Source organism: Bombyx mandarina, chromosome 21 (assembly GCF_030267445.1).
Source record: "Bombyx mandarina strain Sakado chromosome 21, ASM3026744v2".
NCBI lineage: Eukaryota > Metazoa > Arthropoda > Insecta > Lepidoptera > Bombycidae > Bombyx > Bombyx mandarina.
This window is the reverse complement of record NC_143227.1, coordinates 674,510-812,056: the sequence shown is the minus strand read 5'-3', so window position 1 is coordinate 812,056 and position 137,547 is coordinate 674,510. Positions and strand designations below refer to the sequence as shown.

The window sequence follows — 137,547 nt, the reverse complement described above, 5'->3', positions numbered from 1 at the left end:
TGCCGGGATGACATCAATTAGGGTCTTTTATACCATCGTATTAGTATGTTATAGTGCAATCATTTTGCTTATTGCGACTAAATCTAAGTGCCACAAAATCCCATACTACATCTGTAGTTCAGACCCGATAAGTAAAAAATTTGGAAGATCGAATTTTCGTATCCGGTCCTATCCGGGGCGAGTACTAACTTTTTCAATAACGGACGACTTCCACGATGGAGCTTCTACTCTAGTCTCGATTCAATACTCTTTAAACGTTTTTTCATTATTATTATTATCTTCTTTAGCTATTCACTCCTAACCTAAGGGCTAAGCTCACGGGCACAACCTGAAAGTATTTGCTAAGACTAGCCCTAGCAAGAGCATTGCTTCTCGGAATCTACCAGCGGATCGGAATCACGACCCACTGAGAAGATCCGATGAGAAACTCACTGTGTTACGTCTATGGGTCACTTCGAACGGTGATCTGTGCTTGGAAAGCCTAAAACGACCGAGAGTGACAAGACATGTTTCGGGCGATGGCGGCTTTGAGCTGCCCCGTCGTCGTCACCGATGGACCAACCAACCTGGTGTTGGATACAGGAACATATAATCATGACAACGTGGGTATCTTTGTTGCACAAGTGTCAATTGTAACTCCAGATCGCAGTAACCACCATGGGACAGTGGTTCCGAAAGGGGCGCATTGACATCAACCCCACGAAAAGCACATCGGTGCTCTTCAAAAAAGGTCGCCCTCCGAATACCACTTCGAGCAGCCCACTCCTTAATAGGCGCGTTAACACCTCCACCGTTAGCCCCATCACTCTCTTTGGCCAGCCCATACGGTGGGCCACGAAGGTCAAATATCTAGGCGTCACCCTCGACAGAGGGATGACATTCCGTCCCCACATCAAAACGGCACGCGACCGTGTCGCCTTCATATTAGAACGTCTTTACCCCATGAATTCGCAAGCGAAGCAAATTGTCCCTTCGAAATAAGGTAACACTCTACAAAACTTGCATACACCCCGTCATGGCCTATGCAAGTGTAGTGTTCGCTCACGCGGCAACTTGAAACCCCTTCAAGTTATTAAATCCTGTGTTTGCAGGATAGCCGTCGGAGCACCATGGTTCCTATGGAATGTGATCTCTATGATGACCTGAAGCTTGACTCCATCAATAAGTATCTACAGTCGGCATCATTGCGTCACTTTGAGAAGGCGGCACTACATGAAAACCCTTTTGTCGTGACCGCTGGAAATTATATACCCGATCCTGTAGACCGAACGGTAAATAGTCGACGTCGCCCAAAACACGTCATTACGTATCCTCCCGATCCATAAACGGTTCTTTTAGGTACCACAAGCACCGGTCACCGTCCTCGTCGAACCCGTCGCTTGAGACGAAGGGACCGACGAGCGAATTAACCCATAGACACAACATGTTAGTGAAGTGAAGCTAAATATCCTCTCAAGGCTATCACCATAGGTAAAAGAAAAAAAAACTCAATTGTAGGTTTTGTACAATGGCCACCATCCCTGGACATGATTGCTTCAGGAACATAACTGAAAGGCACGACTGGTTCGCGGTATAACTAGGCAGAATGTTAGTGTACAAAACTACTCGTGACCATGTCGAACAATTTATCAGAGTAGTCCTTGTGGAACATTGCTTGCTTGCATATTCTACGTCAGTTCTTCTTTAGTTAACAGCATTTAGCGAAACAAAGTCAAAATGAATTATCTAAATTGCTAAAATGCTAAATTAATCTTATTACGAACTCAGCTATTAGGTACCTAAGTTTGACCTTTGACAAAATTTATAATAAAAAATATATATTATGTATGTACTTGAAAAGAATTACATAATTATGCATGCTATAATATATGGAACCGTTTTATAATGAGATAATATTTGTTTTGTATTAATCATACGTTACATACCCGATGCACGGCGGTGATATCATTGTGTTGTAACGTCGGCATTAGGTAGCCAATATGTAGCCAGTACGTGCAAAATAAATTTGCTCAGATCGAATTCATTATTCACCGATCACGTCAGCTATCTTAGTGTGGAATGTTTTATTAAATAAAAATAAATTCGTTTTATTTTTTTTGTATTTCTGTATCGTTGTCCTGTAAGCGTTGGTAGTGCTGTGATCGGGGTATTGTCGCCGCGATCATTCACCCAAAGCACAAGTAGAATGAATGCGGTAGGGAATTTTTATTTATAGCTTCTTATTAATTATAAGCCGAAACGATCTATGGCGCATCAGATAGTGAATGGTCACTGTCATCTAGTTAGTGGCGAAATTGATGTGATAGCGCGAGTTGTGGACAAAAAATGATCTCTGGCAACGAACTATGGACTAAGCACAGATTCCAGTGTGCTTATTGCGAGTTTCTTAACTTCTCGATCACATAAAAGTTAATTCATATTTGTATGGAGTTGGAACAGCGCCCCCTAGCGGCAAACGCAAAGCTCTTCCAATTCCATACAAATTTGAATTAGCTTTTACGCGATCGAGAAGGCAAAAAACTCGCACTGAGGACACAAGTAGTGGGGACGAATTATGCTCCAAAGGTGATCTGAGAAATGATAAAACGAAGAATACGAGATCATGTGAAAAAATACTCAGAAATACCTAAATGATAATAAGTTTTGTGATAAACAAGTTTGTCAATAGTTCGTTTGCTCATTCACACAAAAAAAGTTATCAGTTAATAACGTTTCATAGTTTCTGTACAAGATAAATGAATCTATTAACGAAACAGATAAAGTAGCGCAGAAATAGCTAAATTCCTCAAGGCTGGTAGATAACGCAATTAACTTCACGGATTGTATTAAATTCGAATAAAAGTTTAGATAGAAGCGAATTGCTAGCTCACGGATATCGACAATTTCAAGGACACAGTTAGATTGTGTTTATATACAGTTTCACCTTCATATGGCACCAGGGACCTGACGGGCCAGAGCATCTTGCACAGTTTTGACAAGCTTCTAATTTTAAAAAAACAGTAGTTTCTTGATTATATCTTGATTGACTTCCACGGTGAAGGAATAACATCGTGTAATAAAAATCAAACCCGTAAAATTATAATTTGCGTAATTACTGGTGGTAGGACCTCTTGTGAGTCTGCGCGGGTAATTACCACCACCCTGCCTATATCTGCCGTGAAACAGTAATGCGTTTCGGTTTGAAGGGTGGGGCAGCCGTTGTAACTATAGTTGAGACCTTAGAACTTATATCTCAAGGTGGGTAGCGCATGTAAGTTAAAGATGTCTATGGGTTCCAGTAACCACTTAACACCAGGTGGGCTGTGAGCTCGTCCACCTATCTAAGCAATAAAGAAAAAATGAGCCTGGCCAGCGGTCTGGCTCTGCCCCTGGCATTGAGGAGTCCATGAGCGACGGTAACCACTCACCACTCGTCTGCCTATAAGGGCAATAAAAAAAACTTTAACTATGATGATGAATATCAAACGAAATGCATCCACTATCTGACCTTTATGATCGTGTAGTTAGTACTAGTTAGTAGATATAATAGTGCCATGTCATGCGTGTTCGTCCAATCCTTGAAATTCGACCAAATTCCACTCCTTAAGATTGAGATTCATTTTATTTTTCGGTAGGCAGCGGCTTGGCTCTGCCCCTAGCATTGCTGAAGTCCATGGGCGATGGTAACCACTCACCATCAGGTGGGCCGTATGCTCGTCTGCCAACTTGGGCAATAAAAAAAAAGAAACGTTTTACTGTTATGTTATTGTAATTTCGAAACACAAAAATATAGGTTTTACGTATTTTAAGTTGATAATACGAACCTCGTCAATTGCTACTAAACAAAACAAAAAGTTTGACAAACAGAGGGAGAATGGTTGTAAAATATTTATACTCTTATATTCTTTTATATTCTCTTATATTATTTATATAGATTATTTCTTTTCATTTAACCATAATTTTTTGTTGGTTGTTTAGAAAAGATCTATTGCCTTTTTTTTTGTTGCTTAGATGGGTGGACGAGGTCACAGCCCACCTGGTGTTAAGTGGTTACTGGAGCCCATAGACATCACGCAAATGCGCCACCCATCTTGAGATATAAGTTCTAAGGTTTTAAGTATAGTTACAACGGCTGCCCCGCCCTTCAAACCGAAATGCATTACTGCTTCACGGCAGAAATAGGCGAGGTGGTGGTACCCACCCGCTTGGACTCACAAGAGGTCCTACCACCAGTACGATGCGTTTACCTACTAGAAATATATTTTGATCGTTTTAGGTAATGATGAAAGCTGTTATATTGCAAAACACATACATAAATACTTCAGAAGTGACTTCATGTTAAAATACGATTTGTACAGTTTACACAGAGAATTCCAGTTCACGCTTCTTTCTTTGATTCTTGTCTAAATAAGGCTTTAATATCGCTTGAATTTTTATAATCAGTCGTAATTCTCATAATAGCAGTGTTCTTTTAAAAATTGCTACATTCGGCAAAATTTTAAGTATTAAGTTCCTTTATAATATTTTTGTAATGAATCATTTTTCATAGGCTTTGAGGTTTAAATATTAGTGATATAATATGAAGGTTTGAATTGATATCGAATAGATACTAATACTGTACAAACTATTATATGTATGTATATGTATATGTGTATTTGTAACTTAATATAAATTTCATAGCACCTACCACTATTTACCTTGCACTACCTTTGGTTGACTGGTAGAGGAAGCCTTAGGCATTAAGTCCACCAATGTAAATTTTCAACGAAGTGTAAAGATTAAATAAATAGACATCGATATTATGAATTACATTTTACCTAAGAAGAGATTGCATTAAGCTGTGACTTGGCTCTAACATTAGTGATACCCATGAGCGAGTGTAACACGCAATAGTTTTATTATAAAATTAATGAAGTAACATATTATATTGTTGATAGTAAGAACGTGGAGCAGGTGCATCTCGCACGCGGCTGGCTATATCAACATTTCGTGTTTGTTGTACACTATCTGATATCTTATCTTTGTGTTTGCCGCAGCCTCCTTACGACGGCGACTGACCTAATTATTCTTTTCAAGAAAATTCATTCGTTAAGTCTCCTTAGCTGAATATCTCTGTAATTTATATTAAAGTTATAGGTACGTGTCGCGAACGTTATCATCAGCAGATGAAGGTACAACTACAAACAAAAGAACTAGTGTCAAATACTATACGGTCTATAGTCGGATGGGTAGAGGAAATGAGCCTTCGCAACTCTAACATTAGATGGAAGAAAACCGAGACGCTCTTCTTTTTTTTTTCTTATATGTGTGGACGAGCTCACAGCCCACCTGGTGTAAAGGGGTTACTGGAGCCCATATACATCTACAACGTAAACGTGCCACCCACCTTGAGATACAAGTTCTAAGGTCTCAGTATAGTTACAACGGCTGCCCCACCCTTCAAACCGAAACGCATTACTGCTTCTCGGCAGAAAATAGCCAGGGCGGACTCACAAGTGGTCCTACCACCAGTAGATTTTGTCCTAATTCCGTTTATATTAAATATAAAACTTGTCGGCACTAGTCTGGACATCCACATATGCCGCAGTGTCGTATGCTTATAAGGTTCTCTCATTAAAAACACGCAAAGTCTGTAAGCATTAGTTCCTCATATCTAAATGATTACGATCGCCTCAAAGAATTCTTATTTTGTGAGCAAATGAGATTAATTCCGGCACTCGGTGATAAGATTGCGAAATTCTAAATATGTTACTATGTAAACTGGATGCTTGGTAAATGCGCATTTCTTCTTTATGGAGCAACGATAGTAGGTCGGTAGTATAAATACCTCTTCGAAATATCGGTTCATGGATTTGAGGGCGCGTACCCAGTACACAACGTTCACTCGTATGCAATACGTTTAACGTAACCATTACAAATTCATTAACATGTCAATAACAATGTCAATATAATTTTAATAGGCTGGCAATCATACGCTGCGTCGCAATGCGTTTATATGGGTCAGTTAATAAAAAGTAATTTTACTGAATGCTGAGTTTGTACTTGTATATTTAATGCCAATTTAACTGGTTCAATGGCTGGTTTTACTAAAGATTTGGGTCTCTTATTTATTGCATAGACGGAAATATCACCGAGCCGGCGGCCGGTCTAACGTTAAGTAGTATAGACTTCACAATGTAAATGCCGCCACATTATTTTTTCCTATCTATGCTGATATCCTTGAGCGGCTATTTCAGCTTCGCGTTAACGTGTAGGTGAACTCACAGGCCTCAAACCGGAGGTGTTGCTAACAGTGACCCTAGCAAGAGCCGTGCTTCGCAGAATCTACCACCGGATCGAAAACGCGACCCACTGAGAAGATCCGGCGAGAAACTCAGTGGGCTGTGTCTATGGGTTAATTCGCTCGTCGGGCCCTTCGTCGCAAGCGGCGGGTTCGACGAGGATGGTGACCGGTGCTTGTGGTACTTAAAAGCACCGTTAATGGATCGGGAGAATCCGTAATGACGTGTTTTGGGCGAGGTCGACTATTTACCATTCGGTCTACAGGATCGGGTATGTAATTCCCAGCGGACACGACAAGAGGGTTTTCATGTCGTGCAGGCGCTACGTACTTTGAAACATGACTTCAGTTGTTCAATGTAGAGTAGGGGTGTTAAACCGATGGTTTATTAAACTAACTTTCATACTAGGTACGTATACGCATGATCACTTCACAGCAAAAATACGCAGGCTAACAGAACCTAGTACCAGTAATTACTCATATTGTACATATTTATTGCGGCCCGATTGTTATTATAATAAGTTATTCTTTTACGATTCGAAAAATTGGCACGAGCATGCGGGGGATTCGAACATCGACCGTTTTATCCTTTAGGCCACGACGACTTCGTGTTCTGGTCCGTGACGACGCAGGTACATTGTTTTAGTCGTGAAACAAATCCGTTTCAAACCGAAACGTGTGTAAACAAATTCATTTGCACAGCGTCGTGCTTAATTATTAATAATAACTATTAACTTTTACGCATTTACATATATGCTTCGGTTGACGGCCTCGATTTTATTCATTACGTAGATGTTTGAACGATCTCAAGACTCACCTTCAGTGGTTACCGAAGCTCATAGAACTCACAACGCGAATGCTAACGAAGTCTCAATTATAATGTACAGTGCTATCCCTCCCTCCAATAGTTATGCATGACATTCGCAGCAGAAATAGGCAGGGTTGTGGTGCTTGCGCATACGAGCCCACAATAGAGCTATCACCAATGTATACGCATGTTTCGGAGTACCTACGAAGTCTTAACCCACTGAGTTTCTCGCCGGATCTTCTCAGTGGGTCGCGATTTCGATCCGGTGGTAGATTCTGCGAAGTACTGCTCTCGCTAGGGCTAGTATTTTTTTATTTTTTTTATTGCTTAGATGGGTGAACGAGTTCACAGCCCACCTGGTGTTAAGTGGTTACTGGAGCCCATAGACATCTACAACGAAAATGCGCCACCCACCTTGAGATATAAGTTCTAAGGTCTCATATATAGTTACAGCGGCTGCCCCGCCCTTCAAACCGAAGCGCATTACAGCTTCACGGCAGAAATAGGCAGGATGGTGGTACCTAGCCGCGCAGACTCACAAGAGTGTCAGAAAATTCTCTCAGGTTGAGCACTTGAGTTCACTAACCCGTCCGGGCGTAGCTGGAATCGCCTCTTAAGCTACCAGCGGATAGGTAGGAAAAAACTTAATTATAATCATTGACAACGAAGTAGCAGCCTCATTCAGTTCCTCATCGCTTTACACCAATAAGTGATTACATCATTCCCCTGATTCAGTGCTTTATAGCTTTTGTTTGTTTTGGTTTTAGAAGCGATCGACGTGTGGTAGACGCAGATGTATGAGGCATATGGTCGGCGTTGATTGTGGGATAACACAGAATTAGTATGGGCAATAACTGGAATACATTGAACTATTTCCGTATTATTGTCGATTTAACAAAGTAAATGAGACTTCAATCTTACGTGTCAAGATGCGCAGCGATATCGCTTTTGTAGCCCTTTAACATCAGTGTGCTTAGCTTAGTGCGAGTTTTTTAACGTCCTCGATCGCGTTAAAGTTTGCGTTGTTAAGTTGGAACGTTTGCGTACGTTTGCCGCTAGGGGCGCTGTACCAACTCCATACAAATTTGAGTGAACTTTTACGCGATCGAGAACGTTAAAAAACTCGCACTAAGCACACAGGAGGCCAGTCTAGCGAGTAAAAAACAAACTTATCTGTTCACTAATCGCCATTATACAAAGATGTGAACACGAGTACTCTATTTAATACGACTTTTGATCAGAATCTCAATAGATATTTTTCTTGTTTTGCAGTCGACGTATAACTGTAAAATTTGTGATCATTATTATTGTTTAGATGCCGAGAAATTAATACTACCACGTTCAATATGTTAACATAGTTCATTATTACAGTTGTCTTAATAAGTCCTAATATTTATGTATTTTTTTACTAATCAATTAGGTACGTATAGGTATATGCAGCCGGTGTCCAAAATATGCAAGATAATCTTAGTTTGAGGTCGGTTAATGTGGAAGGATTGTTTACTAACTATAAATGTCGATTGAGATTACATACTAATTATTAATGTCGATCAAGTTAACTAATTATTAATGTCGATCGGTTTTAAAATTATATTCGATATTGAGGTAATTGCTTATCCTGAAATTCCAGGATAAACTTGGTTTCAATTTTATCAAATCAGTAAAAGATCCAAAGCGTTTCTATTAATTAATCATCTGTGTAGTCCTTCTTGCTGTATGTATCACATGCGTTTCATTCGACTTCAATAAGCGATCTGATTTTAACGCTACATGTGATTATAAAAACAACATCCATTATTTATTAAGTTTTGTAAAAAGTTGCTTAGAAACTTAATAAAAGTGGTTGAGGTGACCGCATGGACATTTACCACCTCCCTCCATATTTCTGTTGAGACGTTTTTGTGGCTGTCCAAAGAGTGTGTATTGATTATCATTTTTAAATATTTTGTAATTAGACAAATCTGTCCACTTAGGGTGAAAAAAAAAGGAAAATGGAAGAGTTTTATTTTAATGCGTGACTTTATATCTTCGTGTTTTTTGATAGCCTTCTTTTTTTTTCCTACCTAAGCTGATAGCCTTTAGAGGCTATATCAGCGTAGCCTTCAAAGGCATACGAGTGAACGACACATCTGATGGTGAGTGGTCACTTACTTTCATGGATATTAGCAACGAAAGGGTCATTGACAAATTCCTGGCAGTCGTTCGTACTCTTTTCAAATCTCGTTTAAAATCAATATTGGTTAAACATACAAGTAAGTCCTACGTTCAAGTTGTGATGTTGTTAGACTAAAGGGGAATCGAATCGTTTTCATATTGCTCCGGCTTTGGAATGAGCTCCCCTCCACGGTGTTCCCCGAGCGCTATGACATGTCCTTCTTCAAACGAGGCTTGTGGAGAGTATTAGGCGATAGGCAGCGGCTTGGCTCTGCCCCTGGAATTGCTGACGTCCATGAGCGACAGTAACCACTTACCATCAGGTAGGCCGTATGCTCGTCTGCCTATACGGCAATAAAAAAAAAACGAAATATCACGTCGAAAATGTCCATCAGTGACTTTTTTGTGTATCCGAGAACTTACGTAATATGTACACGTACGTAAATTTGATTGTAATAAAAAATATTTATTCTCCTTGGTACGGCAGAACTCATACAGTGTGCTTAGTGCGAGTTTTGTAACGTTCTCACTAGCGAGCCAGTTTGCTCAAATTTGTATGCAATTGGAACAGCGCCCCTAGCGGCAAACGTACTCGGTGTTATTTTGTGAGTGCGAGTTCATATTAACGTTGTGATCTCGTAACCGAGTAATTTTACCGAAATGAGTACTACGAATGACATTTGTGCGAGTGCGTGTTACAAATTAGTGGATTTTAACGTTTCGATCGAGTATTTCTTTAGTAGTTTTATTTTTCCAACTAGAGAGGCAAAAATATCATGCCATAGAGCCTAATCTTTTTTTATGAAAAATGATAATATGGAGTGAAATGGATTTGATTAATTTTAAGCATTAACCAATTGGCATGGAATGAAATGAAATGAGATCAGATAATATGGGATAAAATATAATCTCTGCAAAATGCTGATTATATACTGAGATTTTTTTCAGTGGACCTTTTCGAAGACTTCGAGAAGCTACGTCCAGCGGTTTTGTTTAATTTTTTTAAATTTTCGCACTTTCACAGATACTAAGCAGTTAATAAACCCACGTTACTTTGTTATTGCACAGATGTGGTTACCGGAGCCCATAGACATCTACAACGCAAATGCCGCCTCCCACCTTGAGATATTAGTTCTAAGGTCTCAGTATAGTTACAACGGTTGTCCCACCCTTCAAACCGAAACGCATTACTGCTTCACGGCAAAAATAGGCAGGGTGGTGATACCTACCCGTGCGGACTCACAAGACGTCCTACCACCAGTAATTACAAAAATTAATTTTGCGGGTTTGATTTTTATTACATGATGCTATTCCTTTACAGTGAAAGTCAATCGTAAACATTTGATAAGTACGTATTTCATTAGAAAAATTGATACCCGCCGGCGGGATTAGAACACCGGTGCATTGCAAGATACGAATACACCGGACGCCTTAACCTTTAGGCCAGGACGGTCTCAAAATTACACTTATACACGAAGAAATATTAAATACGCATTAACTAAGAAACATTAAATAGACAAAATAAAACAATTCACACAATTTAGCTCCTCGCGATCCCTCCAAAATGTCTTTTCATCTTTTTTTCCTAGTTGTTCAATTGTAAATGAATAAATCAAAATCAAATCGAGTTTACGTTCTATACGGTGAAAAATGAAGAATTGTGAGTGTGAGTTGAGATATGCTACTCGTTTCGCAGGGCGTTTATTCACCGAGAGCAGCAATAATATTATTTCTCGTATATTGGTAGCACGTGATGTTTTGGCATTAGACCGTCTAAATGAAATACAACGCATTTTAACAGCATTTTAATGGGAACCAAGTACTTTCAAAATTATTCGGGTAATGTCACGTGTTCAATACTATTTTGTACCTTTAGAATTAAAGTGGCTCAACCCAAAATTCTTAGTTTCTGGTAAACTTCAATATTGTAATACAATAATTGTATTTTTTTAGTTTTTCGGTTTAAACACTTTAAGGCATGCCATTTTATTTGAAAAAGACAGAAAGAGTACTTTGTCCTTTTCTAGACTAAAAGAGACTGTTTAATTTTATAAGCTGATAGAATAATATAGAAAAGAATAATAGGATACCCTCTAATCGTCACATTGGAAAAAGGTATGGCTTTATCATTTTATCATTTAAATTATTTTTTATTGCACTTATAAAACTAATTAAATTTACAATATGTAACTACATATATCTATAACTAATCCGTACTTGTCAAATTCCTCATAAATTGTCAATATTCTTAATAAAATTCCTATTAATAATATACAAGTGCAAATGTTGAGCTGCTTGCCAGAAATGATATAATAGTGTTTTGTTTTTTTGTTGTTTCCTTGTAGGCTGCCTGTAATAATCTAAATCTGTGTGAAAGGCAATAAATGATTTTATTATTGGAGTTTACTCCTTTAGAATCGATTTACATATATAGGCCCGGGGTATGAAAATTATGGGGACCAAAATCGTACTAGCATGTCACACGAAATGCGTTATGCGCATGTCACACGAAATGCGCGCCGGGCTGCTGCGCCGGCAGTCCGCCACAAAGCCTCGTACTGATCGCGCGTTTCTCTCATTATTGTATTTTCATATATTTGTTAGTCGTTTGTTTTGTGTCTCGTTAATTTGTTAATAATCTGTAGTGTATCGTGTTGTCGTAATATAGAACTATTTCTCGTATTGTTTCGTTTAATTTTTTATATCCAGTAAACTCCAGTCGTGCGTCGGAGCGGACACACACACTTTTTATCTACTAATGGTAGTCCAGTGGTCGAAATTTGACCATAATTTATTTAAATGTTAAGTTTGAACATTATTATAGTTCTATTGTCACCTTTCTATTATCATCATTTCTATAATAATCATTGCTCTATGTCGCCAAGGCTACATTATAGAAAAATAATATTAAAGACAAAAAATATTAATCTATTCTCAATTTGACCACAGATTGATAAATCAATAAACAAAAAAAGTATAAATGCATGTGTGTGTGTGTGTGTGTCAAATACATGGTAATGTGTGTAAGGTTTTTTTATTCATTTAGTTTATTTTTTTATTGTTTATGCACAATTAAAAAAAAAAATTAGCAATCTGCACTACTTCTCTATATTCTCTATGAGTGTGGGAAATTTCATACTTCTCCGTCCGCGCAATTTTCGTAAAAAGGAGTCCAACATTTTTGCTGCACGTATTACCTACTTAAAATGTAGGTTCTTAATAATAATACATAAGTGTTTTGAAATATAAAACTAATCTTAAATTTTTTAGTTATACCACTTCCATTCTAAGGGTGCAATTTCGTAAACAAACTTTGCCGTAATGGCGTAACCTTTAAAATACACGAAAACTGCCCAGCATAAACATATTTTTTTAGTAACTTTAATAGAAGTATTAGAATTAGAAGTTTATTATAGAATTGATTTAATTGTAATTACATATTTAGACATACTTAACATAATTAATCTTGGAATAGGTAATTATTTCAGCTTTTTTTAATTAAAGAAATTATGTTTTACATAGGTTTAATCTTTTACCCGTTGAACGTTTATAAAATGATTGTATTTACGGTAATAGTGTTGATGATCTTCATTAGGTGGCCCAAATATACTAAAATTATTACGAGCATCCATCCTTATTTATAAATGTGTAAAGAAGCAAAATTATTATTACATTGTTCAAATTTCTATATAATTTATAAATATAAATCTGTACGTATGTACCTGTAAATATGTATATTGCGCGCGTGTGTGTGTGTGTGCGCGTGTGTATGTGCGTGTGTGTATATATTTCTATAATAGATAGATACACAGTGTGCAATTCATTTCGAAATTATTCTTGCCCATCTAATGGTTGTCTGGAAGAGATCACTCTTAGCGATAAGACCAAGAAAAAATGTTTCACAATATTTATTCATTTTGTGTACAATAAAGAATACTCTTTCACTGGTGGTAGGACCTCTTGGGAGTCCACACGGGTAGGTACCACCACCCCGCCTATTTCCGCCGTGAAGCAATAATGCGTTTCGGTTCGAAGGGTGGGGTAGCCGTTGTAACTATACTGAGACCTTAGAACTTATATCTCGAGGTGGGTGGCGCATTTAGTAGTTGTAGATGTCTATGGGCTCCAGTAACCACTTAACATCAGGTGGGCTGTGAGCTCGTCCATCCATCTAAGCAATAAAAAAAAAGCAACTCTATCTCGCTCTCTCTCTCTCATCAAACAACTCTTTAAAAAAAAGCAATGATTTAATAAGAATTAAATGAAAAAGCAAAGAATTAATATGTATTTACAACTAGCTAGACGTCTATAAAATTTTCTAACCGAAAAAATATATGTGTATAAACCATTAGAATAGATAAAACCTTAAAAAACAACATTATTATTAAAATCGAAAGAAAAAATCTTGATATTGTATTGGTTTCACGGCAAAATTTTTAGTGACTACTTAACTTGCTTGAAAGTGAAGAAATACTCTCAAAATCCATTAATTTGCAACTCGCACTCGCGCATACAATAATCGAGAGCCTCACTTCGGTAAAGCTATTCGATACATGAGACAGCAACATAAACAAACCTTCTCTCTCCCACAAAATGAGATTCATAAGCTTACCACTAGGTGGCACTGATACAAACTCACACAAATTAAACATAACATTAACATCGACTGAGTAATTAAAAAAACTCGCACTAAGCACAGGTACATTACCCATTACCCGACTAATTATAAATATCGTTAGAAAGCTTGGCATTTCAATTAAACGCCTTAAAAAAAAACCTTGCGTGCTACCAATATAAAAGAAAAAAATATCGCTTCTCAAGATGAATAAACGTCCTGCAAATCGAGTAACTCGCACTCAGAGCTCCGCACGTTTCACCGTGAAGAGCGTACACTCGATGCGAGTCATTCGATTCGATTTTTGAAACTCGCACTAAGCCTACAGATCCCGACGCTTTTCAGTCTCGTCAAGGTTTCTTGTAATATATATTCTTGATAGTTTCCGAAAATATTCCAAGTTTCTTGTAATCTATAGTATAATATAGTTTCCGAAAATGAATTCCAAATGAATAGAAGTCTAATGTACCATTTTACGTTTGAGCGTATGTTCGTAAGTGAACAATGAAAATCTGAATGAAATTTCAGTGGATGCGTTCAGTTGGTCACTGACATGAAATAGTAATGAGTGCGTTCACCTTCGTGTTGTGTTTTGTTGTAACCGTTTACGATCTAACAACGGATTCAAATTGAATTTTATAAATATTGAATTATATTCTGTTCTGGTAATCGGTAGAATTGTAAAATTCTGCTTTTTGATTGTCAAATCAATCAATACTTTTTATATATTTTTTTTATGCTTATATGGGTGGACGAGTTCACAGCCCACCTGGTGTTAAATGGTTACTGGAGCCCATAGACATTTACAACGTAAACGCGCCACCCACCTTGAGATATGAGTTGTAAAGTCTCAGTATAGTTACAACGGCTGCCCCACCCTTCAAGCCGAAACGCATTACTGTTTCACGGCAGAAATAGGCGCTGTGGTGGTACCTACCTACCCGTGCGGACTCACGTGAGGTCCTACCACCGGTAATCCTTAGTCGGTTTCTTCATTGCTGAAGGTAGTATGGTATACCACACCAAAAAATATGCTGTCTGGTCCTTGGTGATATGACATCGAAACGTAAATACTGTCCCTTACAACTGCCCACATGAGACATGAGGTCGAATCTCAATTAACTGGAGCTTAGTTGTCTTGGAAACCAGTATGAATACGTATCACTATTCGCGCATTTAAAATTACAAAAAATAATAAGGCTTATTGCCTTTCATACCTAAACCATTCGAATGTTTACGGGTAAATCAAAAATAAAGAAATAGCAAACGTATTCAAATATTACGTACCATCCGGCTTTGGAATGAGCTCCCCTCCACGGTGTCTTCGGAGCGCTATGACATGTCCTTCTTCAAACGAGGCTTGCGGAGAGTACTTAATAGTTGGCAGCGGCTTGACTATGCCCCTGGCATTGCTGACGTCGATGAGCAACGGTGACCACTTACCATCAGGTGGGCCGTATGCTAGTCAAGGCAAAGGCAATAAAAAAAAAGCAAAAGGTAAATCCTCTCAGCTCTCAATGCTCAGCTGATGCTGCCTGAGGTGGTTGCATCGTAAAGTGCCGTCTTCAATCACCCCCGTTCCTCCTTTAGTGTGGTTCCCGATTTCTATTTCTGAAGAAGTCACGGTTTTGATTTCTAGGGTATGGTAGCTGTTGTCTAATAAATACAATTTAGACTTTGACCTCACGTATCAGGGACAGATCGTTTCTTAGCACCAGGCAGACTTGGAGCTGTAGTCATCAACTCACACATCTGCAACAAAAAATATGACTGAAGTTTTAGCTATTTGAGTTAGTCAAACGGCCTCAATTTCATTTTTAGTGTGTATTAATAAGTTTTAAGCAAATCGAAAGTAATTACTGCACTCTATTTTTCAAAGTTTCTTAGCCAAGAATAACGACAGGATACTTGTACCAGATACTGCATCAGCCTTGACATGTAGCACCGATGCATCATTCCGTGTTTGTTGTTCCGCTTAGGTAAACTTGGCCGACCCAAAATCGTGTTTACAAAAAATCCTACGTAATAACGTGCCAATTTTTACTACCTCCATTTTGCACATGCACATGAACAATGTACCACCTTGTGTTAAGTGGTTACTGGAGCCCATAGACATCTACAACGTAAATGCGCCACTCACCTTGTAATATAAGTTCTAAGGTCTCAGTATAGTTACAACGGCTGCCCTACCTTTCAAACCGAAACTCATTACTGCTCTACTACTACTACTACTCAAGAGGTTCTACCACCAGTAAAATGTAATGACGACAGTAACACTACTGGTAACAGTAAGGTAACAGTAGTTTGAATTATGTCTACGACTCGGGAAAACCAAAGAATATACTATTTATTTTTGAGATTCACCATTGTAACTTAACAACAATTATCACCTATACTTTTCAGGAATTAAAAAAATCCTTCTTGGCGAATTGGAAAATAGCGAATTTAAGAAAACTGGACTTATCTGTCAGTCTGTCACGTAACGTGCTTTCTAAGCAGATATAGATGTGCATATATGGTGGTAAACATGTGGGATGTTCCGACTAAGTGCTGAAGGCCGTGTAATTGCAGCATACAAGCGCTTAAGTAATTGTCAATTTGATTTTGATTAATAATGTTTTTGAAAAGACCGTGACTAAGGCTAGTAGTTTGTAAAAAAATGCGAGGTAGGTATTTGTAGTTTAGAGGATTTTTATGAAATTCTGTAGAGTGAAGTTGGTACTAGTTGAGGAATGGAGCTTACGGCTCACGAGGATAACTGGAACGGATAATTGGATTGAGGAACTGAAAAGTTAGATTAAAAAGCACGTAGAAGTTGCAATATGATTAACTTCTTTTCTCTTCTTCTTTTTTATTGTCCTTGCAGGCAGACTGCAGAGAGGTCTGTGGTGGTATTCAGAATAGATTGAGATTGGCCTTGGCGAAATTTGTTATTATAGAGGTCTATGATAGTCCTTGATAATAGACCCTTAATAATGTTCAAATTTACAATTTCAATTAATTATAGTCGAATTTCGACTACCGGGCGACCACTAGTATGCATAAATGTGCAATGAAAAAGTATTTTGTGGAAATGTTAGATTAGATGATGTCTTGTCTTATAGACGAGCAGATTGTTGCCTAACCTCTACTGTATTTGGGCAGACATTACCGAAAAAGAACTCAGCCCCCGCCATCCTTAGCGGGCGATGTCGCACTGGTGAGACTGGACACAAAAACGACCGTTTGTTAGTTTATTCAAATTGGTTCTGTAGGTTTAATGGGCCTTTGTAATTTATATGAGAACTTTCAATTTTTGTTTTAAAACGGGTGGTCAGCTTTCTGTTGATCTGTTGTTCAGCGGTTACCGAATACCATAGACAAACTATGAATCCATAGACATTAAAATATGAATTCCGCCGTCGCTTACCTTGGAATTTAGGTGTAAATTTTTAGCAACTTTTAAATTAGTTTGCCGAACGTAAAAACTAAACTGTAATAAAAATGACTTATGATGTGGTCTACAAACAGTGAAAATGACATGCTTTCTATATGTATTGAACTAATGTAGTAGATTACAAAAAGAAACTCTAGCAGAATATAATAATATAATAATAATTATAAATAAATAAATAAATATAATTTTAGTCACGCCACGTTAACTGGTCCCGTGATAAGTTCGTAAAGAACTTGTGTTACAGGTACCAGATAACTGAAATAAATATAAGATTTTTATTATACACATACACATATTTAATATACATCCATAACCCTGGAAAAGACATTTATATTTATCATACAAATATCTTCCCTTGGCGGGATTCGAACCCGCGACCCCCTTGTGTAGTGACCATGTAACTTACCACTACACCAGACGGCCGTTAATCTATTGGGGATATAACCAGACCATTGAAGATATAGCCTGTCAGACAGGCAACCGGGTGTAGATTCAGGCCAACAGATTCGGAATTTGCAGCATGATAAAAGAATATGCTGCGCCGAACCTACATTATGTGGGATAATGGTAAGAAACAGAAGAAGAAATATGCGAATTTATTTATTCTACTATACTTTTTAAATGCGTGAACAGATTTAGGTGAATGACATATCGCTAAAATCCTGATTCTGATCGCGACGCTGTATCTTTTGATTGGATCTCCATATTATATTTTTTAAATTACGATTTATTAATTTTCTGAGTGAGGTTTCTAGTTAAAAATTCTTCTGTGAAGGAGAAGGAGGCCTTACTTCATTTTAGTCAGGCGTTTAAAAGTTCTTTTTAAATAGAAACGATACGAAACCCATTAATCTTGTCTCGAAGTAATAATAGTGTTACACAGAACTCATAAACATGAATTATGTGTCAAATAAAATGTATTTGTAAGAATGATGTAAGCAAAATACTTGCTTTGTACTTGCACGCCGATGTATGGAAACGAGGTTTGTAAGGTCGGTAATTTAAATTATAACGTTTGTTACTTGACCGAACATTTGAAATTAATTTTATTTATTTATTTTCTGGACTATAGATCTGAATGTTGGGCGACGAAAGTAAAGCATGAAAGAGGAGTGAAGCATGAGAAGTGAGCATGCGGAAGAGATGTGAATGTTGAGATGGATGTGTGAAGTGACAAGAATGGACAAGATAAGGAATGATTATATCAGAGGAAGTGTGAAAGTAGCCCTGGTAATCAAAAAATTAAAGAGCGGACGATTAGCGTGGTATGGACATGTGATGCGTAGAGAGGAGATGCATGTGACTAGGAGATGTATGGAATTGGTAGTGCAAGGTAGAGAGGGAAGAGGTCGACCGAAGAAGACATGCATGGAGTGTGTGAATGACGATATGAGAGAGAGAAATGAGTGAGTGTTGAGATGACGGCTGATAGAAGACAACGGAAGAGAAAAATTAGCTGTGCCGACCCCACTTAGTGGGATGACAGAAAAACAGGAAATCTTCTCAACATCAAGTCAGCCGTAAGCTCGTCGGCCTTCAAATCCTTCGAAAAGGTTTGAAAAACCCGAATGTTTTTTAAACCTTTTCGAAGGATTTGAAGGAACCTAATCTATTAAGTATATATCTTTCTTTTAAAATTAACTGCTCATTTTCTGAGATTTCGCGCTTAATCTGATACAATAATAATAGTTTCATTAAGTAGCAAAAAAGCGTACTGCTTATGGGCATAGTGTGAACCAAAACATATTTGAGAAACAGCAAAGTATTTATTATGTGATATATACAGTCAAAATCTGTTATAACGACATCGAAGAGACTGCTCATATTCAGTCGTAAAAACCGATAGTCGTAACAACCGGTGATGTTTAATATCTATCGTGCAAGTACAAACAAATCGATAGGGAATTATTGGAAAAATATATTTACATAATACGTGATTTTTCTTCAATATTAATTTGTTTTCTTTTTCTTTGCGACATTTTGAAAGTTTCACGAATAACTCCACAAAGTTTTGGTGCGTCTTGTGTATAGATAAGTAACAAACTAACTGAAGAGATATGAAGAAGCGGGCTTTGATTACCGCATGCACGTGTTTTGTTTCTAAGAATTAGAAAAGACCCTACACTAAACTAAATCCTATTGTTTTCTTTCCTGATTTTAAAAGCCATTGAAGACAAATGTGGATACCTATTCAAATTGTTTACAATACAGCTTAGCCGGTCGTTCTAACAGATCTAATTCGCCGAAATATTAGTTAAATGTGGTCGTTTTATGAGGTATGTCGTTATTACCAATGTCGATTCGACAAAGAGGTCGACGTGCAACCTAACCCATGCATCAGCCCGCTGAGTTTCTCGCCGGATCTTCTCAGCGAGTCGCGATTCCGATCCGGTAGTAGATTCATTCGCGAAACAATTGCTCTTGAGTTGTTAGGTCTCCTTCGGAGGCGCTCGGGCAGTTGTTAGCAAATCCCACCCCTCTTGGCTGAGTCTTTGCTCGCCCACCTGTCCTGGTGAAACTGGAAAGGCCTTCGGGCCACCAGTAAACTTTCAATCATAAAAAAAAAACCAATGTCGTAGAAAGCAATATTTTTAATAAGGCGGTCATATGGCATTCAGCCGGGACCTTTGTTCTTGGTTATTATAACCGGCATGTTGTATTAAACGATGTCGCAGTAAACGGTTTTGACTATATATAGGTATATTGTTTGAACAATGTTCTTGTACAGTGAGATAAATTATTGTTTTACTTGTGGCTTGTATTTTACGCGGACTTGCCCACTAAGGGAAGTTGCAGTTGGAAGACAAACACGAATGGACTGTGGTTAATCAATGTGATTCAGCTGCTCTGAAAATCTTAAGTCTGTTATGTGACTTGTCTTCAGCTCTTGCTCACAGCAGAGAGAACGTCAGTATTGTCGCTGGGTTTTGCTAACTGACACGCTTCAAGGATCAGACAACAATTTGAACTTCGATATCATATCTCCAGTTGGACTGCGATCATGAACCCCTGGGCTGTGAGCTTTTCTACATGTTCACAGTAAAGTATAAAAGCATAAGGTATATAGTAACTATGTAGGTATTATAATTCTCGGTTAGTTGTACCCGATTAGTTCGGTTCAATGCGCACCGACATGGAATCATCAATTAGTAAAACGCCCTAATTTATTTAAAGCAACGTATTTATATGTCTTCCTTTGAATAAGAACCGACACAGTAATGGAATCATTGGAACTTGTCCCCGATTATTTATGTAAAGGTAATGGCGACAACAGCTGGTTGTTGTTTTAAAATATCATGTCATTAACATTGATTTTGTTTTTGAATACTTTTAGAATCTCACAGACCATAGATTTGATATAGACGGTTTTTAATATGGTGGTCATTTTGTTTTATTTATTCTTCATTGTAATTAATAAATAAGGAAAAACGGGTCTATCGCCGACAAGCAAATTATATCTGCAAACACCGCCGACAATAATATGGACAGGGACAATGTCTACAAAAAGTGTGGTTCAAAACTTTTAGTATTTTTCTTAGAGGTAGAGTGGCAAGTACCACAACAGATTTCTGCCATAAAACAAAGGAATGGCTGAGAGATGTGACATGACGATAAATTTCGAAGTTTTTTTTTAGTTTTGTAATACCACTGCACTGCCCTTAAGATCGGAAGGCAAAAATGCTTTGGCAGAGATATCTATATACGTGGGCGATCAAGATACCATACATTCATTTCTTTTGTACTAAAAAACTTTGAATTTTTTAAGTTTAGTTTTAGTTTGCCTAAATAGGCATACTGTGCCCTACCTGATGTAAAATAGTAATTTTCGCCATGAATTTCAGCAAGGTCAGGTACATAAATACGCCCTGTGTCTCGTAAACTCTCACTATGTTTCGTTCGTTTAAAACAAGTCGGCACGTTGCTGTGGTCAAACAACTCTCAGATTTTCCTGCCTAGGTTAAGACTCTGGATCTGTGAGAGAGACCGCAAGTTGTTTTCCAAAATGACATTTTACTTTTTAGTATATTAAATATGATGTTTCCTAACCTTGTTATTTAGAAATTTACAAATAAATTTCTTTCTCGTCTTTGTTCTAATATTTCCTATCGGCTTTGAGAAGGCTCTTAGAAAATATGAAAGATGCCGAATTTGCTTCTAAGAAATTGTTGACTTGATAAATGGTTATATTATTTCTGGTAATTGTAAATACTTCGTAGCGGGCATGCGTGCCTTTCGGTGATAGCGTGTTGTTGTTGGAAGACACGTTGTGAGTCTACAAGGGGTGTATCTGTATTCCATGTTGTTATAACCACGAGGCTAACAAGCAATTCGGGCACTTATTATTATCGTTATTGCGTCGAGTAGGTACGTGACAGTTGCAACAGTCTTCTGTACATCCGAGCAATATCGAGGAACTGCTAATTAATAGACTTTGTAGCAGACACTTGGAAAAAAGGAAGTGATAAATAGTGTAATAGTTATGTGTTAGGTGACGGTTTATTTACTGAAATAAATAATAATAAAAACAGCCCTTCAGACGTTTTTTCATTGAAACATGGATTTTATTATTAGATACAGTTCGAAGGTGAGGTGTCAGTTCCCACTTGATCCTAAGCATTTACCGAATCCCACAGACATCATATCGCGTATATGCAGTGCTCGCCTTGACCATTTTACTAACGCAGTATGGAAATTAAACATAAACTGACGTAACAATCAATAGTAGTGGGATTTTAATATTAATTGACAATTATTCTAACGCTAGATGTAAACCTATTCTAATTTTCTTTTGAAAGAATTCTTAATAGTCCTCCAGCTTTCTTGTGAAAGTGTATTCACATGTTTTTCTACACTCAAAATTATTTTTTTTAACGAAAAGAAACATTGTCACCCCATGTATCTTAATATTCTTAATAAGAAATATAGCTTTATGTAGCATCTTATTTTCTTTTGTTTTTGTGTATTTACATAAATTAACTTGAATGAAGCATAAAATTTCGTTTTTAAAAGAGAAATAGAAGAGTATTCATCAACAAAGATGGGAATATCCGATTTGAAATCGATTAGAAATTACAGACGACGATGCGTTACTTCCTTATCTGTCAGAGTGTAGCAAAGCCTGTAGCTGGAATAGCAAATAGGTAAAGGAAAAAAGACTCAGATGTCTTTTTTCGTCGTAGCCTAAAAGGATAAGACGTCCGGTGTATTCGTGTTGAGCGATGAACCTGTGTTCGAATCTCAGGCGGGTACCAATTTTTCTAATTAAATACGTACTCAACAAATGTTCACGATTGACTTCCACGGTGAAGGAATAACATCGTGTAATAAAAATCAAACCCGCAAAATTATAATTTGCGTAATCACTGGTGGTAGGGCCTCTTGTTAGTTCGCACGGGTAGGTATCACCACCCCGCCTATTTCTGCCGTGAAGCAAGGGTGGAGCAGCCGTTGTACTTTAAAAAAAATTAGACCTTACAATTCATGTCTCGAGTTGGGTGGCGGCATTTACTTTGTAGATGTCTGTGGGCTCCGGTAGCTACTTAACACGAGGTGCGCCGTGAGATCGTCCACCCATTTAAGCAATAAAAAAAAAAGACAATTGCTACTGACAAATCAAAACATCAATTACATAACACAATACGTGTAAACGTTTTACATAAACGTTTCGGTTTGAAGGGTGGGGTAGCCGTTGTAACTATACTGAGACCTTAGAAATTATATCACTTATATCTTGAGGCGGGTGGCGCATTTACGTTGTAGATGTCTATGGACTTCGGTAAACACTTAACACCAGGTGGGCTGTAAGCTCGTCCACCCATTTAAGCAATAAAAAAAAAAGACAATTGCTACTGACAAATCAAAACATCAATTACATAACACAATACGTGTAAACGTTTTACATAAACAAACAAAAGTTTTTAGGTAAATAAATGTAACGGAAGCAGCATAGTTCTAAGCGGTCGGGCATACGTGCGCGTGCGTCGGTCCGTGTTGAGCCGCGCGGCTGATAAAGCTCGCAATTTTAGTTGTCAGTTGAGAGCGTGCCGTCGAGAGCATCGCTCGCTTTACCGACCTTACCGTCGCCGTACCGAGCGCGGCTATCGTCCATCCGGTCACCCACGGGACCATCAGACACGATACCCGGCAGCGAATCCTGTGGCATGGTAATTTGTGATCAATAATTCAAAAAAAAAAAGACGGATTTTTTTTTCGTTTTTTTTTATCTTGGGTCAGAACGGACACTGCAGCTTTGCCGTCATTTCTCTCTTGAATCATCTAGTTCGGTATCGTATTGCGTAATTTATTATATATTTTTTTGTATTTTTTAGGTATCGTTTGGTATTTTGTTAAAATTTTCATCTGCTTAATAATTTTTTTGTGTTTCCATATTGTACGTGGTACATAGTCATTATTTAAAATGTTGCTCAAATTCTAACACTGAAGTGCTCTGAAGAAGTTAATGTGATTTCCTAGGTTTCTACGGTACCACTACCGTACACTGGAATATGGTTAACAAGTTTAGTAATGCTTGCGTTTATTAACTACTAATATAGAATACTGTTATTTTTTTTAATTTGTAATCAACTCCCTTCTACGGTATTTCATGAGCGCTACGACATGTCTAGCTTGAAGAGATCAAGCTAAGATTCCGTAGATGTTGACGCGGTCATGGTATTGCCAACGCCCAGAGACAGTGGTAATCACATTCCACCAGAAAGGCGATATTTCTGGTATGCAAGCAAACTGATGAGAGGAAAAAAATATGGGTTAAAAATTTTGAAACACAAAACTGGACGTATTAAAATTTTTGCTAAAAATGAATTCTTTTTCTAATTTTCCATCCAATTCTGTGATAGATTTAATATCTGTGATGGCACACCCGGTACATCCTGAGTTAAATAGGGCCAGGGTTAGCATTGGTCAGCGATGAATCCCTTATCAGTGTAGGAATTGACCCGAAGGCTAGCCGATTTGCGCAATCTCGTGTCGCACGTCCGTTGCTAAATTCATTTGTGTGGGAAACATATGATATTCCATTTAATTGTGATTTTTACGATTTATAAAACGGACATATACGTGTTGATACAGGGGTGCGTCAATATTTATACGATGGACGTAATTAGATGGTATCTGTTTATCGTCTCCTTAAATTAGAAAATAGTTATAGCTTAGGAATCACTTCCGTGTCAACTATTCCTTCAAAATAATGCTAAAGTTTACTCTGTTGCTTCAGTATAAGAAAGCCTGATTGTTTTATAATCACGAACTTACGACTTTATTTGCGAAGCAATTAGCGGTCGTCGAACAACACTGTAGGCCATCAATAAATCTAAAATTATTGCATTCTCGTAAGTCTGCGTCGTTACCGTAACATTGGCCCCACGTCCGCTATTGTGTTCGTAGCTTTACTAGCTTTTATGAATAACAGCCTGTCGTTGGCTGTCGCAGCGAGCTCAATTATTGTCACCTAGCAATAAAACGTTCGGTGCATTGTCTAATTGCGGTGCCCATGGTGGCTTTTTAATGCCGCAATACTTTACAACTCCTTACTGAATATGTCTTGCGGTTTTATTTTTATTTTGTTGGTTCAATTAGATTTTGGGGGTGATTCATGAATTGATTTATAGTGATTTTTAAGGATAAACATTAGCAAATTTAAAGATAAGGATAAGGATTTGAATGTGTGGTCGCCCAATGACCGAAATGCATTCATAATTAGAATATAACACCTCAATTAGGTTCATTTTTTTTCTTATAAAGGTGGTAAAAATCGGTTCCAAGTACTGCTTGACAAATAGAGGAGAAAAAGGTACTAGATTATCTTGTTTTTAAATTCGCATTATAGCTATGTTGACTAAGAGACCAGAAGCAGACCGTTTCATTCTTCTTTGTGTTATTAGTCAAGGTCAGTTTTTCAACATCTCGTGTAACCAACTCGGGTCAAACCGAACATACATATTATATAATATAGACGGTTATTTATATAGATATTTAATATAGACTTGCACGAACTCAATTGGGAAATTTAACTCTTCCGTGATTTATCCAAATACAATCTTATTGAATTTTGTTAAACAAATATTCGTCAAAGCGTCCAAAAACTGGGGTGGGGTTTTTAAAAGACCTAGAAGTTTCATGTCATCATTCGATTTATATTATAAATAGGTAATTCGTAATCAAGTGCCATTCGTTATAGTTGCATTTTGATGAAAATTCTTTAACAATACTGTCACGTATATGAACAAAAGCATTTTCGTCGAGGATTGTCGACACAGCTGCGTCTCGGTCTGCCTGAATCGTTCTCTGACACAGTTTGAACATGTGTCTTTCCGCGTGTAGGTCATCCGAGTGTTTTTTTTGTTGTTTTTGCAGGACGTTTCAATGACGCCGCTGGTTTTCGCGAGGTTTGAAAGTCGATTATATTTCTGTATTTATCTTATCATAAACACGAAGGTTTATATTTATGAATTCCGATGTTGATTGGCTATTAACTTACGTAGTACAACGCTATCTTGCGCGTCTGACACTAAAAGGTCGTGGTTAGAAAACTCCTGTTTTCATTATTTCTGCAAATCAAGTCTATCTTAAGGCGAAGGTGAACGTGATAGTCAAACTGCTGGGAATATATTTTTAGTTTTTATTTGTAGATAGGTGACAGTAACAGCGTGATGTTAAGTGGTTATAGGAGCTCGTAGGAACGTGACCTCCACCACCCAAGAGACATGGGGTGCTGGATTGCTTCGAAATAGACACAAATCATCATTAGACAGAATATCGTGCCTAATATTCGTAATATTTGTATCTTTATTACACGATATTATTTCTTCTCATCTGTGAAGGATTCTTGGCTTTTAAAAATGTTACCACATTTTCAGGTTAAAATTTTCTTTTAAAATAGGAAAATAATTTCTAAGATTGCCTTCATTATTCTAAATGCAGCAACTAAATAAATAGGTGCTAAATGTCTTAGATGTTTACCGAAACATATCGCGAAAGCTCTTCGGCCTGTTTCCCTTTGCAATATTTACGTGTTCCCGACACACAATTTTGATAGAATCTTATACAATATACAAAAATACGCGTCTGTTTTTCTTTTACGAATGAATGTTTGTTTTGAATATAACAAATTGAGGCGTTGAAACTAGATTCCAGTTAGTAGGTTGGGTATTTATCATTTGGTTCGTAGTGTGAGGCTTGGCAGACGACTTGATTCATTTGTAAGTTTTTTCTATTCACTAAGCATTTCGACTACTTATGGACGTGATAGATAGGTATGACGTTCGAGATGGTAACTTATTTATTTGTAATAAGGTTTGAGGCAAATAATGGGGAATTTACCGGTAGATTTCATTATAATGTTCGTACATACTCTAATGTTGTTATTCAATTATTATTGTGGTAGGTGTAGGTAATGTTTTAAGCCCTCAAGAGGGAGACTGCAGAACTGTAAAGCCGAGTCTTGAGATATGTCTCAAGTTGAGACAGATCAAGTCATTAACATTGGGCGGTCTACCCATTTCTGTAAACGCACCGTGCACTATTGAAGTATAGTTCAACTTCGTTGGTATTTTGGAGGTAAACGGCAAAGGGAAGATCTTACATCGAGCGGGGGAAATTGCTGGGTAGACCGACGGTCCAAATTCTGTTGTTCCGAACTTGTTTAATTGCAAGTTTATCTTTAAAATGTCGTAAGCGAGATTCAGGCATCTGTCAAATATCTTTTGTTCTATGATGGCTACCGCCACATCACTCCTCTCCGAGACTTGGAGCTCGTGTCTTTAAGTTAGCGTTATCTGTGCTGAGATTAGCTTGGAAGTGTTCATACTGCTCGAAATCTGGGATGAGTTGAGGCTTGACGGCAACTTTCCCAGAATCTTCTCAGTGGGTCGCGTTTCCGATCCGGTGGTATATTCTGCCAAGCACTGCTCTTGCTAGGGTCAGTGTTAGCAACATTCTGGTTTGAGCTACATGATAGGGTGACGCTGAAATAGCCTCTCAAGGCTATCAGCTTAGGTAGGAAAAAAAGCAACTTCGATCTTGTGTCGCTGCAGTATAGAGTTATTTTACTACCTTATTATTTTACTATGTTTACCTAATATTACCTATTATTTACTATATTATTTTCTACGTTCGACGGCATTACGAAAATACAATTCATTTTTCTTTTTAAATTCCCAACAGCAAATATTACAATTGGGGCTTCGACGTCAGGTTTTCAGACAGATCATTTTCGTTCCTATTTATCGTTCATTCACGCTGCGGTATCCACGAATTCCGTGCCGATTATAGGCGATTACATATTATGTCCAATTTCATTCGCTTCATTTGGGTATGCTTTCATCAAATTTAGATAAAGGTACTCAAACGCAAGCACTGTAATACATTTCTTGTATCTAGGCGCCTTCTTCAGATCTTGTTGTGTTCACTCACGGTACATTTATCAGTACTGAGTGGTTCTTTGATGGCGATGAAACGAACGCCGCGCTTCCCACTTCCTAGTTCTTGAATGGAGCCCTTTATAACTGATAGACTTGTGTGATTATGTTGTGATGTAATACATATACGAGTGTCCCCAATCTGCCATAATTGCATTCGAGTATTGTAGAACGTGTATTGTTTGATGTTATCATTATTTTAACAAGGGGTACGGATAGCGGTGTTTCTATGCTCATCAGTTTAAAACCCCTAAACTGATTATCGTATTTTGACAGGTGATGTGTCATTGAATCGAGCTTTTCCTCCTCATTCATCATGCCCTTACCTCGATAATCCATGACTTTTCAATAGATTACAACTTCAAGGACGTATTTTATTACTGTATGTGACATGAAAATCGTGATTTCTCACATCAAACATTAGATTGGTTTTGAAGTGAGTTGGAAACGCAAAGAATCCTTACAAATGTGGTTCGGCACGGAATCAAAACTACCTATTTGTGTCAACACGTTTCTCTCTGTACTGCTCATGTGGTTGTTTAGTATGTAAACTCCATAATTTTTTTAGATACAATTTTCATATTTTGTACTGTAGCAATATAATTTTCCAAACATTTCAAATAAGGCAAGTTTTAACCAAGTCAGAAGATTCTGTAGTTGATTCTAAAAAATAAAGATTTTAAAAATTATAGCGTTGATAAATTTTAGGCGCGTCTATTTATGGTTAAAATTAGGGAGATATAATATATTAAAAAATTGTTAAATAATTTTTTTATTCTTTTAATATACAACGTTAAAAACATTGCCACATTTCCTAGTCATTGCTCGTATGAGTACTTGAGACACCATATCGGCATATTTTATATCTGCATAGGATTTGTGAATATTTCTTGTTTCGTTCATTTAGAGAAATGGCCTTGACCTAAATTAAGATTGTGCGCGTTTGAAGATAACAAGGGGTCAGTACCGTCAATCGCAATAAATATAAATTTACTTTGATATTATTTATCCGATTTATTCGCATCTAGACCTCACACAGCGCTTTGTAATGAAATAAAATTGATTTCATATAAGTATATTCACTTTACATATTATTTAATTACTAAAAAAATAATCAAATATAACAGGCAAGCCTGCGCTACTTTTTTAGTGATTATTTGTCTATTCAAAAGCCTGTTAGAAGAATTCTCAGTTTCAAGTAACTTTGCGAAGGTTGCAAACATGAAATACTTCTACGCCTTTGCGGTAGGTAGCGGCTTGGCTCTGCCCCTAGCATTGCTGAAGTCCATGGGCGACAGTAACCACTCACCATCAGGTGGGCCGTATGCTCGTCTGCTACAAGGGCAATAAAAAAAAAAACGCCAAATTGAATAATATTAAATTGACTAAAATAAACACGAAACAAAACGGTACAATTACTTGAACTAGAGGTCCCGCACTAGTCGAAATTCGACTATAATTAATTGGAATTGTAAGTTTGTACACCATTATGATTATATTTTATACTTTTATAATCACAAATTTCGCCAAGTCTACACAATAAAAAATATTAACAAAGACAAACAATATTTAATCTCAATTTGACAACAGACGTCAAGAACAAAAGTTTGACAATAAATAGTATGCATGCGTGCGTCAAATACATGGTATGTAGTGTGTGTAATGTTTTCGTTAATTGATTTAATGTATCTTTTATGCATTATTTAAAAAAAAATATTAGCATTGTGCACTCCTTCTCTATATTCTCTATAAGTGTGGAAAATTTCATACTCCTCCGTCCGCGCAATTTTCGTAAAAAGGGATACAAAGTTTTTGCTTCACGTATTAATATATAGATCACGTGATGTGCTATTAATTATTCTGAAAATTTTATAATTTTTGACATACACGTAACTTAGGAATCCCAAGTGTGTTATTTCACTTGGGTGCACATTTCCGGCGTGCTCTATTCGGCATTGTCTTAAATTAATTAGCGCACGTGCCCCAATAAGCAAGCGAACTGTTTGACAGTCGCATCGAGGTCGCCCCGGCACAGACTCTTCAGATCAATCACGATGATGGATCGCTTGACAGATTTTCTTTAAATTTTCGCAATTAAACTAGGTCATTAGGTCCTTATCGAATATCCTGTGTAGATGCTGTGCATTCTGTAGTTAAAATCTGGTGAATTTAATTCTTGGTAACTATGGTTATATGATTAATATAATTTACAGTTATTTTTTTTGGTCACAATTATTTTCGATGTTATATATGACTTGAATTGTGATGGTGATTTTTTTAAAGTCCAATTTTGTATTCTGACCGCCGCGGATGGATATTTTTAGTGATTTTTCAGCAATATGAGAGTAGCGAATGTCGTAGCAACCTTGCAGTTTCAGGTAAGTGTTTTGGCGTTCGGCGATTAGTATTTGTAGAAAGTCTTAAAGGGGGCATCAACATGAAATTATTTTATAAATTACTTTGACACTTAGAGCACCATAATTCTTAGTTAAACTATAGGTATAAAGAATTAAGAGAAATATGAATAAACTCAGCTTTACTAAGTTGATTAATGGGACTTGTTGAGACCTCACGTACTATAAAACGCACCCAAATGGCTCTTAATTAAAATACGAACGTTTCGGTGTTTTGAGACAACGAATAAGAAAATCCTCATACGTCTGTATAATATTTACAAATTATTATATAACCACAATTTTACTTTAATTTACCTATTGCCTCTTATGCCCCATGAGAGTGATGGCTAAATAAAATTTTACAAATCGATGAACTTAGTCAGAACCTAATTGTAACTTTTTTTATTTCCCTTTAGGCAGATGAGCATACGGCTCAGTGGTGGTTACCGTCGCCCATGGACTTCAGTAATGCCAGGGGCAGAGCCAAGCCGCTGCCTACCACAACATAAGCTCTTGGCTCTTGTAGAGTGATAGTTCCCGCCTATAACCAAATCTAAATGCAGTGTCGAGATCACAGAGCGCCGTAATCGACATCATGTATCGATCATCTGTCAATGTCAGCGTTTTGGCGCCTTGCTGTCTACATTGATGAGGTCGTTGCTCTCAGCACCATGCATTCCCGGAGTGCATGTACTTTATGAGTTATTTCGATGATTTTATAGTTTATTGTGTATATTGGTTAGGTATTTTCATTTACTGAACTCATTTTTTTTAATCTGCCAATGGGCAAACATGATTTTTTTCCTATGCTAATAGACTTTAGAGGCTATTTCAGCTTCTCCTTGACATGTAGGTGAGCTCACGGGGCTCAAACCGGGAGTGTTGCTAAAACTGGCCCTAGCAAGAGCGGTGCTTCGCGGAATCTACCATCGGAAACGCGACTCACTGAGAAGATCCGGCGGGAAACTCAGTGGGCTGTGTCTATGGTTTAATTAGCTCGTCGAGCTCTTCGTCGCAAGCGACAGGTTCGACGAGGACGGTGACCGGTGCTTGTGGTACCTAAAAGCACCGTTAATGGATCCGGAAGATCCGTGATGACGTGTTTTGGGCGACTGTTTACCATTCTGTCTACAGGATCGGATATGGAAACGTTCTTACGGTTTATATGATATTTAGTTATCTCCATCGCTCAGCTTGAGGTTTGAGGTTGAAGTTTCTAATATATTTATTGTGTTTATCGCATTAGAAAAGCGTCTTATGTTAGTATCAGCGCCAAGATGTGTCTCTATTTCGATACCGAAAATATGATGAGGATATTATCAACTTGGCAGTTGTTAATTCGAAGAGCTTGTGTCAAAATGCGACTGTCAGTAATCATTATGTTGATAGAGGCAGAGAAAAGTCACTTTTATTAATTCCAATGGTGATTATTTAGTAATAGAAAAGAATATACCACACAAGTGATTAATTAAATGTCATACCATACGTTTGAAGAGTGAAAATTCTTGATCGATGTCTGTCATGATGGATCCAATACGATGTCTACACTCAATCAAATCAAATCAAATCAAAAAAATTTTAATCAACATAAATGAAAGTACACACGTGTTGAACGTCAAAAAGAACTACCGCTAATTCACAAAAACTAGCCTCCGTCCTGAGAAGAACTGGTAAGAAACTCAGCGGGCATGGCATTTTTTTTATATTAGATTTTTTTAAATATTCATTCGTAAATAATTCGTTCATAAATCGCTCTGTGACCTGTCTTGACGTTCTCACGATGAATAATTACGTTTTATAATCTTTTCTTGTTCAGCTTGCACAGGTTCAATGTTTAAACAGAATAACTCGAAGAACAAAACTCTCAACAACCAGAATATATTTCTGAATATCTAAAAAGTAGACGCGCATTCTTTCTTTAAACCGGTGGTCTATTCTTTAATCAATATCATTCGAGATAATATCCATTACCGCACTCAGTATGGACAGGTTGTTATTAATCACGAGAACGAGTGACCAGGGAACGCGAAGTAATTAACATGTTCTTAAATCACATCGAACTACCCTGCGGGTGGATAGCCGAGGAATAAATAAGGTTCTGGAATGTTTGTAAATAATGTTTTTTTTTATTTTTATTTGGAACACTCTTATTCCAGAGCATCGTTAGTTCTAACATTATTGTTTACAATTAAACGAAGATATATGTATGTTGAATGTATTTTTGTCTTAACACATACTTATGAGTATGAGTGATTATTGCTATTGTCCGCACACGCGAAATTAGCCTGAAAAATGTAGTCCCAAGAGTTTAGTTTCATATCTTACACGCAATTCACGAAAACAAAATAGTATTTATTTCATCTCGAACTCGCAGCTTCTTCAATGCGATGACGCCTCACTTTATTTTAATATGTAAAAATACGTTCGTTTTTATTAAAACAATAAAGTTTAGCTTTGTATTGTCAGTTACATATTGTCTTAGAGATGCGCCTGCGCATAGGTTCTTGTTAATAAACTCCCAATTGGGGGCATGCGTTTGATATGGCCCAGTCTTGTTTGATAAGCGGAAGCGAATATTTGTAAAATTAATATTAATTAGAATAAATAAAATTTTGTCTTTACACACTCCTTGAAGCGGACATTGACATCTCAGCTCAAAGCTTCAATTAAGGCATACATGCTGTTGTCTTCGGTCGGTCGGTCGGTTGTGTTAGGACTTCGGTCAACGCTAAACACCAGTGAGCTTAATAACCATTTATACTATCAGTAGACTTAAAGCTCATTAAAACTTTTTCTAAGTTTACAGTTAATTTGTTTTTTTTTTTTAAATATGTTCTATCATTTTATTATCATATCAAATCAAATTTAACAAAACGTATTTCCTACAAAAAACTTACCAGTTGGTATGGACGCCAATAGTGACTAGAACCTGCGAAATCGTCTTGATGAAACCAAGAAAAAAAAAAACCAAAAAAATTATATCTTTAAAATCACATCTTATTCCGTTTTATCTCGTGTAATAAGGACCGGTTCGCGGTTGTAATACATAGTTGTGTAATAGCCGCCCACGCCTCTGTTCCGTGCCCCGACTACACCGCTCACTATATTGATGTAAACGCGTGCCGACGTCCCGTCCCAGCTCCACGCATCATTGTTAATCGTCGAATCATTCCACCGTTGACACGCACTGACATGACATTTGACATTGACCGTATACGGAACTGAGATTGGAGTAGGGCGTGCTAGCGGCACCGCTTACTGGTGGTAGGACCTCTTGTGAGTCCGCGCGGGTGGGCACCACCACCCTGCCTATTTCTGCCGTGAGAAGAGTGGGGCAGCCGTTGTAACTATACTTGAGACCTTAGAACTTATATCTCAAGGTGGGTGGCGCGTTTACGTTGTGGATGTCTATGGGCTCCAGTAACCACTTAACACCGGGTGCGCAGTGAGCTCGTCCACACATCTAGGCAATAAAATAAAATTAAAAATTAAAATTAACATTATTATTTATTGTCATTATTATTAGGGAGCCCAACACTCATATAAATATTAACCTATCCATTAAGTACATGTCTTTTCTACATGGATAGTAATGGATACCAAGTTTCAAGTCAATCGGATGCACGGTTCAGTAGTTATAACGGAACATCCGTAAAAACCACTGTATATTTATAAATAAGCATAGATAATTAACGTCGTATCGTAAAATTAAACTTGAAAATCATGCCACATTCATCTTGGTGAAGGCGTTCTATCTAAACACGCGTTTCAGTTTGAAGATAGGATAAGACTTCTTCAAACAAGGCTTGCAGAGAGTACTCAATGGTATGCAGCGATTTGACTGTGCCCCTGCCATTGCTGACGTCCATGAGCAACGGTAACTACTTACTATCAGGTGGGCCATATGTTAGTCTGCCTTCGAAGGTAATAAAAAAAGCAGGTGTTGTGAAGTGCACACGGCTAAGCAAGATGTTACGGTTTGAATTATAAGACACTTGATACCATAGAGCGATTATGGGATAGAATGCGAGAATCTTTTTTTTTATTGCTTAGATGGGTGGACGAACTCACAGCCCACCTGGTGTTAAGTGGTTACTGGAGTCCATAGACATCTACAACGTAAATGCGCCACCCACCTTGAGATATAAGTTCTAAGGTCTGAGTACAGTTACAAGAGCATTTATATTCAACGTTTTAATACATAATAGTCAATCAAAAGTTTGATAACAAGGAAACTAGGAGTGTACAAGTGTGAAGGATGACACAGGATCCATTCCATTCACCCATCGCTCGATGAGTCAGAGTGAGTGGACGCGCCGCCCACGCTCCGTACTCACTGCACGTCATAACTGGACGATATCTACTGGACGCTGAATTGCGCTGTTTTATTGCGAACACGTGACTTTAGTGTTAGCAAAAACGAAGAATCAAAGACGCAACATATTTTAAATTGGTTAAACAAATCAAATTACTAAGCAAATTAACCCTAAATTAAAGAAAAACATTTAGAATCGTAATTATATAATATAATACTAGCTGTACCCGTCCGCTTCGCTGGGCATTTAAAATTAACATTATTATTTCTCACCCCCACAAAGATTCTCATCATTAACGCCCCCGCAACTGGTGTAGGGAGTCCAACACTTATATAAATATTAGCCTATCGATTAAGTACATGTATTTTCTACATGGATACCAAGTTTCAAATCATTCGGATGCACGGTTCAGTAGTTATAACGGAACCTCCATAAAAACCACTATAGATTTATATATTACTATTAGTATAAATTGTATACAGTATTGCATTAGACCTTATTCCAAATTTTGAACTTCTGTATCAGCTCATGGTAGCCTGCCAGCAATTGTATTTACTTTACTAATCACATAAGCGGACGTTAATGAAGAAGCCGATGAAACTGGTTGAGGTCAACGCAAGCTAATCAAAAACTCTATGAAGCGGAATTAAAATGTATAGAAAATTCACGAATAATAAAATAAATAGTTCAAAATACTACGGCATCAGTACCGAATGAAGTAGTACGTATTTTGCACGTTGTCATAGATCGTGACATTTGAACTTTAAGATAACGATTTATAAACATTTTTTCGATTTAAAATATTTCTAATTCTAATCTAAGACACAATGTTGTTCTCGGGTTTATGATCAATCAAAGCATAACGAAAGGAATTTCTTACTTGTGAATAGTCGTTGATGATCCTGACCACTTGAATCTCGGTACTGGTAAGGAGTTAAATAAACATCAAACATTCCTTTTTGAAGTAGAGTTATTTGAGAAACGGTCTATTCCGTCTACAAAGACCTAAAGACGGAGTCATCGGTTCGATAATAACAATGTTATGCTTCATGGATATTAGCAGTGGTATAGGATCAGCGAACCCATTGATAAAAATGACTTCAACGCTGAAGGAATAAGGTCGTATTGACATTGAATACATATCTATAAGTATTCTAATATATAAATCTACAGTGATTTTTACGGATGTTCCGTTAAAACTACTGAACCATGCATCGCATTGACTTGAAACTTGGTATCCATGAAGAAAATACATGTACTTAATGGATAAGCTAATATTTATACGACTGTTGGACTTCCTAACAATAATGATAATAAATAATAATGTTAATTTTAAATGCCCAGCGAAGCGGGCGAGTACGGCTAGTCATTTATAAATTTGCGAGTAGCTACTGGTAGGTATAATTGATATTGTAATTTCTCTATCCTCCAGCCTAATTAGACCGGTTGTAAAATTTTAGCTATATCAAACAACATGTCTATGTTGTAGCAACTCCATCCATTGAGATAAGGGGTAGGAGTAATATAAGATTATAATAATAATTAGTGCCGCTTGTGTACAAATAAGGATGTTTACATAGTTAAGCTGCCCTTAAGGTTGCATACAGAGATTTTATTTACAATCCTCGAATTATTAAATTCACTCTACCATAATTAGTAAAAAAAAGTTATGTACGTAAGTGATTGATTGTTTACGTATTAATTTTTACTGATGGTAGAACGTCTTGTGAGTCCACACGGGTAGGCACCACCGCCCTGCCTATTTCTGCCGTGAAGCAGTAATGCGTTTCGGTTTGAAGGGTGGGGCTGCCGTTGTACTGTAAAAACTGAGACCTTAGAACGCATATCTTAAGGTAGGTGACGGCATCTACGTTGTAGATGTCTATGGGCTCCGGTGACTACTTAACACCAGGTGAGCCATGAGACCATTTTTTTTTTATTCCTTTGATTGGTGGACGAGCTCACAGCACACCTGGTGATAGGTGGTTACTGGAGCCCATAGATATATACAACGTAAATACGCCACCCACTTTGAGATATAAGTTCCAAGGTCTCAAGTATAGTTACAACGGCTGCCCCATCCTTCAAACCGAAACGCATTAGTGCTTCATGGCAGAAATAGGCAGGGTGCTGGTACCTATCCGCGCGAACTCACAAGAGGACCTACCGCCAGTTAAAAGTAAGCTCGTCCACCAGTCTAAGCAATAAAAACGATAATAATAATAATATAATTATGATTAAACGACACAGGAATATTTTCTTGTTATAGTAGGACTAAATATAGAAGTGTGGTGGCATAGAGCGCTGGCCCGGGTCGTCGTACCTCGTTATCATTTCGGCACAGATTCCTTGACCCCCGCCCCTCGGGCCCGCCCTCTTATGTCTTCCACCCTCCTCTCTCGAGCGTCCCATTATCAGTACCTTATTAATCAAATTAATGACGTTTGTAAAGAAGCTGATAAAAACAAAACTGTTTTTTTTAGTGTTCGTAGAGTCAGATTATATTTGCTGGAGTCGATTTCATATGTAGGTCGGATTGGTAGTTGCTTAATGATGGGATGGTTTCATTTAATTACTTACTGGTGGTAGGACCTCTTGTGAGTCCGCGTGGGTAAGCACCACCGCCCTGCCTATTTCTGCCGTGAAGCAGTAATGCGTTTCGATTTGAAGGCTGGGGCAGCCGTTGTAACTATACTGAGATCTTATAGCTTATAACTCAAGGTGTGTGGCGCATTTACGTTGTAGATGTCTATGGGCTCCAGTAACCACTTAGCACCAGGTGGGCTGTGAGCTCGTCCACCCATCTCGTCTTATGGTTAGAGACGTTTGGGTGTATGCAACGACATATTTAATGTCCCCAAATCTCCAAGGCAATTTTTTCTCCTGTATCTAAGATCGAAGTGTATCCTAAATGTATGTAACAAAAACGTGTAAAATTAACAATACCTATGCATTCCAAAGGTTTTAAGGAAACAAATCATTCAGAAGGTACATACTAGTGACCCAGAAAATACAATACGGAGGAGTGGGGATTTCTAAATTTCTAACCAAAGAATGTCCTCCTTTCGTTTCCAACAATGATATCAAATGTCAAAGATTAAAAAACCAGTAATTTACGTAAGAAATGTCGTGTTAATGATTTATGATAAAAATAAGTGACTTCATATATGGGCCAGTCAGGGGTTGCGAGTGTTCGCTCGTATCGCGAATGCACTGCTAATTACTCGTACGCTATCAAATGTGCTATACATATAAAGTAAGCTTGTAAGGGTATATGTTCAAGACAATCTACTTTTATTGTCTTTGGCTGTATAGTCGGCTGACGGATGTGTTCGGACCCCACAGCTTTCATAGTAGAAAACAGGATTTTTTCGCCGCAGTAATAAAATACTTAAACAGTCCACACGAACCACCGCCACGCCTGATCTATGGTACGCATGCCGGGAACAATAATTTGCACTTTATTTATAACAAGAAATCATATCAGTTCAACGATTATCAATTTTCCTAATCAAATTTGAGTATCATATTTACTGCATTGTTATATTAGTGTTGTGTGTTTGCATATTGTTCTCTAAAATCATAGAAACAGCGTTCTTTTATAGCTTATAAACAGTTCTGATAAACATAGGTGTCATTAAATGAGTCTCAACCAAAATAGCGCATTTTCTTAGGATTTAAATTTTATAAAATTCAAAAATTCAAAATTCAAAATCATTTATTTCAACTTAGATGTCAGTATAACACACTTGTTGAATGTCAAAATATAAATAACAATGTTAACTCTACCACCGGTTCCAAAAAAAGCCACAGTCCTGAGAAGAACCGGCGAAACAAACTCAGCGGGCTGTTTTTTTGTTTTTTCTCAAATACATACTTTTTTTTAAATATGTGTAAAATATATTTTATGTTCATTTGAACAAGGCCAAGCCATGTTATTTACTATGTCAGCCTTAAATAACAAATAAAATAATTATACCTCTTTGCATAATCACAAGGTCTTCGTGATAAAGTTATTATTATCAATGCACAAAAGAAACAGCTTCATATCTTTAGTATTTTATTTTTGTTTTTTAATTAAAATAAATATATTTTGTGTCATTTAAATTTTGGTTGAGCATTTACTGGAATTGTCGGTTTACAGTTAGAGTACATTTTTTATTCATTACGTTTACAATAACTTAAATATCCCATTTTTTGTTGGCTAACGAGTTTACGTGGTTACCTAGACATGGTAGAACATACACGGTGTTCACACCTGTAAATTTGAATATATATTTTTATTGCTAGTGTAGGTAGACGAGCGTATGGCTCATCTGATCGTGAATGGTTAGCGTCGCTAATGGACAAGAGTCGCTCAGCAATGTAGAGCCAAGCCGCTTCCTACAAGATTATGGTTTTTTAGTTAAAATATGATGATTATTATAAAAATAGGCCTCGTAATCTTCTACTCCTTGCGTCGTATTCCTCATTGCTGAGGGTCGTGACCACCCTTTTGTATCACGCACGATCATTCTCCTTTTATTCTTGTCTCTGGCGGTGTGGAGGGCGTTGTGAAACTTGGAATCAAGAGCGGTGCGGATCTGGTCGAACCAACGTATTGGGCTGCGCCCTCGAGGTCTTTTCCCATTTTTATATAGTTATATGGGTAAATTTTATATTATTATAATGATATATTATATGTGCACGTTGTTGTATGTTATGTTATATATGTATACCGTGTGTGTGTTTGTATGTATATAATATCATTATTAATTTTCTTATTTTCGCAAAGAGGACCACAGGACTGACTCTACATTACCCTTGGTTGACTGATGGAGAATACCTCAGGCATTAAGTCCGCCATTGTGCTAATGTTAAATAAATAAATTATCATTTACTGATATTTAAGGTTGAATCTTTTCTTTTTTAATAATTTTAACAAATATTGTACTTAATTATACGTCCAAGTAGAATATTGGCACTGACCCTCCGCTGTACAATGGTCGTTCAATAAAAATTTATACTAATATATAAATCTACAGTGGTTTTTTGCTCCGGGCATTTTAATATTGCAATAATTGCTACGTTATATTATAATACTCATTGTAAAAATGAATATTAAAAAAAAAAGCCATGCCCGCTGAGTTTCTTGCCAGTTCTTCTCAGGACGGAGGCTAGTTTTTGTGAATTGGCGGTAGGTCTTGTTGACGTTCAACAAGTGTGTACTTTCATTTATGTCGATTTTTTTTTTTTATTTAATTTGATTTGATATGATTTTACTGATGTTCCGTTACAACTACTGAACAGTGCATCCATTTGACTTGAAACTTGGTATCCATGTCGAAAATATATTTACTTAATGGATAGGTTAATATTTATATGAGTGTTGGACTCCCTACACCAGTTGCGGAGGCGTTAATGATGAGAATCTTTGTGGGGGTGAGAAATAATAATGTTAATTTTAAATGCCCAGCGAAGCGGACGGGTACAGCTTTTTTTTTATTGCTTAGATGGGTGGACGAGCTTACAGCTCACCTGGTGTTAAGTGGTTATTGGAGCCCATAGACAAGCATAGTTACAATGGCTGCCCCACCTTTCAAACGAAACGCATTACTGTTTCACGGCAGAAATAGGCAGGGTGGTGGTATCTACCCGTGCGGACTCACAAGAGGTCCTGACTCACAAGATTTATAATTTTGCGGGTTTGATTTTTTATTACACGATGTTATTCTTTCACCGTGGAAGTCAATCGTGAACATTTGTTGAGGACGTATTTCATTAGAAAAATTGGTACCCGCCTGAGGGATTCGAACACCGGTGCATCGCTCAACACCGGGCGTCTTATCTTTTAGGCCACGACGACTTCGACAGCTAGTCATTCAATAAAATTTGACATGATAATAATAATAATTATAATATAACACTTTATTTAACACGATATGTACAGAGTAAGCATATAAAAGAAATAATAGTCGGTGACATAAATTGGCAGCCTTATCGCTGAAAGCGATCTCTTCCAGGCAACTTTGCAACCTTGAAAAACAAATGTGAAAAATAAATACAATATAAGATAGACTTCATACGATATTTTTTTTATTGCCTATGTAGGCAGACGAGCATACGGCCCACCTGATGGTGAGTGGTTACCGTCGCCCATGGACTTCAGCAATGCCAAGGGCAGAGCCAAGCCACTGCCTACCGCAAATTAAATACAAATAAATACTAAAAATATGCAAGTAAATACAAAATAAGTAGCAACTTGTACAGTTATATTGTAGGAGCCATATTATTGTGCAAGGTAGTGCGATTTTAATCTGAACTGATAATGTTCGTTGTTGCAGGGTGATGGTGCCAAGATGAGTTATTGGCGGTTGTTAGTGGCGGCGTCGCTGCTGGTCAGCGTGGCGGGAGACCCTCGCACGCCGCGCGGCACCACGCGGCCGCGCCACTGGCAGCGAGGACAACGCATGCTCGACGATCGAGCGCCCAGTCAGTTTGTCGGGTAAGCTTTTACTCTCCCTAGTTTATATCCTTAGTTTAGTTTAGCTTAGGATCAGATGTACAGGACGATACCTTTTGAAATTTATTGTCTAGTAGCTGACCCGGCAGACTTCGTAGTGCCTCAATCGATACATAAAATACCTAAACTTTTGTATAAAATAAACTTAAAAGAAACGTCCGACGGGGAACACATCAAAGGAAAAACAAAATTGTTATTTTTATTTAATTCCGAGCATTTTCATATTCTCTACCTTATCTACCTTTATCTTCTGACTTAAGACTTCTGAGGTCTCAGTATAGTTATAACGGCTGCCCCACCTTTTAAACCGAAACGCATTACTGCTTCACGGCAGAAATAGGCGGAGTGGTGGTACCTACCCGTGTGGACTGACATGAGGTCCTACCACCAGTAATTACGCAAATTAAAATTTTGCGGTTTGATTTTTACTACACGATGTTATTCTTTCACCGTAGGAGTCAATCGTCAACATTTATTGTTAATTACGTATTTAATTAGAAAAATTTGTACCCGTCGGCGGGATTCGAACACCGGTGCATCGCTACATACCAATGTACCGGACGTCTTATCCTTTAGGCCACGACGACTCTCCTCACATTATAGTGTAGCATAGCATCATACCCTTCGAAATAGTCATTCAGCGACTACTGGCTCCACCAATTGCTATCGAAGCCTTAGCTATCGGTGATTCTCAGTCTTTCAATTAAAATTATGATCAAAATTAATATTATAATGACATCGTGGCCGCTCAAGATATTCCATAGAATCCTATTAGAATTACCGACCTCACACCTGTTTGATGTATCTCAAAATCCCTCACAAATGCCGTCAAATCAATAATCAGCTCCCATAACTCAGTTACAATGCGTTATGAATGTAGAATCGGTGTAATCTGTGGGATCGCTCTTCGTAAATGCGTGATTTGAATATAAACCTGTCACAAAATGTAGTTACCTGTATTTTGCTCTACATAATGCGTAGCCCTATAGTTGTTGTGATATTCCTTCAATCTACAACCTCATTTTTTCCATAGCACCCATCTCTTGCTGAGAGCGTCCTAAAAGTTTAAGGTATTAACCAGAGGTTGGGCAGCAGCATACTTTGAGTATGATACCAGCGTAATGCGATCGTTAACCAGGATTTACTGGTATTTGGGCGTATTGTAGGCAGCGGCTTGGCTCTGCCCCTGGCATTGCTGAAGTCCATGGGCGACGGTAACCACTCACCATCAGGTGGGCCGTATGCCCGTCTGCCTACAAAGGCAATAAAAAAAAAAAAAAAAAACGAGGTGGTACCACAATCCGGCTTATATCTGCCGCGAAGCCTTAGGTACCGAAGAAAATTTCGGGAATTAACGAAGTGACACAACATTACTATTTAAAAATGTATTTATTGCTTTTCGAAGTATTCTCCGCGAAATTTGACACATTTTTCCATACGATGGAACCAATCATTGAAGCAACCATTTCATTCGGAAGTTGGGGTCTCCAAAATGGCCGTTTTGTAGGCGTCCACAGCTTCTTCAGGTGATGAAAATCTCTGTCCACGCAATTTATTCTTTATTTTAGGGAAAGTATAGAAATCATTAGGGCTTAGGTCGGGGCTGTGCGGCGGATGGTCTAATAATTCTATGTTTTCTTGCTCTAAAAACTCTTTTGTTCTGTGCGCGGTGTGAGAACTCGCATTGTCGTGATGGAGGATGATGCGGCGGTTGCAGTTCTATTTACGGAGTTCAGAAACGACCTGTGGCAAACAAATGCTAGCATACCATTCTGCATTAACCGTCCTTTGTCCCTCAAGAGGAATAGTCGTAACATGGCCGGTCTTGGAGACAAACGTGGCCACCATTTTTTTTGCAACACTCCGTGAACGAACAATTTTTGTTGGCTTTAACTCATTTTCGAACACCCAAACTCGTGGCTGGTTTTTTGTTTCGGGTTCGTACGCGTATATCCAGGATTCGTCACGGATACAATGTTGTATACAGCATTTGAGGATCCTGCGTAGAATCTTTCGAGAGTTCTGACACACCAAGGCGCGAGCCGCTTTTTGCCCTTCACAGAGCGAATGCGGTATCCATCGGGAAAACAACTTTTTACACCTAATTGTTCATGCAAGATTATTTGTATTTGACTCATGCCAATGTCTAAAGCTGCTTGAATTTCGCGGTATGTCACATGTCGATCTTCCTCAATCAGCTTACGCACAGCATCAACGTTTTCTTGGGTGACTGCAGTTTTTGGACGACCTTGACGGGGATCATCACTGAGCTTGACACGTCCACGTTGAAACTCAGCAAACCAGCGATAAATTGTGGTTTTGGATGGGGCTTCATCACCAAATGCAGAAATCATCCGGTCAACACACTGTTTTTGTGTTAAACCACTTCGAAAGTCATAATAAATCATCGCTCTTGAATTTTCTCGAGTCAATTCCATTTTCTCAACGACTAAACAAGTTTGACAAAACCTCGTGACAAGACCGAGAATCTTTTTTTAAATAAATAAATGGTATTCGATTTTTAAAACCAAGGAGTTTTCAATTAAAAAGATTTTAATATGACAGGAACAGTGGAAATATTCCATTCCCGATACTTTTAGTGCAGCCCTCGTATATTATAAAATTGAGGCTTCGATTTATTGTTACAAAATGGAGGCGGCATTCCCGTTGTGCACGTTGAAGCTCGTTGGGTCATCTACGCAATTTAAATAAAACAAGTAGTCGAAATTCGACTATAATTAATTGAAATTATAAGTTTGATTGATCTTTTATAAGTGAATTGATTCAATAAGTACCTGTGTTTCTCTCACGTATGTCCCTTGTTTCGTGCAAAACAAGCCAAAGATTTGTTTAGGATTTCATGACTGTAAATCTTTTTTACGAACAAAATACTTTTTTACGAAAACTTTTGTTGTTGTCCTCTCTGATGTTTTAGAAATTTTCAAAAGCTTTTAGTACAGATATACTTAGCTTACTAACTATAATAATTATTAATTTAGTGATTAATGATTTAGTTAATAAATTAAATAATGACATTAAGCTATTAACATACAAGTTTATTCAGTCGAAAGGACTTGCCAATAATGATTTAAAACCTCTAATAATTAGGTACACATCGCAAAACAGACCTTATAAATATAGACGGATATATTATAGAAAAGTACTTGTGGTAGGACCATAGGTAGCCGTTGTAACTATACTGAGACCTTAGAACTCATATCTCAGGTTCGGTGGCGGCATTTACGTTGTAGATGTCTTTGGGCTCCAGTAACCACTTAACAACAGGTGGGCTGTGAGCTCGTCCAACCATCTAAGCAAAAAAATAAAAATAAAAAAGCAGTCTGACATTTTAAAATATGGTTCAACCAGATTTCAAAGATCGTTAGGCATAATAGATAAATGAAATCAAAGATTATCCTACCGGAGCGTTCAGGTGAGTCCTTGAAAGCTAACTTTCTCGTGAGAATTAGTCCAGATCGTAACCCGACACTTGGGCTTGTGTAGGTGGTTCCACGTTGATGGATTTCACGGTGACAATTTCGGGACTCACCGTAACCCTGAGGTCAGTGGGACAGGCAGTGACTGAGCAATGTACTCCAAGGTCGACAAGGATAAAGGCTGATTTATACTAGAAGAGCTACTCGACGCAGCTTATACTATAAGATTATGTTGTCCAAAAGCATTGGCACCAGACTCTTCTTCAACGACTGAGCAAATATTTTAAATCTAAATAATCGGACTATTAATGACATTCCCAGGACGTTTTTTCATTGCCATCGAAAGCAGAGCAATATATGGTAGGAATACGGTCTAGATAGGCCTGATGATGATTTACCGTCGCTCATGGACAACAGTTATGCTAGTGGTACAACCAAATTGCTAAAATCTGCTGCGGCCTATTAACAAACTCTGCATGGTGAAATACAATGATAACACCTGTGAAATGCCATCGATGGAAATTAATTCAAAATCCGGAAGGTTTCTGGCGAAAATGGTGCTTTGGTTCTAGGAATCAAGAAATAGGTTCAACTGTGTAATCTAAAATACACGATGGCTACATAGTAGAATTGACTGGTTGGCAGTACTTACTCGTACGGACTTAACCCGAGAACGGAATAACCCGAGGCTAGAATAGTCTTTCCGCTGATTCTCTGGCCACATATTTGAAAACCCAGTGTACGTCAGCCTTAAGAGGCCTTTATTGGTGTAGCTAATCTGAGAATTGGTTTTCCCACGAGAGCTCAAGGAGCGGAAGCTACTTCTTAATTGAGTCACACCGGTGATGCTCATTATACTGATGTTGGTGTTGTTTACTCGGAGAAGAAAAGGGTGGTTTTTTTGTTAGTGGATTATAATCATTTACCCGTAAATATATTGCTAAAACATAAATGCTTCTGTTTCTTGAGGTCTACAATGTATAAATACAATACCTGGAAAACAGTAGAAAACAGAAGTCGAAGTATCAGTTTTAAGGCTTAGTCAAACCCGGTCCGCTTTTGGCCGATCTTTGATTTGAGTTTGGTTCGATAGCTACCAAGCTTCACAAGATCACCCGCTGGGTCAATATGAAGTCGAAATCGATGTATAGGCAACATGCATATGTATGCACATCAATCTTTATATAAATAACTAATGTTTTATTATTTATACCGTAAACATCTATACAAAAGTCGGCATCGATAGCCAATTTTTGTTTTTCGACTGTCACGAATATATTCGTGACTTATATACTATTCACACTTCAATCTTATGTCTCAAGGTGAATGGCATAAAGCTTGTGTTATCTTAGAATGATGTTTTGTAGCAAATTGCAATATAGTGTTTTGCTATTACCCTGCCGACCGAATTAACTTAATTAAGGTGCTCTTCATAGATTTATCAAATTGTCAGGCATGTACCAGAATCTATACAAAGCTCCCTATGAATGATGGTGGTCGCGACCTTCGTCATTATGTTTGTTGAATGGTCTCGTGGATGACACATGGATGAGATTGAACACGTGGGCGGTCTTTGATCAATGATCACGTTGACATATGTCAAAATAAAATGAAGTTACTTTTGTAGGTAATGTTAGTAATGTTTTGTCTTTTTAATTCGCCTGTTTTTCTTGCGTTGCTGATACCAAATAGGGGCGTGCGGGGAGATAGAAAGGAAATTATTTTCAGAAATAGACATCCGACTATTACTTGGTCTAACTACCGCATTTTTTTCCATAAACTTATTATATTTGTTGACATTTGTATTACTTTCGCAACAGAAAGAACTAACTATCGAGGTTTTTAGTTGCTATTAACTGTAGATGTTTTGAGATTGGATTTCATCTACACGATAACTTAGCGACAAAATTAGAGACTTAAATTAGACAGGTGTCTGCTCACAATACATCCTAAGTCCCAGTATTTGGCTAATTATGTCTTTATAACTTATTTACCAATTTATTGTTAATATTATCAATTGACGATGTACCGCGACTGAAATTTTACTTTTTCAATAATGCTAATAGTTTTACTGTTTACTAAATCTCTTGAAATAATAAAATATTCCACATTCAGTGTCATCAAGTCAGAATATTCTAATGTGTTATGGGTGTCAAAAATATTGAGTCTTATTTGACCGGGACTCGAACCTGGAGAGCGTGGCCAGACATATAATACCATTTCAACTTTCTGTATAATACAATCCGATCCCCCAACGTCACGTCCAGATAGGCCGTACGCTCTTTTGGCTGTCCACCTTGATGTTAATGAAATAGTCATTTTTTTTTGGTTACTGGTTACTGGAGCCCATAGACATCTACAACGTAAATGCGCCACCCACCTTGAGATATAAGTTCTAAGGTCTCAAGTATAGTTACAACGGCTGCCCTGCCCTTCAAACCGAGACGCATTACTGCTTCACGGCAGAAATAGGCAGGGTGGTGGTACCTACCCGCGCGGACTCACAAGCGGTCCTACCAGTTTTACCCCACAGTATGTGTGCTTTTGTGTTTATTTTACTTATAGCGTTGTTATTGTTTCAGTTCACACGTCTGCCGGAGCCGTAACAGCACGCATTGCTGTCCCGGGTGGACATCCAGACCTAACTCATTGCTGTGTATCGTCCGTGAGTACGCTATTATCTCATCGACCGGTCGTCCAGTTTTTAATGTTAGGCAGGAAATCCAAACAAATCGAAACATCGGTTCGGTCGTTTCGATCCAAGACCAACAAACAAACAGACAGTTACGTCACGTCGTAACCTTGTTGTGCCCTGGGTACTTTTCTCTATTCCTCGAGCTACGGGAGCAAAAGCATTAAAATTTATAAAAAGCCGTTCGCTTGTGTCGCTCAGCTAATTTTGTTTTCTTCTAAAATTGTGCTAATTAAAAAAAAAGCACCAAAAAGAGCTTTACGTAATGCATAATTATGAGTTTGTGTTGAGAAACTAAAAACACAATGCTACATGGATAATTTAGAACCAGCGATATTCTATTTGAGAGGCATGATAAATAAAGCTAGGTACTTAATAGCGCGGTATCAATTTATTGCCTAGTGTATTGGTATTAGAATTTACATGAACATTTGACTTTACGAGCCCACATATGAGACTACGTAACGAAAGCTTTAGCGCTATTACTCCTTGAACGTGTGCGTATAATTATACTAAGCAATGAAACGGTGTTCTGGCTATCACTGTAATTGGATATTATGGACTGCGAGGTTCAGTGGTGTGTGCTCTCAGCATCGTGACTTCAGTATCCGGCTAGTACCGATCGTCTTTCGTTTGGCTCCGATGACCGCTTCGAAATCGGGCTATGAGCTATCTTTCATCAGCTGTCCTGTTCCTGCCGTGAAGCAGCCGTTATATTATAAAACGGAGGCTTAGCCCTCATGTCACAAAGTGGATAGCGGCATTTATTGTCTGATGTCTGTGAGTACCCAATAATGAATAAAACGAATTGTTATATGTGTGTCAATGCGGCTGACAATATTATCACACTCTTGGCTACTTATTACGGGCTCGAAATCCGGACGGGAAAGTAATGTTCTTAATATTTTGAGTTAACAATTGATTAAGACACACTCTGTTCGCAGATAAACTATGATCAACTCAATAAGGACAGGAGGCAGCGCAGGCCCCTTTCCCACTGATGTTTCATTTCCCCACCTTGATTCTGTATAGGCTTATAACATCTTGTGCCAAATCTAGGGGAAGGGTAATATCTAGCAGCAACGGCTCTGGACTGACCATGATGCCAGTTGTTTAATGTATCCGAGTCCTTTGGTGATCTTTCTGATAGAGTATTGTCAATATAGGTTCATCTGAATATAGTAAAAATTTAAGAAAACCTAAGAATATCCTTGAATCAATCATTTGGTTAAAGTACATCATGCGCGATCTGAAACATATAAATTTTATGACGACGTGTAAAATTCGATACGATTTTATCTGCATTTAAATGTAATAGCTGTTTTATGACTTGTTCTATAATGGTGCGAACTCTTCATCATTAAATAAGGCCCGCTGTTTTAGTGTATTATTATTTTACACGCTGTATATTGAGTTTTGCCATGTTTTGGAGACTCCACGTTTCGTAGCCTATGACTACCAGTGTATTGATAGTGAAAAAAAAAATTGTTTAAAAAAACTAACAAAATACATAAACATTTTTTTTTCTAACACTATTAATTCAAATTTATTAAAATTTATTTTCTATTTTTTAGTTGGATTTCTATAAAAACGTATTTTGTTAGTTTTTTAAACTATTTTTTTTTTTTTGTAATTTTTTTAGTTTAATTTCAATTTTTTTTATTTTTTATTTTATAATAATTTCATTGTCATCGGTCCTTAATAAGTATACCAAGTTTCGAGTTAATCCAATGTTTTGAAGAGGGTCAAAATCATGTTCAAAGATTCCGTTACATACTAACATACGTCTGAAGCTAATAAAAGCGTATTAAAATCATTTTTACATGATTAGTATAAAATGACACTGTTTGAGATATCGTCTCTGTGTCCAACAGCACTATGCCGACCAGACTGCGGCTCGCCAGGAGCTTGTATAGCTCCGAACATCTGTCGATGTCCAGGAGGAGTCGAGGCGCCTTCCTGCGGGAATGGCGGTTTATACCCTTATCCAGGTAAATTCAGTTCCATCCAGGTAAATGTTAATAAATATACTTCTCGTTTCTGGTATCTAATGTATTTGTAATAATTATTCCTTTAATGATATTTATTTTTATTTAGATCACTACATAAACTGATTCGACCTAATAATGAAAATCTAAATATTTTAGAATGTGTTAAATATATCATGTGGAAAATAAAAAATTAGCTTTGATGGTTCCATTTGTTTTTTATATTTAGGTAAATGATGTGGAAACCATTGCTGGTGTGAAATTAAATATTTTTTAAGCATTCATCTCATACTGCATTCCCGCAGCAAGGAATCGTGTTTTTTGTTTTTTTTTTTGTTTTTTTTTCAGGAGGAAATCGCCGGACTTCCGCCCTTCACTGGGGATGGAGGGCGGGGCATGTCGTAGTCGAACCCACTAAAACCTCCTGTCTCTCAACAACCAACGTCCAAACCTCGCATGAGACAAAACTCATGAAAAGGCAAAGGGGGGAAAGTGAAGCGTTTAGTGCGGAGCACATCTCTCCCATCACCCTCCCCCTCGGGACCCCGGACTGGCGGTCGTCGGCGCCACGACCACTAGCCCTCTCGGTCGGCAGGCTATCCGAAGCCCGCCTAGATGGCGCCGGTTAGAATGGTCTATCCTACGGAATACCCCGCTGGGTCAGAACCAGCGTGGGTTGAGGATAGCCGGCCTTCCATCACCCGGGTGCTCATGCATAAAACGCGTGCAGAGCAGCTTGCACGTCGTCTTCTTAGGCCCCCTTCGCCGGTCCCCAGGGCGACATGTGAGGGAGACCCGAAACACTTAGAGGGCCAGGGCTTGGGCGAGGTCCGCCTCCCTGGCCCCCGCTCGACGGCGGCGGGCCTGTGCGTCTCTCACGCACCCCGCCGCCTCCTTCTGCGAGATGGTGCACTCGCAGAAGTCGAGCATCGCCTTCCACGACTCGTCGTCACCGAGCATCGATGCCACAACACTCGGCAACGACAAGTCGTTTCCTATTTTTGCGACGAGGACACGGCGCCACCCCTCCCATGCGGGGCAGGCGACGAGCGTGTGCTCCGCCGTGTCCAAGTCGCAACCACAATGGTGGCACTCTGCCGTCGGCTCGGCTCCGATCCGGTGCAGGAACTCACCGAAGCAACCATGCCCAGTGAGCACCTGCGTGAACCGGAAAGTGAGGCGTCCTCTGTCACGATTCACCCAGTTTTCAAGAACCGGGCGAATCGCCTCGACGGTCCTACGACCAGCCGAAGAATCGGCCGGCCGTCTGGACCAAGGAATCGTCGTTCAGTCGAAAATTTAAATAAGTAAAATTAATAATTTTCAAGAATTTACTCCGTAAAACTATTAAGACATCAATGGACTTTTTCGAAGAATCCGGAAAAGTTATTTCGAGCGATTTTATTCAGTTTCCTTACAGTTTTGAAGTTTTACAAAACTAAACACTCGATTGTGAAAATTAAATAATTTGCAATCCCCGTTAAAAAGCCCGTTGAAGTCTTTGTATACCAATGAATATAAATGTGTATGTGATGTTTGTTTAGTGAGGACACAAGGCGGTTGTCGACGCATCTGCATGAACGGGGGCACGTGTACGAACGGCACATGCGCCTGCGCCCCCGGCTGGAGCGGGGAGTTCTGCACAGAACGTGAGTAATTATTAATTTTTGGAACGAAGTTCCTTATGGGATGATGCGGAGGGGTACCCTACCCGGGAAAAAACGTCCGTAACGTAAGATTTTTATTAGTAATGTGTGCGACTTAACTTTGTAATAACGAACAAAATATAACATCTTTTTTTATCATTCATTGACCACGATCTCAGAGCGTTCGTTTGCGCAATACACTAACCCTTATGCAAACAACCGCGAATGAAGTGTACCACAATAAGTTCGCACGTTACCGAATGACCGTGGGTTGTTACGAAACCTCCAGTTTTGTTTTCTTTATACCTCGAATAGAACTTTAAATTAATATTTTTATAATAAGGAACTTCGTTCCTATCCGCATTTTTTTATTATTATTGATATTTTAGATGGGTGGACGAGCTCACTGCCCACCTGGTGTTGAGTGGTTACCGGAGCCCATAGACATCTACAACGTAAATGCCGCCACCCACCTTGAGACATGAGTTCTAAGGTCTCACTTGTAACAGTACAACGGCTGCCCCGCCCTTTAAAGCGAAACGCATTACTGTTTCACGGCAGAAATAGACAGGGTGGTGATACCTACCCATGCGGACTCACAAGACGCCCTATCATGAGCCCACGTGTAGTCCATTGATCAATAATAATATATAATTCATACAAATAATATATAATAAATCTAATTATAATCCTGATAATATATAATTCTATGCTATATAACACCACTCTTGCCATCCAACGGCTCACGAGTCCTATAAATTAGTTTTATATTTATGATTGAGTTTACTTCGCGGAATGCGGCTATATTCGAACCGGTAGTAGAGTTACCTTTACATAATTGTGTTAAATGGTGAACAATTTGTTAACGCATGAGTAAGTAGTACCTACCTCCATCCTGCCTACTTCTGCACAAAACAGTTATTCGTTCCGGTATGAAATATCGGTTAGCTTATATGCAATATAACTGAGACTTCGAATCGTGTCTCAAGGTCGGTGGCTGAATTTTCGTTGTGATGTCCATGGACTCCAGCAACCGCTTAACTCTAGGTGGGCTGTGAGCTCGTCCACCCATCTAAGCAATAAAAAAAATTAAAATGTAATACGCAGTATTTTATAGCCAAAACGTAATAAAGTTTTTAATGTCATAGAGTTGTCCAAAGCGATCGTTCAACTTTTTATTTTATAGACTCAGACTTTATCAAGAAGCTTTAGCAGCTATAAATAGTTGCCGAAACACCAAAGCCATTTTATACTCATTTCAAATTCTAATTTATTTATAATTAATATATTTTATTATTATAATCTAAAATTCTTTCAAATTAAAAAAAAAAAAGGTTCTACGGTCTAAAGTATAGTTACAACGGTTGCCCCACCCTTCAAACCGAAACGCATTACTGCTTCACGGCAGAATACCATATTGCCCTCGGTAATCTGTACCGCTGTTATTCTATCGAAAGTTTTTATGATACCATTATTAATAATTACGATTGTTGACAGCGATATGTAAGGAGCCATGTCTGCACGGCGGCCGCTGTATTGCGCCGGACAGATGCGTGTGTTTTCACGGTCTCTCCGGTCCGAGATGCGAGATCGATAGGAGAACAGGTATGATGCTGAGTCTTTAATACTTAATTTTTTTTAGGTTCAGCCTTATGCAAATCTTATTCGACCTAAGTATAATATCATGACTATTATTTAACAGAGCATTGAAATCAGCGATAGTCTGCTCAACTAGTGGCTCTAAGACCAAAAAAATCGTAAATGGTATCAGTGGAATTCACTTTGTTATTATTGTTCACGCCGAGAAAATCATTCTTCTATCTCGAGGGCATAATTTCATTGGCCGTGTCTCGTCGTTGGGTCTTCGTGTCCCCTTGCGGGCCTCAGGGCAATCCCCTCTGCCCGGGCTTGGACTCCCTGCCTGACGAGGCAGGGGTGATGAGGTTGCTGGTACGATTCTTGAGTGGGTCGAGTTTTGTTGTGTGGGTCGAATCGAGAATTTGGCTTGTAGTTTGTCTTACTCTTCTCTTCTCTTCGTTCTTCCTTTTTCCTTTCTTTCTTCTTCTCTCTTCTTTCTTCTCGTGGGGGCGTTCGTTGATGCAGTGGTGTGGTGATCTCTCCTCTCCTCCCTTTTATATAGCCGTGTCTCAGGTTCCATTAATATATTTATAGTGCCCGATGGTAAATGGTTTTCCAAAATTTGCAACATCCCAACCCCAACTGTGCCCTTCTGATACTTGAAGGACGGCGAGCGCTGGTCCTTGAAATACCTCCTTGGAAGTAAGATGGAGTACCACACATAGCGTTTATAAATACTCCTGCTATATGCTGATCCTCCTGCTTCCGCTCAGACACTCGGATATGCGTCTTATGGAAGGCAAGGTATAGAGCGACCCGTGTATGGTTGGAGTAGAATACGCCTACTTAATCACAAGGCGGCGACTGCTGGAGGTAGAGCATACCGCCCCAGTGGTAATAAATTCAACACTACTTACTTACCGAAAATACCTTTTCATTTCGGGGCATATGCTGAAATAAACGGGCAGAATGTTCTCCGCCGTGCGACCTGCGCATTGCTGAAGGTTGAGATAAAGCGTTCATGTATCCAAGGTGGCTCGTGGCTCTGATCAGAGTTGTTGTCCCAGGTCCGTGCTACACGGAGACGCGTGGCGCGCTGTGCACGGGCGCGCTGGAGGGCGTGGTGTGTACGCGGCAGCTCTGTTGTGCCACGGTCGGCCGCGCTTGGGGACACCCCTGCGAGAGGTGCTCCGACCTCGACTGTCCAGTGGGACACCTGCGGAACCTCGCCACTAAGGAGTGCCAGGTGTGTAGTAACCCGAGCTGTACACCGTTTTTCTATTTATTGCTTAGATGGGTGGACGATCTCACGGTGCACGTGGTGTTAAGTAGCTACCGGAGCCCATAGACATCTACAAAGTAAATGCTGCCACCCACCTCGAGACATGAGTTGTAAGGTCTCAGTTTTTTTAAAGTACAACGGCTGCTCCACCCTTGCTTCACGGCAGAAATAGGCAGGGTGGGGGTACCTATCCGTGCGGACTCACAAGAGGTCCTACCACCAGTAATTACGGAAATTATAATTATGCGGGTTTGATTTTTATTAAATGACGTTTTTCCTTCACCGTGGAAGTCAATCGTGAACAATTGTTAAGTACGTATTTCCTTAGAAAAAAATTCTTGCATCGCTACATACGAATACACTGAACGTCTTATCCTTTAGGCTACAACGACTTCGAATTCCATCAACAATGGTCTGTGCACCCTGTGCATGCTGTTCACCACAATGACATAATATTGGATGCAAGACGATGAATCATTAAAAAAGCACTGTAAATGTATCTTTCAGGACATAGATGAGTGCGCAGCTGTGCCGGGCTTGTGTTCAGGGGGCCGTTGCATCAATTCCATAGGGTCATTCTCATGCGAATGTCCGCCAGGACAGCGCCGGCATCCCCTCTCCAACAACTGCGAAGACATCGACGAGTGCGAGGATCCCGATATTTGTCCTGTAAGTTCACTATATATTGTTACGCGCTGGGGTTTGGGGTAAATAAAATTCTACCGGAGTAAAAATTAAAAGCTGTGTTAGCACTTAGAACACTTAAAAAACTTTACAACACTTTAAAATTCTCAATTCGCTTCATCCGCTTCGCTTCAGGTGATCCGTTCGCTGTTTCGCTTCGAGTAGTTCCGATTACTAACTGACTCGTGCCACCTCTGCAACGCTTTTATAATCGATACGACATCCCTAGAATTATCGAGAATATTCCACACAAGTCGAGTATTGTGTATTTCGGCTATCTGACAATAGATGGCGTTGTACTTCTCGATGTTTCTCGTTACGACGTCTCGACGTTACGAGTTCCTTTGATATTCGTTTCGGCTATACGGCGATAGATGGCGTGACTCTTACCGGCGTAACAATATTATACTCAAATCATGTAAAAGTAGTACCTCGTATGAGTTGATAGATTGTGAAGGTGGACCAAAAAATTTAGTAGTGAAATTGTAAAATGTAGGTATAGTAATAACATATTACTAGAAGACTGTAAAATAAAGAAATAATGTAGGTTGTAAGTGTAAAAAAGTGATAGAAAAGTATATGCAGCGTCGACTCTACCGATAGGATACAGTCGAGACAAACAAAGATCATGGTAGAAACATAGTATTTAGTAATTGTGCTTATTTGTCAACATTTTGTATGTAAACCTAAGCAGTATTATAACGGTACATGGTATGCCTCAATGGGCATGTATAAGTCAGAACTGGAAAACACGGAATCAAAGTTCGGAATTTAATTATCGCGCTGTGTGGTGCTTAGAACATCGTTGGACCACCTGTTGCGGGTGTCGTAAGAAACAACAAAGGAATTCACTAGAGACTGGGCAGCGGCGTTTTCTGAGTATTAGTTTAGCTTACTGCGGTCGCCAAGCAGATACGTACGGTGGGCATATTCTAAGGAAATATACCAGCAACATGCCTGTTCTGCTGCGTTCCGGTTTGAAGGGTGGGGTTCCTGTACATACAACTGTTTTTTTTTGTATTGCCCTTTTCGGCCGACGAGCATACGGCCCACCTGAGTGGCCCACGGTGAGTGGTTACCGTCCCCCATGGACTTCAGCAATGCCAGAGGCAGAGCCAATCAGCTGCCTACCTGTGATTTCGAAGTCATGTCTCTGATCATGGTGTCTGTGGGTCTTAGTGTAATCACTTACCATCATATTTTTTGTGACGTCCTTTACTCATCTACGAAAAAAAAAAAAAAAAAATAAGACATAATAATATGATATTTTTTCCTTTATTTCAGAATGGCAAATGTGTGAACACGGAAGGAGATTACTACTGTCTTTGCAACCCCCACTTCATTCCTAGTCCTGACAAGAAATTCTGTATTGGTATGATTTTTATACATTGATTTCTTGTTCTGCAAAAAAACGTCCTTATTGCTTCAGCACTAAGATCCGTATAATAGGAGATACAATAACAACAGCTTGACACAATGGTCGCTACTTTAGAATGCTTGAGGAGTAATTTTATTATTTTTGAAACACGCCAGCAGCATTGAGTTACGATTTCACTGTCATATATAGTAAAGAGTTAATAAGCCGGTAGGCAGCGGCTTGGCTCTGCCCCTGGCATTGCTGAAGTCCATGGGCGACGGTAACCACTCACCATCAGGTGGGCCGTATGCCCGTCTGCCTACAAAGGCAATAAAAAAAAAAAAAATCCACTATTATTACACGTTTACCAACATCCGCGGTGTTTCCGGCGCGCTATGACATGTCCTTCTTCAAACGAGGCTTGTGGAGAGTATTAAGCGGTAGGCAGCGGCTTGGCTCTGCCCCTGGCATTGCTGAAGTCCATGGGCGACGGTAACCACTCACCATTAGGTGGGCCGTATGCTCGTCCGCCTACAAGGGCAATAAAAAAAAAAAAAAAACACATGACGACATTTACTGCGTTTATTTTTTAAATTACTTTTGTTGCGACGGGTCAACGAGCTCACAGTCTGATTGATGCTAGTTTTGCTCCCGATTCCCATAGACATCACAACCTTGAGACATTAGCTCTCAAAGTCTCAATTGTATTTATAATATCACGACTGCCCCACCCTTCTGACTGGAACATATAATCGCTTCGCGGCAGAAATAGGCAAAATTGTGGTCCTTCCTTTTTTCCCTCCTACCTATTTGCTAGTAGCATAAGTGACTATTCCAGCTACGCCCAGACGGGTAGGCGAGCTCATGGGCTCAACCTTAGAGAATTGGCTAACACTAGTCCTAGCAAGAGCTTCGCAGAATCTATTACCGCATCGGAATCGCGACTCACTGAGAAGATCCTCCGAGAAACTCAGTGGACTGTGTGTCTACGTTGCTGGGCTCGACGGTCCAGCAAGCGACGGGTTTAACGAGGATGGTGACCGTTGCTTGTGGTACCTAAAAGCACCGTTAATGGATCGGGAGGATCCGTAATGACGTGTTTAGGGCGACGTCGACTGTTTACCATTCGGTCTACAGGATCGGGGTATGAAAACGTGATCTTCGTCGTGATCGGTCCATCCGAATACACACTATATAGGCAAAGTAAAACTTTTATAACACCAGTCCAGAAAGTTCGAGATGAAAGGGGAATAATGGGAATGTTCCAGACGGGCGAGTGGGCAGCTGCTACGCGTACCTGAGCGAGACGGGCGAGTGCGCGGACCGACTGCCCGTGGCGCTGTCCAACCGCGACTGCTGCTGCGGGTACAACATGGGCCGCGCCTGGGGCGACCTCTGCACGCCGTGCCCGCCGCGCGGCGCCAGTACGTGTCCATACTCCTTCTCACTAGATGCTTATTGATTATCGCGCAATTTCAACACATTATTTTGGATTGTTAAATTTTTGTATATTTTTTTGTTATTGCTGCTATTGCTGAGATGGGTGGACGAGCTCACAGTACACCTGTGTTACTGGTAAGTGGTTACTGGAACCCATAGACATCTACAACGCAAATGCGCCACCCACCTTGAGATATAAGTTCTAAGGTCTCTACAAACTACAAACTGGGTCGGTACAAAACACCAAATTGCTGTGAAGTAAAGCAAAGGCTCTAAATAAATCGTGTTCGAAAGCAAAGGGTTTTATCTAGGCAAATGTTTACGGCACCCAGAGTGATGTCGGGTATTCTAGCTGTGATATGCCGTGTGCGTGCGTGAGCACTCGTGCTGCCTTATCAAGCTTCATATTTTAAAATGTAATTTATTAATTTTATTTGACAGCTGAATGGACGCATCTGTGTGGTGGTGGTGCTATCCCTCCGAACTGGAGGAGGAACGTGACAGGAGGAGGTGGAGGTGGTGGCATTGGTGGGGGAGGACAGGGTGGGGAAGGGGGAGGCTCATCTGGAGGCGGAGAAGATGGTGACGGCGGAGGAGGAACATTCGCGCCTCCATCCATCGCGAAGATCAACGAGTGCATGCTAAGAAACGGTATCTGCGGATTGGGAAATTGTATTGATAAGGATGTCGGGTGAGATTATTTAACATTAATTATGTACTATTCGACAATATTGCGCGAGAGTGTAGTGAAGTTGACTTATTTTTATAGCTTAGATGGGTGGACACTCTCACGGCCCACCTGGTTTTAAGTGGTTACCAGAGCTCATAGACATATACAACGTAAATACCGTCACCCACCTTGAGACATGAATTCTAAGGTCTCACTTCTAACAGTACAACGGTTACCATCCTTCAAACCGACACGCATTATGCTGAAATAGGCACTTACAAGACGTCCTACCACCAGTAGATACTTTGGCAAGGCAACATCGATATCAACTACTTTCATCTTTGAAAATCTGTTCCGTTTCACCTACGCGGCTTCTCACGTGCCCCGCGGCACTAGCGGCACTATCGATGACGTCACAACGAGAGGTACCGTTGCAGGTACACCTGCGAATGCTGGGCCGGCGCGGAGGTGGCAGAGATCGACGGGAACCGCGTCTGCATCGACATCGACGAGTGCGCCCTCGAGTACTGCAAGGGGGGCACGTGCATCAACCGACCGGGGGACTTCGAGTGCAGGTAACCCGCCGGGGTATACGGGCCGTGCGCAAATAACTATTTATAATAACTGTAATTTATTATTGATTTTTCCACTATTTAATGGATGTTATTATACATATAACCTTCCTCTTCAATCACTTTATCTATTAAAAAAAACCGCATCAAAATCCGTTGCGTAGTTTTAAAGATTTAAGCATACATAGGGATATAGGGACAGAGAAAGCGACTTTGTTTTATACTATGATATACTAGTGGTCCCCCGGTAGTCAAAATTCGACCGGGGGATACGCGGGGCGTGCGTTATTTAAATATACTAGTGGTCCCCTAGTGTACGAAATTCAACTATAATTAATTTAAATTATAAGCTTGAACATTGTTATGGTTCCATTCAAAGACTATCATAGATCTCTTTAATAAAGAAATTTCGCCAAGGCTACACTATAGATATAATATATATAATAATATTGAAGACAAACAATATTAATCTATTATGAATTTGACCAGATACTTTAACAATAAACAAAATATGCGTGTGTGTGTGTGTGTGTGTGTCAAATACATGGTAGTGTGTGTAATGTTTTTTCTACTGATTTAATGCATATTTAATGCAAAATTTAAAAAAAATTGCATTCTGCACTCCTTCTCTATATAAAAAGTGTGGAAAATTTCATACTCCTCCATCCGCGCAATTTTCGTAAAAAGGGCTACAAAGTTTTTGCTTCACGTGTTAAATTTATAGATTAAGTAGCTTCTATAATATTTATAGCTTTTATTTAAATAGTGCACGCTGTAAATTTCGTACAGGTCAGTGACGTAGTTCAAAAAAAAACTCAATAATATTTTAAAAATTTCTTTGAATGTCTCTTCTACCCAATATGACGTTGCTGTTAGAATGCCAGCCCTAGTGCCGCCACCTAAAGAATTACATTATAGTACAGTTAGTACCTGGACTATTTTGTTTTTGTACTAATGTCTAATTTTTTTGTAATTTTAACCTTATAACAAATAGAAAAGGGCTCATTTAGAGCGAAATTGAAATCACGGCCCCGAATAATGTTCAATGGATATTAATACAATACAAAATGTTATATGGTTATATATTATGGTCCTATAAAAAACCTATCTATAAAAACATATACTGTGTGGATGATAAGCTATGTACCGTGCGAAAAACAGAAATATGGTGGTAGGACCACTTGTGAGTCCGCGCGGGTAGGTACCACCGCCCTGCCTATTTCTGCCGTGAAGCAGTAATGCGTTTCGGTTTGAAGGGTGGGGTAGCCGTTGTAACTATACTGAGACCTTAGAACTTATATCTCAAAGTGGGTGGCGCATTTACATTGTAGATGTCTATGGGCTCCAGTAACCACTTAACACCAGGTGGGCTGTGAGCCCGTCCACCCATCTAAGCAATAAAAAAATAAAAATGTTAGAACATAATTTGTGATATTATCATTGAATTAAAAGATTATTAAAGGGAGATCCATCTCCTATAATAATAGATTTAACGATGTCTGCGAAGCCTGAGGGAAAAAATTAGAACATTATGGAAAGTAAATTGAAAGAGTTTTAAGCTATTGCATAGCTTTTATCGCGGGCATTGAGCGCGGCGACCGAATCAAGAAATTCCGTAACGAAAATAAAACCTAACACCCCCACTCCACCTACCATGTAGCTCGCGTTCAACACATTCACACGTTGCGCTTGTGTATTATTTGTGAATAAGCGCGCGGCGTGACGTCGCACTGCATGCGCATCATGAAAAGTCTGCCCATCTCTCGCTCGCGTTGTCTAGCTTATGAGCGTGAAGGGGACAGTTAATATTTATAAATATAGCGTGGTCTTATTTTATTATTGCTTTAATATTAAATTATTATTGTCTATTATAATTGCATAAGTTGATAAAAAATGCTATGCATTAGCTTTACAACACGTTTTTTTTTCAGGTGTCCGCCGGGCTTCGACCCTGTTGAAAACGGTTTGAGATGCAGCGACAAGAACGAATGTGAGATGACCAACGGAGGAATGTGCACCAACGGAATCTGCAAGAATATAGATGGAGGGTAGGTACTTCTGTTTCACTCCGAATTCATTCACTCAAAGATCATATTTCGATGTTGAAAAATAATTGTTGGGGGTTTAGTGTTAAAAGCGAAGCCATGATTGAATTTTATATTTATTTACATTACGTATTAAATCACCGTATATGTAGATCCCTAAAACACATAATTAAATGTGCCCAAAGTATCGCTTGCAGTTTATTTGGTTCAGTGGTAACATAGCCAATAATATACCGAACACGGCTTGTGTTGCCATCTTCTTCATTGTTAGGCTCACGATGGTATAGCACCAGGAAGACAAAATTAGAACTTCGCACGTCCTTGAAAGCATAATACGACTTTAATCTGGTTGGTACCGTTACTGCTGGTAACAAACCGTGTTCAGCCAACAGACACAAGCAATAGGGTTGTCCAAGATATTGGTATTAATGTCACCAGCAACAACCAATCAAACTCCACCAAGGCGTCACACATGTGGAAATGTACTTGATGAAATATAATGTAAATAATGACGGTAGCCAAGTGCCCAAATTGTTAGGCTGTTGTCAATTGGTATTTGTCAGTAATTAGCATCCAGGACTTTGGGCTCAAAAAGCGTAACATGGCAAGAACGTTAACATGCACCACTACGTCACAATTGCTATTTATGTTTTTTGCGTGCTGTGAGATGACCCTGGTATTTGGGGAACTATCGTCATTCCGTCATGATTGTCGTACCTAAAACATTGTACCCTTAGCCATACGCGTTAACCGTTGCGCCACAGGGCCTTCCTTTGCAGGCTGAGCCTTTGCGCTGGCTGAGCCTTTGCTCGCCCACCTGTCCTGGTGAAACTGGAAAGGCCTCCGGGCCACCAGTAATCTTTCAATCATAAAAAAAACATCGCACCCAATGTCTTGTGAGACCTATTGGAAGACCTATCAGAGAGCTATCAGAATTATGGCATAAAAAAGGCGTCATTTTCGTTTGTTCATATCGGGGTGAAATGGAGGCGACTATAGCTTTGGTCTATGATCGCTCCGGTAGCCTGTCACCTGTGGCGGGCTGTGGGCAGTTGCTAACGTTGTGTCGGGTACAGGTTCGAGTGCATCTGCAAGCCCGGGTACGAGTCGGGCTCGGAGGGCGCGTTGTGCCGCGACGTGGACGAGTGCCGCGACAACCCGCGCGTGTGCCGCCGCGGCCGCTGTCGCAACACCGCCGGCTCCTACACGTGCCTGTGCGAACCCGGCTTCGCCCCCACGGCGGCCGGCTACTGCGCTGACGTGGACGAGTGCGCCGCCGACTCCATGTGCAAGGTCTGACCGCTTCTTTTAACTTATCTATGTTGGGTGGATTCCCGATTGCAGCACGAAACAAACAAAGTGTCCACTTCAAATGTTTGGTGAATTTTCAGTTGGATTCGAATAAAGCTTTTTATAGTTTTGGTTCACGCAATAATATACTGAGATGTTACATGTCTCAGTTGTAGAGAATATTCGCATTTCTGTTTTGAATGGAGTTAAAGTACATTTATGACCCCTTTAATAATTAGCTTCAAACGTTTGGTGAGCCGGTGCTTGTGTCTTTAGGGCGGGCGCTGCGTGAACAGCGAGGGCTCGTTCCAATGCGTGTGCGAAGCGGGGTACCGGCCCACCGCCACCCGCGGCGCCTGCGTGGACGTGGACGAGTGCGAGGAGCAGCGCGTCTGCCGCAACGGCCGCTGCCACAATACGCCCGGCTCCTTCCGCTGCGAGTGCCTGCCCGGCTTCACGCTCAGCAACGACGGCAGGACGTGTCTAGGTAGGTGCCCCAACATCATCATCAGCCTGCGGCAGTCCACTGCTGAACATAGGCCTCCCCCAAAGCTCGCCACTGAACCCGATCTTCGGTTCTACGCATCCAGTCATTTCTAGCTGCTTTACGCAGGTCGTAGCTCCATTTAGCAGGAGGGCGTCCTACACTACGTTTGCCGATTCGCAGTCTCCACTCCAGAACACGTCTACCTCAACGGTTATCGGTTCTGCGACATATGTGACCAACCCATATAATATACTAATCTCACGTAATATACTCATTTATTGGTGGTAGGACCTCTTGTGAGTCCGCATGGTAACCACCTTGTCTATTTCTGCCGTGAAGCAGTAATGCGTTTCGGTTTGAAGGTTGGGGCAGTCGTTGTAACTATATTGAGACCTTAGAACTCATATCTCAAGGTGGGTGGCGGCATTTACGTTGTCGATGTCTATGGGCTCCGGTAACCACTTAACACCAGGTGGGCTGTGAGCTCGTCCACACATCTATAAAAATTACTTAAACCAGTGGAAGACTCTTCGTTGTATGTCTCGTCCGAAGTTAGTATCGCTTGTCGCGAATAGTGTTTGTCAGAATTCTTGCCCAAAATGACAGACACCTATGAAGAACGATAGTGTAGTGTAATATTACATCTGACATTTCCTGCCAATGAGACGTTCAAACTTATAAAATGCATTACTTCTGGTCACTGTTTAAGGCCAGTAAGCTGAAGTCAGAATTGTAGGTCCGTTTTTAGGAATAGCTGAATTGACTCGAATGTTTTCATGCAACAGACGAGGTTCAAGATTTATGTTACGAGAAATACGAAGAGGGCCACTGCACGGGGCCGGGACAGAACGCGGTCACCAGGTCGCAGTGCTGCTGCAGCGCCACTAAAGGTAATAACCAGGATCGACCAGTCCGCGGACTGGTGACGCTTTTTGACGTGACAACGTCTTATAATTCGATGGAGCTGGCTCCACGCACGAAAAAACATACCTCGCTCTGAGGCGTTCCATTTAAGACTTGAAGTGCAAGCGAGAGTGCGCAACGAGCGACAAAGAGGCACAATCAGCCTCCGCGTTCGGCAGCGTTCGACATCTGTCTCTCTCCTACTTGAGTGAGCGATGTATCCGCGTGGACAGCTGCTATACAATAATACATTTACATGTTTTCGTCAAGTATGAAGTTCAGTGAAAAGTGAATGTGGTGTCAATTGTTTATCGCAACGATAATTGCGATAATTGAAAAATGAAACCATTCCAGTACCATCAGTATTTTTTTATGATGTTGTCACGTTTAACTGTCGTCAGTAAACCGACTTTACAGACAACCGTTTTTTTTTATTGCCCTTGCTTTGCCTAAACAAAAAAGATCGACCAGTCGGCAGAGTTATGACGTTGTCTGCGGAGTTCTACAAACGGCATTGTAATGCATGTAATGTAATATTGAAGCACCATCACTGTGCGAGAAAAGACAAATGGTGACCGTAATGTACTGATTAATATTGTAGATAGTTGGTGTTTTGTTCGCTTGATCCTTCATATATTATATTCTTCACCGAATGGAATGCTTAATTAGTTTTGCATAGAGAACTTATCGAGTTTTATTTTGGCAGTGTCTGGGGCTCGAAATGAATAATAGTTTGTTAGAAGGACTCGAGAAATGGTTGTAACTTTTTTACTAAAATGTCCGATTGGCAGGTCTAAAGCTAGGCTGGGGCGTGTCGTGCCAGGCGTGCCCGGCGCAGGGCAGCGAGCTGTACGCAGTGCTGTGCCCCGAGGGACCCAGCAAGGACAACGGCGGCGCCGACATCAACGAGTGCACCGCGGTGCCCGGCGCCTGCCCGCACGGCTCCTGCGAGAACCTGGAGCCCGGTTACCGATGCATCTGCGACCCCGGCTACCATCCAGACGCGGACGGACTGTGCCGGGACATCGACGAGTGCGATATGCACCAATCCGTGAGTAACATCTCTCTGTTGACGGGGCTGTCGACCCCTCGGTGACCGAGCCCAGTTCCACCTTATACTTGTGAATACCACTGCTGTGTTAGTTTGGTTTCATTCATTAAAATCATGTGAGAATGAACCGACAAGACGAGGCCCGGGCGTGTCCCCCCGGCGCCCCCTGGGTTTCCCCCCGGCGCCCCCTGGGTTTCCCCCCGGCGCCCCCTGGGTTTCCCCCCGGCGCCCCCTGGGTGTCCCCCCGGGCGTGTCCGTTGCATGTCTCCGTGTGTCCGCAGTACTGCGCGGGCGGCCAGTGCCGCAACACGGCGGGCAGCTTCACGTGCGTGTGTCCCGAGGGCACGCGCCACGAGCCCGAGCTGCAGCTGTGTCGGGACATCGACGAGTGCGAGGGTGAGACTGAGACACATTACATCGAGTCCGACTATGAGCGCGGCGACATACCCCCCACCTTCCCGACGAGGACAGGTTACACACTTTATAGTTATTACTCTCCACTGCCCCATCGCCCCCACCGCCTGCGGCTTGCTAGCTTCACGACCGTCATGGGTACCTAACTATAATACGGTAACGACTTTGCTGCTAAGTATAATGAACAATTAATGATCACGTTGTCAATTTGAGATTCAAAACGTATGTTATTATGGTAAATACATTTTAATACACGCGATCCCTTGTCACTGCACCGCTTTCGTTCAAACCGAACCAGGGACCCGGGTACACTGACATCACCATCATTACAAGATTCATTTGAATGCACGTTGTGGGTTGTTTAGATTGGTGAGATTCAGAACAGCTATAACCTAATATTAATAGTAGACTTTGGTCAATATTAAGATCACGCTTCTTTAAATATAAACCATAACATTAAGAATATTATGTAATAACGTTAAATAACAAAATTGTATTAACATAAGAATAATTAATTAGAAGTGAAACTGTAGTTTTTAATTTTTCAAATGAAACAAAACAAATGAAATAGCTTTTAAATGCAAAGTATTGTATATAAATTATGAATAAATAGCAAAATTAATTTAGTGCGTAGCCGGTAATCGATCTCTGTGTAAAGTTTCCGTTCCGTGGTGCAGAGCTGGCGAGTCCGTGCGACAACGGGCGCTGCATCAACACGCACGGCGGCTTCGAGTGCGAGTGCGAGCTGGGCTACGTGCTGGACGCCACCGCGCAGCGCTGTCTGGGTGAGTGGCTCGCCGGGGGGCGCCTCGCGCGTGGCCTCCCTGTACTCACGCACCCACCGTGTGTGTGCAGACAACCGGCGCGGCTCGTGCTGGCGCCGCGTGGTGGACGGACAGTGCGAGGCCGCCGCGCCAGAGCTACTCCTGCGCCAGGAGTGCTGCTGCAGCGTGGGGCTGGCCTGGGGCTCGCCCTGTGCGCCGTGCGATCCCGACCACTGCCCCTGCCCCAAGGGATTCGCCAAGGTACCTTTCATTATTTCAACGTTAGCGTGGTATGGACATGTGATGCGTAGAGAGAAGATGCATGTGACTAGGAGATTTATGGAAATGGTAGTGCAAGGTAGAGGGGGAAGAGGTCGACCGAATAAAACATGGATGGAGTGTGAATGACGATATGAGAGAGAGAGAGGAAACAGTGAGATAAGGGCTGATAGAAGAGAATGGAAGAGAAAAATTAGCTGTGCCGACCCCACCTAGTGGGATAAGGTGGAGAAAAAGAAGAAGATTATTTAAACGACCGATTTAAAAATTCGCTTATTAATGTCTGGTCGACCATTCCAATGATTTGGACTTTTGCAGTCTTGTTAAGAACCAATGGAGGTATGGAGACTAGACCGTAGTGCGCAGGGTATAAGAGCGAGTGTCGGTTGTCCGCAGCTGGACGGCGCGACGTGCCGCGACGTGGACGAGTGCGCGCTGAGTGCGGAGCTGTGCGCGGGCGGCACGTGCGTTAACACGGACGGCTCCTACCGCTGCGACTGCCCGCCCGGACTCACGCTGGACTCCACCGGTACTGCACCACTTTACTAATGACATGGCATCCCATAATCTATACTACTATATAAATCTACAGTGGTTTTTACGGTTGTTCCGTTATAACTATTGAACCATGCATCCAATTGAGTTGAAACTAATGGATAGTCTAATATTTATATGAGTATTGGACTCCCTAATAATAATGACAATAAATAATAATGTTTATTTTAAATGCCCAGCGAAGCGGGCGAGTACGGCTATTAACGGATAAAATTAAATTGAGAACGGTACAAAAAAGTTTAATTTTTTAAATTCTACGTTATCAATAAATAATAATTTCTACATTTGCCTGTGTTTGGGTGATTATTGTTGTCGAGTTTTGATTAATTTAGAGTTTGTAAGCTATGCAAAATTGGGTTTTGAACAGATAAATTTGTTGCTGTAATGGTTTTTAGGAAGGTTTCGTAAATGCTGATTGGTCTTCTAGAGTCCTAGAATCTAGAGTCTAATCTAGAGTCCTAGAAAACCATTTAGCATCAGATCATGCAGAAAGTGGGTAACCGAATCTTTTTTAGGCATGGTGTAGTTGTGATGACAATATAGTTTCTGAAATATTAATTTTTTTTTGTTAATGTGAACTTTTTGGTGATAAGAATAAAATATCACGAAGTCTGAAAGCTCGAAAATAATACCAATGCATGTCACATACTTCAGAGTTCTTGTTCTTTTGTTACATACATGAACATAGTATTGATCTTAATTTCTAAGTACAGCTAATATTCATTGCAATAATAATTCGAGCAATAAACATTGACTTTGTTCCTTCATAATAACACAAGCTTTTGCCCGCGACTTTAGCCCCGTGGAATAGTTACTTTGGCATAACGCTAAATTTTATCCCCCGCTTCATTTACGTAGGAAGTGAAAATATTTTCGAATTATAGAATGTTAAGGAATTAAAGGCTATTTAAACCCCTATTTTGAAACATTCTTTATTGGTGCTCCACTTGTATTGGTCTTACCGTGATGTTAAATAGCCTATCCTCAATAAATGGGTTATCTAACATTGAATGAATTTTTCAAATCGGACCAGTAAGTAGTTCCTGTGATTTGCGCGTTCAAACAAACAGAACTCTTCCGCTTTATAATAGTATTATAGATAACGGATACGCACGTTTGTGGCCGTGTGTTCAGTGTTTTGGTAAGCTTAGTTAGTCTTGTTCGTTATATTCGCTCGAGTGGTAAGTGCGTGTTGCAAGTGGTGAGGTTGCAGGTAACCGCTGCGTGGACCGGCGGCGCGAGTCCTGCTACACGGAGATGACGGGCGGGCGCTGCTCGGGCCCTCTACCCACCGACGTGCTGCGGGCCGTGTGCTGCTGTTCAGCCCTGGGCAAGGCCTGGGGAAACCAGCGCTGCGAGCCCTGCCCTAAGAAAGGTACCTGTCCCATGTTAAGTTTATTTATTTATTTATTGCTTAGATAGGTGGACGAGCGCACAGCCCACCTGGTGTTAAGTGGTTACTGGAGCTCATCGACATCTACAACGTAAATGCGCCACCCACCTTGAGATATAAGTTCTAAGGTCTCAGTATAGTTACAACGGCTGTCCCGCCCTTCAAACCGAAACGCATAACTGCTTCACGGCAGAAATAGGTAGGGTGGTTGTACCTACCCGCGCGGACTCCCAAGAGGTCTCCCAGTAAAGTTGTTAAGTACTTACTATAGCTGCTTACCTTGAGACTTCAGATTGCAAACCGTCCCTTTAAAACGAGGCAGAACTAGGCAACCTTTGTCTGGCGCGTCTGATGGAAGAAATTTGATATTTAGCATTTTTGTAATTAATTTTCTTATTACCATATCATATTGTTATAGGTTTTTGTGAATACATTTCGTACGCAAAGGAAATGTTTGGTTTTCAAGCGATTTAAGATATTGCATTAGAAAATAATGTTATCATTCGCTTTTAGGAACGGATGCCTATCAAAACCTGTGCATAGCAGTGGGCACTCTGCTACCGCCGAACCAGTGGGACAGACCGATCGACGGCAACATGACCGACATCTGGTCACAGGTCGGAGGAGACGAGAACGGGGACGGGTATGGGAAACAGTGGGGTGAGAATGGTAGCGACGGAGGTTGGGATACCTGGGGGAACGGAACCGTTGGAGGAAACGGACCGGGACTGATCCCCGGACAGATGGAAGTTAACGAGTGTGCAGCTTTCCCTGGACTTTGCGGCCATGGACGCTGTAGAAACCTGCTTGGCGGGTTCACTTGTGATTGTTTCCCTGGATACGAAAAGGTACGACCAATAAATGCTTGATCGTCTATAATATCTAAGACTGTTGAACTCCGACATGCTTTGTTCGGTTCCTCCATCTTGGAAATCCTTAATATCTATCGCAAATGGGCATGGACAGAAAATTGATATTCATATTAATATATTTAATAAGTGATAGCCCTTATTGCCAGTGTTTCTGACACATCTCCTATTTGAGGCACCCTTGTCGTTGGGAGGGAATTTTTTATATACGTCTTTATATATCCATTGTTTCTCAGGATTCAAAGAACCACACGTGTGTGGACGTGAACGAGTGTGAGATCGTGGACGGCGTGTGTGGTGACGGCGACTGTCACAACACTGAAGGCAGTTTCACCTGCCACTGCCGTCCTGGGTACAAGGCGGACGACTTCTCCAAGATATGTGTCGGTCAGTAGACAACGGAATATTGAGGCGACTAAAATTGGTATATGGGCACCTTTTTGGGACCTGCAGGAAACCGTTAGATATAGGAGGATTGGCCACCATGCTGGCCGGGAGGGCGGTGTGCGGGGCACATTCGGGCTCCAACAGACTAAACCTAATCTCGCAAAACACGTGTGTATAACAGGTTATGTCTTTTTGGATCTCCTGTGCCGGTCCAATGCGGATAATTTTATTCAAGAAGAAAATAATTTATCTAACTGTGTCTCTAATGTGCATAGGCTGATGAGGCACCAGCCTAGTGGTGGCAGTAAGCTAATTGTGGGATTTGATTTTTGGTCTACATGAGTCGACAAGATGAGTCCCGGCCTACAGCAGTACTTACGACAATAGTTGTACTTAGTGGAAGATACCTGTTGTACCGTTGAGAGACGTTCACTAAACAGTCATTACACGCCAACTCTTTACTTCAAGATAAGATACAAAGTTCATGTTTTAAATTCATTACAATCATGGTCACCCTTGTTTTTCAAGATTACGTACCGCGCAGCGTAACATAACAGGAGACACGATTCCTATCCTGTAGTAGATTCATTCGCGAAGCAGATGCTCTTGAGTTGTTAGGTCTCCTTCGGACGCTCGGGCAGCTGTTAGCAAATCCCACCCCTCCTGGCTGAGCCTTTTGCTCGCCTACCTGTTCTGCTGAAACTAAACACAAGAGAGACAAACATAGTGACGATTACAGCACGAGCATGTTACATGTGCAGACATAGACGAGTGCGCGGACAACGACGCGTTGTGTCGCGGCGGCCGCTGCGTCAACACGGCGGGCTCGTTCCGCTGCGAGTGCGGCCACGGCATGGAGCTGGCGCCCGACAGACTCTCCTGCAAGGACATCGACGAGTGCTCCATCACCTCAGGTACCCGCCACTTGCCGCGCGGCCTGAGCCTCTTACGTGATCTCTTCATCTGGTTAACTTAGTCAACGTGAATGCAGAATTTACAGGCATTACTTTATTGGTCAAGTTAATGGTCGGCAACCCGTGGCTTGCGATCCTCATACGGCTCTTTGCCTCTTCGACTATGGTTCTTCCACGAAATGTTTAATCCAGGCACGAAATATTATATATTTTCTTGCCTTGTAAGAGACGAGTAAACATTTTTTACTTTGAATATAAAGTTATATTTTAAAAAAATGGCTCTTTGAATAAAATTCAATTGTGTATCTTCTTTAAATGGCTCTTTTGGTTGACATGGTTGCCGACCACTGGTCTTTTTTTTATTACTTACATGTGTAGACGAGCTCACAGCCCACCTGGTGTTAAGTGGGGCCTATAGATATCTATGACGTAAATGCGCCACCCACCTTGAGATATAAGTTCTAAGGCCTCAGTATGGTTACAACGGCTGCCCAACCTTTCAAACTGAAACGCATTACTGCTTCATGGCAGAAATAGGCAGGGTGGTGGTACCTACCCGTGCGAACTCACAAGAGGTCTTACCACCAGTAATTACGCAAATTATAATTTTGCGGGTTTGATTTTTATTACACGATGTTATACCTTCACCGCGGAAGTCAGCCGTGAACATTTTTTAAGTACGTATTTCATTAGAAAAATTGGTACCCGTCTGCCGGATTCGAACCGTTGCATCGCTGGATACGAATGCACCGGACGTCTTATCCTTTAGGCCACGACCACTTCAAAAGTTGGACTGATTTAAGTAAGACGACTGGTCTAAATAATAGTTGTAGTTGTAAATAAGTCAAGAATTCGTGACATGGCCAAGTGTCTGGCCGCAGGTATCTGCAGCAACGGCGCGTGCGAGAACCAGATGGGCACGTACCAGTGCGTGTGCGACGAGGGCTACGCGCAGTCCACCGTGAAGTCGCACTGCGATGACATCGACGAGTGCGCCGAGGACGCCGCGCGCTGCCAGCACTCCTGCGTCAACACGCCCGGCTCCTACCACTGCACCTGCCGGTTCGCAACTACTCTTTACTCAACTCACTCTTTAGCCCTACAGCTTTTCTGCTCTGGTTTTGGTCACAGTCATATCAACATTTGCATAAATTATCTATAGCGTATCGAGTATTGTTTTAAAAGCCGTTGATAAAATTGAGCTATAATTTGAAAATGAGTACGTGTTCTGCTGGGAACATCATTCCAAGAGTCACTGGTTGAGCTGCGAATGACTATCAACATTTATCGTCAAATAACATTACGGTGTTTCACGGATGTGTCCTTTTTATATTATCGCCTCAGTGGTGGTGGTTACCGTCGCTTATGGTCGTCAGGGATTGAGTCCCTGCAGTTCACATCCGTGTTGGCGTCACCCCGGACACTGATCTGACGACGCGCATTGCAGCGAGGGCTGGCACCTGCGCGCGGACGGGCGCTCGTGCCGCGACATCGACGAGTGCGCGGGCGGCGCGCGGCCCTGCGGCGGCGGACAGTGCCGCAACACGGTTGGCTCCTACACCTGCACCTGCACGGACGGGCTGGTGCCGTCGGCCGCCGGCGCCAAGCCCACCTGCCAGGACATCGACGAGTGCGCAGACGTGAGTCTCTCCGCGCCCTTTGCACCTGTTAATGACCATGCTTATCTATGAAAGATTCATCGTTACATTAACTCTAAATTAGATGGTGGCTACGATAATAATGATGAGTGTAGATGAGTTACAGATGAGTATGGGCCCTCAGATACCGGAGCTGTGCGGTGCGGGGTCCTGCCACAACACGATCGGCTCGTTCGTGTGTCAGTGTCCGGACGGGTACAGCGTGAAGCCGGAGCAGGGACCCGCCTGCACCGACGACGACGAGTGCGAGCTGGGCACCTGCGACTGCCACCCCGCCGCCGACTGCATCAACCTACCGGTCAGTGATCTCGACAGTGCCCCCTCGCGCCAGGGCTGTGACCGAAATGTAAAGCAACTCGTGGTGTTGTCGTCAGGGCTCGTTCCAGTGCCGGTGTCGGGACGGGTGGCGCGGGGACGGCGCCACGTGCGAGGACGTCGACGAATGCCTCACCAACAACGGCGGCTGCCACCCGCGGGCCACCTGCGCCAACACGGACGGCTCCTTCCGCTGCCTCTGCGACACCGGCTACAAGGGAGACGGGTACGGGCTCCGAACGGTCTGCTGTGGGTATGTGCTCGCGTGCACATGCAGTCAGTCGTAACGCATACGCGTGGTGCAGGTACTCGTGCGTGGACATCGACGAGTGCGCCAACGACCCCACGCTGTGCGAGAACGGGCACTGCAGCAACACGCCGGGCGGCTACGAGTGCGACTGCGACGTGGGCTTCACGCGCTCCGCCGACGGACGCTCGTGTCTGGGTAACTGACGCACTCTGCTCCCGCGCGGCGCTGCCTATGTGTCTCGAAATCTTTCAATAGTTGATCTCTAAGTTATAGTTCAAAATCGAGGTCTTAAATCAAGATAAAATTGTTACAATTGTATAAAAACGATTCGTGCAAAAAATAGAACCGACTTTAAACTGATGTCTGAATCCCCCCACAATTTATGAAGGTACGTATCCAAAGTTACTCACGGAAAGCTATTGTTAGAGATGGACACTTTTGATGGCGCGCGCTTTAAGTGAGTGGTGGCGATAAATATTTCATATATCTTGTTTCCGTGTAGACATGGACGAGTGCGCCACGTTCGACAACGTGTGCGTGTTCGGGCGTTGCGTGAACACGTACGGCATGTTCAAATGTATCTGCGACAAGGGGTACCAATCGGACAGCGTCGACGATCGTAAGTGAATGAATGAATGAATGATTTAGTTTATTTCAGACAACAACAATCCATATGTGTACATAATATCATTGAAACATACTTAAAATTAACAAAACCAATCAAATAAATAAGATACATTTATTAAAAATAATTATCAGTTGAATACATTTCAACTATTCCATTCAACTGATACTTACTTCGGACCAAACATTATTATTATTATTATTATTTAGTCCGCAACTGAACAATGGTTCAAGTACCGACAGTCATAGCGGTCTGTTAATGCCTTCAGAATGCTGTAAGTGTCTTTCCCGGACGTTACTTGTATGTCTTATGTAATTCGCACTGAAATGGTAAAAATTAAGTTCTCTTTTCAAGTAAATAATTTGAAAGAACCATCAAGGCAATCATGCCCAGAGCTGCAAAAGTACAGGAATATTTGACGTTACGTTGTCCTCGGCGTCGTCTGCCAGGACCGGCGCCCGACACCCCGAGCGGGAGTTGGGGGGTCCGGTAGTAACGCGTGTGTGGTCCCGCAGTGATGCCCGGCTTCAACTGCACGGACGTGGACGAGTGCAAGTCGCCGCAGTCGTGCCAGTACGGGCAGTGCATCAACACGCAGGGCTCCTACACGTGCCGCTGTCCGCCCAACTACGAGCTGGTCTCCGACGGCACGGCCTGCTACGGTGCGTACCGCCTGCTGTGCTCTACCTGTGTATATATATTGCGTTGGTAACATTAGTCTAGACTATGTCAGATTTACAGCACATTAATTTTAATCTGCCAATTCATTGTTTCTATTATACTTTTTTAGTAAATAGATATTTTGAATAATTCGAGTCGATCCTATCCTACTTATTTTGGTCACAGACCAGTCATGCGTCCGGCTTAAAGAGTGGGACAGCTGTTAAACGATATACTTAATTGGGACTCCGATGGACTCTTGTAATCATTTAGCGCTGAATGAGCCGTCAGCTCGCTCATACTTTTTTGCCAATTATACAAAATCAGCTTAATATCAATTTTAACAAGGACTAAGAGTGGTAGTGCAATGGCTGCGTTGCGGCGATATGACTTCACTCAGCTGAAATGTTTTCATATCAATTTCAGATTCCCGCAAGGCCCGTTGCTACGGTAAAGTGGACCTACGCTCCGGGACGGAGACGTGCCGGGACAGCGACGAGCTCTCTGAGGACGGAACCATGGCCGCCTGCTGCTGCTCCGTCGGTGAGACATCCCTACTATTTGTTACTTCCACAACCTGAGCTGGCTTGAGCCACACCATGAGCTCCTTACTTTGCGGTTGTCCATGATTGTTCACCATCGACTGGACTGAATGCTAATGAAAGTTAATGTGGTATACCATAAATGGTCTAAAGCACCATAAATGGTCTAAAGCACGATTCCTTAATTAACCCGAGTCAATGAACGTACGAAGTGATACTTCTATGGATAGAAATTTAATTGCATATGTGTCTCTGGGCACACTGCGGTGGGTTGTTTATTGTATAGGCGGGTTATTTTGGTTAATAATGTATAAAATAACAATGGATAGTTGTGTTGTGTAGGAGCGGCGTGGGGCAACTACTGCGACCCGTGTCCGGAGCCGGGCTCCGAGGCCTACCGCCAGCTGTGTCCCGGGGGACCGGGGTACCAGCCGGTACTAGAACCGGTATGTCACGCTACTATTATTATTTGTCTGATTTTTATCCAAAGTTTGTTTTTATTCCCGAAAATATAAATATTTTATTGTCAATTAAATCCTTTATAATTTAAAAAAAAAATTAGTGTACCTATTGATTTGATTGAAATGAAGTGTACGGTTGAGAACGTCATCGCGGAGACACTGACCGACTGTTGTGGCCGACAGCCGTCGTACGTGGTGACGCTGGCCGACATCGACGAGTGCGCCGCGCACGAGGGCCTGTGCGCGCACGGCACGTGCACCAACACGTTCGGCTCGTTCGTGTGCACGTGCGGCGCGGGCTGGAGTCTGGCGCCCGACGAGCTGAGCTGCGAGGACGACGACGAGTGCGAGCGACCCGACGTGTGCGGGCCCGGGGTCTGCCGCAACCTGCCCGGCTCCTACGTGTGCCTGTGCCCAGAGGGATACGTCGCCATGCCCAACGGAAGTCAGTACCTTCCACAGAACCTATTAACTAACATGAGACTGAAGATTCAGTTCTTCCTTTGATCTAAGATAGTTAAATGGACAAGTGATGAGCTCTATTCCGTACTTATCGGCTCATCTACCGTTAAACAGTGTACCGAAGTTTGATAGCGTATAAATAAAAATGCTAAATGCTTAATATGTTTAAGATCTTGACTGCTATAAAAACAAAGATTTTTCTTAAATATAATTGAAGCAAAAAAATTACGGCTCTTAACTAGATTGATTTAAAATGAATGTGTACTTCCGTCCACACAGAGGAATGCGTAGACGTGAGACAACGACAATGCTACATGGAGTGGAACGAGGAGGACCAGAGCTGTGCGGGGGCGGTGGGGGTCCCGCAGACCAAGTACTTGTGCTGCTGCTCTGTGGGGCACGCCTGGGGAGCGCCGTGCGAGGCGTGTCCCCCGCGGGGGTCCCCGGCACACACGGCCCTGTGCGGCGAGAAGCCCGGGGAGTACATCAACCCTGTCACCAATGAGACCAAGCCCATCGACGAGTGCGACATCATGCCGCAGCTCTGCAAGCCTGGTACCTGCCACGACACGCCCACTGGGTTCCAGTGCGGATGTGATCATGGGTGAGTTTGTTTCAATGACATACTTGGTTACAGATAAAAAGCTGTAAACATTATGTATAATAAGATATAAACTTTCAAAAATAATAATATTTTACTAACTTACTTACTAACAACAAAATTGATTGCAAAACAATTGTAATCTACCGCCGCCCTAGCGTCCCACTAACATTCCCTTGAAATTACAATACTTGATATTTTAAAACATCAATAGACTGAATGTGGTCGAGTAAGTAAGTGGGTGTGTGTTCACATGTAGGTACGAGCACGACAATACATCGCACCTGTGCCGGGACGTGGACGAGTGCTCGTGGGGCCGGCCGCCGTGCCGCGGCATGGCGCAGTGTGTGAACCTGCCGGGCGCCTTCGAGTGCCGCTGCCCGCCCGGGTACCGCCTCACGCCCTCCCTGGACGAGTGCGAGGACGTGGACGAGTGTGGCGACCAGCGCATCTGTGACCACGGGGACTGCAGGAACACTATCGGCTCTTACAGGTACCCTGTCGTATAGAATACTAGTGATAAGCATATAATAAAATACGTCATAGATTGTACGCCGAGAGGACTGCGGTACCGACAGACGTCGACCGATATTCACAACTATTGTTGTCTATCGTTTCCTCACTGCATGTGACGTTCCTCCACAGTGTTCGGTCATGGGTGGCCTGGACAGCATGGTACAGACTACCATCAAGTGCTTCCCTTACTAGATATGATCATCTAGCTATTGCTGTGCCCACGGCGCGCTTGCCTTCAAAGCGACCCGCAATTATGAGCTTCATATTGTACATAGTTTTAACTCAATCAGAAATGAGTTGTTTAAACAGACAGTGAGGTCTGTCGTAGATATTAGGCTCGAGTAACATCTTGACAAACAAGAAGACTTAGGGACCCCTGGAATAAATTGTCAGTATCATATTCCACGAAGGAGGTTTTCACTCGAGGCGAAGTTCTTGCAAATAAGTAAAAAAATTTATTATAAGAATTGCTATTATTGATTGCAAGAAATATAAAGGCTTCTTTTTTTTATTATATTCCACAGACACGCTAGCTTGACGACCTTGACCATCGACAAGCTACGACGAATTGTCATTAGTCAGTCTGTCATGTACATTTGACCGTTTCAGATGCGAATGTAAGCCCGGGTACACTCTCCGGGAGAACGTGTGTCGCGACGTGGACGAGTGCTCGCGGCCGCGGCCCGTCTGCAGGAACGGCACGTGCGAGAACCTGCCGGGCGCGTACCTGTGCCACTGCGACGACGGCTTTAAGGCGGGACCCAACAACGACTGTGTCGGTAAGCACCCCCCTCTAGTGCTGTCGGACCGCTGGACTAATTATTTGTTTTGTTTAGGGATTTTATGACCTGGTAACTAAGACCTTTAAGTCATATCTTATTTTAATTTATATTCTTGATTTTATGAAAGATGATAATATGGAGTGAAATGAAGATGATTAATTTAAGACATTAATCAACTGGGATGACATTAAATGAAACTACTTATCCGTGGAACGAAGCTGCCAACGATCTGTAAATATTGGTCTCTTTTTCTTTTTGAAAATTGTGTATTTGTCGTGTGACACAGATGTGAACGAGTGTCGTGAAGGCGGCATGGTCTGCCGCAACGGTCGCTGCCGGAACACGGTGGGCTCGTTCCGCTGCGAGTGTGCGCCCGGGTACACACTCACGGCCGACGGACGGAACTGCCGCGATGTAGACGAGTGCGACGAACTGCCGCACCCCTGCGGGAGGGACGGGAATCCCTCTTGCACTAACACTAATGGAGGGTAAGAATACAGTTGTTTAATTGTTCTTGAAATATGATTTCAATATAAAACAATCAAGGGCGGATCTAGCTTTGGCGCCAGGAGGGGTCACATAGTCGTGGTCAAGTCAAGAACTTATAATTTAATTTTTATAACAATAGATACAAGTAAAAATCATGATGTTCAATTAGTGGTCCACCTAAGCCCTGGAACTAGCTCAGGGGGGGTCATGACCCCCATGACCCTCCCCCTGGATCCGCCATTGAAAACAATACAATTTCGAACAGAATATAAGATAAGTAAATGTTGTTTTTTCAGATACGAATGTTCATGTGGCGCGGGCTGGAAGTTAGTAGGGCGGCGATGTGTGGACCGCGACGAATGTAAGGAGCTGCCCTACGTGTGCGCCGGAGGAGAGTGCCGAAACTTTAATGGAGGGTGAGTACATCTTCAACGGGCCTTAGTTAGATCCTTATTGGGATACATCCGTATTCTGACTCGGTAATCCACCCAACGGAGTATTTGCGCTTTTGTCTCCTCCACTACATTTAGTTTGGCGAAAAGCCGTTTGGTAAAAATCTCCATATTTTCTGTCTTTTTTTGACTTGAACACATTTTACGTCTAAGAAAAATGATAGGTAGATGCACACTGTTGAACTGAGAAACGATTTCAGGGATAAATTGTGCTCATCAGCTCAGGGATGAAGGCGAGCGATGTGTCATTTGAAAGGCGATGTTGAGATCAAACAAATCTTTTTTTATTTTATTGATTAGATAGGTGGACGAGCTCATTGCCCACCTGGTGTTAAGTGGTTACTGGAGCCCATATACATCTACAACGTAAATCAAGTCGAGTCAAGTCTCACAAGAGGTCCTACCACCAGTACCATTTTGTGTCAAGATATTTGGATGCTTCGCAGATACGTTTGCGAGTGTCCGGCGGGCTGGCGGTTCGACAAGACGGCGGCCGTGTGCGTGGACGAGCGCAAGGAGCTGTGCTACGACGAGTGGGAGGCCGGCCGCTGCCACCACGCGCGCCCCCTGCAGCTCGCGAGGCCGGAGTGCTGCTGCTCTGAGGGTGAGTACCTCCCACATGTGCTAGCTTATTTTTTTTTAAACCTAAGCTGATTACTGATATAGCCTTGAGAGGCTATATCACAGTAATCTTAACTAGTAGGTGAGCTCACGGGGCTCAAACCTGACCACGTTGCTAACATGAACCCTAGCAAGAGCCGTGCTTCGCAGAATCTACCACCGGATCGGAAACGCGACCCACTGAGAAGATCCGGCGAGAAACTCAGTGGGCTGTGTCTGAGGGTCGCGCTAGCAGTATAGTTACAACAGCTGCCCCACCCTTCAAACCGAAACGCATTACTGCTTCACGGCAGAAGTAGGCGGGGCGGCTGTGCCTACTCGCGCGGACTCACAAGAGGTCCTACCACCAGTATACTTGATTGAGTCGTGATTTGTGACCACAATTGACTGAATAGATTCGATTCGCACGTCCGCCAAACAGTGACGAGATTGGTCGTTTTTTGTTGAGTCGTTTTTTTTGAGTTGATCGTCTTAGTTACCAGGTTATAAAAGCTCTTAAAAAAAGCTCGTTTTTTGTAGATACAATTTTAAACGTACCCACATTTAAATACGCCGTGAAGCTGTAATGCGTTTCGGTTTGAAGGGTGGGGCAGCCGTTGTAACTATACTGAGAACTTAGAACCTATATCTCAAGGTAGGTGGCGCATTTACGTTGTAGATGTCTATGGGCTCCAGTAACCACTTAACACCAAGTGGGCTGTGAGCTCGTCCACCCATCTAAGCAATAAAAATAATAATAAAAAAACATGTCGAAGGGTAAAAGGCTAAAGGTGGAGTGCTAGCGTGCCGAGTGGGGGGACAACCGCTGCCACCCCTTAGCTACGCAAGAATACGTATATACCTAGTCAGGTCATAAATTCTGTCACACGTTTAATGTAAAATAATTGAAACAAGTTTATTCATTATGTAACCATTCATATACCAAAATGAACTTAACAAAACATAGATTCTTATGACACTAAAGTTTATTCAAAATGACCTCCGTGATTTTGAATACAGGCCTTCAATCTGCGCGGCCAGTCGTCTATCGCAGCACGAACGAGGTCTATGTCAATATCGGCGGCTGCCTTAATCAAGGATGTCTTGAGTGACTCCAAATTGGGATGAGGCTTTGAGCACGCCTTTTCCTCCAAGTGTTGCCATATCTTGTAATCTAACAGATTCAAATCTGGACTGGAGGAGGGCCAGTCTTCGTGCCGGATGAAGTCGATTTCACGCGCCGCCAGCCAGTCTTGTGTGCTCTTCGCTCTATGAGCTGGCGCCGAATCTTGTTGGAATACCCAGTGCCTGTTATTGAACATGGTATTAGAAACAGGTTCCTCAAGGTTCGTCAGGACTGTATTTTGATACACAACTGCATTCGTTTTTACACCTTTCTCACAAAAATGTACCTCTGTTAAGCCCCAATAAGAAACTCTCAACCATACCATGAGCGAGGATGGAAAATGACCTCGTTGGACACGCGGAATACGGTTGCTCGCTTCTTCACTACTGTGTGCGTACACCTAATCATTTTGTTTGTTGTAGCTCTCTTCTACGGTAAAAATTTTTTCATCCGAAAAAAGAATTTCCCGATATTTTTTTCCCGCGTACCGCTTCAGCAAAGCGCGGCATCTCTTGAGTCTCAGGTCCATTAGACGAGCATTCAAACGATGTCCTGTTTTTCTTCGATATGCCCGAAGCCCTAAGTCTTCATTTAACACCCTTTTCACCGTGGTTCTGCTTAACCCCATCTGAAGGGCCAACAGTTTCTGCTTACGTTTGGGATTTCCTTGAATTCGCGCCTTCACAGCTTTTATCACTGCTGGAGTCCTAACAGACCAAGGGCGACCACTTCTTGACCTGTCATCTACACTAGAGTCTTCATTGTATCGTTTGATGGTACGATAAACGAATCTTTTGGTTATATTCAAATTTTTCAGTATGTTAAAAAATTGAATTGGCGCGTAACCGCAACGATGCAACGCAATAACTGCAACACGGTCTTCTTTAAGTGTCCACTCCATATTTAAAAATGAGTAAAATTCTAAAAAGTATACATTTTTATTTTCATGAACAATTCGAAATTCGAATTCAATATACTTTTTTGTGGCCAGCATTCTAAAAGAAAAGTTTTTACTGTGTGACAATACTTATGACCTGACTAGTTACAAGAAGTTTTAAGTGAAGCCTGATGTGTTTCATTACAGGTGCCGCTTGGGGCCGTTACTGTGAGCGCTGTCCGGCGCCGGACTCCGCTGAGTTCATGAGGATCTGTCAAGGTGGAATGGGAAGACCCAATCTTACACAGGTAACGTCGTTGCTTTGATTGTTACACTCTTTATTTAATGTAATATTCAAAGCCATTCACTATTGGAATGCTGTTGAAATCACAATTTTTATCGGGCACGACGGTGACTCCCTTGTTTAATTCTCTCCCACTGGTGGTAGGACGTCTTGTGAGTCCGCACGGGAAGGTACCATCATCCTTCCTATTTCTGCCGTGAAGCAGTAATGCGTTTTGATTTGAAGGGCGGGGCAGCCGTTGAGCTATACTTGAGACCTTAGAACTTATATCTCAAGGTGAGTGGCGCATTTACGTTGTAGATGTCTATGGGCTCCAGTAACCACTTAACACCAGGTGGGCTGTGAGCTCGTCCACCCATCTAAGCAATAAATAAATAAACATTTTCTTCAATATAGTACTCTCAATTTATATGTCTTTATTTATTAATTTGAGGCGATACTTAATGATCTGTTTGATCTCAACATCGCCTTTCGAATGACGTATATGAGACCTTAGAACACATGTCTCAAGGTGGGTGGCGGCATTTACGTTATAGATGTCTATGGACTCCGGTAACCACTTAACACCAGGTGAGCCGTAAGCTCGTCCAACCACTTAAGAATTTTTTTATTTATTGCGTGCAGCAAAAAGCCATTTGTTTCGTATTTTTTTATTGGTTGTAAAGGACAATGCCCAAAAGTGGGCCAACTTCATGACAAAACTATTTGTACTTGAAAAACTATGCCTTATTTTTTCATGTTGTTTAGTTTATGTATCAACATTTCTTTCACCCTGGCATTGTTTTACAAAAATATAAATTACTTATTTGATAACATCCCAAAACTGAGTGCCATAGTTTTTAAATTCGCCAATAGACAAAGGGAAAATTAGCCCATACAGCCTTATAGTAAACTTATATGCTGACAAACGAAAGAGTTGTCTGTGACTTGAACAACAAATTAAAAAATTGCTAATGGTTATAATTCACAGACTTTTTAGTTTATTGTTGTTTAATTCAATATTTATATATTGTAATAATAATAATTACTTAAAACCATGAATTATTTAATATTTTTAGATATTAATGATTCCATTAGTAAAAATCTCAATGGCCTACCATTACTCTATTCTTATTATATATGATCAGAGAGTTTTGGCAGCAACCCGAGTGAAGCGTCACTTGAAGTTTTATTTTATGTTTTTTTAATAGCTTATTGTGATGTATAATATACAAATTGGGTGTTGTTTTGTGTATTAAATGTCAATAATCGTTGTTCACGATTATTGAGGCATTGGAATAAAACTGTGGCTAACATAGCAGTGACTGTTTTTTTTTTTCAAGATAAAAGGTCTGCGGAAATTCACGCTCACTCAATGTGCTATTCATCAAGTTGACGTCAAAACTCCCAAAAAGCAATAAAAAGAAATACACCGGATTTTTATTAACATAAAAAATATATAAAAAATATAACTATGGCAGACTAGGCTGTATAGGCTACGCTCTTTGCCTGCTTGTTGGCGAATTTAAAAACAACAACAACAATATCGTTGCCGGCTTACGGATTTCATTTCATTTTATTATTATTATGAGGATACAATAATAATAAAATGTACGTAAGGGCTTATTTCTAGCAACATTAACCACAATTAACTTAATTAATACTGTAAATAATGATGAGAGCGATTATTGATTTCGAAGAAAACAATTAACAACTTAATTTTAGCTGCAGAAAAAAACAGATTTCTCTTAAACCTGGGTGAGAATATAAAAATCGCTTTCTGAATATGAAACGATATTTCTTTGTCTATCAAATTAAGTTAAAATCATCATCACCCGACAACTTTTTTTAGGGGCCCAAACGCCCATAGAAAATGGGCATTGTCCTTTCATATATACAAGCAGCCCGCTCCGGCTCCGTTCGCGTCTTTAACAAAAATTTCAACGATATTTGACGTTGTTTTATTTTTTTAAATAAAAGAACACTTATTGCGGCATAACTATAATAGTTAGACATAATATGCTGTCGCGACACTTTTCGTAAATAATAATGTGTTCTACAAAGTCGTAGTACATTATTTTATTCTATCATCAATAGTTTTCTCAGGGCACGCGATGTAAAGAATATTTTAGGTAATTTTTTTACAACTTGGGTCACATTATTGGAGTTTTAGTAAGGATCCCTAAATTTTTTCAAAAAAGATTATAGCCTATGTCACTCGGAAATAGTGTAGCTTTCAAACAGTAAAAGAATTTTTCAAATCGGTCCAGTAGTTTCGGAGCCTATTCAATACAAACAAACAAACAAATATTTCCTCTTTATAATATTATTATTAGCATATTCGTATGGATTATATGTTGTGAAAATATAATATGATATTGTCGTGGACCAGGATCTAGACGAGTGTCGCGTCCGCCCGGACGTGTGCGTGGGCGGGCGGTGCGTCAACACGGACGGCTCGTTCCGCTGCGAGTGCCCGGACGGTTACGTGCTCGCCCCGGACGGGCTGTCCTGTGTGGACGCGGACGAGTGCGCACTGGACCCGAGGATCTGCGGCAACGGGACCTGCTCCAACACCCGCGGAGGCTACGAGTGTCAGTGCAGCCCTGGCTTCACGCAGGGGCCGGATCAGGTGTGTCTCAATGGTCCTGTTATGCGGGGTCTCCCGATTAGGTTTTTAAAAAAAAGAATTTTTGTAAAGGAGATTTCACTTTTATTAGTTCAATTACACAAACCATTAAATTATGGAAATTGGCAGAAAAGAGATATTGTCTAAGACCGCTCCCGATGGGTGACTAAATACGACTGATTGACTCTCCGTCGGTAACTATTACCAAGAGATTTTTCACAATGCTTACTTTGCACCAGTGGTGATTGAAAGAGATGTTACTTTAACTAACATGGGGAGTCTGTAACAGTCCGATATCCTATTACTTTTCTCAGCTAACGTCGGAAGACAATTAACTGTTTGAATGTAACTGTCAGTCATAACATTACTGTGAGCACTCGTGCAGAAACTTCTTGCTAAGTGAATTGTTAAAAAAATCGGAACAACTTGGAGCAAGTTTGATAGTATGTATGTGTTTAGGAATTTCTTGAATTGGCTCTCATATGAATATGAAGCTCGGCTTACACACGATGTCAATTTGTCTTATTAACTACTAGCTGTACCCGTCCGCTTCGCTGGGCATTTAAAATTAACATTATTATTTCTCACCCCCACAAAGATTCTCATCATAAACGCCCCCGCAACTGGTGTAGGTAGTCCAACGCTCATATAAATATTAGCCTATCCATTAAGTACATGTATTTTCTACATGGATACCAAGTTTCAAGTCAATCAGATGCATGGTTCAGTAGTTATAACGGAACATCCGTAAAAACCACTGTAGATTTATATATTAGTATAGAAGATAGGCACGCAAGTTCGGGGCTCCCCCCGCCGTGGTCGGTACTACCCCCCGTCTGGTCTGTGTGTGTGCAGACGTGCGTGGACGTGGACGAGTGCGCGGAGGGGCGCGCGTCGTGCACGTTCCGGTGCCACAACACGGCCGGCTCGTTCCGCTGCACGTGCCCGTACGGGTACGCCGTGGCGGCGGACGGCGTGCACTGCCGCGACATCGACGAGTGCGCGCAGGAGCCGCGCGTGTGTCCGCACGCCTGCGAGAACGTCGTCGGCTCCTACATCTGCAAGTGTCCGGAAGGTACGTAACACTGACGCCTGCTCAGTGGATCTTGACGTATAGTACTCGCCAAACTTTATGGCCGCTCCGAACCTAGCAGCATTACGCTGCGCAGAACACAAAATCAGGTTTCAGCGGGACGTACGCGGGGCGTGGAGACAGGGCAACACGCGCGCGCTCTCTTCCACCCGCAAGCGTCCTCGTCTCCCGCGCTTTTGGGTGAGTTCGTACACCAATCACATACTCGCTGAGCTCTGACAGTACCGTCGCGTTCAGAATAATTTCATATTGTTACTTCTTTGTTATTTGTTTCTCGTTGCTATCATTATTAATTACAAAAAAAAAACTTGGTTATGAAATGTCTACCCGACTGTACCATGCGCAAGTTCGTATCGACGCGGCGACGGCTACATTCAAAGCGGTCATAAAGATTGACGAGTGCTATATGGTAAATGAGTTCCTTAGTGATATAATACAATGTTTAGATTGTGTAATTAGGCAAGTTACACTTTTTTGAATTTGTATATCTCATGATATCGTTTGTCCGTGTGAAACATTCAGGCATTTAGTTTTAAGCTCTCGGATCTATAAATAAATGTTTAGTTATTTATTTTAAGTTTTTATATTTTATACTTTACGATGCAAATTTTTTTATTTTATTTTTTATTACTTAGGTGGGTGGACGATCTCACGGCCCTCCTGGTGTTAAGTGAGATATAAGTTCTAATATCTCAATATATTTACAACGGCTGCGCCATCCTCCAAACCGAAACGCATTACTGCTACACGGCAGAAATAGACAGTGTGGTAGTACCTACTCGTGCAAATTCACAAGAGGTCCTACCACCAGTAATTATGCAAATTATAAATTTGCGGGTTTGATTTTTAATACACGATGTTATTCAGTTCACCGTGGAAGTCAATCGTGAACATTTGTTATGTACGTATTTCATTATAAAAATTGGTACCCGCCTGCGGGATTCGTACACCAATGCACCAGACATCTTATCCTTTAGGCCACGACTACTTTATACTTATACCGCCTATTTCCGCCGTGAAGCAGTAATGCGTTTCGGTTCGAAAGGTGGGGGTAGCCGTTGTAACTATACTGAGACCTGAGAACTTATATTTCAAGGTGGGTGGCGCATTTACGTGGTAGATGTCTATGGGCTCCAGTAACCACTTAACACCAGGTGGGCTGTGAGCTCGTCCACCCATCTAAGCAATAAAAAAAAAATTTATACTTTTTATGAAATTATTATTCATTGAAGTAGATTAAACCTTTTTTTACGTGTGTTCACAAAACAATCGAAAAGTTTGTATTAGAAAAATACCCTGCAATTAATAGTTGTTGCTTGTGTACAGGATACCGTCGTACCTCGGCCCCGCAGGACTCGGAGAATGCCTGCGAGGATATCAACGAGTGCGAAGAACAAGAAGACCTATGTTCGGGAGGAGTCTGCATCAATACAGACGGGAGCTTCCTCTGTGACTGCGACGCCGGCTTCGAACCCAGCGAAGATGGAACCGACTGTATTGGTGAGTTTGAAAATTAAAATAATACATTATAGCGACGTCACCAGCGGGCCCCAGGAATTTGGAATCAAGACTCATCAAGGTTATCCCAACCTTGGTAAATATTACTTAAGTTTTTATTGTTCAAGCTTATTTATCTTAATACATATTGTAAATGATTTATGATAACTGATGTGAGGACCAGTGCAACCAATATTAGTTACATTTTGCGAACCCATTTTTCTTTCTTCTTCAACCCGTGTCCACCCAATGCTGAGTGTAGGTCTCTTCAAATGCACTCCATTCTCTTTGGTCTCTTGCCGTCGGTCTTCGTCGGTCTTTCGCATCCAGTCCCTACCAGCTATTTTGACCAAGTCGGTCTCATTTTTTGTGTACCCACGTTACGACTTCCAGTACGAGGTCTTGTTTCTACAAATTATTAATTAATTGAAATAACGGTGTCTACTGTCTACTGATAATATAGAACATGTCGTTGTGTGTGTGCAGACCGTCGCACGGGCACGTGCTACCGCTCGCTGGTGTCGGGGCGCTGCGAGCCGGAACCCTGGCCGCGCGCCGCCCCCGCCACGTCCGCCGCGCCCGCCGCCTCCCCCAGCCCCCCCGCGCCCGGTCACGTCACCAAGTAAGTCTCTCCCCCACTCCTGGGTGTTTGTGCGACATGCCGAGACTTCGCCAGATTCATATTTTATGCGAGATTAAAACACACACGTATATTTATAAGTCTACTGACTTGCTGCTACTGGTGGTAGGACCTCTTGTGAGTCTGAAAAAAATTAATTAACCCCGGTAACCGTACTCGTCGAACTCGACAAATAGATCGACGTGCAACCTAAATCATGCATCAGCCCGCTGAGTTTCTCGCCGGATCTTCTCAGCGGGTCGCGATTCCGATCCGGTAGTAGATTCATTCGCGAAGCAGATGCTCTCGAGTTGTTGGCCCTCGGGCAGCTGTTAGCAAATCCTACCCCTCCTGGCTGAGCCTTTGCTCGCCCACCTGTCCTGGTGAAACTGGAAAGACCTCCGGGTCACCAGTAATGTTTCAATCATAATAATTATTTGTCTTAATATAATATATGTATAGATATTTTTGTATTGGATACTATTTTCTGATATTACAGAGTTTGTTAAAGCTAAAATTTGCGGTGCTCATTTTAGGGCTCAGTGCTGCTGTACCTTGGGAGCGGCGTGGGGATCAGAATGCGAACTATGTCCCGCACCCGGCTCCCCGGCGAGACTCGATCTGTGTACCGCGGTGAACTTGACCCCCGGGGGACAAGGAGGCCACGGAGGAGGCGGGGGCTCCGGAGGATCGCATGGGGGCTCGGGCGGGTCGTTAGATGTGTTCGCTGATGTTGACGAGTGTGCCGCAATCCCAGGGCTGTGTGCACCCGGACGGTGTGTCAACACTATTGGAAGGTAAACACAAATGCTACTTTCTGTTTCTTAATAAAATGTCTGCTCTCTATTCATTAGATCATCGTAATCTCTGAAAATAGTAGATCTAGATTTAACAAATCAGTATGGGAGCTAGTGAGGCAGTTAGGTTAGGTAAAAGATGAGACGGTTGTATCAGTTCTTGTTAATGGTTTTTCAGGCCTATTTATATTGTCAATAACATGAAATAATTATTTCATTTCTCAACACTTGTTGTGTGTGGTGGTGAGGAAGGTCACCCTAAGACGATTGTAAACATGCTTCTATTGGGTACTTGGAGGACATATGCTATGGACATTCTGTAACTGACCTTATGATGAATATTTGTTGTAAATTTATAGATGTCTCGCATACCGCTCTTAAAGTGTGGTCATTTTTTTATTCTTTTTTTATTGCTTAGATGGTTGGACGAGTTCACAGCTCACCTGGTGTTAGGTGGTTACTGGAGCCCATACACATCTACAACGTAAAATGCACCACCCACCTTGAGATATAAGTTCTAAGGTCTCAAGTATAGTTACAACGGCTGCCCCACCCTTCAAACCGAAACGAATTACTGCTTCACGGCAGAGATAGGCAGGGTGGTAGTACCTACCCGCGCGGACTCACAAGAGGTCCTACCACCAGTAAACTTAAAGCATTTAGCTTGCATTTGTCTAATCGTGCTATTATCGCGTCGAGCGATTGAGGCAGCGGCGTTGACGTTGTTGCGTGTTAGTTTCCGTTGCGTGTGCGGGCCCGGGTACCGTCCGGCGGGCGAGGTGTGCGCGGACGTGGACGAGTGCGCGGTCCGGCCGCCGCCGTGCGACCAGCTGTGCCACAACACGGACGGCTCGTACGACTGTCTCTGTCGCACCGGCTACGAGCTGGACGAGGACGGCGCCAACTGCCGCGACGTGGACGAGTGCGAGCGAGACACACACACCTGCCAGCAGATCTGTTCCAACACCGAGGGCTCCTATGAGTGCTCGTGCGAGGACGGGTATGAGAAGAGGGGTGATGCTTGTGTCGGTTAGTATTTTGTACTTTTATGATTTCCGTGGCCGAAATGTCGAATATGATTTGAATCTAAATATAATGGTTCGATTATCCGATTTCTACATAATTGAAAATTTCACTAACTTATACAATATTTCATAGCTTTTTTTTCTTCAAAATAGTATAGGCTCTAAAGTCCTTTCTACTTCTGTGACAGAGCAGATTATAAGTCTTAGAGCTAAATTAGTGCTGGTGCTATTGCAAAATATTTGGGACTATGACCTCACGACTCAAAATGATAATATAGCAAGTAACATTCTGTCCGTAAATTCTATACTGAAAGGAATAGGTAATGAGACCAATAGAACTCATAGATTTGAGCCTGATCCATGCCTAACCGGTGCGTACGTGCTGCGCAATAATACGTAATGTATCCCGGGCAGACATAAACGAGTGTCACGAGGAGGGCGTGTGTCCGTCGCCGGGGCGGTGCGTGAACCTGCTGGGCTCGTTCCGCTGCGTGTGTCCGCGCGGCTACCGGCTGGACGCGGAGGGCGCGCGGTGCGTGGACCGCGACGAGTGCGCGCAGACGGGCCGCTGCCAGGCGCCCTGCCGGAACTACGCCGGCGGCTACCGCTGCGACTGCCCCGTCGGTATGTCCGCCGGATTCTTTACATCACAAACATTCTCTCAACAATATTACTCATTATAAGGCATACATCTATCTTCTATATATATATAAATGAATTGCTGTTCGTTAGTCTCGCCAAAACTCGAGAATGGCTGGACCAATTAGGCTAACTTTGATCTTAGATTATATGTGGAAGTCCAGAGAAGGTTTAAAAGGTAGATAAATATGAAAATGCTCGGAATTTCATAAGATTAACAATTTTGTTTTCCCTTTGATGTGTCCCCCGTCGGACGGATTCCTTTTGTTTGTTTTAACTTTATTTTATACAAAAGCGTAAATCTTTTATTTATCGATTGAGGCACTACGAAGTCTGCCGGGTCAGCTAGCTATTAATAAAAACGTGTCTTTGAGTGCCCGTGGTTAATAATCCGCTTACATTTTATAATCAAAACTACGTATATTTTTGTGACATCATTAGCGATATTTTTTCAACCTATTCCTTTGAACTTCAAGTCGTTTAATTAATTTGAAAATACACACACGTGCCAAGGTACCCGGACTTGATTGCACAGTATTTTTATTTCTTCAGCCTAGTATCCAGCACGGATCACTCGAGGATAAAAATTATTATTTAATTTTTTAGTATGTGATGTTATTGTAACGTGTTTTTCTAGCTAATAAATTAAATGATTCTGAAGTCAATATAAAATTGAATGTATTTGTTACAATGCAGATGTATGAATACATTTCCCTCCGTAGGCACGGTGCGGTCGCCGGGCGGGGCCTGCGTGCCGGCGGACCCGTGTTCGAACGCGGAGTGCGGCGCGTCCCCTTGCTTCCCGGTGGGAGGGGTCTACCGCTGCGGCTGTCCCCCAGGGTACGGCTGGGATGCCTCTCATGCTGTGTGCCTACAGGTAATACTTCAGCATTATTTTTTTTCTAGTTTTTTTTTTAAAAAAAAAGAACACAATTCCTAACCTAAAAGTACATGTTATTATCCGCAACATGCTTCGTCAGATTACATTCTGTCCTAGATTTCATTGGTTTTGATTTGAGTAATGAAATAAAATAATAATTTTTTTTGGTCATTAAAATTATAAGTATAATATTACTATTCTTACTGGTGGTAAGACCTCTTGTGAGTCCACACGGGTAAGTACCACCACCTTGCCTATTTCTGCCTTGAAGCAATAATGCGTTTCGCTTCGAATGGTGGGGAAGCCATTTTAACTATACTGAGACCATAGAACTCATATATCAAGGTGGGTGGCGGCATTTGCGTTGTAGATGTCTATGGGCTCCGGTAACTACTTAACACCAGGTGGGCTGTGAGCTCGTCCACCCATCTAAGCAGTAAATGAAATACCATTACTAAAAAAAAAAAAAAACCATTAATATTCTTACGGCTCCATTACCACATGCTCACAAAAATTGTAAAATATTCGGAACTCAGGACAAAAAAAAAACAAGAGACTAAACCCTCATTCGCACTGCAGTTTTTTTTAGCGCGCGTTAAAAAAGCGCTCAAATAGTACAGATGCATTTCCTAGTATATGTTCATACGACAGCGCTTTTAAAACGTGACGCTCTTTTATTGCGCAGTGTTGCATTTTGAGCACTAAGCTAATTTATAAAAGCGCCAACGCCGAGTTTTAACGCGACGTTTTTAAAACTCCCGTGCGAATAAGGGCTAAAAGCTATTTAAGTTTGATATTGTCGTGGTCGCGCAGCTGGGCGGCGGTTGCGCCACAGCGAACTGTTTGTTCGGGTGCCGGTCGCTCGGGTCCTCATTCGAGTGCGGCTGTCCGGGCGGGTACGCGCTGGTGGCCGGCCACTGTCTGGCGGGCGCGGACGGCTCGCTGTCCCCGGACGACATCGGGGACGCGCCCGTGTTCCCGCTGCACGACCAGTACAAGCTGGGCGGCCAGCAGGACCTCATTTCCACCGAGGGCTGCTTCAGTTGTAAGGTGCGCGCTCTGACGTCACGGATCCGTCTTACTGGTAGGCGGCGGACCAGGACATTGTGACTTGCTTATGTTAGAAGCAAATTTGAATATCGAGAATGCCGAAGTACTAAGTCAGCTTCATGGAGGATTACGTCACTTTGAGAAGGCGGCACGACATGAGAACCCTCTTGTCGTGGCCGCCGGGAATTACATACCCGATCCTGTAGACTGAATGGTAAACAGTCGACGTCGCCCTAAACACGTCTTTACGGATCCTCCCGATCCATTAATGATGCTTTTAGGTATCACAAGCACCGGTCACCGTGCTCGTCGAACCCGACGAAAGGCTCGACGAGTGAATTAACCCACAGCGACAGCCCACTAAGTTTCTCAGTTGGTCGCGTTTCCGATCCGGTGGTAGATTCTGCGAAGCACTGCTCTTGCTAGGGCCAGTGTTAGCAACACACTCGGCCTGGGCCCCGTGAGCACACCTACACGTCAAGGAGAAGCTAATATAGGCTCTCAAGGCTATCAGCATAGGTAAAAAAAATGGACGATCACTGCAAATGCTCGAAAAAAATTCCCCCCGATGCTCTGTCCCTTTCGTAAAGCGAGTGTCGGTATTGTCTGTAAAGTGCAAGTAAACAATGACGTCATTGTTCAATGAAGTACGTTTGTTATCTTCTTCAAATTTTAATTATGTTAAATCTGAACGGATTTAATTTTTTTATGATCGATTTTGTTTATGTGAATTGCTATGAAAGGTCCGAAATTACTTGCGAGGTACAAATTATGACAACAATTGCTGTAATAGGTGAACGGCCGCCACCGGAGGACACCGGATGAAGCCGTCATCTACGCGAACGGAACGACGCTCATGAGGAAACGGAAACGGCGCAGTCGAAGTGAGTCAATAGAATACACGTGGTCGCTCACAATGGGTCAGGTCAGAAAGCTCAAGGTCAGCTAGGTAATGGAGACACGGAACTTACCGGCGACGTGGAATCAGGAACGAAGAGATTTTGGACACAAGGTGAAACTATGACCTGTCGAAGGTCGCGGGAACTTGCTGGGTGGAGGCAGCGCAGACTTCGAGGAGGCCTATGTTCAGCAGTGGACATCTGTGGGCTAAAAGACAGATAGATTTATAATGATAATTGATAGGTTATATTATGATGAAGGCGACTTTGATTATGCTTCGAATCGTTTTGAATATATTTTTATAAAGTACCAGTTTTGTACGGCCACAATATTTCAAAATCACAATTTGCCATAACAATTGGCACATGACCAATTGGCCATAAGCTATTATTTTCAAATATAAGTGTTTTTACAATTTTATATACATGAAATACAATCCACTGAGTTCTTACCGGATTTTCTCGGTGGATCGCGATTCCGATCTGGTGGAGCATTGTTTTGCTAGGATTAGTCTTAGCTAATTCTTTGAGGCTGAGCCTTCAAAGTATTGTTATAACGCGTAATAATTGTAAACGTTGTTGTGGTGCAGGTCGCAGGTCAGTCTTGGAGCCGGAAGCGGAGCTGGTGGTGGTTCGGTCGCGGCCGGAGCGCACGTGGGCCCGCGCCCCCCTGCTGCGCCTCACCCCCGCCGCGCCCCGCCCCCGCCCCCACTACCGCATCGCGTACGGCGACCCGGACCGCCTGTTCACGCTGTCCAAGCGGGACGGCGCCTGGGCGCTGCGGCTCCGCAAGCAGCTGCCCCGGGACGCCGAGTTGCGCGCGCAGCTAGAGATCGAGGCCCGCTTCGTGTCCCCTCGCCGCATGAGGCGTGACGTCACGTCCTCGCAGCCGCCGGTCAGACTGTACGTGTCCGTTGACATTTCACCAGACCACAAGCACTGATCGTTGTCGACGTCAGCGAACGGCGGACCTCCGGCTACTGTTCGCGCCGACCTCAACTGTTGTGATGATTGGAACCGGTGACTCCTGCTGGTACATCCAGGACACTGCCACGGTCACCGTACTGTGAACGATACACTGCCTTGTCGAATATTGAAAAAAAAAATGAATGGAAAGAGAATAGGGGTATTATATTATTAAATTTTATAATGAAATTTTAAAGTTGGCATAACTGTGTCGAGAATACATTTTTATACTTTTGTATATTGTCAAAATTAAAAAAAAAAACTTCATTCATTATTCATCATGTTCAAATATGTTTGCAAACTAAATTGATTAATACACAATCTGAATGACACGACATTTTATACAAATAAAAATATTTTTACATATTTGAATTTAAAACGTTTCAAAAAAATCTTTGACTTGTTTTAACAAATATTCTTAAAAGCATTATAAATTAGAACAGGTCTGTAATCATAATGGTTGTTGAATTTAAAGTTCTTTCTCACTGTCCGAGACTTCTGGCAAAGGGATGTTAAATTTACGACTCCTGGAAAAATAAAATTACGTGAGATTATAATCTGGAAGCCAGCAGCCCGTAGCCACCTGTGTGTAGTAGCTACATCACCGGCAGTATTAATGTGGCGAATCCCTGAAATCTAGTTTTAAACGATCATGTCGACGTCCACAGATCGACGAAATGATATCGATAACTTGAATATCGTCAACGACACATCACTAATATTACATCGAAACCAGTGATTTCTCATTTATTATAGATTATTTACCATTTTTAAATTTAATATTTATTTAATTATTTTTTCTTAAAATATTTTTCAATAACGCGTGTTTTTAGATTGACCTAAACAATAATGTTTCCGGATTTTTGTTTTAATTAACGTAAGTACAAAGGTCGATGCAATAGTAATGTTTTTGTAAATATTGTGTATACAATTTATATGATTATAATTTTTAATAAAAAAATTAGGTAATAATACAATTAGTTTATACTTTTAACTTTAGGCGTTAAGTGTATGCGGAAATAATAAAATTTATAATTCCAAGTTGTATTTGATGTTACTTTAACCATGAATGTTATTCTGACTTCAGAATATCCCTCTAGTTCAGGGCTTCCCAAACTTATTTTGTCTACTGCCCACTTTGGGAATAAATTATTTTTTAGCGCCCCCATTTTTTCACCTACTTAAAAACAACTATAGCGAGAGCTTAGTCGGTGTCTAAGAGTCATTCTAGATGAAATTACAAATCGCCTCCCAAGCCTCTACAAAACGTATTTTTTTCTGGGTCTCTTACCGCCCCCTTTAGGCCTGCAGCGCCCACAAGGGGGCGTTATCGCCCACATTGGAAAAGGCTGCTCTAGTTCTAATAAATGTAAAATTCTGTTACGATACATATGTAAACGAGCTTCCGACCCACCGGTTATTAAGTGATTACCGCAGTCCTTAGATATTATAGCGTATACGTCATCACCTTGAATCATCATGTCGAAATCCTATTTGTTTTTTTATATTGTTTAATATACTTTATTTTTAATTTCACTACATGACGATCACGACCACTCTGTCAAGAGTGACACGACTGAGAAGAAGAAGAAGAAGAATATACCTTAATATCTGATGATTGTACGAGGTCGAGATACCTACTGCGGAGACTAATGATAAGATCTAACAGTAGTTACGCTAATTTACGAGTTGGGCTTATTACCGGGCATTAATACTGATGTGCACTCGTACGGTGCATTGTGGCAGTGGTCGAATCTCGCAGGCAGGTACCAATTTCACCTTTTCCTCTCTGGAGGCGCCAGAATCCAATATAACCCGGTCGGTTACCTCCCTCGACCGGGTATCCGTGAATGGATATCCGGGTATACGCCTTAAAAAAGAAGTACCAATTTCTCTATTGAAATACACACTTAACAAATTTTTACGAATGACTTCCACAATGAAGGAAAACCTCTTGTAATAAAAATCAAACCCAAACAAATATTTTTTGTGTATTTACTATAGAACTGAGACTTAGACCTCAAGACTCAAGGTAGGTGGCAATATTAACGTTGATGTACATGGAATCCAGTAATCACTTAACACCAGGTAGGCTGTGGACTTGATTGCAATCGATTGCATAGGCAATTAAAAAATGTATATTGGGCCTCTGCTTGCAGATTTTGCATGGTCTTATAAATAAACTTTTAAAATCCTATTAACATTAATGAACATCAAAGATCACAATCTATTATCGAATAGGGCTTTTTACGCACAGCGCATAAAAATCTAAAACAGTTCACGAACATAAACAACATAAATACTTCCAAATAAATAAATTCAGTTGTGAAATAAAAAAAAACAGAATTACTGAGAGATTATTACGAAAAAGAGCTACCCGCCTGACGCGCGCAACTCAAACCTCTAACAATATTTTGTCACATTAAAAGCAAATCCTCTGTCATGTCAACATGTCACGTAAAAAATTCAATAAACGCATTTAATATTTGTTAAATAGCGTTGAAAGTATTTTTGGGGCCGGCGTTCTTCTGGTACTTTACGCAAAATGTCGAAGAAGCCCAAAGAAGAGTTCTCTTGTGAGATGTACAGCAACAAATACTTTATGCTGTGCGCTTACGGAGGCGCCTGTGCTTGCGGGATCACGCACACCCTCGTTACACCTCTGGACTTGGTCAAGTGCCGCCTGCAAGTTGACCCGGCCAAGTACAAATCCATATTTAAAGGATTCGGGATATCTATCAAAGAAGGCGGCGCTGCTAACCTCGTAAAAGGCTGGGCACCTACGCTCATAGGTTATTCTATGCAAGGTTCGTCAAAATTTGCTGGCTACGAATACTTCAAGTACAAATTCTCCAAAATGGTTGATGAAGAATCGGCGTACTTATACAGAACTTACCTGTATTTAGCTGCTGCAGCATCGGCCGAATGCATAGCTGATGTCTTCCTTTCCCCTTTCGAAGCCACTAAAGTTCGGATACAAACAACGCCGGGGTACACGTCAAAGATGCGGAAGGCCATGCCACACATGCTGGCCACAGAAGGCTTTGGAGTCTTTTACCGTGGCTTAGTGCCGTTATGGGGGCGACAAATTCCCTACACTATGATGAAATTCGCGTCTTTCGAGAAAACTCTTGAGTACTTGTATGAGAATGTTGTGCCCAAGCCTCGTGACCAGTGCACCAAGATTGAGCAGCTCCTCGTTACGTTCACAGCTGGGTACATAGCTGGGGTGCTGTGCGCTATAGTGTCGCATCCAGCTGACACGATCGTTTCCAAGCTCAACAAGGACCCCGGGGCTTCGATCGGGGGTATCATAGCCGAAGTGGGGCCGACGGGCATCTGGCGAGGTCTAGTGGCTCGCATCATTATGATTGGCACCCTCACAGGACTGCAATGGTTTATTTATGACGGTTTCAAAGTGAAAATGGGTATGCCTCGGCCGCCTCCCGCAGAGATGCCAGAATCCCTTAGAAAGAAACTGGCGGCAAAGAAGTAATTATCGTGATAACCTTTTTCCTTTATTGTATCTAAGTTATATTTGATATTTGAAATGCAATGTGCCTTCTGCTCATTTATTAAATATTTCATCTGATTTTAGCTTTGAATTCAAACTTAGCTGCACTCCATAACACAAGTAGTGTTATAATTTGTTTTCACAAGTCGTAGACTTAAAAGAACCATAAGGTTTAATCCCGGGTGTTTACTATCATTATATCATTTCCGGAGTATTAAATACTTTGCGGCTTTCAACGAAACTAATCTTCCGTGCGAAGTGACAACAAAAACCGCGAGTTTAAGCCGTTAAATCAATTAGGTATGATTAACACAAGTGGTACATTACAAGAAACATGAAATATGCCTGGGCTTAAGGTCAGTGCTACTATTGTTTTTTGTTCTTGCGAGAACTCACAGTGGAGTTGTGCAGGAAACCCATAGACGTTACAACGTAAATGTAGCCCTCTGACCTCGAGTCGAGTTCTAACACCCAGTGAAGGGACTGCCGTGCTACTTTGTGACAAAATGATTTTTTTTTTAATTGCTTATATGGGTGGACGAGTTCACAGCCCACCTGGTGTTAAGTGGTTACTGGAGCCCATAGACATCCACAACGTAAATGCGCCACCCACCTTGAGATATAAGCTCTAAGGCCTCAATTATAGTTACAACGGCTGCCCCTCCCTTCAAACCGAAACGCATTACTGCTTCACGACAAGTAGGCAGGGTGGTGATACCCACCTGCGCGGACTAACAAGAGGTCCTGTCACCAGTAAAACATTGAAACAAAATAATGACAGTTTGCCCATACCACCCAATGCTATTCTTTTTGCTCTCTACCTAATCGTTGGTAGTCTATATTCCAACTTCACACGGACTGGTAGGTAAGCTCACGGGCTCAACCTGAGAGGATCGTTAAGGCTATCCTAACAAGAGCAGTGCATCGCTGAATCTACCACCGGATCTGATATAATTCCTTCAAAGTTCAAGAAGTCACTACGTGAGACTAACCTCAAATATGACTTCCAAAATTAATCGTTTCGCAGTTCATACTTCAATTTAATTACTGTTACATTACGTAGCAACTTCGGCGATGTCTCATCGAGGTTATTTGAAGAAAATCAGTGGGAACAAATCGTTTTCCGGAATAAATGTGGAGTTTTGTTGTGAAAAACTGCTCAGCGTTTCGTATTAAACCGATATAGGAAAGTAAGAAATGTGACAGGTTGTAATGCTTAGCGTAAAGGAGCGCGGGTGCGGCCGGCAATAACAATAATATGCGGATTTATCCGGACAACGTGCCCTACTTACCGGATATATCCGGAACGAGCCGGCTTACTAGCCCTATACTGTGGTCACCATGGTTCTTCAATTAAAAGTAAACTTCCTAAATATTTTTTACAACGTTTGTTTTCGTAAAAAATTGCCCTTTTTTTTTAGAACATTTGATAAATTCATTTAAGTTTCATAATCTTTGTTTATAATTCAGGATGAATTTACTAGTACTTTTAATTGACGGGCTTTCTACATGTTTGCAAGCTGTCAACAACACTGAACAATCGGGAATTCCATGGCATGAAGTGAATGTATTCTTATAACTCGTACATGATGAGTTGTCATACTAGGAACAAATGTTTTCAGTGTGTAAAGTTTCATTGCTACCCCATCTTTCCGACCTTCAATAAGTGGATGTCGAACTCGACTGACTAGAATGTGTACCGTTTAACCTAATCTTATCTCTGTGTTGGCGGGGCATATTATTTGGTTTTATTATATTATTATGGTTTTTTTTAAACTTATTGTAAGTTATTGACTATAAATTTGGAACGGCTATTGAGTTGTTGGAGAGTACGGTTTTGTTTTCACGAAGGGATTTGTATTTATATTTAAATTTTATTCCCTTTTATTTACTGCCTTTGAATTCCGTTTTGAGATCGGTGACTATTGGCTTCGTAATAAAATTTCATGTTATCAAAATTATTTTGAGTTAAGGCCTCAGAAGGGTTTTAGAAGCAATGTAATTCAAGTCTGAAAGGGTTAATTACTTCAGGGATCTGGAGAATGTCCAGGTCATCCTGGCGGGCGTCAGCCCTATTTAAAAGATAGAATAATAACATGTTTTAATACTTTATTTTAGTATTACATTTTCTCATTCAATAGCGGGATTAAGAATGTGCACTAAAATATAAATGTCCTTTTTAAATTCGACTTCATATTCGCAATCATATATTTTTTAATTTAAGGGAGTCGCCCTAAAATGTTTTCTTTTGTATATATTGATTCATTTACGTGTGTAGGTAATGCGCTATTAAAGTGACTCTTTAGAATTCCAATACAATACAATAAAGACACGACAATTAGAAAAAGTGACGTTTTGAGCATTGAGTTGAAAATTCGGAGGCCGGGCCTATTGGGTCTGAGATGTGTTTAAGTAAAGGGTTTGTTCCCCTACCTATTCGCTGGGCTAAGAGAATAAGAGGCTATTCCAACTACGCCCGGACGGGGTAGGGGTATGAGCTGGCCAAAGACTTTGATGGCGGGAATGGAGTTACCGCGCGTAATTGGTGACGAGATACTACCAATAGTGTCGGGAGTGCGAACCCTTTTGAAGAGCACGGCTGTGCTTTTGGTGGGGTTGATGTCAATGCGCCACTTTTGGAACCATTGTCCTAAATTCTCATCTCAGCTTATCCACTGTCCACTGCTGAACATATAATTTTTCATTTTCAATCTTAGCTCCAGATGTAAAGAGTTTCATTTTACCTGATAAATGGGAAATTTGTTTAATCTCGGCCAGAGGGTTTTCGTATTCCGAGCTTCTCCAACTGATGTCCAGTGCGGCCGGTCCGTTGCCACCTGCATCCAACGTGACCCAGCGATTTTCCTTGTCCTAAATTGGTGGTCACAATCTGGAGCTTACTATGCATGAACGACATCTTCCTACTTGAGCAGTAGATAGCCGTATCATCCGCGAAAAGGGCTAAGTGGGACGCTGGCGGCCGCCATTATCGTTAATAAACAGGCTAAAAAGTAGCGGGGAGAGAGCGGATTTTTGTGGGACTCCGGCCAAGATCTGACGTAATAACCAAACCATTCAAATATCATTTTGTACTCTGTTAATTGATCTTCTTTATTTATTGTGTTAAATAGCTATCGACGGGCATCAGTATAGTATTGTTAGTTATTGTATAAATGTATATTTTTATAGAAATAGTTTTATTTTTCTACAAAGTGTAAAAAACAAAACAGAAAAAAAAACCTAATACCTACGTTAATCTTATCTTAAGTTTGAGGTGTAAGTACTAGTTTTACATTAGAATTAGCTGTTACCCGCGGCTCCGCCCTTGTGGTCAAGGAAAAGCGTCAGTGTAGTTTGCCGAGGGAATTAGATATTTTTTCGGGATAAAAGGTAGCCCATGTCGCTCTCCTGATCTAATCGAATGTTAAAAAGCGCGACATCTGGATTGGATTTTTAGGATTTAGCGTCTTTGTTCCAGACATTTGTAATTCTGTATCCAAATCTTAAACAGCATCAGTTGTGAACAACGACACAAGTTAAAGCAGTTACGAACATATTATCGTGAAATCAGTTTCAACGTATTTAATGGTTTAATATTATCAAGATCTCGTGGTTGGAACGCAAAGCAACACACGTTCAATCTTCGTTGCTCAATGACTTGCACCGACACGTCGAGCGGTCTTAAACCTTATTCCGTAGTCCATAAAGCGATAGCCGGTAGTAAATAATATTGAAAGTTATTCCTACCACGACACTCGTTTAGTTAGTAAGTTGTGTGAAGTTCGGAACGCGTAGAGGAGTTACCAAATCGAATTTTTGTGGCGACTTCATCTCCGATACATGTTTGCTATTGGATTTATAAGTTGTTCGTCGCTTGAGGCTTATTTACTTTGATTTATTATAGCAAAGTAGAGTGAGTAGGAGTGTCGGGTAATAATTTTCTTCTGCGTACTATTTGATCACACGTTCAAAAATGTCTTCTTCGATGAAAAAATCTAATTGTGTCGGTTTTTATTGAAATCAAACCTTGAAATCTATAAAGCTGGACATAGTAGGGACAAACAAAAAACAAAAGGTGAGTGCTTAGTACCATTCTATCGACCGCGAACTAGTGATGCCTTTTGGGTTTGATTATTGGGACATCAGCTAAACATTACAATAGCGGTTTTCTTTGAATGGCGGGATGACTGTTGGATTGGCGGCTTTTCAAGCTTCACCAAGATCTGTATCACCAGCCTCTAAGAACATCCGGCTCAGTATGAGGCTTTAGTAGGCAGCGGCTTGGCTCTGCCCCTGGCATTGCTGACGTCCATGAGCGACGGTAACCACTCACCATCAGGTGGGCCGTATGCTCGTCTGCGTACAAAGGCAATAAAAATAGTGTACTATAATATGTTTTTGTAGTTAAACCTTAGTTAAGCCTTAGTACGAACACGGACAAAATGAAAATTATGTCGAATGCCCATTTAGTGCCCAGTTCAGTAAAGATCGGACGCTTTACCCTCAAAGTTGTAGACGAGTAGGTTTACCTGGGACAAATTGTCCAACTAGGTAGGTCCAACTTCAACAAAGAGATTAAGCATCACATCCAACCAGGATGAGCAGCGTCGGCCCTTTTTTTTTTATTGCTTACATGGTCGGACGAGCTCACAGCCCGCCTGGTGTTTAGTGGTTACTGGAGCTCATAGACATCTACAACGTAAATACGCCACCCACCTTGAGATATAAGTTCTTAGGTCTCAGTATAGTTACAAACGCATTACTGCTTCACGGCAGAAATAGACAGGGCGGTGGTACCTACCCGTGCGGACTCACAAGAGGTCTTATCACCAGTAAAAATATGCTCAAAATGTTCTTATCCCAAGTATCCGTAGTGTCTCAAGGCAAAAAAAATCTAGGGAGGCAATCTTTGACCAGCAAAGGACGCCTGTGAACGGAAAAAAATAAGTTAAAGACATTTACTTTGCACGATTTCCGAATACGTTATTTTATTTCGTTCGATAACCAGCTACAAAAGTTTTCAACTTGAACCGGAACGCGAACTTTGCTAATGCAGCTACTTCTGAATCAAATACTAAACGAATCAATAAACTATTTATAAAGGATAATTGAAAAAGTTAGCGTTGAAAATGTCGTCGGGACCGCGCGAGTTTGTCGTCGTCTCGGCATCGCTGCGACGCCGCTGCGGTCGGCTGCGACATCGGAATTGAATTAAGACAGCAAGACAATGTCGAGTTTGTGAACTATATCACAGTGATATAACATTTTTAAAATACTAAAATGAGCTATGATGGTTTTTGGGGTTGTAGGTTGGTGTTTTTACTGGTGGTAGGACCTCTTGTGAGTCCGCACGAGTAGGTACCACCACCCCACCTATTTCTGCCGTGAAGCAGTAATGCGTTACGGTTTGAAGGGTGGAGTAGCCGTTGGAACTATATTGAGACCTTAGAACTTATATCTCAAGGTAGGTGGCGCATTTACGTTGTAAATGTCTATGGGCTCCAGTAACCACTTAACACCAGGTGGATTCTGAGCACGACCGACCAGCTAAGCAATAAAAAAAAATGTATTTTGTTGAACGACTTTGAAACAAAGATTTTTTGTTTTTTTAAATTGAAGGATTGCTGGTGGCCCTGAGGTCCTTCCAGTTTCACCAGAACAGGTAGGCGAACAAAGGCTCAGCCAGGAGGGGTGGGATTTGCTAACAGCTGCCTGAGCCCTAACAACTCAAGAGCAGTTGCTTCACGAATGAATCTACTATCGGATAGAAATCGCGACCCCCTGAAAAGATCCGGCGAGGAACTCAGCGGGCTGATGCATGGGTTAGGTTGCACGTCGAACTATTTGTCGAGTTCGACGAGTACGGTTACCGAGGTCCGTAAGCCTGCTCCTAGGGTTAGAGCTGAAGGCGCCTAATGCAAATGTTATTGGATCTGATGGATCCGTAAGGACGTGTCTAGACCGTCGACGGTGACTGGCTCCTGCGTGATTTTGTTGTGGTGACGGGCAGATGATTTCCAGATCCAGTTGATGCTAAGCGGATGAACACGAGAGCGAGTTTTTAATTGCTGTGTTGTGGAAAAGCGGTCGTAACATTTGTCAAGGTCGGACATGACAGCTTTGAGATGCCCGAGGATCTGTGGTGGAACCGACCACGGACTCACGCCGGTTAACCAGTCCTCACACTTCCTACCTGCAATATATTTTTGTGTGTGGTTTTTTACCGCAGTTTCCCTTTTAAGAATAGGAGCATTGTGTCAGACTGCCGTTCTTGTTGAGAATTTGTATGCTTACATATTTGTGCGATTCCTAAAATAACGATCAATATTCGGTTGATAAAGCCCTTGTAATGATGCGAGATGTCCTTAGTGACCTTCAACGTATCACGCCCGCACAGTCACATATGATAGATCGGAATCGCGATCCACTGATCCGGCGAGAAACTCAGTGGGCTAAATTGGTATACTTTCACCTAACAAACAGATAAACTTATAGACTGAATATTTCGGAAAGTAATCGCCACGGAACTGCTGAAGTATTAATAAATTTATATTGTAATTATTATCTGCCATGAAACAGTAAATACAATAGTTGGCAAAATGAAAACTTGTGAACGTTCTAGTATTCATTGAACCCTTGTACATTTTAGATCCATTTAGAAAACTGTATTAAGGAATAAGTTTCCAGTGAGACTTTTTTACATGAATGGTTTTGTAAGAGAACTAACTATTTGGGAAATTGTAAAGAAAGCTTATATAGACAGTCCCACGATCTGGAATTTTAAACCCAGAAATCACTTTTATTACACGATGTATTTTATTGTGCTAGACGATGTGTGTGAACACAATTTCAAAGGGAGACGGACCTACTTGGCCATTGAGGGCTTACAATATACCACTAGTTCATCCTCCCTAATTTGTAAACCACGGCTTTTTAAGTTTTTTTATTGCTTAGATGGGTGGACGAGTTCAAAGCCCACCTGGTGTTAAGTGGTTACTGGAGCCTATAGACATCTAAAAAAATAAATATTAATCTCTCATCTCATTTCATATCTATAGTACACATTTACGGTAAAGCGACTGTTAAACTGAGAAAATTCTAACAATTTCAACCGCTTCAAGATTTGCCAATCAAATTAATTCAAAATTTCACTTAAGAGTCAATCTTGATAGTAATCAAAATAAGGTATGAAATTGAATGTATTATTGTGGACTTCAATATACTTCGTAAGGTAGCGTCAAAGTTTTCGGCGTATTCGAGATGAAGCATAAAATGCCGGCGGTGTGGGGAAGGCGACGTGTCTGCCGAACCGAGCGATATTGGCTGCAGAGGAATGCAACGAGCGGTCCGTGAGCGCACTCGTACCACTGTGCTGATGTTTACTTGGAAGTGTTACAATCAGGACCGGATTTAAGCTTAATGCCGCTCCTGGCCACCGAAAAAAAACCGCCCCAATACTGGAATTTTACTTAAACTTATAGTTTATATTTATATTAACTGGATGATGCTAGACGAGCTCACAGCGCACCTGATGTTAAGTGGTTACTGGAGCTCATAGAAATCCACAACATAAATGCGCCACCCACCTTGAGATATAAGTTCTAAAGTCTCAAGTATAGTTTACGGATGTTCCGTTATAACTACTGAATCATGCATCCGATTGACTTGAAACTTGGTATCCGTGTAGAAAATATATGTACTTAAGGGATATGCTATTTATATGACTTGGACTCCCTAATAATAATGACAATAAATAATAATGTTAATTTTTTATGCCCGGCAAAGCGGGCGAGTACAGCTATTTCATATTTCAAAATTAAAAAAAACTAATTGATTGCAGAAACGTCATCGAAACCAAAATATATATATATTCCAAAAATAAATATTTGTTTTTTTTCTAACAATTATAAATTTTGGACTAAGGGTGACTCATATTACATAAAAAAAAAGCTAATGAAATTTCTTTAATTCCAGAAAATAGAAAAAACGATTATTATTTTAAATGTCCAAGGAAATAAATTGATTAAATAATTTTGATTATAAATTTTTACCAAAAGTACCCAAATTGTAATTCACAAATAATGGGTGAATTGAATTTGTTGAATAATCAATTAAACAGAAAATTTTTAATTAATAGAATTAATTAATTATATTGAGCAATCTTGATAAGACTAAAAAAAAATTCCACTTTTAAAATTTTGCCGCCCTGGGCACTTGCCCCGACTGCCCTTAGTGTAAATCCACCACTGGTTACAATGGCATAACTTAGAGAATACCTGATGATTTTCAATCGGTTTGGAGAAACTGTAAATTATATTTTTCGTTTTCCTTGTTTCTCTCTTTTATTTTCAGCGTCAACTGATGGACATAATATGTAGGTCTTTCGTAAGGTTCACCAAAATAACCGATCCTATGGAGTCTGTATCCAACAGATTTTCGTGACCTTCACCTAGTCGATGGTCCACCTTCCGAGAGGCCTACCCACGCTACGTATTCCGTTGCGCGGAAGCCAATTGTCCTACGAGAAATTTGCCCACCCCCACTGCCACTTTAATTTTACAATCCTTTGGGCTGTGTCAGTTATCGTGGTTCTTATGCGAATCTCCTCATTCGTTTTCGCAGGGAAGCTCGGAGCATAGCCCTCCATTGCTCTTTGAGTGACTTTGAGCCTTCTGATAAGGTCCATTGTTAGTGACCACGTCTTACTGTCTAATGTCATCACTGTTGATAGGCAGTGGTCAAAGAATTTCGTTTTGAGACACTGTGATATTATGTACTTAGTCTGGCCATAAATACTGTTACAATTAAAAATAAACAAAATATTACATTTGAATTTGGAATCTGTCATTTTTATATGATTGCTCATTGAGTTTTCTCATTTTGACGCCGATACATTGTACAATATTTTGCGATATTAAAATGTAGTGGGGTGATAAAGAGAACCGAATCGCTGTGATTGCATTACACAAAGTAGGTATGGAGCCAAATGCAATTTTTTAATCTCTCCATACGCTTGGTATTAGTAAAATGTTTGTGTACCGGGCTATTAATAGGTGCAATGAGACTTCCTCTGTTTGTGACAGAAAAAGATCTGGCCGTCCACGTAGTGTTCGTACGAAAAAGGTGGTCAAAGCAGTAAGGGAAAGAATTGGAAGAAATCCTGTCCGAAAGCAAAGTATTTTATCTCGGGAGACGAAGATAGCACCTAGAACCATGTCGCGTATTTTAAAAGATGACTTAGGACTTGCAGCCTATAAGAGACGTACTGGTCATTTCTTAACTGATAATTTAAAAGGGAATAGGGTGGTAAAATCGAAACAACTACTGAAGCGGTACGCAAAGGAAGGTCATAGAAAAATTTTGTTTACGGATGAGAAAATTTTTACAATTGAGCAACATTTTAACAAACAAAATGACCGTATTTATGCTCAAAGCTCTAAGGAAGCTTCCCAATTAGTCGACAGAGTGCAACGTGGGCACTATCCGACTTCAGTGATGGTTTGGTGGGGTATTAGCTATGAAGGAGTGACTGGGCCATACTTTTGTGAAAAAGGTATCAAAACATCGGCACAAGTGTATCAAGATACCATTCTTGAGAAGGTAGTGAAGCCCCTTAACAACGCGATGTTCAATAATCAAGAATGGTCCTTCCAGCAAGACTCGGCGCCAGGTCATAAAGCTCGGTCTACGCAGTCTTGGTTGGAAACGAACGTTTCGGACTTCATCAGAGCTGAAGACTGGCCGTCGTCTAGTCCCGATCTTAATCCGCTGGATTATGATTTATGGTCAGTTTTAGAGAGTACGGCTTGCTCTAAACGCCATGATAATTTGGAGTCCATAAAACAATCCGTACGATTGGCAGTGAAAAATTTTCCCATGGAAAGAGTGCGTGCTTCTATTGGTAACCGGCCTCAACGTTTAAAGGACTGTATTGCAGCCAATGGAGACCACTTCGAATAAGCTTTTTATACTTTAAATTGTTTTATATTTATGTATTAAACTAACACACTGTAAAAGTAATAAATGCTATTTGCCATAGATTTTTTTTTGTGTTCCTTTGTAACAGTATTTATGGCCAGACTAAGTATATGTATTGTACATAAATATATAATACATATTGTAGCTAAATAAATAAATATAACAATGTAAATAAAAATAAACAAAGAAAAAACATTTGACCATTTTTTATTGCATTTGTTTGGCTAAGTAGCTACTGTCGAGTTTTGGTGTTATCAATAAAAAAATGGAAAGAGTTAGTTTTCCCAATGTTTATGAAAATTTAAATCTTGAAGTATCAGTAATAATGGTCAATTTTCTACTACTGGACGAGCACTAATTGTAACTACATTTAATTTGAAGAGAAAATATAAAAATACATAGTGAGAGCACGTGTAGCACGGCGCATATTTGAGGGTTTGATAATATTTCGAATTTCTTCTTAAGCAAATGAGCTTACAGGCTCAACTGAAGAAAAATGATTACAGGTGCTCATTGACATCGGCAATGCCAGGAGCAAAGCCGGCCGCTATCTAAGATATAAAACTCTTCTTAGCCTTCGAAAATTGTCAAGCACAAGTCAAGTTAATCTATACATATAAATAAAATTGGAGTGTCTCTTTGTAATATTGAAATAACTGCCTTTTACTACATGCGTATGAATATATATATGTTGGAGTATTTCCACTTTCGGGTAGCGACATGGTAAGCGGGCGGTCTTCGTAAGTCAATAAAACCAGAAATGAACTCAGAGCGTATATCACGCAGGAGCGTTCCGTCCGACACGGCGACTCGCTCGCTTCTGAGCTCGTGTTTTTTTTTTTATGATTGAAAGTTTACTGGTGGCCCGAAGGCCTTTCCAGTTTCACCAGGACAGGTGGGCGAGCGAGCAAAGGCTCAGCCAAGAGGGGTGGGATTTGCTAACAACTGCCCGAGCGCCTCCGAAGGAGACCTAACAACTCAAGAGCAATTGTTTCGCGAATGAATCTACTACCGGATCGGAATCGCGACCCGCTGAGAAGATCCGGCGAGAAACTCAGCGGGCTGATGCATGGGTTAGGTTGCACGTCGACCTCTTTGTCGAGTTCGACGAGTACGGTTACCGGGGTCCCTAAGCCTGCCCCTAGTATTAGAGCTGAAGGCATCTAATGCAAAGGTTATTGGATCTGATGGATCCGTAAGGACGTGTCTAGGGCGTCGACGGTGACTGGCTCCTGCATGATCAGGATTCGGGGAGTAGTCAGCGGCGGCAACGATAAGGCGATTATCATGACGCATAGCCTTATCGAAGTATCGTTCCGACGCTGACTTCATGTATTTCCGAATTGATTCGAGGCCCAGGTCGTCGTGTAGGTCAACGTTCCTCACGAACCACGGAGCCCCGACAGCTAACCTGCAAAAGCGGGATTGTAGGGATTGGAGGGTGTCTATGTGTGTGCAGGCCGCGTGAGCGAACACCACACTCGCGTAAGTCATGACGGGCCTTATGCAAGTTTTGTAAAGTGTCACCTTGTTCCGAAGGGACATTTTACTCCGCTTACAGATCATGGGGTAGAGTCTACCGAGAATAAACGCGGCACGGTCACGGACTGATTTTATATGCGGGCGGAATGTCATCGATGCATCCAGGGTAACGCCCAGGTACTTGACCTTCCTGGCCCAGGGTATGGGTTGTCTAAAGAGAGTAATCGGGGGTGTGAGATTCCTCCTCCTAATCCGGGAGGAAATCCGTGTGGAGCTTCCCCTTTGAAATAGCACCGCAGTACTTTTCGCTGGGTTGATGTCTATGCGCCATTTTCGGAACCACTGTCCTAGGGCTAGGGCTGCGCTCTGAAGCTTCTTCGCGATTAGGGACTTGTTTCTACTGGAATAGTAAACAGTCGTGTCGTCGGCGAATAAAGCTAAATGGGTCGGCGGCGACCGGGGAATATCGTTGACGAATAAGCTAAATAGGAGGGGTGAGAGGACAGAGCCTTGCGGGACTCCAGCTGTGAGAGGTCGTGGGGAGGAGCGGGTTCCCTCGACTCGATATCGAAAAGAGCGGTTCGACAAGAAGTCCCGTATGATGAGCACGAGACTATCCGGCACGCCCATGTTGAATAGTTTGAAAATCAAACCATTGTGCCTGACTTTGTCGAACGCTTTTGCGACGTCGAAGAAGAGAGCTCCCGTGTATAACGGTTTTGGTCGATTAAGCCCCACAAGAATGTGCTCCGTGAGGCGGTGCACCTGTTGAACGCATGAGTGATTTGTACGGAATCCGAATTGTTCATCGATGAGAATGCCCTTGGATGAGACGAAATCTCTGAGGCGCTTGTAGAGCAGACGCTCATATAGCTTGCCTAGAGACCTGAGGAGGCTAATCGGGCGGTAGCTCGTCGGATGATTTTTTGGTTTACCGGGTTTATGTATGCCGATAACGTCCGCTTCTTTCCACACCGCGGGAAAGATACAGTTCGCCATAGCGGCATTGAAAATAGATGCCAACATCACGATGAGTTGGACGGGTAGAAGTTTAATAACGCGGTTAGATATACCGTCGGAACCGGGAGCCTTGCGAGGACGTAGGTCTTTGATCAAGTCTTTAACTTCCATCGGGGTGACGGGTGGTAACGCATCCGAGGGTGGCAAGGAGGCTCTGCGTTCTACCTCACTGTCTACTAATTCTACATGAACGGGGTCCACGGATTGAGTGCTGGGCGTGCACTGGGTTTGCAATGTATCGGCCAGCAGCTCTGCTTTTTCGTCATCATCAAAGGCCGCGAGTCGGCCTGAGGGGCCTACGAGGGGGGGCATAGTTACTACCGTATCCGATTTGAGAGTACGAGCTAAGCGGTAGTAAGACCTTTGGGAGGGCGCGAGTCCTTCTAAGAAATCAGACCATCTGGCATCTCGGACTTCGGTGATGCGAGACTTTACGTCGCGTTGTAGGGCACGCATTCGAATACGATTTTCCGCGGTAGGATACCTGTCGTAGGCGCGTATCGAGGCGTTCTTAGCTCTAAGGAGTTCCCTAATATCGTCGGATAATTTGAAGCGGTGAAGGAAGTCCTCCGCTACAACTTGTTTCGATGACCTATCTAATGTCGAGGTGATGTGTGATGTTAAGATGTCTATGGCTTCAGCGGTATCCTGAGGAGACGGGGTAGAGTCCGGGTTAAACGGGAGCGATGGTGGATCAGATTCAGCCAGGCTGATGCCCAGCGTGTGCCAATCCACCACAGTCCTCGTGACGGGAACGGAATCGGGAGCGCGACCGAGCTTCATAACGACGGGACGGTGGTCTGAATCTAACTCTGAAACTACTTCGATCGAGTGTAAGCGCAGAGTTACGTTTTTTAATAACGCTATGTCGAGTATATCCGGGCGATGCGCGATATTTAGCGGGTAGTGAGTCGGGGTTAACGGAGCGACGATATCGAAGGCGAGATCAGCGACTAACGCGTCAAGCCGCCTGCCATTCGGGGTTGTGGTGTGTGAGTTCCACCTGATGTGTTTACAATTTAGGTCGCCCGCCAGAATGACAGAGCTCCCCATACCGAGCAGCGCCTCGATATCACTGCTTAGAACGATCTTATCCGGTGGAAGATAAACGGACTCGATAACGATCGGCGCGTGTCCCGTCAGTGAGATTCGGCACACTGATGCTTCGATATTAGCGAGCGCGGGAGGATCGAGCGGGACGCAATGCAGGGCTCTTCTATAGTAAATGACGGTACCACCACCACGGGCAGAGAGCCTGTCGTTCCTGACCATGTTATAGTTCGCGATTTTAGGGTCACGGTGCGCGGGCTTAAGTAGGGTCTCCTGCACTAAAAAGATATCAATTTGATGGTCACGCAAAAAGTCAGAAACCTGATCACGTTGATTTGTGAGACCGTAAGCGTTAAAAAATCCTATCGTCACGGATAGGGGCTTTATTCTACTTATATACGCCATTGATTACCGGCGGAGTGAGGGGAGGACGTACGTATTTAATGACGCGTATACGTCGGCGTATTCCTGCACAACGGCGATAAAGTGTTGTGCAGTGGAGGCAGCGCGAATGGCGTCGCCCAAAGCGTTAACGCGCTCAAAGTTGATCGACTGAAAGAAGTCGATCGCTAAAGCGAGATTTTCGGACGCGGTCGGAGGGCAAGTCGCGGGAGAGGGACGAGTCGCGGGGGCGGGACGAATCGCGGAGGAGGGAGTTGTAGCCGTGTTCGTGTACGGCAGCGGTTTCGCCCAGGCCGAGACACTGGGCACCGCCGCCGGAACGAACGCTGGCTTAGCCTGCGACGTAGAGGGTGCCGAGGCTTTGATGTCTGGGCCGGAAGCTCGGAGGCGGTTTTGGCGGGCGACGCGGCGATTTATTTTCGGGGCTCGGGGGCATCCGCGGTAATTTGCGGGGTGACCCTGTGTTCGACACAGGACGCAGCTAGGCGGTTCCGTCGCGGTTTTTTGATCGCGAGTGCATAGGGCCGTCGCGTGATCGCCTAAACATTTGACGCATCGGGGGCGCGCGTGACAGTTACGGGAAGAGTGCCCATACAATTGACAGTTATGGCACTGGCTAGGAGTGCCTTTTTTATGGGGAGCTTCGACAGCGATACCAGAGAGCCTACAGACGGTCTGTGTGTTAAAGATTTTCTTACCCTCGGGGGTAGGTTGGAGAGTGACTAGAACCATACCTCCCTACCGCGACCGGTGTGCATACGGTGCACAGAATTCACTGGTAGGCCTTGTTCTAACAGGTCAACTTTTACGAGCTCTACATCTAACTCTTTAGGGATTCCGCGTATTACAACGCGGAGTTCGCGCTCCTCCTGAAGCGTATAAGTGTGGAAGCTTATACGCTCCTTACGGAGGTAAGAGGTGAGGGCCCTATGGTCATCAGATGAATGCACCTTTATTTGGATGCCGTTCGCGAGGTTACGGGCATTCGTGAAATTGATATTTTTGGCCTTAAGGGCCAGGGAAACTCGATCTCAAGCTGCCTTCTCTTGAAGGATTACCGGAGGAGGGGACTGGGTTTTATTTTGTGCCACTGGACGCGGCGACGGACTGGCACGGGCTGGAGGCGCAACGGGAGTCTGGGGGCGGGGGCGCGACGCGTTCGCGGCTTTGCTAATTTTAGCGGCCGCGGGAGCTCGAGACTCCGCGGCACGCTTCTTACCCTTTTGTACCAGGGTAAATCCATCCGTCGATGAGGCGGGGGCGAGGTCGACCTCCATCTCCGAGTCAGAGTCGGAGGACGAGGAGGCGGGCGCAGGTGACCTACGAGCAGGTGTTTTGGAGGGCGCGACGGAGGCCGCGGATGATCGCACAGCTGGAACGGTGGCCACGGCGGACGACGCAGCAGTTTTACTCGCCAGTATAGGCGACGCGGGAACGGCAGGCACGACGGAGGCTGCGGTGGTCGATGTAGAAGCTTTGCACGCAGGTACAGGCGACGCAGGAGCAGCGAGCACGGCGGAGTCTTCGAGAGAGCTCGCAGTGTGATTGGCCTTGAAAGCCAGAAACTCTGAGGCGAGCTGTGGATGACGAAGTCGGAGGAATTCCGCGAATACAGCGTCCATGATCGCTGAGTGCCCAGGTGGGGCGGCCCTGGGTCTTGAAAACACTCGCCTTGCGGCGAGGCCCCAACTTCTCGGACCTGAGCGGTTCTATTGAACACAGGTGGCGATGCGGCGCGATTACTACAGGACAAAGAAAAAACACAACAAAACAGAAATAACAAAAAGAAACAAAACAATTAAACACTTCCAGGAAAGCAGTTTGTCGGCAGATGTACCACGAACACAGAAATAACGAAAGGAAACAAAACAAATAAAAACTTCCAGGAAAAACACTTGGTCGGCAGATGTACCACGAACACAGGCCGCGCGAACAATGGCCAGGCTAACAAAAGCCGGGCGAACAAAGGCCGGGCGATCGAGTGGTCGATGGGCACGTCCGCACGTGACGGGTGCCTCTATCGGAATGGTGAGCTCGAGAGACAACAACTGAGCGTTTTTATAGCAAGGTATCGTGGTGGGACGATGTTGTTTACGATTCTTTTCTTGCACGTGTTGTTTTCGATGAATGCTTGCACCTGTTGTTTGTCGTCCCATCTTTATTAGTCATGAACTAATGGTTTATAAAAACACGCGCCGACATATATACGGTACATGCACCAAAATAACATTTTTTATAATTTTTGTCTGCCTGTCTGTCTGTTTGTTCCGGCTAATCTCTCGAACGGCTGGACCGATATTGACGAGACTTTCACTGATAGGTAGGTGATGATATAAGGAGTAACTTAGGCTATTTTTTTGGACTAGCTTCGCCCCGCGGCGTCATCCGCGGTACGATAATAAACGCGGGTAGGTACCATTGCGGGACTCAGCTATCAATAATAAAGTTTAATGTTTCCGAAGCGAAGCGAGGAGGGGTCGCTAGTTACAAATATTATATTATTACCTAGGAATCATCACACCGTGTTTAGTCTTTTAGTCTTTTGATTATTCTGAAAAGCTACAAAAACAAGAATTTCATTTTATCTAAAAATATCTTCAACTTAGTTTTAAAGACAGACAAAGGTTTCTATTTATTACTAAAGAATAAAAAGGCAAGAACGAGACATTTAATATAACGGCCCAAAACAAATATGATCAAGTGTTATTGAGTCAGGGCTTCGTTTATGGTTGGCTGGGACCACTAAAAACAATCTAATTTCACACACCAACTGTTCTCGCCAAAAACTCCAATCTTTACGGTAATTCGTTAAAATTCTCCGCCCTGCCTCGCCGGGCTACCTCTGCGTGTAAGAGACATACAGAAGGAATGCAGATAGAGAGAAAGATAAACTTTATTCCCCACCAAAGCGGACAGAAGACACCTGACATAGTACTATTGATAATAATTCTTTTGGCGTCTGTGAAATATTTGTTCAATTTTATGCTTTGCAACTATCTTTACAACCCGCCACTGTCTCAGTCAAAGAAACATATTACAAGGCTGAATGGGTCAAGGAACTGACGGATTGTTTTGTAGTAGTGCATTACTGTGGATAATTATCAAGTTCTGAACTTAATGCGATGTAATTATGTATATAATTGTATTCGTGTTTGTTGATAGAACTTTCTTGAGAACTATTGTTGCTATGGTTGAGAAAAAAAAGGAATGAAAATAATAGAATCTAAATTCAATACAAAATTAAATAATACGTCAGGAAATGAATCTCGGCCTTGTCGTAGAGTTTATGTATACTGATATTATAAAGCTGAAGAGTTTGTTTGTTTGAACGCGCTAATCTCAGGAACTATTGGTCCGATTTTAAAAATTCTTTCAATGTTAGATAGCCCATTTATTGAGGAAGGCTATAGGCTATATAACATCACAGTAAGGTCAATACAAGTGGAGCATCAATAAAACATGTTTCAAAATAGGGGTTTAAATAGCTCCTTAACATTCTATAATTCAAAAATATTTTCACTTTCTACGTAAATGAAGTGGGGGTAAAATTTAGCGTTATGCCAAAGTAACTATTCAACGTGGACGGAGTCGCAGGCAAAAGCTAGTAATTAATACTCCTGATATCAACGGGGCAATAACTCAGGCCAGTATTTACTGATTATTTTAATTTATAATTGAAATGAATAAATAGGAAGAATTTGCTATATGGTGGGTCACTATAGCACCACCCCATCTCCTCTCATGGGTATTGTATAAATTATCCCAGCGTCCTGCGATCTTCAACCGGTATTTATTGGCGCTCGGGAGTATTGTAAGCCCGCACGGGTAGGTATCACCATCCTGCCTATTGCTACTGCGAGGCTGTCCTGCGTTTCGGTTTGGAAGGTAGGATATCCGTTCTATAATAAAAATGAAACTTCAACCTTATATCTTAAGTTGCACACGTAGACAAACCATCTAAACGATACATAAATATGAAAAAAAACGAAAAAAAAAACATATGCTTTAAATCGAGAATCGTGAACTGGATATTTTTGTAAATTGAATAAGGTATGTTTCTCCGAAATATACAGGGCGCGGTTCAGTAAGATAAAAAGAAAAATAAGAAGAAAATTTTTATTCGAGTCTTCTGTTGTAGATTTGCCATTTCGGAGTAAAAAGCATAAAACACAGTATAATTCCTGGTCATTATTCACAGTTACCCGTGGATCCCGACCGTGGGTAATGACTTTATTCGAGATGGAATTTCCTGAGGCATCGGCCAAAAGATGCAAAGCTTTAGAACAACACACAAACGAATTGTTTTGTGCAATTTTGCTAGAACTGATGCTGTTTATCTTCTAAATGTTTACGTCATTTTTGATTTCACATCCTCAAAACTATTTTAATCTATACTTAATATTATAAATAGCAAAAATTTGTTTGTTTGTTTGTATTGAATAGGCTCCGAAACTATTGAACCGATTTGAAAAATGCTTTCACTGCTTGAAAGCTACACTATTCCCGAGTGATATAGGCTATCTTTTTTGAAAAAAATTTGGGATCCTTACTAAAACTCCAATAATGTAACCCATGGTGTAAAATTACCTAAAATGTTCTTTATATTCCGAGCCCTGCGAAAACTATTGATGATAGCATAAAATAATGTACTACGACTTTGTAGAACACATTATTATTTACAAACAGTGTCGCAAGAGCATATGTCTAGCTATTATAGTTATGCCACAATAAGTGTTCTTTTATTTAAAAAAATAAAACAACGTCAAATATTGTTGACATTTTTGTTAAAGACCCGAACGGAGCCGGAGCGGGCCGCTTGTAAATTTAATATAATTATTCGTGTGTTCGGCTATTTAAAATGAAAAATGCTGATTCCATTGCTGAATGATTTGCATGTAGGTCTGCGAAGTTAAGCGCTTGATAAAAACGTCTCTATTACGACGACAAATTAAATTTGTCTTGAGAATTAATTCTTCTTAATTGATTAATACAATTTCTAAAGAAGTTGTAAATTTAATTACGAACTGGTAATTATTCTTACCACTATTTTTAGTCTACCCGTGATCATGGTGCAACGCAAGTAGAGTAAGAACTTAATTAGTAAGAACGTAAAAAAAGGAAAAAAACTCATGAAATTAAAACCATCTTTATAATCTACAATAGATAGTCGCGAATATTTAAAACAATACCAAAAATCTTGTTGAAGAATCGATGTTAATAATTCGTTAGAATTTCAGCATAGCAGCTTGAAATGTGTGCTTTAAGGACCAACACTCTACCAAGAGTAATTTGCATATTTTTAAATTTTTGTGGCTTTGATTGTACTGCACGATAGTATTGAAAAAATCGTTTAAGATATTCAATTACAGATACGTTGTACTTGCAATAATTTTTTAATATAGTAGCTTAAGTTTGATAGATTTATTTCGCTTTCAGTCCTCATTATTTTAATTTCCGATGCTATACATGTCATAGCTTCATGCATTCCCATTTTAACCTTTATTTAGAGAATATATAGCCGAAAATCACAAGAAACTGCTAGAAGTGTTTTAGAATAAGATTGATACTTTGTAAACTGAAATGAAAAAAAATCAGCATGCAATTCCATTTCATATTCAGCTACAATAGAGTTTAAACGGTTTAATGGATTGATTCATTCGCTCATTCAGCGAGTGAATGGAAAGAAACAATGAATGGACGGCAGGGCCCCCGTTGGTCGCCTCTTAAAGGACGAACAGGGAAAATATAATAAGCGCTTGCCATTGTGCTCCTTTCAAATTCTACGACATTTTATTTGAGTTTAAAGACCAGAAAAAGAAACCGCGAACGAAAGACTTTTGAAGTTATACTTCTTTAGGCGTGTTATGAAAAATTGATGAGAGTGTAATTTTACGATGCGCGCACACCGTGACACAAAATCAACATTAATGAAGTTGCCCACTAAATCGTTCATTACAATACGACCGGCGTAACTTGGCGAGTCTGAATATAGCCGCAGGTGAACTTTCGCGCATGTACACTCGTAAAAAAAGTGTTATTAGCATTCATTTTTTAATAATATAAATGACAAAATTATCATTTCATATAATTCTATATAATAAGAAAGTATAACTTCTTACGCGCGTACATAAGTACACGCACCCTTTTTTTAAATATATGAATGTCTAATCTTGTTAGATTGTTTGAAAGTAGTCGTGGCCTAAAGGATAAGGCGTCTGGTGCATTCGTGTTGAGGGATGCACCGGTGTTCGAATCCCAGGCGGGTATCAATTTTTCTAATGAAATACGTACTCAACAAAAGTTCACGATTGACTTCCACGGTGAAAGAATAACATCGTGTAATAAAAAACAATCCCGCAAATTTTCGTTAGCATAATTACTGGTGGTAGGACCTCTTGTGAGTCCGCGCGGGTAGGTACCACCACCCTGCCTATTTCTGCCGTGAAGCAGTAATGCGTTTCGGTTTGGAGGATGGGGCAGCCGTTGTAACTATACTTCAGATCTGAGAATTTATATCTCAAGGTGGGTGGCGCATTTACGTTATAGATATCTCTGGGCTCCAGTAACCACTTAACACGGGGTGGGCTCGTCCACCCATATAAGCAATAAAAAAAAGATTCCTTCATTACCACTTAGGATTACAATAGATCGATAAGATAATATTATTATAGTACTGGTGGTGATATCCAACAAAATTGAACATTAAATTTCAAATTAAAAGTAATTGAGCATATTGTCAAAGCTATTCACACATTCCATTTGCAGTAACCAAAGTTACAAACTTCAACCCGCATAAGCTATTTGGTGCTAGCTCGGTAGCAGGTATGTAGGGCGAGCCGACCACTAAGCTATCGGAACTAGACGGAACGTTTGCAATCAGTTAAAAGCATGTGGATTGTGAACTGCGACCCGGCTTAAGGCTGCCTCTAGACTTGAAGCAGTTTCAACACTTTGAAGCATCCACAAACTACTAAGCGGCATGTAGTTATGCAGATAAGGCATGGGTTGATCAACATGGGCGATGGTAAGACAGACTTGTCTTAATGGTAACAAAACATAAGCACAAAAATTATATCATAAAAGGCAATGAAATTAAGTTTAAAAACTAGCGGCGTAATCCATCGGTACAATTTCATGTAATGCATATTTTATTGTCTTTGTATGTAAACGACCATACGTCTCATTTGATGGTGATGGGTTGTCGTCGCTCATGGACACTGCCCATACCAGGAGGAAAGCCAAGTTGTTGCTTGGCGCTAAGAACTCTCCGCCTGACTTGGCATGACGTTCGGGGAACAATGAGGAAGGGAGTTCATTCCGGGTAGTGCGCGGCAATAAGGTCTCTGGAAACTCACCGTGGATGATTGCAGCGGTTTCAATTAGTATAGATGAACTTTGATTTGATAACGGCGGGTGTGTCCGTAAAAAGGAGATGAAGGGATCAGCTCGAACGATTCTTGTTCACTATAGAATTCTACGAGGATCGAATAATAAAAATCATTGTCGAATATTTTCAATTATGGTATGTTGTGGGTCGGCAAACATCGATACGCCGAACAATCTTGTATTCTGTGTTGAAGAGATGTTCTCAATGTTTAAAGAGGGCGTGTCGCTGGCCTCGTGGTATTCTGGGAACTCTTTTAGTGACGGGACATAAAAAAAACCGTGGAAAATAGCGGAAAAAATAATTCAAACACAACAAATTGAATAATTTATTGAAAACGTTTATCATTTCCGCGAGAGCATGTAGGAAGCCTTACATAAGGTCATACATTAAGGACCGCTTAGGAGGACTGGCAACAAACTGCATTTTCACTAGATTGCGAGTTTGTGTACCCTGCCTCGCAACTCCATAGGATTCACGAGAATTATACGTCCTTTGAGCCATTCAGAGAATTTACGTTTATAGAACATGCTTGCTCAAATATATTATATTGCATAACGTAATGTTGAGGGTAGTTTGCGAATACTGTAATCTAAAGTTGATTTGGTGAAAATATTACAAGAAACTCTTTTCTCATTGATGCTTAAATTGGAGTAGTGTGTGAATTTTGGTATTGCCATTGAAAGCAGGCGAGCCTATTGTCTATTTGACCGTTAGATGTTACCATTATCTGGGACAACAGCGATATCGACAGTGAAGGTCGACGGATACTTCGATGATGACTGAGTTTAGTTCGACTCTTTTCGAGTTCTGTGTAGGTACGGGTAATGGGCTATTGGGTAGCAAGTTTCGGATCGATTCAACAATGGGTTCTGGTTCGCAAATACTGTTCGATAGCTTTAAAATCCTAGTATATAGAAAGTCCGAGATCTGAAAGTATTTATTTCGAAAAGACCGAGTCTGAGAGTATATTTTGTGAGAGAACAATAGTTAGGTACAATGAGCTTAGCTACGCTAATGCTGATAATTATGTAATTGGTTAAAGCTAATTGCACATGCCTTGAGCCTAGGTTTCTTTAAAATTTAATGCAATAAAAACAAATCCAAACAATAATAAATCTTTAGTATTAAAAACAAAAATTAAACATTATAAGTTATCAACGAATAAGGACAATCCGAAAATCTTTAAAATTAAACTGAACTAGTTGAAACTTAGTACTAGCCCCGAATCTTTTCACCTCTGATTTTTATAGTACAAGTCTTTGACCAGAGGTGAAGCCATTTCATCCTGTTGTATGTTTCCAACAATTGAATTCTGAGGAAATAACAACATAAAAAAAGTAAATGTCACATTAATTTCTTATCTATTCCATTCGATGTGTTCCTAATGATGTGGACACTACCAGGCCCATCCTGAACGCTTGGTGTTCAACTTCACTCACTTTATTCAAGGTCACTGAGAGCTCCCTTGCAAGACACAAGACAGACCAAAGACAACCATTTTGTTCATAAATCATTTTCGACGAGTCCTGCTGATTTTCTGTCTTTTCTCTTCCAAGGTTAGTTCCAAAACCAAAACAATGTTGTTGGCCCGCAGTTGATCAAATGTTTTAGATGAAATCAATAGCCGACGTGTAGATAAGGCGGTCTCCATAATACGACCGGACCCTTGTCACACTGTTCGATATTACGGACGATATTGCCGTGACATTGTATTGTGAACGTTCAGTATTGAGATGTTTGAGGAAAACTAATTCTGTAAACGTTTTATTATGATTTTGACTTAGTTAAGCACTCGATATTTTTTTTAGTATTTAATATGCGTAAGCGCGTACAACATACACCACAAAAGATTATATAATTAAGGGGAACGTTTGATTTTACGTAAAATGTAAAGTGATTTTCCTTAATTTATAATCATTTCCATCTAAATCAAAATTTGTTAGGTTTGCATTTGTCTTTCAGAATTTATCATTTTATGCAATATTTGAAAGGAAATTTAAATTCAATTAAATTGTGGACCCTCTTTTTTATAGTATATGCTGTTATTAATTCGAGGATGCGGGCGGGCGTTACGGAACTCGCCTCCTTTAAATGAATTCCTTCTACTCTTAATTTTTTCCCCCTGCCTATTCGCTGTTAGCCTATGAGGCTATTTCAGCTACGAACTGACCGATAGGTGAACTCACAGGCTCAACCTGAGAGAATTTGCTAGCACTAACCCTAGCAAGAGCAGTGCTACCACTGGATCTGAATCGCAACTCACTGAGAAGATCAGCGAGAAACTCCGTGGGCAGTACTCCACATCTTCTATACGTTATCGTAGATTCCGGTGCATCTTCTAGGCTCTCAAGGATGGATGTCACCATCCCGCGAAGCTATGATTATTAATATTTCTATAACTAAGCTATGATTATTTCTATGAAGAATTTTATGTAACAATTGATAGCCATAAAACATAATATGTACATCTGACGTATATTTTTTTCTTTGAAATGTGGAATATATCTACATTAACATTTTATTTAAACAAAAATTGTCATCAGGTTAGTTTGCAATTTCAAGTTCAGAATAAATTACTTTACTGTTCACTCACATGACAGTGCCCAGGGCAAAGTTTGAGCTGGTATTTTATTTCCTATAACACCTTACGCGGTTTCCCCGGGCTCTAAAGGGTTTTAATGTCCGGGATCAAGTGGGTGCCTACGTATTCTGTCGAAATTAATGTTCGCATTTCTTATACAAGTATTTCTGTGGAGTTGGCAACTACTTTGTTGGCTACCGCTATTAAATATTTTAGCTAGCTTTGGATTTTAAAATGTTCGAAGATTTTAAATACCTACTTAAAATCTTGAACAGTTCTAATATTAGGTTTATTTTAACTATGTTTAAGTAGCAGACATTTTTTTCCTATTGGTTAGATGGATGAACGAGTTCACGGCCTACCTGGAGTAAGTGGTTACTGAAGCACGTAGACATCTACAATGTAAATGCCGCCACTCACCTCGAGACCTAAGTTCTAAGGTCTCAGCTCTCACAGTACAACGACGGCCCCACTCTGCAAACCGAAATGCTTTACTGCTTCACGGTTAAAATAGGCAGGGTGGTGGTACGTACCCGTCCGGACTCATAAGACGTCCTACCACCAGTAATTACGCAAATCAGAATTTTGCGGGTTTGATTTTTATTACACACGATGTTATTCCTTCACCGTGGAAGTCCATCGTGAGCTTAGAGTGTACATAAGCAAGTATGTATACTCTAAGATCGTGAACATTTATTAATACGTATTTCTTTAGAAAAATTGGTAACTACCCGCTCGCGGGATTCGAACAGCGGCACAGTCGCATCGCTTGATCCGACTACACTGGGCGTCTTATTCTTTTTTTTTTTTTTTTTTTTTTTTTTTTTTTTATGATTGAAAATTTACTGGTGGCCCGAAGGCCTTTCCAGTTTCACCAGGACAGGTGGGCGAGCAAAGGCTCAGCCAAGAGGGGCGGGATTTGCTAACAACCGCCCGAGCGCCTCCGAAGGAGACCTAACAACTCAAGAGCAATTGTTTCGCGAATGAATCTACTACCGGATCGGAATCGCGACCCGCTGAGAAGATCCGGCGAGAAACTCAGCGGGCTGATGCATGGGTTAGGTTGCACGTCGACCTCTTTGTCGAGTTCGACGAGTACGGTTACCGGGGTCCCTAAGCCTGCCTCTAGTATTAGAGCTGAAGGCATCTAATGCAACGGTTATTGGATCTGATGGATCCGTAAGGACGTGTCTAGGGCGTCGACGGTGACTGGCTCCTGCATGATCAGGATTCGGGGAGTAGTCAGCGGCGGCAACGATAAGGCGATTATCATGACGCATAACCTTATCGAAGTATCGTTCCGACGCTGACTTCATGTATTTCCGAATTGATTCGAGGCCCAGGTCGTCGTGTAGGTCAACGTTCCTCACGAACCACGGAGCCCCGACAGCTAACCTACAAAAGCGGGATTGTAGGGATTGAAGGGTGTCTATGTGTGTGCGGGCCGCGTGAGCGAACACCACACTCGCGTAAGTCATGACGGGCCTTATGCAAGTTTTGTAAAGTGTCACCTTGTTCCGAAGGGACATTTTACTCCGCTTACAGATCATGGGGTAGAGTCTACCGAGAATAAATGCGGCACGGTCACGGACTGATTTTATATGCGGGCGGAATGTCATCGATGCATCCAGGGTAACGCCCAGGTACTTGACCTTCCTAGCCCAGGGTATGGGTTGTCTAAAGAGAGTAATCGGGGGTGTGAGATTCCTCCTCCTAATCCGGGAGGAAATCCGTGTGGAGCTTCCCCTCTGAAATAGCACCGCAGTACTTTTCGATGGGTTGATGTCTATGCGCCATTTTCGGAACCACTGTCCTAGGGCTAGGGCTGCGCTCTGAAGCTTCTTCGCGATTAGGGACTTATTTCTACTAGAATAGTAAACAGTCGTGTCGTCGGCGAATAAAGCTAAATGGGTCGGCGGCGACCGGGGAATATCGTTGACGAATAAGCTAAATAGGAGGGGTGAGAGGACAGAGCCTTGCGGGACTCCATCTGTGAGAGGTCGTGGGGAGGAGCGGGTTCCCTCGACTCGATATCGAAAAGAGCGGTTCGACAAGAAGTCCCGTATGATGAGCACGAGACTATCCGGCACGCCCATGTTGAATAGTTTGAAAATCAAACCATTGTGCCAGACTTTGTCGAACGCTTTTGCGACATCGAAGAAGAGAGCTCCCGTGTATAACGGTTTTGGTCGATTAAGCCCCACAAGAATGTGCTCCGTGAGGCGGTGCACCTGTTGAACGCATGAGTGATTTGTACGGAATCCGAATTGTTCATCGATGAGAATGCCCTTGGACGAGACGAAGTCTCTGAGGCGTTTGTAGAGCAGACGCTCATACAGTTTGCCTAGAGACATGAGGAGGCTAATCGGGCGGTAGCTCGTCGGATGATTTTTTGGTTTACCGGGTTTATGTATGCCGATAACGTCCGCTTCTTTCCACACCGCGGGAAAGATACAGTTCGCCATAGCGGCATTGAAAATAGATGCCAACATCACGATGAGTTGGACGGGTAGAAGTTTAATAACGCGGTTAGATATACCGTCGGAACCGGGAGCCTTGCGAGGACGTAGGTCTTTGATCAAGTCTTTAACTTCCATCGGGGTGACGGGTGGTAACGCATCCGAGGGTGGCAAGGAGGCTCTGCGTTCTACCTCACTGTCTACTAATTCTACATGAACAGGGTCCATGGATTGAGTGCTGGGCGTGCACTGGGTTTGCAGTGTATCGGCCAGCAGCTCTGCTTTTTCATCATCATCGAACGCCGCGAGTTGGCCTGAGGGGCCTACGAGGGGGGGCATAGTTACTACCGTATCCGATTTGAGAGTACGAGCTAAGCGGTAGTAAGACCTTTGGGAGGGCGCGAGTCTTTCTAAGAAATCAGACCATCTGGCATCTCGGACTTCGGCGATGCGAGACTTTACGTCGCGTTGTAGGGCACGCATTCGAGTACGATTATCCACGGTAGGATACCTATCGTAGGCGCGGATCGAGGCGTTCTTAGCTCTAAGGAGTTCCCTAATATCGTCCGGCAATTTGAAGCGGTGAAGGAAGTCCTCCGCTACAACTTGCTTCGATGACCTATTTAATGTCGAGGTGATGTGTGACGTTAAGATGTCTATGGCTTCAGCGGTATCCTGAGGAGACGGGGTAGAGTCCGGGCTAAACGGGAGCGATGGTGGATCAGATTCAGCCAGGCTGATGCCCAGCGTGTGCCAATCCACCACAGTCCTCGTGACGGGAACGGAATCGGGAGCGCGACCGAGCTTCATAACGACGGGACGATGGTCTGAATCTAACTCTGAAACTACTTCGATCGAGTGTAAGCGCAGAGTTACGTTTTTTAATAACGCTATGTCGAGTATATCCGGGCGATGCGCGATATTTAGCGGGTAGTGAGTCGGGGTTAGCGGAGCGACGATATCGAAGGCGAGATCATCGACTAACGCGTCAAGCCGCCTGCCATTCGGGGTTGTGGTGTGCGAGTTCCACCTGACGTGTTTACAATTAAGGTCGCCCGCCAGAATGACAGAGCTTCCCATGGCGAGCAGCGCCTCGATATCGCTGCTTAGAACGATCTTATCCGGTGGAAGATAAACGGACGCGATAACGATCGGCGCGTGTCCAGTCAGTGAGATTCGGCATACTGATGCTTCGATGTTAGAAAGCGCGGGGGGGTCGAGTGGGACGCAGTGCAGGGCTCGTCTATAGTAAATGACGGTACCACCACCACGAGCAGTGAGCCTGTCGTTCCTAACCATGTTATAGTTCGCGATTTTAGGGTCGCGGCGCGCGGGCTTAAGCAGGGTCTCCTGCACCAAAAAGATGTCAATTTGATGGTCACGCAAAAAATCACAAACCTGATCACGTTGATTTGCGAGACCGTAAGCGTTAAAAAATCCTATCGTTACGGATAGGGGCTTTATTCTACTTATGTACGCCATTGATTACCGGCGGAGCGAGGGGAGGACGTACGTATTTAACGACGCGTATACGTCAGCGTATTCTTGCACAACGGCGATGAAGTGTTGTGCAGTGGAGGCAGCGCGAATGGCGTCACCTAAAGCGTTAACGCGCTTAAAGTTAATCGATTGAAAGAAGTCGATCGCTAGAGCAAGATTGTCGGACGCTGTCGGAGGGAAATTCGCGGGGGAGGGGCGTATCGCGGGGGTGGGACGAGTCGCGGGGGCGGGACGAATCGCGGAGGAGGGAGTTGTAGCCGTGTTCGTGTACGGCAGCGGTCTCGCCCAGGCCGAGCCACTGGGCACCGGCGCCGGAACGAACGCTGGCTTAGCCTGCGACACAGAGGGTGCCGAGGCTTTGATGTCTGGATGGGAAGCTCGGAGGCGGTTTTGGCGGGCGACGCGGCGATTTATTTTCGGGGCTCGGGGGCATCCGCGGTAATTTGCGGGGTGACCCTGTGTTCGACACAGGACGCAGCTAGGCGGTTCCGTCGCGGTTTTTTGATCGCGAGTGCATAGGGCCGTAGCGTGATCGCCTAAACACTTGACGCATCGGGGGCGCGCGTGACAGTTACGGGAAGAATGCCCGTACAGTTGACAGTTATGGCACTGGCTAGGAGTGCCTTTTTTATGGGGGGCTTCGACGGCGATACCGGAGAGCCTACAGACGGTCCGTATGTTAAAAATTTGCTTACCCTCGGGGGTAGGCTGGAGGGCGACTAGAACCATATTATATGGTTCCCTACCGCGGCCGGTGTGCATGCGGTGCACTGAATTTACTGGTAGGCCTTGTTCCAGAAGGTCGGCCTTGACGAGTTCGGCATCCAACTCTTTAGGGATGCCACGTATGACGGCACGGAGTTCGCGTTCCTCCTGGAGCGTATACGTATGGAAACTTATACGCTCCTTACGGAGGTAAGAAGAGAGGGCCCTATGGTCGTCGGGTGTTTGAACCTTAATTTGAATGCCGTTCGCGAGGTTACGGGCATTCGTGAAATTTATATTTTTGGCCTTAAGGGCCAGGCAAACTCGATCCCAAGCTGCCTTCTCCTGAAGGATAACCGGGGGAGGGGTCTGGGTTTTATTTTGAGCCACCGGACGCGGCGACGGAGTGGCACGGGCTGGGGGCGCAACGGGAGTCTGAGGGCGGGGGCGCGACGCGTTCACGGCTTTGCTAATTTTAGCGGCCGCGGGAGCTCGAGACTCCGCGGCACGCTTCTTACCCTTCTGTACCAGGGTGAATCCATCCGTCGATGAGGCGGGGGCGAGGTCGACCTCCATGTCCGAGTCAGAGTCGGAGCACGAGGAGGCGGGTGCAGGCGACCTACGAGCAAGTGTAGGTGCTTTAGAGGGCGCGACGGAGGCCGCGGATGATCGCTCAGCTGAAACGATGGTCACGGCGGACGACGCAGCAGCTTTTCTCGCCAGTATAGGCGACACGGGAGCGGCAGGCACGACAGAGGCTGCGGTGCTCAATGCAGAAGCTCTGCACGCAGGTACAGGCGACGCAGGAGCAGCGAGCGCGGCGGAGTCCTCGAGAGGGCTCGCAGTGTGATTGGCCTTGAAGGCCAGAAACTCTGAGGCGAGCTGTGGGTGGCGAAGTCGGAGGAATTCCGCGAATACAGCGTCCATGATCGCTGAGTACCCAGGTGGGGCGGCCCCGGGTCATGAAAACACTCGCCTTGCGGCGAGGCCCCAACTTCTCGGACCTGAGCGGTTCTATTGAACACAGGTGGCAATGCGGCGCGATTACTACAGGACAAAGAAAAAGCACAACAAAACAGAAATTACAAAAAGAAACAAAACAAATAAATACTTGCAGGAAAACACTTTGTCGGCAAATGTTACACGAACACAAAAATAACTAAAACAAAACAAATAAAAGCTTCCAGGAAACACACTTGGTCGGCAGATGTATCACGAACACAGGCCGCGCGAACAATGGCCGGGCTAACAAAAGCCGGGCGAACAAAGACCGGGCGATCGAGTGGACGATGAGCACGTCCGCACGTGACGGGTGCCTCTATCGGAATACGCGTCTTATTCTTTAGACTACGACGCCTTATGACTTTGGAAATGACTCACCCTCATGGTGCATTCGGAGCGTTATGACAGAATATCTTTCTTCAAACAAGGTTTTAGAGCAGTCTTATGCAGTGGGTAAGGCCTCAGCGTAACCCTGGACTTGATTATATCAATGAATACCAGTCTTTTGAGACAATAATAAAAATCATGTTACTTCTGTTTGTTTACATTATCAAATTGCTATAATTATGATAACCCACCTGACTATAATTTTATTCTTGATCAATATAAGCCAGTTGATAAATATTATATTAACTACACCTTTTTTGCGTCTGCCTTGTCAATAAAAAATCATTCCTTAACGGATCTCACGATATTCGATTTATTTTCCGCGGTTCTGAATAAGTCATGGCTTCATCTCGTTGATTGCCTTCGGGATTCTTATGTTCAATGTAACACCTTTCTAGTACTCTGAACAAAAAAAACAGTTTTTATATATTACTGGTGGTAGGACCTCTTGTGAGTCCGCGCGGGTAGGTACCACCACCCTGCCTATTTCTGCCGTGAAGCAGTAATGCGTTTCGGTTTGAAGGGCGGGGCAGCCCTTGTAACTATACTTGAGACCTTAGAACTGACATCTCAAGGTGGGTGGCGCATTTACATCGTAAATGTCTATGGGCTCCAGTAATCACTTAACTCCAGGTGGGCTGTGAGCTCGTCCACCCACCTAAGCAATCAATAAATAAGTTAAATATAATTCAACAAAAACTTTACATCAACTGTAAAACTTTCAGAAAATCGAATGTACCTAAGCGAATTATGAAAATCAAAAATTCAAATCTCACGATCAAATCGAATATCGAATAAATCAGAAAGTTGTGAAGGTGCTGTTAATGAACGGGCTCCAGCAATTGTTACTTCAATCGAATCGCCAATCTTTGATTTGTAGACCAGAAACTTTTAATTTAATCCTTTCGAAGTTTGTCGGAATTTGATTTTCAAGGCTTTGGTTGTGAAGTTGTAGACTGACTTTCTTGATTGATTGATTAATTTATGATCGCGTTGTTTATGTTATGTAAGGGTAATTATTTACTCTTTGTTAGCGCAATTATAGCAAAAATTAAGCAACAAGTGCTCTTTTAAAAGTGAAACCTAAAGTTGACTTCAATGTAATAAGTATTTAGGTAATCAGTTATAATTTTGTCATCTACTCATTTTGAAATAATACATGTAATCATTAATACATTTTTGTTAATACTCTCCCATAAAACACGCCGGAAGCTTCACTAGAAAAATTGGATCGGAATTCAAAGACGCCAACATTGTACTTAAGCTATTGTATTTCTCAATCAATCTCAATTTCCGTCACCGGTTTTTTTTTTGTCAGGAGGAAACCACCGTACTTCTGCCCTCCACTGGAGATGAAGGGGGGCCATGTCGGAGTTGAACCGACTAAAACCTCCTGTCGCTCAATAACCAGCATCCAAACCTCGCATGAGACAGAATTCATGAAAAGGCAAAGGGGGGAAAGAGAAGCGTTTAGTGCGGAGCACATTTCTCTCATCACCCTCCCCCTCGGGACGCCGGACCGGTGGTCGTCGGCGCCACGACCACTAGCCCTTTCGGTCGGCAGGCTATCCGAAGCCCGTCTAGATGGCGCCGGTTAGAATGGTCTATCCTATGGAATCCGTCACCTGTAGCACTAACAAATTCCATAAATACCACCATTGTAATGGTAGACATTCATTTGTACTTCTAAAGTCCAATTATGTAAGGTACACATTACTTACAAACCGACTGTAGTGGTGGATACATACTTTCCTTCCTTCGAACCTGTGATCCTTGGATGAGATGTAGGTACTTATTTATATTAGGTACTTAGGAATTCCACCGAACCGGTTTAAATAAAATCGTGGCGCGTTCTGTAAGCCATCGATCAAACGCTAAATATTATTCAATTTATAACACTGTAGCGCGTAATTTTATTATAAGTCTTGTGATCGATGGAGCAGCGTCGGCGGGTATGAACATCAAAACATCTAAAACATTGGATACAACGTGATTTCCTGATTGAAAACTTTGAGCGGGCTTTTAACGCTAATCTTCGAATAAAGCTTTTTGTTTAAAGTAATTTATGGTGTTCTGAAACAGGAATCAATAAGTGTGACAGTATTATTACGGGGTAGTAACATTAAATAAGATTGACGGAGACACAAAAAAGCAATTTGATAGGTACTTAAGTCATCTACTAATTGGTACTCCCGTCCCTAGGTGGCTCGTAGCCTTCAACAACAAAATAAGGCCACAATAAAAGGAAACGGGTTCACAACATATTGAAAAAAGTTGAGATTCACCCAGGGACTGTAGAAAGTAGTTGTTTATTAATGATTGGCGGCCCGCCCCGGCTTCGCTTGGGAAGTAGCGCACGCGATGTAAAGAATTTTAGGTAATTTTTTTACACATTGGGTTAGATTATTGGAGATTCAGTAAAGATCCCTAATTTTTTTTTTAAATTTAATAAATACCTATATAGCCCATGTTACCCAGGGATAGCGTAGCTTTCCAACAGTGAAAGATTTTGTTAAATCGGTTCAGTAGTTTCGGAGTCTGTTCAATACAAACATACAAACAGATCTTTCCTCTTTATAATATTAAGTATAGATAAATCCGGATTTTACTAACTCACTTTAATACACACAATCACGTACAAATGTTCTGTGCTATAAATGTTATTTATTGTTATATGTTAATATTGTAATTAATAAATGTTAATGTTAAATGTTACGGTCGCGAGGACCGAACCCGACTTCCGCGGAACCAGCTTGTTGTACCACTGCTGTTACTGTTCAACTGCAATTTTAAATAAACGTACAGTGTGGCGTTATTGCTTGCTACCCTCAGACACAGCCCACTGAGTTTCTCGGCGGATCTTCTCAGTGGGTCGCGTTTCCGATCCGGTGGTAGATTCTGCAAAGCACAGCTCTTGCTAGGATTCGTGTTAGCAACGTGGTCAGGTTTGAGCCCCGTGAGCTCACCTACTAGTTAAGACGACGCTGATATAGCCTCTCAGGGCTCTCAGCTTAGGTAGGAAAAACAACAACTCAAAAAAAAAAAATTGCTTGCTAAGATGTTCGGTTGTATTACACCGAACAGTGAGTAAGGATACGAAATGAAAGACATTTTACAAAGTTAATCTTAAGTTTATTTATTATTATTTAGTAGAGTAAGTGTATGTATGCGGCGGCGCGGCTACCCGGAGAGGTCTCCGTGGTCGAACAGGTCCTGGTCGTAGAGCGCGGCGCGCACGGTGCGCCCGCCGAAGTACCGCCCATTGAGCGCGCCCGCCGTCGCACTCGCCTCTGGCAACGCAACACCCCGGTGCACATCAATCCCTCTTGCACATTTATGATCAACTACACCCTCGTATTTACAATCAACTAATCTTTCACATTCACAATCAACTAATCCTTCACATTCACAATCAACTAATCCTTCACATTCACAATCAACATATCCTTCGTATTTACAATTAACTAATCCTTCGCATTTATAATCAACTAATCCTTCGCATTTACAATCAACTAATCCATTACATTTCCGGTCAGTTGTTGTCAGGTTGTCAGCTTATCATTTTATATTGTTAATTAACTTACAATAAACTAAATGCACAACATACAACGAAAGCCCGTTTGCACACCTTTAGTTAGATTACAGGGTGTGTAATTAATAACATACCTTCAGGTTCGGCGAACTGTACAAAGATCTTAACATTAGCGTGCGAGGGGTCGTCGTCTTCGTTCTGTCGCTCGTTGTAGATCACGAGCCGCTCCACGCTGCCCCACTTCGAGCATTCCTCCTGCACAGAACGAAGAGTGAACAGTCGTAACAGACAACCGGTAGCACCGGCAAGTGCACGAGGAGCGAGTAACAGAACCGGACCTGGATTTCGTGATGTAACGCCTCGTCCACCTCGTCAGCCGACACCATGTTGCACAGCAGCACGGTGCGGGAGGCTCGACGCCGCATTAGCCGCTGTAACGACACCAAGCTTCAGACGTCATACTGACGACACACGCACTGACACGTGAGCGGGCGCCGGACCTACCTGCATGACGAGGTGCCGTGCTGATTGTCCCGATATTGAAAGGGACTCCTGCTGTTGCAAGGTGTCGGGTGACGCATCCAGTAGTTTCTGCTGTAAGGCGGCTTGCTGCTGACCCTCCGCCTCCGTGAGCGTGGGGGGTGCGGCCGGTGCGGGGGGAGGCGGCGCAGGGGTGGGGGGAGGCAGGTCGGCGGGAAGGGGGCCGACCCGAGGAGCGGGAGGGATAACCACGCCCGGAGGGGGAATGGCCGCCGGCAGTACTCCGGGCAGGGCCGCCGGGATCACTCCAGGTAAGGCTGCGGGCAGCACGGCCGGGATGGCGGCGGGCAGCGCGGCGGCGAGGGTGGGCAGCGCGGCGGCGGGCGGCACGCCGAGCGCGTTGAGCTTGGTGAGGCCGAGCGCGACGGCGTTGGAGGCGACGGCGTCCATGGCCTGGATCTTGGCGGTGGCGGCGGCGGCGGCCACGGCGGCGGCGGTGGGCAGCGCGGACGGCTGCGGCGGCCCGGCCAGCGCGTTGGGCGGCGTGATGGCGCGCCCCACCCGCAGGTACTGCCCGCCCAGGTCGAACAGGTTCATGGAAGCTATGGCCTCGAGCGCCGCGGGCAGCGTGGCGTACTCGATGAACCCGTAGCCCTTGTGTTTGTGTTGGGAGGTGCCGTAAGCCAGTTTGCAATATGTGATCGGTCCAAATGCTTCAAACACGCTAATAATAAAAGTCACAGATGAGTACAAAATATACTAATGCCTTGAGAAAACAAACATCCTCCAATGTGCTTACTTCTTGATGTCGTCCTCAGTTAATTCCGGGTGTATGGAGGCGACGTATATCCGATTGAACTGTTTGGCTTCCTCTTGGATCTCATCAATGACTGCCTGCGCCTGAGGCATGTTGGAAGGTCGCCCGACGACTTTAATGTTCCTAAAATATTACTATACATTTATCTACTCTGAATGAGGAACAGAATACAAATGTAATATCGGGAGGGCACGAACCTTCCTCCCAGCATGACGCCGTTCATCTGTTCGAGCGACAGCTGCGCGGCCTCCGGTATCTCGTACTCCACGAACGCGAACCCCTTGTGCTTCTGCGTGACGGGGTCCCACGACATGTTGATGGACTTGATCGGCCCGAACGGCAGGAACGCTTGTCTGATGGTGTCCTCCTTCAATTCAAACGATATCGAACCCACGTACACCCTGAGCCAAAACTGTTAGATGAGTATTTGTATTTAACAGAATTAAGATTTAAGCACGTATTTGTACATCAGATCTTTTCAGCTAAAAGGGTCAAGGGCTCGACCAGCGCGGGGCGGGAGCCTACCGTCATCGCTTACATCACGGTGCGGGGGAGGGGCCGGGGTAGGGGCCGCGAGGCTCGGTTACCTGCACATGAGCGCGAGGGCTTGCTGCCGCTGCACCTGCGTGCGCTGCGAGGCCATCTGCTGCTGCTGGTGCGCGAGGGTTTGCTTCATGAGCACCATTTTGATGCTTTGCTCCATGGCGTATTTCTTAGCGCGGGCCACGGCGTCCGCCTGCTCCGACGACAGCCGCGGCAGCGAGCCGCCCAGGATGGCCGGCAGTGTTGCGCATTTCGCTCCTGGCCCTAAACATTACTCAATTTTATCGTACTCAATACGAAAACTGAAATGAAAGCTATTGTGCACATTATTAATTCTACTAACCCGTAAATACGTCTCCTTGCTGTTTGAAGTCGTAGATGGGGGCGACGAAACCTGCAACACACGCGCACACGTTACCGAGTGGCCGCTCGGTTAAGTTGGCTTACAGCAGTGGACGCGTGCATGCCACCTCTCATCAAGTCAACCGAACACGCTCGCTAACCTCCGTCCCTCTCTACCCGCGAGTAGCCGGTTCTAACATTTGACCGTCCGACACACTCAACACCCTTTCACATGTCGTTCAGAGGCTCTCGGTAGCGATGGGCAAGTGCGGTGGCACCAGGAGGACGGAAGCGCTTCAGTCATACATCGCGGGCAGGCGGGCGGTAGAAGGAGGTAAGTACATTGGTCGTGGCGCGTAGCAGCCGGCGCCGCTCCCGGCCGCAGTCTGTCCTTAGCATTTACCTAACTTATATCTAGCCTGAAACAGAAAGCAGAACAACGGATCACTGAGCGAGTGAACGTGTGTCGGTCGTGCGGTGTGCGATGGCGCGCGTCGGCCGACCTCTCTGCTCCGCGGGTCCTGCAACAGCGAGCACAACCCAGCGGCGTTAGCGGGCTCCTCTACTAATACCGGTCTTCCTACCTCGGGGTGTCGTCGTCATACTTACCGGGAGCGGGGGCGGGGGCTGCGGGGACCGCGGCGGGGACCAGTGTGGTCAGCAGTGGTGCGGCCGGTAGGGGAGGCTGCATCGTGCCGCCCTGCAACTGTATGAAGCAATTATTTCATTCAAGAATTTGTGGACTTAATTATCTTTAGCTGATTTGATATTTATTAGGCTTATTGTAATATCGTCTATTCGCATTAAAAGTGTACAATTTTCAAAAATATTCGAAATAGAGTTAATATGCAGAATCATTTAGTATCTCCAGTATTTTTCTCATAAATATTGTCAAAAGAGCATAGTTTAGTTTTAGTTTTTTTTTTTAGTTTACCTATATTTTGACTACTATTAACAAAATTAATACATAATTTTATCTTATTTTAAAAGACAAATAATGTAACTGTTAAAAACTAAAAAATAAATGTTGCAAAGCTGATTAATATTCAAAATATCATGTTAAACCTTTAAAACACTCTCCTGTAAAACTTAGTAAGTTTTGAGATTATACAGTTTTAATGCGAGAAGATGATATCGACGCTTGAAATGCAAACATGACTAAGCGACAATAACTGCTTTGTACATAAATGATAGGCAATAACCATATTCAATGCGCAAAAAAATATATTTCTAGGTCTATTAAAATCATTTCAATCCTACAGCTACTAGCTAGATTCTACTACAGCTAGATTCGTTAAAATAAATTTTGTTTTCAGGTATTTCAACTTTAAGTTAGTCTACTGTAAAGTTCACGGATTGTCGCTTAGTCACGTTTGCCTTTCAAGCGTCGATATGTTGTTATGACAAAAAATGGGTTTGATTTTGTTAACAACATCAATCAATTAACATCAGACCATAGTGGACAATTTGTGTCTTTTGAATCTATTATGAATTCTAAAGATAAAAATACTCTTGTGATTGTTCCTATTAATAAAAAACGAATTGAGAAGTTTAGAAATAATATTAAGCAAGAACATTCAGAAATTATTTATAACAAAAACCCAAATTTATCATACCAGAATATGTTTGAGAGAATTAATATGGTCTTTACTGATGTATTTATTCCTAAAACTGTAACATTAAAAAACAAAACGGTGTTCAGCGAGTGGGCCACCACCGGAGTGTACAAAAGTAGAAAAAAATGGTATGATCTGTACTCTGAAAAAGCTTATAATAATGATGAAACATTTCATCAATATGTCAGGAACTATTCCAAACTATTTAGAAAAGTTTGTTTAGCGGCAAAATCTTTACATTTAAGTGATTTAATCAAAAATGCCCCTGACAAGATAAAGGTGACTTGGAACATCATTGGTAGAGAAAGTGGAAAAGTCAGAAATAGCCATCAAGAATTCTCGTTAAAAATAGACGATAAATTGGTAACTAGTCATGAAGGTGTGGCTAATGCTTTTGAAAAGTTTTTCTCTGACATTCCAGTTTCAACTACCACATCTCTAAATTCATCCCCCACAGCAGCTGAAATATTATTGCATAACCATGTCAAGAAATGCAATGAAATTTTTAAATTTAAGAAAATTAATTCAAACAATATAATAAAAAGTTTTAATAGCCTTAATGTAAAAAATACAGCTGACTTGTGGGGAATATCAGTAAAGGTTTTGAAGTCTGTAATAGACATTATTGCTTCTCATCTTGTTAGTATTTTTAATGATTGTATTAAGTGTGGTGTATTTCCTGACTTAATGAAACATGGTAAAGTGATTCCTCTTTTTAAATCTGGTAGTACTGATGACCCCTCTAACTATAGACCTATTTCAGTACTCCCTACGTTGAGTAAAATCTTTGAAAAAATTATTTGGCACAACTTTTAGAACATTTTAATTCAAATAACCTGCTTCATAATAAACAATTCGGGTTTACAAGGGGTCGCTCTACAACTGATGCAGGTGCTTATCTAATCAAAAATATATTTCAAACTTGGGAGGAATCGCATGATTGTCTTGGAATTTTCTGTGACTTATCCAAAGCATTTGACTGTTTTGAACATGAAACATTGGTGAGGAAACTACATCACTTTTTAGGGATTTAGGGATTAGGGATGGTGCATTGGAACTTATTACTTCCTATTTATCAGGAAGGATACAAACAGTAGATGTGAAAGGAAATAGATCTTCAGGCACCACGTTGAAAATGGGTGTACCTCAGGGTTCCATTTTGGGTCCTTTTTTATTTCTAATATATATAAACGATTTGCCTAGTTTTATTGAGTCCCGACACGAGGTCGTATTATTCGCAGATGATACATCTTTATTATTTAAAATTAAACGACAATTACAAGTCTATGACGAAGTGAATGATGCGATTTCGTGTGTGGTTCATTGGTTCCGTATCAATAACCTATTATTGAATAGTAAGAAAACGAAATGTATTAAATTTACTTTAAAATGTATTAAATCATCTTTAAATGTGAGACAAGTAGATAGTAATGTAATTGTTTCTGAGGAATCATTGGAGCTTGTTGAGTCAACCGTATTTCTTGGTATAACAGTGGACTCCAAACTGCAGTGGGGACCTCATATTCATAAATTGGCGAGTAAGCTTAGTTCTGCAGCATACGCAGTAAAAAATTAGAATGTTAACAAATGCGGACACGGCTCGTTTAGTTTACTTTAGTTACTTCCACAGTGTCATGTCCTATGGCATTTTGCTATGGGGCAATGCGGCCGATGTAGAAATGATATTTATTCTGCAGAAAAGAGCTATACGTGCTATTTATAACATGCACTCAAGGGAATCCCTGAGGGAAAAATTTAAAGAAATTAAAGTTCTCACTATGCCATCCCAGTACATCTTTGAAAATTTGATGTATGTTCGTAAACATATTGAGGAGTTTCCTAAGATGTCGGACATACATAATAGAAATACTAGGAACAAACACAAGCTTGTTATGCCGATGAGTAGGTTACATAAGATACGAAATTCATTCGGGTGTTTGTCTGTGCGCCTGTACAACAAAATCCCACAAGATGTTCAGAACCTACATATACATCGGTTTAAGAAAACTATTAAAGAACATCTGTGCAATAAAGCTTACTATAAAGTCAATGATTATCTAGAAGATTGCACAAAGTGGGAATGAGTTGCTCGCTCCGGGAATTTCAATATTGTAAAATTGTTATGTTATAATTACTTATTGTAATATGAATATTTAAAAAAAAAAAAATATTTAAAATAAAAATAAAAATCTAATAAGTATTTAAAAAAAAAAAAAAAACATGCCCGCTGAGTTTCTTGCCAATTCTTCTCAGAACGGAGGCTAATTCTTGTGAATTGGCGGTAATTCTTTTGACGTTCAACAAGTATGTACTTTCATTTATGTTGAATAAAACTTTTTTTTGATTTTGATTTTTGATTTTGATTATTGGAATAAAAGGACCTTTGCTTGTGTAATACGTGTTTACAGAATTTATTTTGGTTGCATTTTGGTAGCAGAAAACTACAGCGTGGCTCGAAGCAATGCCATTCATGAATATCATTGTAGAGTTGGAGGCGTTTAACAGTTCATTGATTACATTTTGTTAGTTTTTCTTCAGTCATGTTCCTTGTCGTTAAGACATAACACAGTATGGAAATGTTGAAACTCTTGTCTGTAGCTAAATCTTTGCCGTGTCTTCCCTATATTTGTGTATTACTCAGCTATGAAGTAGTTTATTTTTTTAAAACAATTTTTTTTTTGTTTTTCTATATTATACTTAATTTTATCAAACTATTAATTAACTGGATATTTCAAATTACCTATAGCTTAAATAGAAATTTCTAATTGTGTTTCAGACTTGACTTTGATATAAAAATTTAGTCTAGTGCTTCCTTATGCTAGATAAATTCTATATTTGAAGAACAGGGCATCAGCTCTTGACATTTCAGTTTTATGACGTTGTGATATCTATAGACTTCTGTGGCTACTAAGTAAAAATATTAACCACTAGGCTAATATGACAATTTAAATTTAATTTATCTGAACCACATGAACCTAGTACCAAAACTGGTGATAGATGGATTATAATTAAGATATTGACCTCATTACTTTTCACATAAAAGCTGTCCGCTGTGAATAATACGAAAAGATATTGCTCGATTGAACGTTACTAGAGTACAATTTGACAGATTTCACTAATTTATCTTTAGTTGTGTTCAAGTCGTGGATTTGATAAAATACTTTTCGGAAATCTGAAGAAAATTTGTCAGTTCATTACTGTTGGTTAAGTTAAGTGGAGAGTAAGTTTAGGTTTAACTTATTCATATAACGTGAAATACTGTTTTAAATAAAAATGTAAGCATTTGAGGATTTTATTGAAATAAAGTTTTGTCTATTAGGTTGAAATTCTTTTTTTTTATCTTGCACTTATTTACATTGCGTTTACTTTTAGCAGTTCAGTTAATGTAGGCATCCCAAAAATATTTCCACCCAATTGGATGCAGCGACAGTGTGTTTCATGTTGTTTGTCTATTATGACAGTATTCCCCTGTGAAATTGAATACCTGAGAATTCTGTCCATTTTTACTTCAATTTGTCAACCTAATAATTGGAGGTTTGTTGGTGTTTTCAGTTTTAATTACGGTTCTACAACGTTTAATCACCAATAGTCAATCACCAAACGAAAGCCCACTGTGGGCTATGTTGTTTATTAGAAATTATTTTATAAGAATATAATGGAATAATTACAAAAATATGCTAAGTAAGTACTATAAATCAATGAAACCTTTCTATTTGAACATGGAAATTCCAAAATTGATCGATTCATGTTTAATAATATGTAGTAAAGATGTGGTAATAGGGTAATAAATAGCCAATAGATAGAAAATGTTTTGAAACAAAACACTACATTTGAACAACGCTTTGCAAATATTAATGTCTGTTATTACTGAATTTTGCTTGAGTAAATATTAAGAATATACGTCTTTGTAATATAAGAATATTTTTCATAATTATTGTCTTCAACTTTTAGGTTAGGTACTTCCAGAAAATAACACATGCAAAATATATTATTCGATTTTACAGGTTTTATACACTTACCATATCCATTGTTGTTTTAAAATTATAAATTATTAACTGAAAAATCAAATTACTGAATTAGAATATGTTTAAACGACTAAATTATTATAAAATTCATTAAAATACGATTTTAACACAAGTAACGCGAGAATTTTGACATTGAACGAAGTGACGCGTTAACAGCAATGAAGTAGGAAACCTATGGAAATGAAACGTCAACCAAAATTTCGTGCCACTGTGACGTCATCTGGCCACAAAACATGGCGGCTTTAGTGCTGTACAAAAGATTTCAATGTTATCAGGTTTTATCGATAAACGTTCTTGGCTCATTTTATTTTAA

At 41.7% G+C, this 137,547-nt stretch overlaps 3 protein-coding genes across 7 annotated transcripts; 2 read left to right on the top strand and 1 right to left on the bottom strand.

Annotated features, from left to right (window-relative positions):
* The first annotated feature begins 23,234 nt into the window (after positions 1-23,234).
* On the top strand, positions 23,235-93,453 carry LOC114240283 (fibrillin-3). 2 transcript variants are annotated; one of them, XM_028170753.2, is made up of 53 exons: positions 23,235-23,436; positions 40,744-40,904; positions 46,942-47,024; positions 48,926-49,042; positions 50,584-50,688; positions 52,183-52,290; positions 53,331-53,509; positions 54,053-54,214; positions 55,514-55,601; positions 56,855-57,010; positions 57,468-57,717; positions 58,134-58,271; positions 60,200-60,316; positions 61,390-61,606; positions 61,880-62,090; positions 62,876-62,980; positions 63,785-64,044; positions 64,326-64,440; positions 65,136-65,243; positions 65,314-65,483; positions 65,898-66,030; positions 67,270-67,431; positions 67,963-68,297; positions 68,555-68,705; positions 69,467-69,619; positions 70,501-70,681; positions 71,067-71,259; positions 71,402-71,575; positions 71,652-71,818; positions 71,898-72,037; positions 72,345-72,461; positions 72,983-73,129; positions 73,554-73,670; positions 74,012-74,115; positions 74,314-74,575; positions 74,872-75,196; positions 75,453-75,686; positions 76,319-76,488; positions 76,778-76,979; positions 77,277-77,396; positions 77,879-78,036; positions 80,243-80,343; positions 82,711-82,950; positions 83,803-84,022; positions 85,367-85,540; positions 86,024-86,159; positions 86,693-86,953; positions 87,690-87,982; positions 88,393-88,602; positions 89,340-89,494; positions 90,311-90,547; positions 91,341-91,431; positions 92,037-93,453. In XM_028170753.2, exons 1-53 carry the CDS (start codon positions 23,434-23,436, stop codon positions 92,387-92,389), a joined length of 9,069 nt encoding a protein of 3,022 aa, XP_028026554.2. In that variant the 5' UTR covers positions 23,235-23,433; the 3' UTR covers positions 92,390-93,453. The 2 variants fall into 2 exon arrangements, with proteins under 2 accessions (XP_028026554.2, XP_089592415.1); XM_089736289.1 differs by having other exon boundaries at positions 64,326-64,515.
* A 1,349-nt stretch (positions 93,454-94,802) lies between these two features.
* On the top strand, positions 94,803-95,908 carry LOC114240330 (solute carrier family 25 member 3). Its single transcript, XM_028170840.2, has one exon. It carries the CDS (start codon positions 94,958-94,960, stop codon positions 95,906-95,908), a length of 951 nt encoding a protein of 316 aa, XP_028026641.2. The 5' UTR covers positions 94,803-94,957.
* Positions 95,909-128,989: 33,081 nt separating this feature from the next.
* hfp (Poly(U)-binding-splicing factor hfp) lies at positions 128,990-137,443 on the bottom strand. Of its 4 annotated transcripts, XM_089736369.1 has the most exons (12): positions 137,229-137,443; positions 132,203-132,299; positions 132,097-132,114; positions 131,936-132,012; positions 131,595-131,645; positions 131,296-131,515; positions 130,906-131,109; positions 130,691-130,831; positions 129,916-130,615; positions 129,750-129,842; positions 129,546-129,666; positions 128,990-129,169 (listed from the first exon to the last, which is right to left on the bottom strand). In XM_089736369.1, the coding sequence occupies exons 6-12, from the start codon at positions 131,409-131,411 to the stop codon at positions 129,060-129,062; spliced, it is 1,485 nt and encodes a 494-aa protein (XP_089592495.1). In that variant the 5' UTR covers positions 131,412-131,515; positions 131,595-131,645; positions 131,936-132,012; positions 132,097-132,114; positions 132,203-132,299; positions 137,229-137,443; the 3' UTR covers positions 128,990-129,059. The 4 variants fall into 4 exon arrangements, with proteins under 4 accessions (XP_089592495.1, XP_089592493.1, XP_089592494.1 ...); XM_089736367.1 differs by having other exon boundaries at positions 131,936-132,114; positions 137,229-137,395; XM_089736368.1 differs by lacking the exon at positions 132,097-132,114 and having other exon boundaries at positions 137,229-137,394.
* Between the last annotated feature and the right edge of the window lie 104 nt (positions 137,444-137,547).

Excerpts from the sequence above, each read along its gene's own strand:
- LOC114240283 (XM_089736289.1), top strand. Across the intron at positions 50,689-52,182 it reads CGGGGAGTTCTGCACAGAAC|CGATATGTAAGGAGCCATGT; the intron begins GTGAGTAATTAT and ends GATTGTTGACAG. Across the intron at positions 65,244-65,313 it reads CACCGCGCAGCGCTGTCTGG|ACAACCGGCGCGGCTCGTGC; the intron begins GTGAGTGGCTCG and ends GTGTGTGTGCAG.
- LOC114240330 (XM_028170840.2), top strand. The coding sequence starts at position 94,958 with ATGTCGAAGAAGCCCAAAGAAGAGTTCTCTTGTGAGATGTACAGCAAC.
- hfp (XM_089736366.1), bottom strand. Across the intron at positions 131,516-131,594 it reads GCAAGGAGACGTATTTACGG|GGCCAGGAGCGAAATGCGCA; the intron begins GTTAGTAGAATT and ends AGTAATGTTTAG. Across the intron at positions 130,616-130,690 it reads ACTGAGGACGACATCAAGAA|CGTGTTTGAAGCATTTGGAC; the intron begins GTAAGCACATTG and ends TTTTATTATTAG.